Genomic DNA, 143,461 nt, shown 5'->3' on the forward strand with positions numbered 1-143,461 from the left:
CTGTGCCCAAATTACTTTCTTTGAGAAAATATTTTTTGCTTCATCCTGTCTCCCTACAGTCTCCTCAGAGTTCCTTTCACTTCCTTGTTCCTCAGGCGATACATAAAGGGGTTCAAGGTGGGGGTGATGGTTGTGTATATGAGAGCCAGCACTTTGTTGCTGTCTGGTGAGTCAGTGAACTTGGGTCCTAAATAGACCAGGCTGCCACCCTTGTAATACAATGTCACCACAATGAGATGTGAGGAGCAGATGGAGAAGGCTTTGTGTCTGCCCTCAGTCAATGCCATCTTTAAGATGGTGGAGATGATACAGGTGTATGTAGCACAGTGCAGACTCACCCCTCCGGCGTCTCCTGCTGGATGTCCTCGGGAATTAGCTCTTAGACCCTGGAACATCCTCTGCAGCCCGGTGATCCGCTTGCCATTGGCCCCCGTGTTCATCCCAAGAGCCAAGTGCCCTTATCTCAGGGTTCTGCATCCTGCAGTACCCCACAGTCTTTCTCTGGGTTTCCCCACCCCAGGGGAACCCTCCACCCCCATCCCCATGTCACCTCATTCGTGGCTACTGCCAGTCTGGGGAGTTACTGGCCTAGGGCTTCCCAGCTCCTACGGCCTTCCCCCAGCCCTGCATCCCTCTAGGTCTCCTCTCTCTGGCTTCCCTGGCATTCTTATAAGGCCCAGTTGCCTAGTTTGGGGCGTGGCCCCAGCTGCAGCCACTTCCCCCAATCACCCAGGGTTTTACTCCCTTGCCCAGCCACAGCCCTCTGCAGGGCTTCTCCAACCCCTTCCGGGCTGGAGCAGTTGTTCACCGTGCTACAGTGTAGGACACAAGGATAAGAGAAAATGGAGCGAAGACCAGTATATTATCAGTAAACAATTTCATTTCATACTGAGATGTGTCAATGCAAGAAAGCTTAATCAATGGGGGAATATCACAGAAGAAATAGTTAATCTGATTTCAATCTTCCCTCATAGGTCATATTTCCTAGACCTTTAATCATTTTTGTTGCTCTCCTCTTCACTTTCTCCAATTTGTCCACAAACTGAGAGGGTGAAGGAATAAGCCCCCTAACACTATGGACAACTGTAAAATGCTAGTGCCAAGTGAGATTGGTGTCTACAGGATTCAGCAGTAGCTGAGCAGGAATTTCTTGAATGCCAGTGGGAACCTGCGTCTGGCATTTAAGCACTTAAGTCCCTTTGGGAATCTAGCCCTTCTTGCTTTCATTTCAGGTAGAGACAAAGGTACTCTTACCTTGAAGAGAGGCGAATTGCAACCTTGAATCTCTGATGTCAGCCCTTTCATCAGGATTTCAGGCCCAGGAGATGGCCTTCAGTCAAATAATTGAATTATTTAAGTAAAGGTCTCCCTTCTGTGTCAGTCATCTTGTTTTCATTGTGAAATTGTATCACCTTTGAGTTCCACCTTTAAAATTTTGGGAATATTCTAATCTTTATAGATCTGCTTTTCAATAAATGGATTCACTAGTTGCTTTCTAGAAAGCTAAAACAGGGTAGAGATAACAAACAGGTTACTCTGTAATTATATATATATGTGGTGGAGTTGTACAGAAACTGTAGTGAAGGTTGGGTCAAGGTTTTCAGTTGAACAAGAGTCATTTCCCTTTCTCCATTCTATGTCCATGTGATTATCTAGCACATTATATCTAGAATGTATCATGTCCTTTGCTTTTTCTCTGGTGCATAATAAGTATAAGCAGTTTGTTTCCTTCTTCTTTCTTTCCAATATCATCCCTCCACAGACTGTATCCAATGCGAGAAATGTCTAGTCAAACCACAGTGACCGAGTTCATTCTGCTGGGATTCCCTGTATATTGAGAGCTTCAGATTTTACATTTCATGGCCTTTCTAGTGGTTTACTTGTTAGCTGTGATGAGAAATATTTTTACCATCATGAGTCTAGCCCAGGGGCGGGCAAACTTTTTGGCCTGAGGGCCGCATCGGGTTTCGTAAATTGTATGGAGGGGCGGTTAGGGGAGGGGGTTGTGACTCGGCCCCCACCTCCTATCTGCCCCCCCGCCAGACTCCTGCCCCATCCAACCCCCGTGGGGCCCCTGCCCCATCCACACCCCCCCCCGCTCCCTGTCCCCTGACTGCCCCTGGACCCCTCCCACCCCATCCAACCCCGCCTCTCATTCATGACGGCCCCTCCCAGGACTCCTGCCCCATCCCCCCTCCTTTCATTCCTGACCACTCCAACCACCCCTTCTACCTGTCCCGACTGCCCGCAGAACCCCTGCCCCTGAATGCCCCCTGCTGCCCCATCCAACCCCCCCTCCTTCCTGACTGCCCCCCAGGACCTCTGCCCCCATTCAACCCTGTTTCCCCCTTGACCACCATCCACACCCCTTGACCACCCCCCTGAACTCCCCTGCCCTGTATCCAGCCCCCCACCCCACCCCCTTACCACACTGCCTGGAGCACCGGTGGCTGGCGGCACTACAGACAGGCCACGCCACCGCTGCTGCCATGCAGCATAGAGCACCGGGTCAGGCCAGGCTGTGCAGCTGCACTGCCCCAGAAGCTCACAGCACCGCTGCCCAGGGCTGTGAGCTTGTTCAACATTTTTTCTTCGTTAAAATCCAGTGAAGCAGTAAGCAGAAAGCAGATTTCGTGAGGCTGGAAACATGTCTACTGGAGTGTGCAAAGTTCACAAAAACTGTTCAGAAACAGAAGAAAATGGAGCTATCAACATCTTGAGGATCAATGGCAAACCTATGACACTGATGGCACAGCCTTTCTTTTAGTTTCACATTGTAAAATAAAACGTTGCAGTCTGAAAGGTGAAACAAAAATGAACTCATGCACAAGATTAAATTATTTAAGGATAAAGGGCAAAGACCTGCCTCCCTCCACTGGTATGGAGTGTCTTAAGTACAGCAGAAAGGCTAGATTTCCATTGCAAGGGGTGAAAGTGGAAGAAGCAGGCTGTAAAAAGGGCAACCTTCTTTACACCCTTTAATATGAGACAATATGCGACAATATGAGAAAAACACTCTGCATCTTTTCTTCGGTCCGCTCATTTTTACTGAAGGGCTCAAACTGCAAAGCGAAAAAGTGAAGTAGAGAGTAACACATCACACTCAAACAAAGGTCAATGTCTTTGGAGTGCGCCATCTGTTGGGGAAACACGGGCATTACAAGGAAAGGTAAAATGAAGGAGGTTTAATTATAATAAAATTTAATTTAATAATATAACTTGGACAAGTTCGGCGGGCCGGATTAAAAAGCCCAACGGGCCGTATATGGCCTGTGGGCCGTAGTTTGCCCATGTCTGGTCTAGCCCTGGAACACCATCTCTACACTCCAGTGTATTTCTTCCAGGTTAACTGATCCTTCTTAGACCCTTGTTACTCCTCTGTTACCATCCCCAAACCCATGGCTAATGATTTCATCAACACCAGATTGATCTATTTCTCTGGATGTGCTGAACAAAACTATATAGTTGCCACTTTTGCTGCAATGGAGAGGAATCTTCTTTTCTTCTCGTACAGCAATGGCATATGTCTGCTATGTTGCCATATCCAGCACTCTGCCTTAGAGGGCTATCATGAACAGGGGCAAATATGCTTAGATGTAAGCTGGGTCTTGGAGACAGTGAGGGGAGAGGAAAGGGCAGCTGTACTGTATAATGGGCACTAGGGGCAGCAGAGGGTGACACGTGGGGAAGGGGCAGCTATACTGTATAATGGGCACTGGGGCAGCAGAGCGTGACAGGTGGGGAAGGGTGGTTACACAGTAGGGGCAGCAGAGGGTTTGGTATTCACTGCACATTAAGTGCCTAGGCCTTTTGAAAATCTCACTAAATGCCTATATGCATCTGTAGATGCCCAAATGTCTTTAAACATTTGTCCCATAGCACTCATTGAAATTCAGTGTGACTTAGGCACCTAACTCACTTACACACTTTTGTAAATCCCCCGAGATACCAATGTCCATCTGTCGGTGCCTAATATCTTGGTAAATCTGCCCTTTTTCTCTTTCTACCTGAATTCTCTGTGTTTAAAATGTGGTTAATACTCTCTCTAGCTCTCACAGCAGCTCAGAGGATAAATATTTTTAAGATTTTGGGGTGCTCAGAGATTTTGTTGATAGAGGACAGGTAATGGTGACATAGACAGGACAATGGTGTGTATCTCATCAAATTTGTGAAGAGACTGAAGTCAAGAGTTTTACAGTCTGCATGATTTTCCTTTGAGGTTAGATGTTCTCCATCATTAAACTTGTTGTTTATACACTTTTTTATGGGTTTCTCATAAATGGTCCCTTCCCACCTGTTTAAAATTCCCAGCAGAAGAAATGCCCAGGGAGATCTCACCCTCTCACCGAAAGGATAATTTATCCCAGATAAATATTGAATCGAGAAAGTCTTTTGCGCTTTCATAAAAAAACACAAGGCAGAATATACCATCCAAATCAGCAGATCTGAGAACACCGTGAGAACAAGCCAGCCTCTAGATCCAAGGTCCCATATATCCTAGGTGAGTGCTCTCACTGCTAGGATAAAACTTATGAGGGAGCTACTTCTGGTCAGAAGAAACCCCTGACCCTACAGAGGGATCACAGCTGAGAATGTAAAGCCCAGATCGGTGTTTCCCTCCAGCACAGACTCAGGCATCAAACTCCCTAAGAGTGCTCAGGACAGACTACAACTCTCCTTGACATCTTAAGTGGCTCCCCGCTGAGTGAGCTGGCTTTTGTGAATCTCATTTTGAGGTGCCTGTCTCTCCCACCATTCATTCTATAGGATGCCTGGATGCTAAATTCAGGTTTTGTGAATCCCAGTGATTTACTAGGTGTCTAAGTCCCTTTGTGGTTTTCTGGTTTGAAACATCAGAGAAAATGAAACGCAGACCATTCCATCTTCATTCTCTCCCCACTTCAGTATTTTCCCTCATAGAATGTTATCAGCTATGATTACCGAGGTATATTACAGACTCTCTCTCTCTCTCTCTCTTTCTCTTTCTTCTCATATACTCTGTCTGTTTTTCACTTAGACCCTCTGCTGACCTGGGAATATTGGATGTATGTAGTGATAGATGAATGTAGCACACTCTAAATGTACAAAGAGTTGAGGGAGCATGAGTTAATATTGAATCTCCTCTCACTGCCTTCTTGTTAATTTAATTGAAATGTTTGGAAGATGCGAGCCTTGAAAACTAATATTCAAGATGAAGAGGTTTTGACATCCATTACTGGGATGGAGTCCAGTATACATGGGAAGATCTAGAAGTTTTGACTTGAGATTGGTTTGTTATAGACACTGAAAAAGTCCTGTTTCTTACATTTTAATGGTGAGATAGTTTCTTTTTGTGATTTGGGGTCATCTCTTTTTGCAAGAAGTTCACATATTGAACATTAGATCATGTCAATAATATTTTAATTTCTACCAGAAATGTCAAAGGAAGTGAATATTGTTTTTTACACCTTTCCCTGAATTTTTCTTGTATTTTTTTTCAAAACAGAATGAATACCCAGTAAAGAAATATTTGTGGTTCTCAATAAACCCAAAACATAATTTTACATTTTTAGAAAGCTGGAAAAAATTGGTGTTTGTTTTAATTTTTCAAAGGAAATTTTAACAATTTCAATGATAATCAACATTCTCCATTTAGTCAGGAAGCCATTTTTCATCACAGAACAGAACAATAATAGGAGATATACCTATCTCCTAGAAGTGGAAGGGACCTGGAAAGGTCATTGAGTCCAGCCCCCTGCCTTCACTAGCAGGACCAAGTACTGATTTTTGTCTGAGACCCCTAAGTGGCCCCTTCAAGGATTGAATTCCCAACCCTGGATTTAGCAGGCCAATGCTCAAACCACTGGGCTATCCCTCTCCCCCAAAACCACAAAAAGTTCAACAAAACTTTTTAGTTTCCCAATTCATTGTTACATTTAATACACCTGTTAGAATCTGTGATGATATTCAGAGCAACCTGGCAACCAGGAATTTACACAGGGTTTTGTACAAGTTATTTCAGAAGATTTGGAATGTCTGCGGGCTAGAGGATTTAATGGGAGAACTCACCTTTGTGTCTTTCTGAGTTGGGAGTACTATGAAACAAGTCACATTAAGGCACATACGTGCTTTTGAAAATCCCACTAGATGCCTAAATAGCTTTCAAAATCAGGCCATTAGACTCTTGAAAAATTTACCCTTTCTGCCTAAATCCCATATACTTCTTTGAAAATCCCAGACTAAGTGAGCAAGTGGGATTTATCTCCTTGGTCCATAGGACTCTCACAGAAGAATCTCACGCTCAATGAAAAATAAGGCAGTAAGAAAGCATTTTTCTCAGCTGAAGTGTATATCATCTTGATGCCAGCTGGTGAGCTTCAGTTATAATGAAACTGTTTCCAGATTCAGAAGTATTCAACTAGAAGTATGAGATTCAAACATCAGAATCTTGACCTTTAAGAAGGATGATAGACATGTTTTTATACTTTTGTTAGCTTCACAGGTATACTATTATATATTTTTCCTTGTAGGCTGAATGAGGAACTGGAAGGTCAGGAAATCTTATAAAAGTAGACTAAGTAGAAGTGAGGGAGGTATCTTCCACTATAGAGAATGACTTAAATCTTGACTGTCTCATTTTTCAATTCACGGGGCCAGATATCCAATGCAAGTGCAGTCCAGGGGTCACATTCCCACCTGGTGTAAACCAGTGTAGCTCTGGAAAGTTATGGCAGCTATGCTGATATAAAACAGTTTGAAGATATGGGGCCAGATTTTCAAAGGAGTTTATGGGCTCCTTAAGATGCATACAGGTGCATAGTGCAATTTTCAAAAGGTCTCTAGTAGGCTGGGCACAAGAAAGCTCATCTAGCATAGAAAACTCCACTAAAGGGCTAGAATCACAAAGGCTTGTTGATATTGTCACTGTGCCCAAATTTTAGGTGCCCAGAAAACCACTGGGATCGTCTGGTCTGGTGTGGGGCAGAAATGTAGGCACCTGGGGGACTTTTACAACCAAAATTTAGGCACTAAACAACTTTAGGCATCTTTGGGTTTTGGGAGCTTCTGAATGGCGATTTTGTGAATTCTAATGGGAACTGATTCTGGGATTTAGGTGCGTAAAGTGGCAGTTAGGCAGCTGAATCTTGGTGTGACTCCAGTCCTAGGCAGCTACCTAAATAACTTTGAAAATCAGGCCCAGGTTGCTTAAGAAAGAAAGTTGTCTGTCAGTTTTCAGTAACTCAGAAGGGATCTGGATTCTTTCCAAACAAGGGAATAGTTGGGAAAACATGGTGTCTGCATGATACCAATGAGATCAGAATTAGAGTTGGAAGAAATGGAGATTGCCCCAGTTGTATCAACCAGGTTTGTGGCTAATGAAATGTCAAGTCACTTTTAAGCTACCATCAGATGCCGCAAGCATCAGGGATAACAAAAACATGCATGTCCATTGTCTCAAGTATCAGCTGAAACATACCACCAGTAATCAGCAGGAAAAGGGGAGTTTACATTATCTTTATAAATTATAATGATTGACTCTGTATTAATTTTCTAATTTCATCAAGTACAATTGTAGAGGTTTTGTTTAATTTTCTGTAGGGACTGTTCATGGAAAACAGAGACAGAGGAAATCAATCAGTGACGGAATTCATCCTTCTGGGATTCGGGAATCTCTCTGAACTGCAGACCCTTCTCTTCCTGGTGTTTCTAGTGATCTACATTGTGACCATGGCCGGGAACATCCTCATCGCAGCACTAGTTGTGGCTGATCAGCACCTTCATACCCCCATGTACTTTTTCCTTGGGAACTTGTCTTGTTTAGAGACCTGCTACAGCTCCACTGTCCTGCCTAAAATGCTGACCAGTCTCCTGTCTGGGGACAGAACCATTTCTGTTAGCAGCTGCATCATACAATTTTATTTCTTTAGTGCTCTGGTGGGTACAGAATGTTTCCTCTTATCCATGATGTCATATGATCGGTATTTAGCGATATGCAAACCACTGCATTATGCAGCCCTCATGAATGATAGGTTCTGCCTCCAGCTAACAGTTGGATCTTGGATGAGTGGGTTTCTGGCTATGATCATAGTAATAATATTGATGTCACAGTTAACTTTTTGTGGTCCCACAGAAATAAATAGTTTCTTTTGTGATTTCATCCCAGTAATAAAACTCTCCTGCAGTGATCTCCATGTGCTGAAGGTGGTTGCTTTCATATGCTCTTCAGTATTCTCAGTGATTCCGTTCATTTTAACTCTGACATCCTACATTTGCATCATCATCACTATCCTCAGAATCCCTTCCACCACTGGGAAGCAAAAGGCATTTTCCACCTGCTCTTCACACCTCATCGTTGTTACCATTTACTATGGGACACTAATCATTGCCTATATGTTACCAAAAACTGATACATTGAGAAACCTGAATAAAGTATTCTCTGTCTTCTACACTGTCGTTACACCTCTGCTCAACCCCCTCATCTACAGCCTGCGAAACAAAGAGGTCCAGGAGGCCCTGAGAAAAGCTCTAAGTGAATGTGTGGCTTTTGCAAGAATCATGGAAATGTAGGTTTGGAAGGAACCTTGAGAGGTCATCTCGTCCAACCACCTGCACTGAGGCAGGAACAAGTAAACCTAGACCATCCCTGAGACATGTTGACCAGTCTGTTGTTAAAAATCTCCAGTGACTGGGATTCCACAACCTCTGCTGAAGCTTGTTCCAGACCTTAACTATCATAGATAGAATTTTTTTCTTCTATCTAACCTAAATCCCTTGCTGCAGGTTAAGCCGGTTCCTTTTTGTCCTACCTTCTGTGCACATGGAGAACAATTGATCACTCTCCTTTTTAGACCAGACCTTAACATATTTGCAGACAGTTATCAGATTCTCCCTTCAGTCTTTTTTCTCAATACTAAATATGCCTAGTGTTTTTTTAACCTTTCCTCACAGATCAGGATTTTTAAACCTTTCATCATTTTTGTTGCTTTCCTTTGGACCCTGCATTTTGTTCACAGCCTTCCTAAAATTCATATAGTCCAACTTAATGTTTTTAAGGTAAAATAAAATTTGAAATGATTGTTATATGGGATTGTCACTTGTTATCTGAATATTACTTATTCAGGTGAGCGGTCCATATACTTGGCATATGAATATAGGTTGTAACTGGAATTTCTGAAAGGTAGGTCAATGGATTGTTTCAAAGGAAGTTCAATGGGATTTTTTATCTCTAGACACCCTTAAAAGTCCCAAATTCCACACACACAAACCTGTAGAGGTGATGGATTAGGGGGCAGAGTGCAGAGGGGGAAGCCAACGGGGCATGTTAAATTAACTGAACATATGGCTTTGAATTTTATCCCACAAGTGTAATATCTACTGTTAGGATATAGATATTCATGCCTATCTTTAAAGGCCTATATTTTATGAATTTAGGTAAATGTTTATCACTTAGCTAGTTATAGAGGTATAAAAGAAAGAATCAAAATCATTGTCTGCCTGTGTAAGGGCCTTCTCTCACTGTGACAGTCTGAGGCCCTGATCTTAAGCTAATGCCTTTGGCTAAGCAGCAGGGGCAGCCATAAGCTGGAAAGCAAATGGTTACATCCTCACATCCCAAACCAGCCACACTGAAATAAGGGACTCTGGGGCTGTTAGAAAGGTGATCTGATCTATCACCTCCAGAGAAAGGGAACAGCCTAAAAAACTTAAAGAAAACTTAGTTTGATAGCATCCTGTCTGGCAAGAACTCACTTATCAATAGCTGGGGTGTAAAATCCTCATTTCTTTGTTGTTCTGTCACTGTAGTCTCCACTTCCCTATTGTTTGTCTGTATAATCTCTGTCTGCTTCTGAGATTGTTTCTGTCTGCTGTATAATTAATTTTGTTGAGTGTAAACCAATTAAGGTGGTGGAATATAATTGGTTAAATAATTATGTTAAAATGTGTTAGAATTGGTTAGTTAAACTTCAGTAAAATGATTGGTTAAGAACTCAAGTTTTACTATATTGTCTGCAGTCAATGAGGAAGTAATGGGGGGATTGGAATCATGTTTTGCTACGGAGGGGAATGGGAACAGTGAGTGGGAACAGGGACACAGGCAAGGCTCGGTGGTTTCAGAGCTGAGAAGCGGGACACTGAGGAAGAAAATTGAAATCATTGCTTGCGGAAAGTTCACCCCAATAAACATTAAATTGTTTGCACCTTTGAACTTTGGGTATTGTTGCTGTCTGTTTATGCAAGAAGAACCAGGGAAGTAAATGGGTAAAGAAATAAGCCCTCTAACATCTCCCCTTGAGTGTCACCAGACTGTAGTTCATTTTATCATTGTGTTATTTGGTGTTATGCTCATTTCATGTGCTATTTCATAAATTATAGTCAATGTATGTTAAATAGATTTAAATTGTAGGATTATAGCAGTAAAAAACTGAAAAGTATTTCGGAGTGATGAGTGTGTATTAGGTATATAAGTAAAGCATGGGTGGAACACAAGGCCCACAGGCTGAGGCCTGTAATATTTTAGCTGAGCCAGACTGGACCATAGGCTTAAGAATGGTTGATATGAATGGATGGCATAGGAATAGCCCTGTGCCAGTAAGGTCACAAGATTACTGTAAAAGATCTACAAATAGGTGATGTTACCGAAAAATAGATTGCAATAGACCACAACGTACTGCCCAAGATTATGAGACACCTGAATGTAAAATGAAATGTCCTGTCCTGACAGCAGGATACATGTTGTATGTAGATAAGAATAAGTGTAGTAGAAAGAGAGCCTGAGACATAAGGCCTTGTATCAGAAGCTCAGTGTGAGGCCTAAGGCCTGAACTAAAATAGTAGTCCTGCTTTGCTGATATAAAGCAAAGAAGCAAAGTTAGCAGAAGTTAGGCTCTGCTCGCTTGTAAGCTCAGAGCATCAGGCAAAAACAGGGCTGGTATTACAAAAACACACACATTCCTGAGCAGTGCACTCATGCTAGCTTCTCAACTCATCAGTCATCATATCTCTATGACAGACACTCTCCAGAACAGGTTTTTGCACAGTTCCCTTCCTATGGTGTGATAATCCCAGCAAGCCAGGCCATGTGAAAGGCCAGTGTCTCCTTTGCTGTCTCTTTGAAGGCTATGGACAACCGTAAAATGCTAGTGCCAAGTGTGTTTGGTGTCTACAGGATTCAGCATCAGTTGAGTGGGTATTTCTTGAATACCAGTGGGACCTGATTCTGGCATTTAGGCACCTAAGTCCCATTGTGAATCTAGCCCTTCCTGCTTTCATTTCAGGTAGAGATGAAGGTAGACTTACCTTTTGGACAGGTGAATTGCAAGCTGGAGTCTCTGATGTCAGCCCTTCCATCAGGTTTTCAGTTCCAGGACACAGTCTTCAGTCAAGTAATTGGATTATTTCAGTAAAAGCCTCCCCTCTGTGTCAGCCATCTTGTTTTCATTATGAAATTATATTGCCTTTGAGTTCCTCATGAAATGAATGGAATTATAATACCTTTGAAATGTTGTGAACATTCTTCTAATCTTTATACATCTGTTTTTCAATAAATAGATTCACTAGTTGCTTCCTAGAAAGCTAAAATAGGGTAGAGATGACAAACAGGTTACCCTCCAATTACATACGTGTGGTGTAGCAGTACAGAGACTGTAGTGAAGTTTGGGTCAAGGTTTTCAGTTGAACAAGATACATTTCCCTTGCTCCATTCTATGTCCATGTGATTATCTAGGACATTATACCTAGAGTGTATCATGTCCTTTGCTTTTTCTCTGGTGCATAATAAGTATAAGCAGTTTTTTTCCTTCTTTCTTTCCCACATCATCCCTCCACAGACTGTATCCAATGCGGGAAATGTCTAGTCAAACCACAGTGAGCGAGTTCATTCTGCTGGGATTCCCTGTATTTTGAGAGCTGCAGATTTTACATTTCATGGCCTTTCTAGTGGTTTACCTGGCAGCTGTGACGAGAAATATTTTTACCATCATGGGCCTAGTACTTGAACACCATCTTCACACCTCAATGTACTTCTTCAGGTTAACTGATCCTTCTTAGGCCCCTGTTTCCCTCTGTCACCATCCTCAAATCCATGGCTAACACTTTAATTAATACCAGATTGATCTCTTTCTCTGGATGAGTTGCCCAAGACTTTACAGTTGCCACTTTTGTTGCTACAGAATGGAATCTTCTTTCTTCTCATACAGCAATGGTGTATGTCTGTCAATTTGCCACTCTCTGCTTTAGAGGGTTATCATAAATAGGGGCAAATATGCCAAATGTCAGCTGGTTCCTGGAGACAGTGAGGGGTGATGAAGGGGCAGCTGTACTGTGTAATGGGAACTGGGAGTAAAAGAGGGATTGGGTGGAGAAAGGGTGGCTGTACTGTATAATGGACACTGGGGCAGCAGAGGGTGAGAGGTAGGCAAGTGACAGCTATTCTGTATAATGGGCACTAGGGACAGCAGTGTGTTGGGGTGGGGCAGCATACAATCATAGAATATCAGGGTTGGAAGTGACCTTAGGAGGTATCTAGTCCAATCCCCAGACAGATATTTACCCCAGTTCCCTAAATGGCCCCCTCATATATTCATAGACGCTAGGACTGGAAGGGACCTCGAGAGGTCATCGAGTCCAGTCCCCTGCACTCATGGCATGACCAAATACTGTCTAGACCATCCCTGATAGACATTTATCTAACCTACTCTTAAATATCTCCAGAGATGGAGATTCTACAACCTCCCTAGGCAATTTATTCCAGTGTTTAAATACCCTGAAAGTTAGGAACTTTTTCTTAATGTGCAACCTAAATCTCTCTCGCTGCAGTTTAAGCCCATTGCTTCTTGTTCTATCATTAGAGGCTAAGGTGAACAAGTTTTCTCCCTCCTCCTGATGACACCCTTTTAGATACCTGAAAACTGTTATCATGTTCCCTCTCGGTCTTCTCTTTTCCAAACTAAACAAACCTAATTCTTTCAGCCTTCCTTCATAGGTGATGTTCTCAAGACCTTTAATCATTCTTGTTGCTCTTCTCTGGACTCTCTCCAATTTCTCCACATCTTTCTTGAAATGTGGTGCCCAGAACTGGACACAATACTCCAGTTGAGGCCTAACCAGTGCAGAGTAGAGCGGAAGAATGACTTCTCGTGTCTTGCTCACAACACACCTGTTAATGCATCTCAGAATCATGTTTGCTTTTTTTGCAACAGCATCACACTGTTGACTCATATTTAGCTTGTGGTCCACTATAACCCCTAGATCCCTTTCTGCCGTACTCCTTCCTAGACAGTCTCTTCCCATTCTGTATGTGTGAAACTGATTGTTCCTTTCTAAGTGGAGCACTTTGCATTTGTCTTTATTAAACTTCATCCGGTTTACCTCAGACCATTTCTCCAATTTGTCCAGATTATTTTGAATTATGACCCTGTCCTCCAAAGCAGTTGCAATCCCTCCCAGTTTGGTATCATCTGCAAACTTAATAAGCGTACTTTCTATGCCAATATCTAAGTCATTGATGAAGATATTGAACAGAGTCGGTCCCAGAACAGACCCCTGCAGAACCCCACTTGTTATACCTTTCCAGCAGGATTGGAAAATATTAATAAGTACTTTCTGAGTATGGGTATCCAGCCAGTTATGCACCCACCTTATAGTAGCCCCATCTAAATTGTATTTGCCTAGTTTATGCATTAGAATATCATGCGAAACCATATCAAATGCCTTACTAAAGTCTAGGTATACCACATCCACCACTTCTCCCTGATCCACTCTGTTAGGCATTTCTTCAGACTTCTCGGTGAAGACCGAAACAAAGAAGTCATTAAGCATCTCTGCCATTTCCAAGTTTCCTGTTACTGTTTCTCCCTCCTCACTGAGCTCACAACCCAGGGTTTAGCAGGCCAATGCTCAAATTGCTAAGCTATCCCTCCCCCGCAGCAGTGGGTGGCAGATGGGGAAGGGGTGGCTATACTCTAGGGGCAGCAGAGGGTTTGAGATTCACTGCACATTAAGTGCCTCGGCCTTTTGAAAATCCCACTAGATTTCTATTTGCATCTGTAGATGCCCAAATATCTTTAAATATTTTTCCCATAACACTCATTGGAAGTCAATGTGACTTAGGCGCCTAACTCACTTATACACTTTTGTAAATCCCCTGAGATACCAATGTCCATCTGTTGGTGCCTAATACCTTTGTAAATCTGTCCTTTTTCTCTTTCTACTTGAATTCTCTGTGTTGAAATTGAGGATAATACTCTTCTCTACCTCTCACAGCAGCTCAAAGGATAAATACCTTTAATATTGTGGGGTGCTCAGAAACTTTGTTGATAGCGGACAGGTAAATTGCATAGACAGGACAATTTTGCGTATCTCATCAAATTTGTGAAGAGACTGAAGTCAAGAGTTTTACTGTCTGAATGATTTTCCTTTGAGGTTAGATGTTCTCCATCATTAAACTTGTTGTTTATAGACTCTTTGATGGGTTTCTCATAAATGGTCCCTTTCCACCTGTTTAAAATTCCCAGCAGAAGAAATGCCCAGGGAGATCTCACCCTCTCACAGAAAGGATAATTTATCCCAGATAAATATTGAATCGAGAAAGTCTTTTGCGCATTCTTAAAAAAACCACAAGGCAGAATATACCATCCAGATAAACAGATCTGAGAACACTGTGAGGAAGAAGCCAGCCTCTATATCCATGGTCCCATATATCCTAGGTGAGTGCTCTTAGAAAACTGTTTAGAAATTCGGAAGTATTCAACTAGAAGGGTGGGATTCAAACATAAGTAGCTTGACCTTTAAGAAGGATAACAGAGACATTTTTATACTTTTGTTAGCTTCAGAGCTATACTATTATATATATTTTACTTGTAGGCTGAATGAGGAATTGGAAAGTCAGGAAATCTTATAGAAGAAGACTAAGTAGATGTGAGAGAGGTATCTTAATCTTCCAGTTAAATCTTGACTGTCTCGTTTTTTGAATGCACTGGGCCAGATATTCAACGCCACTGAAGTCAATGGGTCAGATCCCCATCTGGTTTAAATCTGTGTAGTTCTTGAAAGTTATTGAAATTCTACTGATATAGAACAGGTTTTAGTGGTAGCCATGTTAGTCGGTATCATCAAAAAAAAAAAAGAGGAGTCCTTGTGGCAACTTAGAGACTAACAAATGTATTTAGGCCTAAGCTCTCAGGCATTCATCAGATCTGATGAAGTGGGTTCTAGCCCACAAAAGAGACCAGAGTTCAAGTTGGAAGAAATGGAGATCGCATTGGTTGTATTAACAAGGTTTGTGGCTAATGAAATGTCAAGTTACTTTTAAGCTGACATCAGATGTCTCAAGCATCAGAGATATGAAGAAATGCATGTTCACTGTCTGGAGTATTAGGTCAAAAATAACATTAGTAACCACCGGGAAAATTGGAGTTTAAATTATAATCTTTATAGGCTTAAATTATTGACTCTGTATTAAATTTCTAATTTCATCTAATAACATTGCAAAGGTTTTGTTTTACTATCTTTTAGGGACTGGTCATGGGAAACAGAGTGAGGGGAAATCAATCAGTGACAGAATTCACTTATTTATTATTGGGAGTTATTTTCTGTAGATAAAACCCATGGAAGATACCGAACGGGGAAATCAAACAGGGGTCACAGAATTCATCCTCCTGGGATTTGGGAATCTCCTTGAACTACAGATTCTTCTCTTCCTGCTGTTCCTAGTGATCTACATTGTGACCATGGCTGGGAACATCCTCATTGTTGTGCTAGTTGTGGCTGATCAGCACCTCCACACCCCCATGTACTTCTTCCTGGGGAACTTGTCCTGCTTGGAGACCTGCTACACCTCAAACATTCTGCCCAGGGTGCTGGCCAGTCTCCTGACTGGGGACAGAACCATTTCTGTTGGGGGCTGTATTGTACAATTGCATTGCTTTGGTTGTCTGGGAGCTACAGAATGTTGTCTCCTAGCAGTGATGTCTTATGATCGGTATTTAGCCATATGCAAACCCCTGCATTATTCAGCTCTGATGAACGATCGGTTTTCCCTCCAGCTAGCAGCTGCGTCTTGGCTAAGTGGCTTGACAGTCAGTACCAACACAGCATGTTGGATGTCACAAATGATTTTCTGTGGGCCCAATGAAATTGACCATTTCTTTTGTGATTACATCGCATTGCTCAAATTGTCCTGCAGTGACACCAGCAAGATGGTTCTTGTGATCTTCCTTCTCTCCTTCATAATGATTCTTCTTCCATTTCTCTTAACCTTGACATCTTACGTGTGTATCATCAGCACCATCCTGAGAATCCCTTCCACCACGGGGAGGCAAAAAGCTTTTTCCACCTGCTCCTCTCACCTCATCATGGTCACAATTTTCTATGGGACCCTAATCATTGTGTACATGCTCCCAGACACCGCTGCCCTGCGAGACCTGAACAAAGTGTTGTCTGTCTTCTACACCGTCCTGACTCCGTTGGCCAACCCCCTCATCTACAGCTTGAGAAACAAAGAGGTCAAGGAGGCCCTGAGAAAAGCTCTAAGTAAGACTATGACTTCTATAACCAATCACAAACTATGTGGTAGGCATTTATTGTAAGTTGCAATCAAATATGTAGAAAGGGAGCTCATCATTTGATGCAGTGTAGCAAACCATGGCTCATGTGGGCGTCCTTAATTATTAGAGCTGTTCTATTACCTATAGTAAGACCCCAAGTGTGAGAAAGGCCAGTTTAGAAGTATGGACTGCATGGCCAGGTATAGGTTGACTCATAAGATATAGTCTGGATGGACCCTGGATCTTCCTGGGGCAATGTGAGTGAAATGAGCTGCACTGCAAGATGGGCGGTGATTTTAGGGGTTTAAGTAGCAATGAATTTCTCCACAGTTCAGATGGTCTACATGAGGTATACCTTGTTTGCAGTGTTGTTGTAGCCATGTTTGTCCCAGGATAGTAAAAACGCAAGTTGGGCGAGGTGATATTTTTTACTGGACCATTTTCTGCTGGTGAGAGAGACAAGCTTTTGTGCTTACATGGAGCTTTTCTTCAAGTCGGAGAAAGGTACTCAGAGAATCACAGCTAAATACAAGGGTGGAATAGATAAGGCATTAACGCATGTTGCAAAAATCACTGAAGGTGAGGTAGGTGGTTAAAACTTCTTCAATTACTGGACAAAGAGGGGTTAGTGGGTTACAGATGGTTATAATGAGCCAGAAATCCAGTGTCTTTATTAAAGACATGTTTTTTGTTTTCTAGCAGATTTATGAATGTAAGTATTATTTAAAAAATTACAATGCATACTCACTGGGGCCACATCCTGAAAAAAATCTTTCCCAAACTCCTTCTTTTGGCCTTCAAAACAACCCCTCAACATCACCAAGTTCATCATCAGAAGCTCTCCACCAGGATCCACCAAAAGAAAGCAGCACCAGCCCCTGCCATAACAACAGATGCAAAACTTGGAGACATATCTCCGTTGCTACAATGGTCAATATCCTCACAAGGCACCTTTCAAGATCCATGGGCCCAACATGTGGTGTACCTCATCCAGTAGGCATTCTTAGAGCAAGCCTGACTGCACACAAAATGTCAGAGAGAGGCGGCAGCTTCTCTAATAAACTTTAGCCCACTGATCAGGGCACTCACCAAAAATATGGGAGATGCCCCCAGATCAGTTTCCCTCTCTGCCCAAGAAGTAGAGGGATTCAAACATGGGTTTTCGATGTTTTGGCTACATGCTGTAACCACTGACTTAAGGGTAGGTTTGAAGGATGAGATTGTTATTGGTAAATGACAGTAAACATCAATTTCACCCATCACACACGAAACAGCAAAAATATTTCCTTTGAAAAGAATAGAAATTTATGGATAGGCAAAGTAAGACAAATGCTGCTTGGGAACTTATTAGAATTTGATTGAATATATTTTGTCATGTGATTTCAGTTTCTGTTTGAGTGATTATAAAGCTTTAACTTTTTGCAATTAATGTCTCTTGTCATTAAATAATGACCCACACTCTTGTCTTTGTCCCCCCATTATTTCCCACAACTATGAACATGTAAACTGATAACAATCAGAAAAAATACTTAAAGCCTATGATGTTGCACAACTGTGATAATGTAAATTGATAAAAATAGAAAAATGCTTATAAACCAGGGTTTCTCAAACAGAGGTCGCCGCTTGTGTAGGGAAAGCCCCTGGTGGGCCTGGCCGGTGTGTTTACCTGCCCCGTCTGCAGCTCCAGCTGATCACGGCTCCCATTGGCCCAGAGCAGCGATCCACGGCCAGTGGGAGCCGCGATCGGCGACCCCAGTTTGAGAAACCCTGTTATAAACAAACATCAAGATTATGCATCAAAATTATAAAAAAATAACAATTGAATTTTACCAAGCCTAATTAAAGGAAATCCTGATACAGTGCTCTTCCATTCTCTCCTGTTGAATCTGTTCCACTTTGTACAAGCAATTAAATATGCATTGGTCCTCGTAGCAAATGAAAATCACTCTGTAACCCAGTGGTCAAGGCAGTCACTTCAGAGCTGGAAGATCCCTTCTCCTGATTGATCCAAGAGGGGAATAGAACTTGGGTGTCCGACAGCGCAAGTGGCTCTTTAACTGCTGGGCTAAATTTTATAATGGAAGATGCTGCTATTACTTCATTTTATTCCATGTCTCCCTCAGACCATTATATCATACAGAGCCTGCTTAGTGGATAAGAGTCCTCAGGTGAGACAGACTGGGGACACCAATCTTCACAGGTTTTTTGATCACGCTGCAGCTTTGGTGTCAAACGGGCATTCCATGTCTAGAGGCAGAAATTTAGGCAGTAATGAAATATTGAAAGGACAAATGTAGGTGCGTAGGGCCAGATTTTAGTTAGTTTAGGTGCCTACAGAGTTTAGTGGCAGCAGAACAGGTGTTTATGGTTTGCAGTGGTGCCTAAAGCTGCCTAAATCTCATCTTGAGGTGCTAAGTCCCTTTGTGGATCTGGGCCTTGGTGACCAGCAGGGGTGAAAGTGAACCAGTAGGGGGCAGTATGGCATACCGGTAAGAACTGCGCCGGCCCATACCTAGCCCACATTAAAGCACTGTCACAGCAGCACTTTAATGTCCCTACCCCTTTTGCCTCCTCTGTAGGTGGCCTTGCTGGTAGGGTCCTTACCAGCAGGGCTGCCTACAGGGAAGGCAAAAGGGGCAGGGACATTAAAGTGCTGTCGTGACAACACTTTAAGGACCATCCTTTGCTGTGGCAGTGCATTAAGGTCCCTGCCCCTCCCCCCGACGGGCGTGGTGGGGCGTGGGCAGAGGGAGCAGCTACCCTGGGGCCAGCAATTTAAAAGGGTCTGGGGTTCCGGCCGCTGCTGCCACTGCCACAACAACAGCATCTGGAGTCCTGGGCCCTTTAAATCAACATGGGGCCCCAGGTGGCTGACCCCTAGCCCCGCCCCTTCTGCCTGAGGCCCCGCCCCTTCTAGAGGCTGGAGCCACCCCAGCCCCGTATCAGTAAGTGTCCTGACTTACTTTTACCCCTGGTGACCAGACATCATTTTCACCTGCTCTGCAGCTACTGGTCCTATTATTTTATTGAGAGTCTTACACAATGGGTCTGAGACATCAGTGTGTTACTTCACTTTCAACATTCTTGTCATGATTCAGCCCCCTCCTTCATGCCAGTGCAATGGCTTTAATTTCAGAAGTTTCAAGCATTTTTTCTCATGAAAAGTGGACCTAGAATGAAGAAATTGGAAAACAACCAGCCAAATGGCCTACTGTATAGGGACCAATTCTACAAAGGAGAGTAGAATATGAATGTCTACTGCCTTGCACCTTGCGTACTCATTCACACCTCTGAATGAGATTATAAATGCTTAGGTACTATTTCTCCTCTGATTTATGCCTCTGATGTCAATGCAGTCGTTTCTGATTTACACCAGAGTCTTTTAGAGAAGAACCAGGACTGATCATTCTATTCTGGTAGCATTTTACATCTGCTCTATCATTCTTCTATACAGGTGTAATCCAATACAGAAGACACAAGGTCATGGAAAACCATGCCCGCATATACCGTGATTTATTTCAAACCTTGGCAAAACAGGGCAGTGATGAATGAGAATTCAGAAGGAAGTTTCCTCACATGTGGACACTTCTCTCAGGAAGGAATGACTGAACTACCAGCTTACTTTGCCACAGTCAACTAACCATTCATGATTGAATTAATAGCTGCTGGTCAGCATTGACCTTAAATTTGCAATCAACCTAGAGGTAATGCTGTCATATCTCTTTCCCAGATCTAGGAAAGCCATTCATAATAAATACATGTAATTAGAGGACAATCATGTGCACATATCACCTAACATACAATGATTTTACATACAGAACATCAACATTATTTTCCAAAATCAAATTTTTCAACAACATTTTTCATTGTAAATTTGAGCTGAGATGAAAAAAAATCTATGCATATTAATCTGAATTGTAGATGAGTTTTTGTAATTTTTCTTTGTGTTTCAAGCAGCTACAGAGATGAGCATCATTTCTGAAATTTTGGTGACTTTTTTGGCGAAAATGTTTAATTTCAAGCCCTCCCAAAATTGACAAAATGTTAACAACATTTTTGCATGTTTCATTTTGCAATTTTTGGACACTAGTTAAACCGTAATATTGAACGCCATTGTTGTCAATGGAGCTACTCCAAATTTGCACAGTTGTGTAACTGATATCAGAACAAGATCTGTGCCCAAATTACTTTCTGTGAGAAAATATTTTTCGCTTCATCCTGTCCCCCTACAGTCTCCTCAGAGCCTCTTTCACTTCCTTGTTCCTCAGGCGATACATAAAGGGGTTCAAGGTGGGGTTGACGGTTGTGTATATGAGAGCCAGCACTTTGTTGCTGTCTGGTGAGTCAGTGAACTTGGGTCCTAAATAGATCAGACTGCCACTCTTGTAATACAATGTCACCACAATGAGATGTGAGGAGCAGATGGAGAAGGCTTTGTGTCTGCCTTCAGTCAATGCCATCTTTAAGATGGTGGAGATGATAAAGGTGTATGTAGCACAGTGCAGATTCACCCCTGCAGCGCCTCCTGCTGGATGTCCTCGGGAATTAGCTCTTAGACCCTGGAACATCCTCTGCAGGCCGGTGATCCGCTTGCCATTGGCCCCCGTGTCCTTCTCAGGACCCCAGTGCCCGTATCTCAGGGTTCTGCATCCTGCAGTACCCCACAGTCTTTCTCTGGGTTTCCCCACCCCAGGGGAACCCTCCACGCCCTAACCCCATGTCACCTTAGTCGTGGCTACTGCCAGTCTCTGTTTAGCCCCCGCGCCCTGGGGTGGACTGCAATCTATCAGCCGATCATCTCAGGCAACAGGGAGTTTGGACTGGCTGCCTTTTCCCACCCTCCAGCTGCCTCTCTGCAAGCCCGACACCTAGAAGGCCTAGAACTAGGCCCTGCAACCTGGGGAGTTACTGGCCTAGGGCTTCCCAGCTCCTACAGCCTTCCCCCAGCCCTGCATCCCTCTAGGTCGCCTCTCCCTGGCTTCTCTGGCCTTCTTATAAGGCCCAGTTGCCTAGTTTGGGGCGTGGCCCCAGCTGCAGCCACTTCCCCCAATCAGCCAGGGTTTTACTCCCTTGCCCAGCCCCAGCCCTCTGCAGGGCTTTTCCAACCCCTTCCGGGCTGGAGCAGGTGTTCACCGTGCTACAGTGTAGGACACAAGGATAAGAGAAAATGGAGTGAAGATAACCAGTAAATTAGCAGTAAACAATTGCATTTCATACTGAGATGTGTCAATGCAAGAAAGCTTAATCAATGGGGGAATATCACAGAAGAAATAGTTAATCTGATTTCAATCTTCCCTCATAGGTCATATTTCCTAGACCTTTAATCATTTTTGTTGCTCTCCTCTTGACTTTCTCCAATTTGTCAACATCCTTACTGAAATATGGCACCCAGACCTGGACACAGTACTCAAACTGAGGCCTTATCAGCACAGAGTAGAGCGGAAGAACTGCTTCTCGTGTTTGCTTCCAATATATCTGCTAATCCCAGAATCATGTTCAGTTTTTTTGTAACACTGTTACACTGTTGACTCATATTTAGTTTGTGATCCACTATGACCCCCAGATCCCTTTTTGCAGTACTCCTTTCTAGGCAGCCATTTCCCAGTTTGTATGTGTGCAACTCATTGTTCCTTCCTTAGTGGAATACTTTGCATTTGTCCTTATTGAATTTCATCCTGTTTACTTCAGACCATTTCTCCAGTTTGTCCAAATCATTTTGAATTTTCATCCTATCCTCCAAAGCACTTGCAACCCCTCCCAGCTTGGTATCATCCAAAATTTTTATCTCTTTGCCATTATCTAAATCATTGATGAAGATATTGAACAAAACTGGACCCAATACTGATACCTGTGGGACCCCACTCATTATGCTCTTCCAGCATGATCTCAACTACTGATAACTATTCTTTGGGAATGGTTTTCCAAACAGTTATGCATCCACCTCATAGTAGCTCCATCTAGGTTGTATTTCCCTATTTTGTTTATGAGAAGGTCATGTGAGACAGTATCAAAAGCTTTGCTAAAGTCAGGAAATACCACATTTAGTGCTTCCCTCCATCCACAAGCCTCGTTACTCTGTCATTTGGTTTGACGTGATTTGTTCTTGACAGTGGCAGTAATTTATCATCTTCCAGGTGTTTGAAGATTGATTGCTGGATTATTTGCTCCTTTATCTTTCCAGGTACTGAAGTTATGCTGACTGGTCTGTAGTTCCCCAGGTTTTCCTTACTCTGTTTATAGATGGGCACTATATTTGCCCTCTTCCAGTCTTGTGGAATCTCTCCCATCTTCTATGACTTTTCAAAGATAATCACTAATGGCTCAGATATCTCCTCAGTCAGTTCCTTCAGTATTCTAGCATGAATTTCATCAGTTCCTGCTCACTTGAAGACCTCTTACTTGTGTAAGCAATTTTTAACTTGCTCTTTCCTTATATTAGCCTCAGATCCTAATTCATTTATAGACCATGTTGAGATCCTCAAGTAGTGGGTGGTGTGGATATGCAAATATATATTCTTCTTATTGAATCAAAGACATTCCTAAATAACTGTTGATAATTCATTGTCCATAATATATGGACAAGAGCTAAAATTGATTGCCTTTTTTTTAAGTAAAGGCTCATAGAAAACTGGAGATAGTAAAAAGGAGAGGGGAAAATATGAATATTGCTGTGGGGGAAGGGAATTAATCTAAAATATGAAGAAACTTCCAGAGACTTGGAGTATGTGAGTATATGACAGCCAGACAATATAACAACTATGGATAGACATGTAGAGGGTTGTAAAGGAAAGTAGAGCTGATGGAAACATTTCAGATGAATGTTTTTGGTAAGAAAATGCTGATTAAACAAAATCTGAATGTTCACCTGGAATGTTTTATTTTTATCTAAATTTGTTTGGGAAATTTATATTGTGGGGGAAATGATTCAATCTTTATCATTTTAACTATAATATAATATAATATAATATAATATAATATAATATAATATAATATAATATAATTTTCAACTTATTAAACCCTCCCAACATTTTTGCCTTACTGAAATGCTATATTTCAGAATATTTCACTGAAGAATCTGCAGTGTTGACTTTTTGTCCTGATTTGGGATAAAACCAAATTCTGAAATTATTCTTTTCTTCCAGGACAGAAATTCAAGTTTTAGACTAACCCTGAAAAAGGTATAAGACATTTTTCCTATTCTTATTTGTGATAATAGTAATGATGAATAACTAGCCAGTTCTTTGAGCCCTTACTGATTATCATCTGAATTGTTCCCTGAGCAATTCCACAGAAACCAATGTAATTATTTATGGAACAAGGTCCCATTCAGGCTGAAAGTATTAAAATATGTCCCCTAACATTTATACAGCACCTTCCAACTCAGGTTCTCTGAGCAACTAACATCAGTTGTGCCAGCTTCACAACCTATGGCTGTGGCAAGTCAGTATTTACCCCACTTTTGCAGATGGAGAAACTGAGGCACAGAGCGGCAAGAAGCGATTCTCCATCAAGGTCCCACAGGTAGCTTGTGGTGGGAGCAGTAAGAGATTCTTGATCTCATGAGTTGCCCAGGTCTAAGCACAGAATTACCCCTGAATATATCCTATAGATATGAGAGTGTAACCCTCAGCAGAAACCCAGTGATATCACCGATCATACTACACAGATGGGGGCCATGTCTCTATACAGAGATAGACAAGCGTTTTATTTCATGCTCCCACTTCCATTCTAAAGACAGAAGTAAAGTCTTCATGAATAAAGAGGCTGCAGAGCCCAGAGCCTGGACACCTTGGATTTCAGGGAAAAAAACAACATCTGTAAGGTTTCAGAGTTAGAGACGTGTTAGTCTGTATCTGCATAAAGAACAGGAGTACTTGTGGCACCTTAGAGACTAACACATTTATTTGAGCATAAGCTTTCATAGGCTACAGCCCACTTCTTCGGATACATCTATAAGGAATCACTTAAAGCCAACCACTACAATCTAGAAAACTTTGCCACATGAGGTGGCTTATTCATGTGCCTTTGTAAAATTGAGCCCTGGATAAATGTCTGATAAAGTAGACAATCCTATTACTAACACTTGTAGGTTTCCAGAATCAGGAAGATCTGTGTAAAATGAAAATGTAAATGGCAATGACCTAATTCAGTGTCTGAGATCTCTGAAAATTAAGTAAAAAGAGCATCATCAGCATTAATGCTACGCAATCACTTTCTACAAATAAAGTAATAAAACAAAATACAAACTCCCAGTTGCCTTCAAGTTAATGATAAGATACTGGTTTCTCCCTTTATTGATTACACTGGTCTACAATTTTTGAGAAGTCGTCTGCTTCAGAGATAAAATGTGCTATTTATTATGTATTTTGATGTGCTGAATTCAAATATGACAATTAAAACAACTGATTGGCTACTGTTTCTAAGTTATTTAAGTTTTTACATTTTATGTCTATGTATATTGTGTAGATAGTAGAGTTTTAATCATAAATTGTAAACCTAGGTCTTTTCATGTGTTTATGTTTGCTTTACATGATAATATTTCACCTGTCCTATTTATGTAACACTTTAAATATCAGCAAAAGGGTTATCTAACTAAAATTTATTATGAAACAAAAGGCAAAAAACTATTATGTACATAGTTTAGTCCTATTCAGTGTCTACTCGGCGCTTCTTGGCTTGTCTCTTGTATTCATTAAATGGAGCATCTCTTGTCACTGTTCAGCAATAGTCTGCAAGCATTGATGGGCTCCATTTGCCCTGATAGCGTTTCTCCATTGTTGCAATATCCTCGTGAAATCGCTCGCCGTGCTCGTCGCTCACTGCTCCGCAGTTCGGTGGAAAAAAATCTAGATGAGAGTGCAAAAAATGTATCTTTAGTGACATGTTGCAACCAAGGCTTTTGTATGCCTTGAGGAGGTTTTCCACCAACAACCTGTAGTTGTCTGCCTTGTTGTTTCTGAGAAAATGTATTGCCACTAACTGGAAGGCTTTCCATGCCGTCTTTTCCTTGCCACGCAGTGCATGGTCAAATGCATCATCTCGAAGAAGTTCACGAATCTGAGGACCAACAGAAACACCTTCCTTTATCTTAGCTTCACTTAACCTTGGAAATTTTCCACAGAGGTACTTGAAAGCTGCTTGTGTTTTGTCAATGGCCTTGACAAAGTTCTTCATCAGACCCAGCTTGATGTGTAAGGGTGGTAACAAAATCTTCCTTGATTCAACAAGTGGTGGATGCTGAACACTTTTCCTCCCAGGCTCCAATGACTGTCGGAGTGGCCAATCTTTCTTGATGTAGTGGGAATCTCTTGCACGACTATCCCATTCGCAGAGAAAACAGCAGTACTTTGTGTATCCAGTCTGCAGACCAAGCCAGAGAGCAACAACCTTCAAATCGCCACAAAGCTGCCACTGATGTTGGTCATAGTTTATGCACCTCAAAAGTTGTTTCATGTTGTCATAGGTTTCCTTCATATGGACTGCATTACCAACTGGAATTGATGGCAAAACATTGCCATTATGCAGTAAAACAGCTTTAAGACTCGTCTTCGATGAATCAATGAACAGTCTCCACTCATCTGGATCGTGAACGATGTTGAGGGCTGCCATCACACCATCGATGTTGTTGCAGGCTACAAGATCGCCTTCCATGAAGAAGAATGGGACAAGATCCTTTTGACGGTCACGGAACATGGAAACCCTAACATCACCTGCCAGGAGATTCCACTGCTGTAGTCTGGAGCCCAGCAGCTCTGCCTTACTCTTGGGTAGTTCCAAATCCCTGACAAGGTCATTCAGTTCACCTTGTGTTATGAGGTGTGGTTCAGAGGAGGAGGATGGGAGAAAATGTGGGTCCTGTGACATTGATGGTTCAGGACCAGAAGTTTCATCTTCTTCCTCTTCCTCGTCTGACTCAAGTGAGAATGATTCTGGTGCATCAGGAACCGGCAGTCCTTCTCCGTGGGGTACTGGGCATATAGCTGATGGAATGTTTGGATAATGCACAGTCCACTTTTTCTTCTTTGACACACCTTTCCCAACTGGAGGCACCATGCAGAAGTAACAATTGCTGGTATGATCTGTTGGCTCTCTCCAAATCATTGGCACTGCAAAAGGCATAGATTTCCTTTTCCTCTTCAACCACTGGCGAAGATTTGTTGCACAAGTGTTGCAGCATATGTGTGGGGCCCACTTCTTGTCCTGATCTCCAATTTTGCAGCCAAAATAAAGGTGATAGGCTTTCTTATCCATAGTGGTTATATTGTGCTTTTGTGATGCAAAAGTCACTTCACCACAAACATAGCAGAAGTTATCTGCACTGTTCACACAAGTACGAGGCATCTCTGCTCACTTTGGCTAAACAGAAATGTGTCCCTTTGCAAAATCAAACACTCACAAATAAGAGCACAACACTGTATGATTTCTAGAGCTGATATAGGGCAATTTGTTCAGCAGAGTGATGTAAGCTTCGTTATGATTGCATCATCCATGACTTCTAGGAATAACTTGATGCAATTCATATCATGTATGACGCAATACCAGCTTCAGATTGCATCATTCATTGTTTTGCCTAAAAAGCAAGTACTGTCCAAACCCAGTCATAGATTTATTCATAGATCCAGTCAAAGATGTATTTTAGTCATTTCTGGTTTAAATTGAGATCCCTTCCCTTTATAACTCACTTATCCTCCGCTATTCCCAAGTCAAGGGTCGTATATACTGACCCAATAGCATATCTTGAAAACTAGAGCCAATCAACAATTTTAAACATCATTTTCGTTCTCAGTGACCCAGAATTAGTAAAGTTGGACTACATTTATTTCAGAAGCATTTTGGCTGTAGAGCAGTGTTACCAGACTCTGCCAGATATGGGACTATGTCTGTCTGATTTACGAGAGTGGTAGGTTCTGGTTTGCAGTGCCTGTGGGACAACTTTTCTTTCTTTCTTTCTTTCTTTCTTTCTTTCTTTCTTTCTTTCTTTCTTTCTTTCTTTCAACTGAGGTAATATCTAGGAGTCCTGATCATGCATCAGGGCCACATTGTTCTATTCTCTGGACAAAAGCTGAGCAAAAAGACAATCCTTGTCCCATCGAACTTCCAGTATAATTACATCATTTCACAATCTGTATGACTGTTGGAAGATTTTACATTATTATATGGAGCCCTGGGGATGGCTAATGTCATTTCCAAAGAGGAGCACCTATATAATTGCAGTTTTTAATTTCTTCAGGAAAGCAAGAAAAATACTTAGGGCTGACCCTCAGTCTGTGTACATTCTCTGCTACAATTTCGAATTTATGCTGGGTTTCTGTACTGAGATAGCTCAAGGCACAATGTAACTTTCTCTTTTGGACTACTCCCAAAGAAGGGCTCATTACTCTCATATAGAAGAGACTTGTGCTTTTGGAAGTGAAGAAATAAGTTTCCTCACTATTCTCCCCATGTCCCTGGCTCTATTCGATTCATACAGTAACTGTGTGTGTTGTTTGTAATGCCTGGGTACACACTTCACTAATTGAGCACCATCAGAATTCAGAGAAAAGTCCTGATTCTGTCTACATTATTTATGTACAGTACTGTCAACGGTAGCCCAATGAAATCAAGTAAGCTTCTTGCATGGAGTAACACCTATCTCAAGAAGATCAACTTGTTTGTTTTCAAGATCTTCATAGGGTGAATAAAATTTCTGTGTATAGTCCTCTCCTATGTGTACCTCATCTCCACCATCATGAGATATGCTCTACGAAGTGGACTCTGACACTTTTTCCACCTGTATGTCTCACCTGAGCATTCTCCTCCTATTCTGTGACACCCATGTTGGGCCCATCTCCAGCTACTCGCTGAGTAATGACAGGGTGTTGTCTGTGCTTTACAACACAGTAACCTCTCATGCTGAAGCAATTAAGCTACACCCTGAAGAACAGGATGTGAAAGTGGCACAGAGAAAAGTCTTGATGGGGAAATTATATTTGCAATGAAATTGGAAATGTTTTTCTGATGGGCTTGTGAATATCTTTTCGGTGCTAAAGAACTCTCCTTTTTTTCATTTCATTTTCTGCTCTGTGTTTAGTAGAAATGGTGAAAAAATTACAAAACAAATGAAGTTACTTTCACCAGGAGCGGCGCCAGGGTTTCTGGCGCCCTAGGCAGAATTTGGGCGGGGGGGACCCTCCGCTGAAATGCTGCAGGCAACAGCGGCAATCATTGAGCTGCTACCGAAACGTCAGCGGAAGGTCCTTCTTTGGCGGCGCGACGGGAGCGGAACCAGAAGCTCCCGTGCACCCTGTGCGGAGCGCGCAAAATGCCGCCCCCCCGCACCCAAATCCTGGTGCCCTAGGCGACTGCCTAGGGTCACCTAATGGAAGAACTGGCCCTGACTTTCATTTGGTAACTTCAAATTGACCGATTTTTGTCTTTTTTTTGGTGAAATTTTCTATTTTACTTTATTGTTTATTATTCATGCTCATTTTCTACAATTTTCATGAAATTTTGTTCAAAATCATTCTCAAAATGGTTAGCTTGCAGCACATGAACATTGTTTTCTAACATTAGCTTTTTCAACAACATATTTCATTGCAATTTTGACTTAAGATGAAAAGAAAGCCATGCATATTACATTAAATGTGAATATGTGAGTTTTTGTTGTTTTAATTATCAGAGGGGTAGCCATGTTAGTCTGGATCTGTAAAAGCAGCAAAGAATCCTGTGGCACCTTATAGATTAACAGACGTTTTGCAGCATGAGCTTTCGTGGGTGAATACCCACTTCGTCGGATGCATGTCTTTTTTGTGATTTTAATGTGTGTTTTAAGCAGCAGTATCTATGATCAACATTTCTGAAATTTTGATGCCTTTTTCTGGCCAAAATTTCTAATTTCACACCCCTAGATAATTGACAAAATGTTTTCAACATTTTTGTGTGTTTCATTTTGCAGTTTTTGACACTACATCAACTGTAGCAGTGAATGGCATTCACATCAAAGTAACTGCTCAAGATTTGTACAGTTGGATAACTGATCTCAGAACAAGACCTGTATCCCAATTATTTTCTTCGAGAAAATATTTTTCCTTTCAGCCCATCCCACAACAATCTCCACACAGCCCCTTTCACCTCATTGTTCCTCAGACTGTAGATTATAGGGTTCAAGATGGGGGTGATGGTTGTATACATCAGAGAAAGCACTTTGTTGCTGTCTAGTGAGTTAAGATTTCAAATTTAGCTGAGCGTGAGAGCTTTTCATGCAGAGCTCTCAGATGAAACACACACACACACACACACAGCAGATACAGACACATAGAGACAAAGAGTGGAAGAATGCAGGACAACAGGGAAGAGCAGATATGAGCAGGATGACAGCTAATTGAGAGGAAAAAAAGATTTTGAAGTGATAAATAAGATGGAAAATAGAAGAGATAAGAGGAGGATAGGAAAACAATTGGTGTGGATTAAGAATGTAACCCATCCCAATATTTGTTTTAAGTTTTGTTTAAAGTAGTCAGTTTTGTATATAGTTTTCATAGTCATTCAAGTTCAGTTTTTCTTCTTTTTTTGTTTTTTTTTTTTTTTTTTTTTTTTTTGCCAAAAGTCAGTCTGTCAAGTCTGTGTTGTGTTGGTTGTCTGAAGTGTTCTCCACTGGTTTTTGATGTGATATGAGATGTGATTTATTTTTGTTTTTGATTTTTTTTTTTGTGAGATTGTTCATGGTGGGGCAATGGTGGGGGCAGTGGGGGCATGCATGGCACATATGCATATATATCTGGTGGATATGGTGTGTGTGATGATGTGTGGATGGTGTGATGTGATCCTGTGATGTGGTGGTGTGAATGGTGTGATGATGGCTGGACAGAGGCTGGCTTATTGCACAGGGTGGTGTGTTGTTGGTGTTTATGTTGGTTGGTGTTGTGTTGCTGGTGTGTGAGTATTTGCTTTTTGGAGGGAGTCTGGGCTGTCGGAAAGGCTCCTGTCTCCCAAGATCAAGAGAGAGAGATCAGATCTAAGGATCTTTTGGGATAGGTTGTATGATGATGCGCTGGAGTAGTTGGAGGGGCTGTGCTGGGGCTGTAGGTGTTGTTTTGTTTTTTTCTTTTTTTTTTCTTTAGGTCTAGGGTCTGGCTCTCTGTCTCTCTTCTCTCTCTTCTGTCTCTTTTTTTTTGTTTTTTTGTTAGGGGTATTGTAGGTTTTTGATAGGCTTCTTAGAGATCTTGATCTTGTCTGAGTTTGTCGAAGGATTGGATTTTGCTGTGAGCAGCTTTGAGTGCTGGGTGGGATGTGGGTGGGATGGAATGTGGGCTGATGGAAAGGTAAGGCATGTAAGTAAGTAGTGGGGGGTGGGTATAGGGTTTATGTTATTTATTATTTATTTATTAGCATAGTAGTAGTGTGGAAATGTGCTTGTGTGTGGATTGGTCTAGGCTGAGGTTGATGGTGGATGGAAAAAATTGAAAAAAATTTGTGGAATTTCCTTTTTTTTTTGATGAGTCCAGATGAAGATGTCATCATCAATGTAATAAGTAGAGTAGGGGAGTAGGGAACGAGAGAGAAGGAAGCGTTTGTTCTAAGTCAGCCAAAAAGATGTTGGCATACTGGGGGGGGGGGGGTACCCATAGCAGTGCCACTGACTTGAAGATATATATTGTCCCCAAATGTGAAATAGTTGTGGGTGAGGACAAAGTCACAAAGTTCAGCCACCAGGTTAGCCGTGATATTATCGGGGATACTGTTCCTGAGTTAATGAGTTAATGGACTTAGGTCTTAAATAGATCAGGCCACTGCTCCCGTAATACAGTGTCACCACAATGAGGTGTGAGGAGCAGGTGGAGAAAGCTTTGTGTCTACCATCAGCTGAAGCCATCTTTAAGATGGTGGAGATAATAACAACGTAGGACACAAGGATGAGAGAAAATGGAATGAAGTTGACCAGTATAGTAGCTGTAAACAACTGCATTTCATATGAAGAGGTGTCAGTGCAAGAAAGCTTAATCAATGGGGGAATGTCACAGAAGAAATAGTTAATCTGATTGGACCCACAAAATGGCAAGGTGAAAACCCAGGCTGTCTGTACTAAGGATACCATGTTACCACTGAACCAAGAGAGAACTACTAATGAAAGGCAGACCCTCCTGTTCATGATGAGCCTATACCGCAATGGGTTGCATATGGCCACATAGCGGTCATACGCCATTGCAGCCAGAAGGAAGCACTCAGAGATTCCAAGGAAGAGCAGGAAGTACATTTGTGCAGCACAGCCCACATAGGAAATGCTCCTGTTGTCTGAAAGGAAGTCCACCAGCATCTTGGGGATGGTGACTGAGGTGTAGCAGATTTCCAGGAAGGATAAGACTCGGAGAAAGAAATACATAGGGGTTTGAAGGGCTTTGTCCATACTGATGAGGATGATGAGGATGTTCCCCATCAGAGTAATAATGTAAATGAACAGATAGATGGAGAACAGAGGCACCTGCAGCTCACGGTGGTTGGACAATCCCAGTAGAATGAATTCAGTCACCGTGGTGAGGTTCCCCCTTCTTGATTCCTTTGCATATTTCATCTGTGGACGACAATAAATACCTAGATATCATGTGAAGAAATGAGCTACTGCAGAAAATAAGGAGAAACAGTCAAAGGCCCACATTCTCTAAAAGACATTCTATGAGAGTTGGGGCCCATGTCCTCAAAGATATTTCAGTGGCTTACTCCCATTGATTTCTATGGGAGTTAGGCACATAAATACCTTTAAGGATCTGTACCTGGGTTCTTTACTGCCCCATGTGCATTTTGTTGGTGATGGTAATACAGCATTCAGGTCTGTATATTTGCCTGAGATAGACTTTTAGGTTTTTGTTTAGCCATTTGAATTTTGAGGTATTTAAAACACAATTGTTCGTGTCTTACTACTATGTGTGAGCAAAGAACAAATACACCATATGTTGCTTCTTCCTAGCCAGTTGATTACAGCCCAATAAGAAAATATAAGGAATAGAGTTAAAGTGTTGCTGGGCATTGTGGGAGGTTGATATACAAATGTAGAATTCCTTTCCCAAGACAAGATCAAACAACCGCTTTGGAGGGGTGGGGTGGATGGGCGGAGGTATAATAAACACTAAAAGCCAAAGAAACGGTGACCCTGGCTGAAACACAACCTCACTCTTTACCCCACCCATGGGATAAAAAAGAGGTAGTACTGAAGCCACCAGACTCACCACCCTCCAAAAAAGAACATGACCATAAATTGTAAGGCAGTGGTCCCCAATCATTTTGTGGCCAGTATCACATTCATGTTTTCAGAAGAGTGTGTTAGGCGCCAACAATTTTTCAAGGCTTATTTTGTATTTGTACATTAAATAATATGAAAAACATCATATTTAATATTACATAATGAATCCATAAGATAAACAATATTACATATTAATCAATAAGATAAAAAAGGTAATTTTACATGTAAAAGGTATTAATTACATTATTTGTCAATTACTCTTTCACCTTACCATGTGAATTTGCTCTTTTTTATCTATCTGTAAGAAAAATTAAGGAGTTTTTACAAAATAAATATCATGAACAGTTTTCATCTTATTTATTTAAAAAAAGTAAAACATTGTTGAACTGCTGGTCCAAATATATTTATTATTCTTCCTTTAACATAGATAGCCAGTTATGGTTAATTACAAATATTATTTGTATTGTTACTTGTATCTGTATTTCAATAAACAAACAAACAAGTATGAAAAAAAGTTAAACACAAGTTAACCATACACGCTCATCAGCTCTTAGTTGAAAATAGGTATAATTAATTCACGTGGTTTTTCTAATAAAGTCAGTGTTATTTTTGGCACTGCATTTCTTCAGCCAATTTTTCTTAGTTGGGAGATGATATTCCTGTTCATAAGCAATTGTCAAGATGGGCATCTGTAAGCCAAGATCTATAATTTGATTTTATGATGTGCATTGTTGAAAACAGAACTTCGTATAGATAAGTGGAACCAAAATAAGATTTTATTTTGTATGCTATGTTTTTTAAGGCAGGAAACTTTTTTCGGTCAACCAGTTTTCAAAAGTTTTCATCTGTTGCACAGGATTTTAGAACAATATCATTTTGAAGGTCCAAAATCTCCAGTTCCACGTCTTCTGTTCTTACTTGAATGAGACTCACAATTGATGTAGCCATTTTTGTTACCTCTATTTGGCAAGTAAAAAGATCCACAAGAAAGGCAACTACAGGTTCAGTGATGGTGAGCTGTTGAAATCTCTTTTCAAATTGTTCCGGAAGTGTTTGACTGTGGATAATAAATGGTGATGGGTTAGAATCACTGTCACATTCATCTTCATATGTGACATCTACAAGATCAGTTTTGCTTTGAATGGTTTTACAGAACCTATAATTTGAGCCACATGTTTGTCTTTTCCCTGGAGCTCAAGATTTAAAATGTTAAATTTGTCAGTGGTGTCGGCAAGAAAAGCTGTCCATTAACCAGCTGGAGTCTTCTAGTTGCTCGAAGTTCTGATTTGTGGACTTCAGGAAATTCTTTGATTTCTTCAATTAGGCTTAAAAACTTAAAAACTTGCAAGAACTTTACCTTTGCTCAGCAATTGTAATTCTGTGTGCAAGATAAGATCAGATTGTTTATCATCAAAATCTTCCAACAGGGAGAGTTAATAATTTTAATAATAACATTCATGATGTGTTGAAAAGAAAGAACTTTGATGCACAAAGCTTTTTGGTGGATAATGCAAGGATAAGACATAAAGTTTGGAAAGGATTCATTCTTCTTACAGAGTGCAATGAATCCATTGGCGCTGCCCATCATTGCTGGTGCCCCATCAGTGGTGATCGCAGACAGCTTGGGTAGTGGCATACTAATTGATGTGGCGTATGATTTGAATAAATTATAGATGTCCTCACCCTTTGTTTGCCCTTTCATAGGCAATACTTTTAGTAACTCTTCTTTTATGGTGCAGTCCCTAAATATCATCCTCATCATAACTGTCAACTGCACTGTATCAGATATATCTGTCGACTCATCGAACTGCAGTGAAAACCAGTCACATATTTCCAAGTCATCCTTTAGCTGAGTTTGCATGTCACTTGAAATTGCACGTATCCTCCTTGTAACTGTGTTGTCTGATAACTGCAAGTCTTGTATTGCTGACAAAATCTCACCCTTGTTAGGAAATCCTTGAAACAGACAATCAGCACCCGTCAAAAATGCTTCCTTCAACAATTCACCATCTTGAAAGGGTTTTTTCTTCTTTGTGAACAGATGAGCAATTTTAAAGGAAGCAATAGAAGCACCGTTAGACTTTACCACTTGTCTGATGAAAACATATTGCTGGGCAGATAGAAGAAAATTAATCAACTCAAATCAAACCTTTCTCAACTCAGATTTAAGTGGATGGCTAATATCAAAAGAACCATGATTAGTTTGGAAATGGTGTTCAACATTATGTTTTTTCGGCACTGCAACAGCACCCCCAGAAAATAAGCAAACACCTTTCCCTTTATTTTCAATAAAACAATAGGATTCTTCCCACTCTGCGTTGAAATAATATGCATGTTGTCTTTTATTTGAACCACTCATTTTGGGGCAAAATGTTAAAAAAAATAATAAATCACAATGCACAAGAAAACAGCAATATCAGTGCAGCGGAAGAATACTCACATACAGGGCTGGCTCCATGCACCAGTGGAGCAACCACGTGCCTGGGGCAGCAAATGCTATGGGGCAGCATTGCCTCCATTCTTGGGACGGCAGAGTCGGGCACTGCGTTGGGGACCACCGTCGTAAGGGGTGGGAGCAGGGGTGTGCACTAGAGGTATAATTAAGCCTGTTTAGAAGGAGGAGGTGGGGAAAAGATCAAATAAAAGCTCTACAGGTGTTCAGAGCTCTGGATTATGCTTGCTTGGCAACCCCAGTAAACATTGCACTGCCTGCACTTTGGACTCTGGCCCTCTGCTTTCTGTCTGCGTGACAAGAGCCAAGGGAGGATGAGGGGAAGCCATAATACCTTCAAAAACGTTCCCCCAAACTCATTGGGACAAATTCTTCACTTCACCAAGTGCAAATCTCCTTCCAAAATCCCAGTCTGTGTTGACTGGCATTTCTGTATTTTAGATGTGGCCATAAAATGAGAGAAAATGTCTCAAGGGAAAGAATCACCCCCACAAAGTTCATTGTTTCTGCGTAAAAAATCAGGAGTGCCTGGAACATGCCTTTCAGACAGACAGACTCACAGACAGACCAATAGAAAGTCAGACAGACACACAGGGAGACCAATAGAAAGACAGATAAGCCAATAGGGAGATTGACCAATAGACTAATGGGTAGATGGATAAATTTCACTGAACTGTTTTGATTTTATCCTCTTTCAAATTCCTTTAACTATCCCATCTTCTCTCCTGCTACATTAAGCATGCACAGTGGATGATTGTTAGTAATACTAAGAAATGAATTAACTACACTATGTTCTAATTGGCAAACTGCATAGACTCCCAGGGGACACAGATCAGCAAAGCTACTTTGAAGTAGATGGAGCTACCTTGATTTGCACGATGCGTATTTTCCCTCTTCTCGGTGAATGCGAAAGAATAATTCTGAGATCCTGAAAAAATCAAACTTTCCTTTCAGCATGACAGGTGGAATTTTAATTCACCTATGGGCTTTATTCTAAAATGTCAGAGAAGATGGACATGCTGCTTCACTTCTTTTTACCTTTGTGTCTCCACCTATAAAGAGGGATGATGATTTTTACTTCTCCCTCAGTAGATTTGTGGGGCTAATTTCATTAATGTTTATAGAATCCTTTGAGTTTCTGAGATGATTGTTCCTATGGAAATTCAAAGAGACATTTTTATCATGGAATCAAAGATGTTTCCAAATAACTGTTGATCATTCAAATTCAAATAGAATTGATTATGGATGAATAATATATGGACCAATGCACATTTTTATTTTTGTGTTTGGGGGTGTTTGTGTGTAAAGAAAGGGCTAATAGAAAACCTGAGAGACAACAAAAAGAGGTAAAAAGTCTGATTGTTTTTTGTTTGGGATGAGAATTAAAAGATCTAAAGTATGAAGAAATTTCCAAAGACCTGGAGTATGTGACTGCAGCATTGTAAGGAAATGTGACTACTGTGTATAGAGAAGTAGAGGGAAGCTAAAAAAAAAAGCAGAGCTGGTTAAAATTTTTTGGAGGAATTTTTTTTGTAAGAAAATGCTGATTCAAGAAAATCTAAATATTTAGCTTTCATGTTCTCATTTTGTCTTAATTGTCTATAGGAAATTGATCAGGTTGAAATGTTTTGTTTCAGGTTTATCATTTAAACAATAATATAATCAAAAGAATAAAGTCAACATGAAATGTTAAACCTTGTTTAACCCCCCAACATATTTACCTTATTGAAATGCAATATTTCAGAATATTTTGTTTCACGAAAAATCCCCTGAGATTTTAACTTTTTGGTCTGATCTGGGATTAAACCAAATTTTGAACTGTATGATCTTCTGGGACAGAAATTCCATGTTTAGACCACCTCTGAGAAATGTATAAGGCATTGTTCCTATTCTTATTTGTAGTTATAATAATGATAAATAACTAGGCAGTAATTTGAGCTTTTATGGATTAGATTTTGACTTGTTCCATGAGCTGTTTCACAGATACCAATGTGATCATTTACAGAACAGGTTCCCGTTCAATGTGAAGGTGTCACGATGTGTCCCCTACCATTTATATAGCACCTTCCAGCAGAGGACCTCTGAACAACTAATATCAGTTATGTCAGCCTCACCATTTCAGGCTGAGGGAGGTTGGACTTTTGCAGATGGAGAAATTGAGACACAGAGAAGCAAGAAGTGATTCTTTTCTAAGGTCACATAACTAGTTCATGGCAGGGGCAGGAAGAGATTTTGGTATCATAAGTTTCCCTGGTTTAAGCACAGAATTGCCCCTGAATATACCCTAGAAATATGAGAGTATACAGCTCTGCAGAAACCCAATTATATGACTGATCAAACTACATGGATGGGGGCCATGTCTATAGAGAGAGACAGACAAATTGTTCATATCATGCACCCACCTTCCCCACCATTAATCCAGTCCCATTCGCTGGTTCTCAAGATGCCCGGCTCTTAAGACACCTGCAAAGGCTGCATGAATACAGAGACTGTAGAGACCTCAACCTGGATTTTGGGAACAGAACATCTATCAGGTGTCACATAAAGCCGAGGGCTATGATCTAGCAAACTGCCACATGAGGAGTCTCATTCATGTGTGCATTTGCAAAAAGTGATTCCTAGATAAATGTATGAGAAAGCAGACAATCCAATCAAGTTGCTAAACACCTCTAGAGTTAAAGAATTAGGAAGTTCTGTGTTTATGATATGATCAGGCAAATTAAAATGTAATTGGCAATGACCCTATTCAGTGTCCAAGATCTCCAGAAATCACTGATGGCTTAGTGAAACAGGGAATTGAAAAAAATAAACTAAATAAAAGGAGGAAAAAATAGTGTTAATTCTACACACTTTCTTTCTACAAATAAAGTAATAAAACTCAATACAGACTCCTAGTTGCTTTAAGTTAATTATCAGGTACTGGTATATCTCTTTGCAATTGCCACATTGTGCCGATACAGAACTATCTCTGTCTCAATTTCTTGAGTTGTGTGCTCTGGTTTGTATTGCTTGTGGGACATGTTTATTTATTTATTTATTTGAAACACATTAATGCCTAGGAGTCCCGAGCATGGACCAGGACTCCATTATGTTATGCTCTTGACAAAGCCTGAACTAAAAAAGACAGCCCTTGCCCCAAAGAACTTGCAGTCAATTACATCGTTTCCCACTCTGTATACCTGATGGAAGATTTTACATTACTATACAGAGCTTTGGGGTTGGCTAATGTCAAGAACTTCCAAAGATGGGCACCTATTTAACTGCAGTTTTAAATTTCTTTAGGAGAGCCAGAAAAATAAATGCTAAAGGGACCAATCCCCAGCAGGTGAAACTTCTTTCTTTGAAATGACACCACTTGAGAATCTCCCCCAGGTTTCTATACAGAGACAGTTCAAGTCATGGGAGCAAAAGCAACATGCCCTCAGATATGTTTTCAGTCCAGGCAATAGTGAACGCCAACCAGAATGTAGCTAGATCCCAAATAATTTCCTCCTACCTCCAGCTCTCTCTGCTCAGCTCTCTGCAGAATGAATGTGCTGATATCTATGGTCTATTTCAGTCCCCTTATATGACCTTTGGGGTGGAATTATGCTGCAGCCACTGTGCCCAATACACTGGGGGATTTATACCCATGTATTCCCATTGTGTCTCTTTAATTGGGAGGAAAAACTCTGCAGTGAAAGAATTTTCAGTGAATGTAACAGAGCCTTGGGGTGGATGTCAATGTCATTTATATCCATTTTCAGGCCCTTTTCATACTGCTAGAATGGTACAAAGCAGCCTCTGTGTCAATGAGGCTCAGGTCAAATCAATGGAATTCTACTCAAGGCTTCAGCTACACTAGAAGCTGGGGGAGTGGTGGCAGCACAGTCTAGCTGAATGAAGTATGTGCCCTTGGGATCTGAGTGGCTTTGTACTTGAGGTGACTAGCACACGGCCACTTGCCGCTGCCCACGCTACTGCGGCTACACTGCTATTTTCAGAACACTAACTCAATGACAGCTTAGCAGAAATATGTGTCCACGAGCTGGGAATCACACCTGTAGCTCCAAGGGCAGACGTAGCCTAAATTACACAGGTGTGAATCTAGATTAGGGCCTCGTATTGCAAACCCATGAGTGTGATCCTGTGAGAGACACCTGTTGGCTTCACAGGGCTTCAGAGCTGGCCATCAATGGAGGACTCAAGTATAAAAGCTATGTGGAGTGCCATTTACTTGGTAGTGACTACACATATTGGGGGGAACAGATTGGTGGATTCAAAGGCCAGCGGGAGCTGTTGTGATCATTTAGTCTGAGCTTCTGTGTAACCTGGACCAGAGAATGGGTGATAACTAGCCACGTCAAAGGGCAGTAACTATGCCAGAGAATTCTTCCAAAGTGATTCATCTTTGAACAACAGTGTACTTTAAAAGAAAGCAAAGCAAAGCAAAGCAAAGCAACAGACTTATTTTCAAAATGGTCAGTGCCCTTGTCATGCAAACACCTCTTACCAAACTTTGGCCTCATTATAGCAAAGCATTTTAGCACATGTCTCACTTTAAACCTGTAAGTAGTTGCTTTAAAGTCAATGGGAATTTAACACATGCTCAAAATATGCCACTGAAGCATCAGCTGAAGGGTCATTGACTTCAGTGAGGCTACTCATGCTTAAAGCTCAACACACAATTTACCAACTCTGGGCAATAGTCCTCCTGTATATCTAGGTAATTCTGTGGTCTTCACCATTGTAATATAAGCACCTTCAGAATAATGAACAGATTTTTTACTAACCACACCCCTGTGAGGGAAGTCAATATTATTACCAGACATAGGTGAAAAAAAAGGTATGTTTGTGATGATATATTGCTTGAAACAGGCGGTGGTATAGTAGGAGAGTAAGCTTCAGTTTGCTGCCTTCTCTTATTATCCATGACCACTGAACAATGAGGAAGAATAAGTGATGCAGCCAGGGTCACCCAGGGAGTCTGTGGCTGAATCTGGAATGTAACCAGGTCTTCTGAATTCCACTCCCTTTCCTTTTAATTGATTGAAATTTGAGGGTTCTCAACCATAACTTATGAAATGAAAGATAGGGACGAATATGAATATTTTAACCATTTTCCAACTGGAGAAAAGTTAGAAAGGGAGAACAAAATATTGGATAAAATCTCTTATGCACACTCTTTTTATAGTTTAAAGCAATAAAAGCCTGTGATTAGCATATTGCCATTGAACATCAATGGGATTTGAGCACCTAAATGCCTCAAGCTCCTCTGGAAGCTGAGCCACAATTGATACGCTGTAGAATGTTATTAGCTAAATTGGAAAAGTAAAACAAACATCATAAGCAAATCTTTGTCAAATTATGGACCAGTTGACACCCATCATGGCAAAGGTGGAACATTCCTTTCCGTTACAGCTGTGATTCGAATTCTGGAAGCACTAGGCATGTGTGTGCTGCTCTCATGTGAAATGTTGAGTTCCATGAGGGGCTCTGATCTGGGTGTAATTTCTCTTAAAATAACTCTTGCTTCTGCTCATCCTACCTGAAGGATCAATGAGATTTGGGAGGTAGGCGATCCTGAGTTTGAGTGCTATGCCCTAGTGGCTCGGGAGGGGAAGGCATTGATTAAAGAGAGCAGCTACAAGCTATAGGCAAACAGATTTCCACACAGCTTCAGTTTCACCTTTGTTATCTTCTTTACCAGGAATCTAACTTTGATGGGAACAGAGGTAGGACAATGTGAACACTTTTGCTTATACTTTATGCTTATACTCTGAACGTTGCTCCAAACTATGGCTTTGTTGACACAAGAAAGTTCCATTGGTTGAACTTCAATCATTTTCTTGCCTAAAACTGGTGCATAAGCCTCTATGGAAACTCTTATTTCAGGTTAAAAATTGTGTATTTAAGTTTAAATTAAGCCTTTGGCTACAATGAAATAAGTCTGGCTTAAACCAAAATAAAAGTACTCACAAGCATCGATATTAGTTTAACCAAATCAGTTTGAATTCACAGCTGAGGTCAAAAACGCGTGCAACTATCTCTTGTGGACTAGTCCCAGTGGATGACTCCTTAATCTCATTTAGAAGACACCTGTTCTTTTGGAAGAAAAGAAATCAGCTTTCCCTGCATACTTCCTGTATCCCTTGGTGTATTTGATTCACACAATTGTCGTTAGATGTTGATAGATGTTTATCTGCATGTGTGTATTCTCTCTGTGTGCCGCTCCAGTCCTGCGCAGTCAGCTGGCATGGCAGACCTTGAGCAACCTGCCCAATGATGACAAGATCCGTTAAGGGATGAAGGCACCCAGCCAGTTTTATTATCTATGAAGCATGGTACTAGTATCCCACAGACTCTACCAGACCACTAACACATGTATGGCCATAACAATGGACCAGCTCAGTGAATGGTGGGACTTTCTGTTCCTTCCTAGGCCAGACAAAGATACTCCATCTGAGATACATCTTTATACCACGATACAAAAAAGTTTCACACTGCCCCTCTGGCATAGTTACTGCCCTTTGACGTGGCTAGTTATCACCCATTACTTTGTACATGTTGGTTCAAACAAAACATCTCTATTATTTACTGTCATCCTGACCTTATCTTTAAGGAAGGGTCAGTGTTTTCCTGTTATCCTTGGGGAATGTTTTTGTACTATCCTCTATATTGGAATGTTCTAGTACCACTTGATATTGGGATGTATTTGTGTGAATACTCTGTGTAATGTGTATTGTGTAATGTGTAATGTGTATTGCAACAATAACAGCCCTGTTCTTGCAGATTCTGTGAGCAGGTCCTGCCTCTTGCTCACAGCTTGTCTTTGCTTTATACCAGTAAAGCTTTGACTACTACTTTAGCTCAGGCCTCCAGCCTCATACCAGGCCTCTGATACAAGGGCTTATGTCTCAGGTTCTCTTCCTACTGCAACAATAACTTTTTCTGTTATCTTCAGTGCCAGGATACACACTTTGCTGATTGAGCACCACTGGAACAGAAACAGAGAAAGGTCAAGATTTTGCCAACGTTATTTACATTGAACAATATGTTATTCTTCAGGGTAGTCAATGAAATGAAGGAACCTGGAGTTACACCTGCCTCCAGAAGATAATCTTGTTTGCCATAAGGATCTTCATAGGGTGGACACCAATCCTGTGTATAGTCCGGTCCTATGTGTACATCATCTCCACCATCCTGAGATATGCTCTACGAAGTGGACTCTGAAACTTTTTCCCCCTACACATCTCACTTGACCATCCTCCTCCTGTTCTGCATCACCTATGCTGGGCACATCTCCAGTTTCTTCCTTTATAATACAGGGTGTTGTCCATGTTTTATGACATACTGACCCCTCATGCTGAACCTATAGAGCTACATCCTGAAGAACCAGGATGTGAAAGTGGCATTGAGAAAAGTCTTGATGGGGAAATTGTATTTGCAATGAAATTGCCAATGCTTTTCTGCAGGCTCTGTGAATATCACCTGGGAACTAAGGGACTCTTCTTATTTGGTTTTCTACTCTCTGTTTAGTAGAAATGGTGAAAAAATTACAACAACAACAACAAAAAAGAAATTAGCATCATTTGGTACCTTCAGATGTTCTCATTTTTTTCATTTTTAGTGAAACTTTGTATTTTACTTTATGATCTATTATTTACATTCATTTTCAACAATTTTACATGAACTTTTATTCAAAATCATTCTCAAAATGGTTAGCATACAGCACATAAACACTGTTTTCAAAAATAAGATTTTTAAACAGAATTTTTCATTGCAGTTTTGAGCTGAGTTGAAAATAACCCATGCATTGCCATGTGAAATGTAAATGTGTTTTTTGTGATTTTCCTCTTTTTGTTTCAAACAGCTACAAATATGATAACCATTTCTGAAACTTTGATGACGTTCTTTAGCCAAAATTTCTAATTTAAACTCAAACAAAAAATTGACAAACGTGTTTCATTCTGTAGTTTTTGGACACTAGTTCAACTGTAACTATGAATGCTACTGACTTCAAGGGAACTATTCCACATTTGTACATTTGAGGTACTGATATCAGAACAAGAGCTGTGCCCAAATTACTTTCTACGAGAAAATATTTTTTCTCTTCATCCTGTCCCCCAGCAATCTCCTCAGAGCCTCTTTCACCTCCTTGTTCCTCAGGCTGTAGATAAAGGGGTTCAAGGTTGGGGTGATGGTTGTATATATCAGAGACAGCACTTTGTTGGTGTCTAGTAAATGAATGGACTTGGGTCTTAAATAGATCAGGCCACAGCTCCCGTAATACAATGTCACCACAATGAGGTGTGAGGAACAGGTGGAGAAGGCTTTGTGTCTGCCTTCAGCTGATGCCATCTTTAAGATGGTGGAGATAATAAAGGTGTAGGACACAACGATGAGAGAAAATGGAGTGAAGATGACTAGTATAGCTGCTGTAAACAACTGCATTTCATACAGAGGGATGTCAATACAAGAAAGCTTAATCAATGGGGGAATATCACAGAAGAAATAGTTAATCTCATTGGACCCACAAAATGGCAAGGTGAAAACCCAGGCTGTCTGTACTAGGGACACCACATTACCCCAGAACCAAGAGAGAACTGTCAAGGAAAGGCAGACCCTCCTGTTCATAATGAGCCTGTACCTTAATGGGTTGCATATGGCCACATAGCGGTCATATGCCATGGCAGCCAGAAGGAAGCACTCAGAGATTCCAAGGAAGAGAAGGAAGTACATTTGGGCAACACAGCCTACATAGGAAATGCCCCTGTTGTCTGAGAGGAAGTTCACCAGCATCTTGGGGACAGTGACTGAGGTATAGCAGATCTCCAGGAAGGATAAGATCCGGAGAAAGAAATACATGGGGGTGTGAAGGGCTGGGTCCATGGTGATGAGGATGATGAGGATGTTCCCCATCAGTGTAATGGTATAAATGGACAGATAGATGGAGAACAGAGGCACCTGAAGGTCATTGTGGTTGGACAATCCCAGTAGAATGAATTCAGTCACCGTGGTGAGGTTCCCCCTTCTTGATTCTTCTGCATAATTCATCTGTGGGAGACAATAAATACCCAGATATCATGTGAAGAAATGACCCACTGCAGAAAATAAGGAAGAAAGCTCAAAGACACACATCAAAGTCAGGCTTTCAACTCCCATGGCCATTCCATGGGAGTTGGGCTGAGATCATCAATGTTAATTTAGTGGTTAACTTGCATTGATTTCTAAGGGTTTTAGGAACTTAAATACTTTTAATGATCTGGACCTTGGTGCCTAACTTTCCCACATGACTTTGAAAATTGTCCTTAAAACTATAAGGGCTTCTTTTCCCTTCTCTCTAGGGCAAATTTCCTGTAGATGTCAATCTGGGTTAATTGGTATGTGTTCATTCTAGTTGTGGCCACGAAATGAGAAAAAATGTCTAAAGGAAAAGAAACATCCCCCAAATGTGTAGTTTCTGTTGAAAAAATCAGAACTACCTGTAAAAGGCCCCTCAGTTGGATAGAAAGACAGACAAATAGATCTATTGATAGAGAAATAGATTAATAGATAGGTAGCCCAATTGACCAGTGGATAGAGGGATAGATTTCACTAATCTTTTTAAATGTTATCCTCTTTCAAATTCCTTTAATCATCCCACCTTTCCCTCTTCTCCAATAAGGACACACAATTTCTTATTGTCATAAATTCATCAGGAACACATTGACTACACTATGTTCTAATCAGCACACTATACAGACCCTGAGATTGCATAGATCACCAAAGTTTCTTTGAAGTAGATGGATCCATGCTGATTTGCACAAGCTGCATATTTCCCCGCTAGAGTCCCATCTGACTGGCACAGAGTTTTCTGTCCTGTTCGGTGATTGCCAAATAATAATATTGAGATTCTGTAAAAAGCTACCTTTCTGTCCACCATGACCAGATGGAATTTTAAAGCACCTGAGGGCTTTACACAGAAAAGTCAGAGGAGATGGGCACTCCACTTCTCCTTTTTGTGCCTTAGAGTCTCCAGCTATAGAAAGAGATGATAAATTTTACTTATCCCTCAGTAGAATTGTGAGTCGAAAATAATTAATATTTGTAGAACTCTTTGAGATCCTCAGATTACTGTTGCTATGGAAATGCAAAGTGACATTATTATTATTGAATCAAATTGATTTCTAAATATCTGTTGATAATTCCAATTCATATGGAACAGATTATGGTTTCATAATATATGGACCAGAGCCCATTTTTATTCTTTGTTTGTTTGGTTTTGTTGTTGTTGTTGTTGTTTTTGTTTTTTAATTTTAAGAAAAGGGTCATAAAAAAAACTGGAGATAGTACAAAAGAGGGGTTAAAAGTCTGATGCTTTTTAGTGGGGGAAGGGAATTAAAAATCTAAAGTATGAAGAAATTTACAAACACCAGAGTAGGTGACTATAAGGATATGAGGAAATGTAACAACTGTTTGCAGACAAATAGACAAAAGTTTAAAAAAAACCAATCAGAGCTGGTTGAGAATTTTCAGAGTGATGTTTTCCATAAGAAAACAATGATTCAATAAAATCTAAATATTTAGATGGAATGTTTTGATTTCGTCTAAATTGTCTATGGAAAATTGGTATGGTAGAATAATATTGCTTCATGGTTATCATTTCAGTGATAATATAATCACATGTACAGAGTCAAAATGAAATATTTTCAGATTATTAAAAACTGCCTTTTTACTTTATTCAGATACAGTATTTCAGAATATTTTGTTTCACTAAAATAAAACCTTGAGATTTTGAATTTTTGGCCTGATTTTGGATTAAACCTAATTTTGAAAACTATGATTTTATGGTAGGACAGCTATGAAAAAAGAAAGAGGGCCTTGTTCTTGTATTTATTTCTAATAACAATAATGATCAAGAGTTAGCCAGTTCTTTGAGCCCTTACTGATTAGCATTTGAATTGTTCCCTGAGCAATTCCACAGAAACCAGTGTGATCATTTATGGAACAAGGTCCCATTCAATGTGAAGCTAACACAATATGTCCCCTACAATTTACATAGGACTGTCCACCAAATACCTCTGAATAACTGACATCAGTTGTGCCAGTCACACAACCTCTGTCTGTGGCAGGTCAGTATTCACCCCAATTTTGCAAATGGAAAACACAAGGCACAGGGAAGCAAGAAGCCATTTTCCACCAAGGTCACACAGCTAGTCTGTGGAGGGAGAGAAAGAGATTCCGGGGCTCATGAGTCACCCTAATCTAAGCACAGAACAGCCCCTGAATACACCCTATAGATATGAGAGTATACACCGCTGCGGAAACCCAATGATATGACTAATCAAACTGCACAGATGGAGGCCATGACAGACAAAGAATTCATTTCATGCATTCACTTCCACAGCCATCAATCCAGTGCCTTTGGTTGGTTCTCAAGAAAGAAAGAAAAAAAATAATTGGAGATATACCAATCTCCTAGCACTGGAAGGGACCTTGAAAGGTCATTGAGTCCAGCCCCCTGCCTTCACTAGGAGGACCAATTTTTGCCCCAGATCCCTAAGTGGCCCCCTCAAGGGTTGAACTTACAACCACCTTGGGTTTAGGAGGCCAAGGCTCAAACCACTGAACTATCCCTCCCCCCACTCTAAAGACACAAGTAAAGACTGCATGAATACAGAGCCTGCAGAGTGCACAGCCTGGACAGCTTGGATATCAGGAAAAATACAACATCTGTAAGGGATCGTTTAAAGTCAACCTCTACAATCTAGCAAACTTGCCCACATGAGGAATCTCATTCATCTGCTTTTGCAAAATTGAGCCCTGGATACATGTCTGATAAAGCAGACGGTCCTATCAGGTTGCTAAACCCCACTGAAGTTACAGAATCAGGAAGTTCTATGTTTATGATAATGATCAGGCAAAATTAAAATGTTATGGGCAATGACCTAACTCAGTGTCTGAGATATCTGGAAATCCCTGTTCACGTAGGTAAGGGGAGTTGAAAATAATTCAATAAAAGGAGAGAAAACACTTCATTAGTGTTAATTCTACCTAATCCTTTCCAGAAAAATAGTAAGATAACTTGATACAAACTTCCCTTTGCCTTCAACTTAACCTCACAATTGCCAGATTCTGCCAGATCCAGAATGATCTGGGTCTGATTTACTAGAGGGATATGTTCTGGTTTGCATTACTTATTGGACATCTTTTCTTTAGTTATTTATTTGAATTGATGTAATACCTAGGAACCCCAGTCATGGAATAGGACCCCATTGCGCTATGCTGTGGATAAACCCTTAATAAAAGGTCAGCCCTTCCTCCAAAAAGTTACAGCCTAATCATATCATTTCCCAATCTTTTGGAAGATTTTACATCAGTATATGGAGCCCTGGGGATGGCTAGTGTCAGGAACATCTGAGGATAGGCACCTATTTAATTGCAGTTTTAAATTTCTTTGGGAAAGCAAGAAAAAGAAGTACTAAAGGGTTGATACTCTGCAGATGAAAATTCATTGTTAGAAATGAGAATCTGCCCCCGGATTCTATACTGAGATTGTTCCAGTCACAAGGGCAAAAGCAACATGTCCTCAGCTATGTTTTCAGTCCATGCAAAAGTGAACGCTAACTAAGTTTAGTCAGATCCGAAATAAGTTCCCCCTACCTCCAGCTCCTTGTGTTCTGCTCTCTGCCAGAAGAAAGTGCTGATTTCTGTGGTCTACTTCAGCCTTCTTACATAAACCTTGGGGAGTGATTATGCTGAAACCCCTGCGCTCCGCACACCAGAGAATTTAATACCCATGTGTTCCCACTGCTTTCTCTGATTAGGTTGCAAAAGGCTGCAGCATTAAGTTTTCCAATGGAAACTTATGTCTTGTTCCTGGACTTAATTCTCATTCGCATTAAGGCCAATTCATGTGGCTCTGTCTATGTCCAAGAGCCTTGTAGTGGGTGTGAAAGCCATTTATATCCATTTTTATATGGCTAACGTGGTCCAAAGCAGCTTCAATGAGATTCTATGAGTCGAATTCTCTTTTAAAATGATATCTACACTTGGAGCTGGGGAAGCAGAGGTACAGACATCTGCTGGGGGAGCGGAGGTACAGGCACTTGAGCCTGTGCCGATGGTGTCTGAGTGGGTTTGTAAATCAAAGTGATGAGCTCATGGTACTGCCACTTGCCGCTGCCTGTGCTACTACAGCTGCTCTACTATTTTAGCACACCATCTCAATGACCGCGAACACAGGTAATCTACATGAGCTGTTAATCACACCCCTAGCTCCAAGTGTAGATATACCCTAAATTACACCAGTGTGAAACTGAATTAAGGGATCCATATCAAAAACCCATGAGCATGATTCAATGAAAGAAACCTGTCGGTTTCAGATCTTACCCTCAAAGGAGAGCACAAGCAGTCCTGTTTCAATTAGTGACATTTACCTCATTGTGACTCCTTAGAGTGGGAAACATTACACCGGGTTGTAACTGCTCATGGAATCATGTCATAACTATATGAACTTCCATGCAGCTAATCCAAATTTTTCCTGCCATGTTAAAAGCAGAACTCCCCCATATAGATCAGTCTGCTTTGGATAGGGTAGGTAGGTCATTGTCATAAATCCATGGATTCCAGGGTCAGAAGGGTCTGTTGTGATCATTTAGTCTGAGCTTCTGTATAAACCAAGCCAAAGAATTCCCGCAAAGTAATTTGTGTTTGAACTAGAGTGTATACATTAAAACAGAACAAAGCATCCAATGTTGATTGAAAGATTGTCAGTGACAGAGAATCCACCACAACCCTATTTCATGGTGTATTCTCCATGTCATGTAAGGACTTGCTACCAAATTTTGACCTCATTATAGTGAAGCACTTAAGCATGTGCTTCACTTGAAACCTGTGCATAGTCACGTGGAAGTCAATGGGAGTTTAACACATGCTCATTTAATCCCACTTAAGCAACATCTTACTCCTCATTGGTTTCAGTGAGGCTACTCATGCTTAAAACTTAGCACCCACTTTATTTACCAAATTTGAATGATAGTCTTTCTATATATCTAGGTATTTATGTGATCTGCGTCACTTTAATATAAGCACCTTCACAGGTGTTTACACTAGCAGCACCTCTTTGAGGGTGGTGTGGAAGACAGTAAATAATTAACAAGGTTTTGAAGAGATCTTAATGAATGTTAGTTAGCATGAGTTAGGTTAACTGTGACCCTGGTGACGTGAGGAAGCAAGATAATGGACCTTGCAATGTGCAGTCTTGCAGTCTTGTTTTTCTAGTGAGATAGCAGAAAAGCTTATGTATAAACAAAATGTATTTGTTGCTTTTTACTGTCTGTATTATTGCTAGAAATTGTCTGTAAAGGGTATAAAGGCTTGCTGTGATTGTTTACCAGTTGAGAGACCTGTCCAGGACCCTGTGTCCTATGGCACTCTCTCCCTCCATGGTAATTACTGGAGAAATAATAAAGTATTTGATTTTGCTGCATCCAAACAAAAAGTGAGAACTGAGTTTTCTTCCGACAATTGGGGGCTCGTCCGGGATGTGTCGCCCACGGACCCACAGACAACTACTACGGCTCTGGGGGGGGTAGGAGGAGATTTTCCCTGAGGACGTCTGTCTCTCTGTTTGGGCTCACGCGATAAAAGTTGAAAAAAAAAAAAAAAAAAAAAGAAAAGAAAAAAGGAAGAAAAAGAGGCCTTGGTGAATGCCCATTAGAAGGTACCTTCAATCCTTAATCACAAAGAAAAACCTCGATAAGGAGAAGTTTGTTTTGTCAAGGTCTCATGAATTAGTGCGGACTATGCTAGTGCTAAAAAAAAAACTTTTCAGCCCCAGCTGGTTGTGGAAAATAAAAAGGCAAAAGCAGTATAACATCCCATCAAGAGTGCATGCATGTTGGAAATGACAAAAGGACAAGCAGTACAGGATAATCTCCACCTATTTCCCTTTCTGAAACATTATACACAGACATGCCAGTCTGGATATGTGTAAGTATTAAAGTGGCATTCCACTCTCTCCATTTTGTTTTTTATTTTTTTAATGAGCTTTAAAAATTTGATATATGGTGTGATTTTCTCTATCTACCCCCATTTTACCCCTTGTTTAGTTTATTTTTGCTTTTTTGGTACTGGTGGTGTTTTGTGTTAAGAATAGCATGATTATAGGTGAGCTCTAATAGAATTAATAGAAGAGAAAAATTTGGCTTAGACTGTAATTTTTTTTTTTTTGTGTAATTTTCTTTTCTGTTTTAAGTGTCAGCAGACAAATGGGTGGGTCTAAGACTCAGGTAGTCTTGTGAGTAGAAATGTTTTGGGGACAAGACCAGAGTGGAACAGCTCGTGTCCATGGACGGGACGATTCAGTGAGAAAAAAAAAAGGCCCAGGCCCAGGGGGCAACACAACAGAGAGAGGGAGATTTTTTGAGTTTAGTGTGGTGGAAGAAGGAAGAATAAATATAAGCATGGATTTCAAAAACTCAGAAGGATATTTTGGAATGGTGACTTGCAGCATTAAAAAGGTGGTGTTGGAAGGAAAGCAATTGATTTTTTAGGAAAATGAAAAATTGACTCTGTGTTTGCTGGTGAAGAGTTTTTTTTTGTTTTTTTTGTCTTTGTGATGAATGAATTCAAAAAAAAAAATTATTGCATTGCACTCATTTGGCTGAACAATTTTTTGTTAAATCAGTTGAAGAATGTATACAGTGCTATGTAATGACATTGTATTAGGCCCTACAGGCACTATAAGTGGTGATTTTTTTTTTCAGTGTTTAAAAGCAGGAGTTAAAAAAAAAAAAAGCAAGCCGGAGAGCATCTGTGTTAATGCAAATTAACTAACTGATAAGGTAATTCTCTTTTTGCCTAGAATCAACAAGAGTATTTGTATATTTTAAGTATTATAATCAAAGAACATTAATGCCAGCTACACAGCATATCAAAAATGTGTTGCATTGCAACAGATACTTGTTTTGTTCAACTTAGAGTACAAAGTGTTTAGTTATATCAGAAAAAAAAAAAATGATATACTAGTCTAATACATTTTTTTAAGTAAAGAAAAAAAAAAAACATTGGCCAAATCTTTTCATGATTGAATTGTTGTTAAAATTTGCATACTGACAGTCTTTGGGAAGGACAAAAAAAGTTAACCCACCCCCCATATATTAGGAGGATCCTTCTGGCTACCTCAGACTTTTAGCCAGAGGGCTGGGGATGGTGGGATAGCTATTGACTAGAAAGTATTATAAGTGAACTTCTCAAAGTGGATGTGCTGTCCTGGCTTGTTCTTCCAAAGTTCTGTAATAAGGTTATTTTAACTTCTGTACTGTATAACAGTACTGTTTATGTGTTCATGGTATGAAAAGGTGTGTAATTGAAGAGTAAAAGTTTCCTTTGTAGGTTAAATGATTTCGATGTCTACATGTTGTGGTTATGGATATGTATTTGTTTTAGTTGATTGCAGGCAGAGTCAGTGGGACTGTTGGACATTTTTTTTTTTTTTTTTTTGCCACATTTTGCCATCCCTGTGGTATATCAACAGTGATGTGAATTTTTTTTACTGGACCGATTGTGAAGGAGTTATGTGCACTCTGCCCTCTCACCACCCACAGTTTGGACAGACAGTGAAACGAAAGAAGATTTTACAGAATAAACTGGCCCCCATTTGTGTGCTGAAAACTTACTAAGGTGGCGGATGCCTTCTTTCTGCACTGAGGTGTATGAGAGCCATTCCCCAATCGAACGACTGACTCAGCCCTCATGAAATTTGAGGACACCCCCAATGCTGACTACCAACTGCCCCCATAACATAATGCTTAAATATTGTCAGGCACTAATGAAATGTGTTAAGTGTTGGAACCAGGAGCCTGGGTCTACATAATCCATCAAAGAAGAACTGCTTTGGCTCATGCTGCTGGAGGCCCCTTCCAGTCCTGCTGACCGACGACACACCGCTGAAGTCACAAACTGACTGCTTGGACCCAGGATTCTTCTCACTGCAAACCTCCACTCCAGAAGGAATTTTCCTATTGATGATTAGCCTATTCTTTCTTCTAGTTCTACTTGCTTCTGGGACACAGCAAAAAAAGCTCCTTGACCACTGACAGACCAACTGTGCCCTTTAGACTTTTCTAGAAAGGTTCAGTATGTTTTGCCTCCTAATTGGATTTTACCTGATATTTCATCTGGCCAATAGTGTAGTAGCCATTGGGACTATTCTTTCAGGCCAAGAACATGAAGAAAATGGGGGGCAACTAGAAAAAAGGCCTAGTCTTTTTTTGAAGCTCAGCTATCTTCAGTACAGGCTGGGAATATCACTGAGGCTGGGAAGGCATTGCAGTGGGATCTGGACTATACCATCTGATCTGTGGTCATGAAGAAGACATTGACACTTTCTGGATGGAAGTGTGGGACATTCTGATGCTCCTTCCAAGCATACACCACTTTGATATATATTGATCTTTACACCACTGCTGCAGGCATCCTATCATTTCCTGCTCTTAGATTTCAGGTATATTTTAATTGGACTAGAATAGTACCTGATTGGTTTCAAAAATTGCTTTCATTGTTACCAAAGGTTCAAAGAATATGTTTTAGAATGTATATCAAGCTGGAAGGAATGCCTTTCCTTTATGTATAGTATGATGTTTTTGTGCTTTGTGTTCACGATTGTACAACAGCCAGTAAATAATTAACAAGGTTTTGAAGAGATCTTAATGAATGTTAGTTAGCATGAGTTAGATTAACTGTGACCCTGGTGACGTGAGGAAGCAAGATAATGTAAGACAGAGTGAATTGTGTGAAAGTTATTACGACCTTGCAATGTGCAGTCTTGCAGTCTTGTTTTTCTAGTGAGATAGCAGAAAAGCTTATGTATAAACAAAATGTATTTGTTGCTTTTTACTGTCTGTATTATTGCTAGAAATTGTCTGTAAAAGGTATAAAGGCTTGCTGTGATTGTTTACCAGTTGAGAGACCTGTCCAGGACCCTGTGTCCTATGGCACTCTCTCCCTCCATGGTAATTACTGGAGAAATAATAAAGTATTTGATTTTGCTGCATCCAAACAAAAAGTGAGAACTGAGTTTTTCTTCGACAGTGGCCTAGGCTATCCCCATACAGACAGGGATTTGGTTTTGTGCTCTCTCTTCTTATGGATGACCACTGAACAATGAAGAAGATTAAGTGACTCAGCAAAGGTCATCCAGGGAGTCTGCGGCTGAGCCAGAAATGTAACCAGGCCTTCTGAGTTCCATGCTGGTGCCTTATCAATTAGTTGGTTGAAAAAGGAATGTTCTTCAGCTTAATTTTCAAAATGAAATATAAGGGCAAATATGACCATTTTTACAGATTTCCAACTGGAGTAAAGTTGGTAATGTATAAGAAAATGTGGAAGAAATTCCTTTATCACAATCTTTTTTACTGTTTAAAGCAATAAAACCATGTGATTAATGTATTGTCATTGAAAGTCAATGGGATTTGAATATCTAACTTCCTTAGTCTCCTTTGAAAATCCCAGCCATAGTTCATAAAGTCTATAACCTTATTGAGTAACCTGAAAACAAATAAAAAGAATAATGCCAGCAAAACTACACAGAATTATGGACCTTTTGACATGCATCATGGCAAATGTGGAACATTTCTTACCATTAAGCCATGATTTGAACTCTGGAAATAATATGTGTTTGTATGCTGCTGGTTTGTGGAATGTTTTGTTCAATGGAAGGCCCTGACATGGTCAGCATCGCTTCTAAAATAATTCTTCTTTCTGATCAGCCTACTCGAAGGATCAATGCTTCCCAGAGGATGTGGCTGAGATTGGGGAGGGGAGCGATCCTGAATTTTTCAGCTGTGCCCTACTGGCTCAGGAGGCATTGATGAGTTTTGATGTCTAGCAGAGTGATGAATTTAAGCTCCCAAGCTTGTCTTTTGAATGGTTTCCTTTGAGGATGAGGACTGAGATGTCAGATATGGAGTGATCGTTTTGTGAAAAGTGTTTGCCCATGAGTGATAGTGTTCTTTTGTCTTTTATCATTTTTCTGTGTGAGTTCATTCTGTGTGAGTTCATTTGTGAGCGTAGTGATTGTCTAGTTTCACCCATATTGTTGTTGTTGGGGCAGTTGGTGCTTTGGATTAGGTACACCATATGTTGTGATCAACATGTGTAGGCCTGTAGAATCTTGGAAGGACAAGCTTGTGTGGCCAGAGCTCGTAGTTTCAGGGAGCTGATCCACATCAGGCACAGACAAGTCTCCCTGGGCAGAGGGTGGCAAAGTGCCTCCAAACCCCAGGATACTCTGGGAAGCATCACCATGTTCGCAGGAATTTTACCTGCATGTTTCACCAAACGACAAGCATGCCATCCACTCATCCACCCCTCCATGAATGATCATAATATATGAAAAATATCAGTCCAGAAAGTTAATGAGAAATCTAGCTCAGTAGTAGAGATGGTTGGAGATTTTCCATTAGAAACATGGGGGAGAGGGGCAGAGGGGAGGAATTTGGGCAGAAAGTGGCTATTTCATCAAAATTGACTTTTCCTTGGGAGATGTCTTTTTTCAATTAAAAACAAAACATGGTGGTTGATTTTTGTTGTTGAAAACCTCAGCAACAAAAATAATCATCAAAAAAATGTAGCTGAAAATGGATTTCCCCCCAAATGTTTTCAGGGGGGGAGCGGGGGTGGATGGAATTACTGACTAGTTCTACTGAGAAGAAACCGCAGCCTGATGGGCACTTGAATTTTATGGTCACAACATAAACACAGAGAAATTAGATGCAAACATAAAACACTCTTGCTGGAAGGTTGCAACATAACATGACTTTATTTTCTTGGACTACAGAACAATAAGTTCACAAAACTCCCAAACCAGTGAGAGACAAAGCAGGCTTCTCCCTTATGCATAATTCACTCCACCTTGCACTAGACTGGCTCTGTGCAGATTGACTCCTAGTCCTAGATTGCAGGCTTCCCTACAGAGCCCTTTGCCTGGACGCAGGACCAGTAAACCCTTTCCAAACTTGGAATGATAGCTTGTGATTTTAACACAGTTTTCAATACAGCACATGGCACATTCAGTGAACACCTGTAAATCACATTGATTTCAGTAGGATTCACATCCATATGGTTTGTTTCAATGGGATGATATTAATTAAGGACTGATTTGAGCCAGAGAGTCCAGGATTGGACTTGGAGTTTAGATCACATGAACTGCATCACACAGTCTCCATGTTCATTTTGATCTAAAGGTATCAGCTTGAATTCTCTGAACTGCTGTGAAAGACCCAAGTTTCCTGACCACATTCATCGGGGCCTCCTTTACCTCTTTGTTTCTCAGGCTGTAGATGAGGGGGTTGACCAGTGGTGTGAGAATGGTGTAGAAGACCGAGAAGACTTTGGTCATGCTTTGAAGTGTGTTGATGTCTGGAAGCAAGTAAACAATGATTAGGGTCCCATAGAAAATGGTCACCACGATGAGGTGAGAGGAGCAGGTGGAAAATGCCTTTTTCCTGCCAGTGGTGGAAGGGATTCTCAGGATGGTGGTGATGATAGAAATGTAGGAAGTCAGGGTTAATAGAAACGGTGGTAGTGTGAATAAGGAGGACAGCAGGAAAGCCACAAGTACCATGCTCTGGGTGTCACTGCAGGAGAGTTTTATCACTATGTTGAATTCACACAGGAAATGGTCAATTTCATTGGGACCGCAGAACATTAACATTGATATCCAAGATACTATTATGGAAGCAGTCACAAATCCACTAATCCAAGACCAAGCCACTAGCTGGAAGCAGAACCTATCATTCATAATGGACACATAGTGCAGTGGTTTACATATTGCTAAATACCGATCGTAAGACATTGCTGCCAGGAGACAGCATTCTGAACATGCCAAGACACCAAAACAATAAAGCTGCATGAAGCAGCCACTCACAGAAATGGTTCTGTCCCCAGTCAGGAGACTGGCCAGCATCCTGGGCAGGACGGTGGAGGTGTAGCAGGTCTCCAAGCAGGACAGGTTCCCCAGGAAGAAGTACATGGGGGTGTGAAGGTGATGATCAGCCACAACTATCACAACAATGAGGATGTTCCCGGCCATGGTCATAATGTAGATCACTAGGAACAGCAGGAAGAGGAGAACCTGCAATTCCGGGACATTCCCAAATCCCAGGAGGATAAATTCCATGATGGATGTTTGATTTCTGCTTTCATGTGTGCCACGGGGAGTATCCATGGGATGGGGAAGGGAGAAAGAGAACACTGCAATGATAATAAAGAGACATTTGCTTTTGTAGTACAGTGCCAACATTATAATTCAATTATTGCTCAAACACATCCCTGTGATGATTACCAGCCCTAGTCTTACTTGAAGAAACTGGGCTGAGGTGTTTAGCATCAGCTATCACTGCTGCTGGAGGCATCAACAATATTGCTTGTATATTAATCTTGTGACACGATCCATTGCTGGGATGGCACCTCTCCAATGCACTGTGGGTGGGCTGCATTATAGCATGGGACTCAGAAGACCTGGGTTTTGTTTCCAACCTTTGGTCAGTCATTTCACCGCTCAGCTGAGAGACCATGCACAACTTTCTGCATTCAGAAATATAGAAACAACTTCCTCTTGTCATCATGTTTGCTGTTTATATTTATGCCCATCAGTGTAAATTTGTTTTATATCCATTTCAATGTGATTATTCCCAACAGAGAACAGATGGAAGGGTGGGTTGATTTCTCTACACTGTACTTTTCAACAACCATATCACTTTACAATCACTCATTTATTTTTTATTTAGTTTTTCACCATATCATACTTGGAGCCCAATCATGGAACAAATTGAAATCAATGGGACTGATTATAGTGTGCAAAATTAAGCATATGGCCAATCTTTGTAGGATCAGGGCCTTAATTGATTAATCAGTGTGATACCACAGTGATGTAGATCGATAGATAGATAGATAGATAGATAGATAGATAGATAGATAGATAGATAGATAGATAGATAGATAGATAGACAGATAGATAGATTTTTCAGTCCATGTTGCAACTTCTAGCTCTGTCTATTTCCTTCTGTCCTGTGTGTCATTTAGAGAGGTATTTGAAAATACTTTGGGTATTTCATTAACATGCCTCTTTCAGATAATTAACACAGATGTTAAATGAAATGTGAGGTAACACTGGCCCTCTAATGTACATTTTTTAAAATCAATGCCCACTTGTATGATCTCTTGGCGAATTCTCCACCACTGGCATTTCTAGAGAGGATTGATGAATAGTAGCTTTTCGGCATTTCTATTACTTTCTTTGTTGAATTGTCTGAGAACAGACAGAAAAATTCTTCAATATATTCATGATAAAAAAGTGCTCATAGAGTTCATCAGTGAAGAATATTTTGTGTCCAGATCATTCTCAGAAATGTTATTCAAAATATACACAGCGCTGTTCTGTTACATTTTACTAATGGTGTTTCCTCTACTCTTCATTGGATGGCTGCCTAGCCCAGCACATACTTTACTATATACCTCAGTTTACATATAAGTAGTAAACAGAGTCCTCTGGACAGCAAGAGCGGGTAGACTGGTTTCTCAAAGACAAAGGACAAGCTGATGCCTCTAGCCACGTGTCATCAAAGTTGATGGGCAATCGCCTTTCAGGTGGCCATCCCTTGAGCACCTGGTTTGTAATGTAGTATCCAAAACAGAGATGAGAAAAGTATAGAACAAAGCAAGAAGTTATGGAGCTGTTACAAACTGGTGGGTTGGGTTTTCATGATGTATAGAGGGTTTTGTAACTTGTCAAACCGTATTATAAATGTAACTAGCGTCAATGCATATTTCTGAAGCATATCTTTTAATGTCCAACCTCTTTGTAACAGCCCTTAACATATTTGAAGACTGTTATAAGTTAGCCCCTCAGTCTCCTTTTTTCGAAAGTGAACATGCCCATTTTTTTTAACCTTTCCTCATAGCTCAGGTTTGCTAAAACCTTTGATCATTTTCCTTGCTCTCCACTGCACTTTTTCTTCCTAACTTTACATTTTCCTTTATTGAATTTCATCTTGTTGATTTCAGATGAAATCTCCAATTTGTCAAAGTCATTTTGAATTCTTAGCCTGTCCTCCAAAGTGCTTGCAAAATCTTCCAGCTTGGTGTCATCTGCAGATTTTATAAGCATACACTCCACTCCATTATCCAAATCATTAATGAAAATATTTGATAGTACCAGACCCAAGACAGAACCCTTGGGACCCCACTAGATACATCCATCCCGTTTAACAGAGAACCATTGCTAACTACTCTTTGGATAAATCTATACGGCAAATAAAAAAACAAACCAAAAACACACAAAAAACTACCTGCAGCAGTGAGTCTCAGAACCTGGGTCTGCAGACTTAGTCTTGTAGGATTCATGCTACAACACTAAAAATATCTATGTAGACATTCTGGCTTGGGCTGGAGGTCAGGCTCTGAAACCCATTCCTCTTTCGGGGCTTCAAACTGGCTATTTTTAATGCCATACCATAATCCCTGAAAGCCCAAGTCTATAGATATGGGCTCTGAGACTTGCAGACACGGTGGATGTGATGTACTCTTTGAGTACGGCCTTTCAGCAAGTTTTTTACTCATTTTATAGTAATTTAATCTAGATCACATTTCCCTGGTTTGCTTATGAAAAAGTCATGAAGGACTGCATCAAACGGCTTACTAAAATCAAGATATATCACATCTATTGCTTCTCCCCTATCCAATAGACCAGTTTATATACATGTGAACATAAAAACAATGATGCACACAGGCATATGACCATAATCACCAAAAAATCAATCAAATGCACCAGCACAATTACATTCACATATATACACAGATATATATATGCAAGGACATGCCCCAAAAATATAGAAATAGATAAAACATGTTGGCTATAATTTTTAAGCATCTAGAGGATTTAGATACTTATTTCCCATTGGCAATTAAAAGCATGGATGATTTTTTTCAGACATTCCAGTAGAAATGTAAACCTTTCAAGTTGGACAGGTGAAAAAATGTTTTGGGTTTGGTGTGTGTATAGGGGGGGGGGTGTTGTATTTTTCCCTTGTGGAAAATTTCAACTGTTGATTGAAAAACAAAAAAATCTCCTAAAGCATTTTTGGGGGGTATTTTTGCAACCAAACCTCCAAAATTTTCACCCAAAACCTGAAAGGTAGTCTGTTTACAGGTTTTATATATATATAAATAAATAAATAAATATATATATATATATTAAAAGAAAGCAGATACTTTCCATTAACCCAAGAATCAAAACCTTATTATTATTTTTTTTAAATCTCACCCATTCCTCTCTAACTTACCTGCTTGGGAGCAAATTGCCTGTGCTTCAGCATAATTCTCCAGGTAACAAAAGGCATCCATTTATATACATTTTTGTGTTCACTAGGGAGGTACACTGAAAAAGCCTCTGCTGTGATGTTGCCAAGCAACCAAAACTGCCCTTAGTTATCACAGATAAAGAGCGGGGCTTCCAAACTTGTACAGCTGGCTACACCTGATATAGCGAGCTATGAAAAAATGTACAGCTTAGATCAGTCTGGTTCAGGCTCGGAGACCTGGTGAGTTGGTTTGTGTTTGAACCAAGCTGTGAGTGATGTCATGCTGGACTCCGGGTTATTGCTTTGCAGTGATTGTGACTAGGGTGCCATCACGAAACACCAATGTCACCAATGTCACACTGTCGAAGCCACTGCCACTGTTTAGTGGGTCCTCATGCAAATTGAACATGTTTAGTTGATTCTTTTTATTCCTACTAGAGAAATACCCAGAGGCCCAGAAAGTCCGTCACATCCTCAGAACAAGGCAGTATTAGTTTTTATGGCCACATGTTGCTGTAGCTTTTCTGCATTAGGCTATATGATCAAAGCTTCATTGCTAGGATATGTTCAAATAATAGGCTTCCATGTATCCCAGCTTACACACCACAGGCTCCAGAGGTCTCATAAAGCTCTGCCAAAGAGAAAAAGAAGAAGGTGTGGGCTGGGACATGGAAGAGGAGTCAGGGCAGAGCAATTGTCCATCTTACATGGAGAGTGTTGGCAAGAAATTTGGGCCCCATTAAAGTCAAAGTCAAAACTCTTGTTTAATTAACAATAGTAGTGACACAAGTTACTAGAGACCAAAGCAGATCTTGAATAAAGCAGAAATGAAATTGTTAAGGAGTTAAGTTTGGAGTTATAAGGATGGGCCATGCTTGGAACAAACAAATTAGAGGAAGTGTGAAGGTGGTACCGATTATAGAAAAGCTAAGGGAATCCAGGCTTAGATAATTTGGGTTTGTGAAAGGAAAATTGGAAGAACAGATGGGAAACAGATTGTTGATCTTAAAAGAGGAGGGTAACAGAATGATGACGCAAAACTAGATGGATGGATGTCCTACAAAAGGATCTGGATAGTTGCAAAGTTTCAGAGGAACTGCTTCAAGACAGACTGGAATGGAGAAGGACTTGAAGAGCTGGCTGTGTTTAGGTGGGATGCAAGCTAGAAGAATAAAAGCAGTAGTAACATGGATACAGGTTGTGGTGATGGTGGTGGAATAAGTCACAGAAGCAGTAGTAGTATAATTAGTAAGTGGCTTAATTGTGCCCTCACCATGAGCTCAGCTCCTGGATTAGACCAAGAGGGTGATTCTGACTGATGCAGTGCTTCTCTGGTAAGGGGTTATGATTGATCTCCTCCTGGGCCCATACCATCCGCCAGTATCCAGTGCAGGAGTGTACAGGGGTGCCCTGCACCCTTTCCATATTCAGGGTTGGAGCAGTGTTCTGAATGCTTGCTGTAGGTGCCTGCCTGGGGCTAACTGGTCACCACATTTGGGATTGGGAAGGCCTTTCCTCCAGGTCAGATTTGCTGGGACCTCATGGGATTTCACCTTTCTCTTCAGCGTGATCTGCTAGGATCAAATGGTCACATCACAGCGGATCAATTCCCTGCCACAGCAGGGACCTCAACCACTCATAGCACCTCAGTCTATTTACCCCTTCACATAACACAAGAACTAGGGGTCACCCAATGAAATTAAAAGGCAGCAGGTTTAAAACAAACAAAAGGAAGTATGTTTTCACATAACATACAGTCAACCCATGGAACTCATTGTTGGGAGATGTTGTCAGGCCAAAATATAACTGGGTTCAAAAAAGATTTAGATAAGTTCATGGAGGATAGGTCCATCAATGGCTGTTAGCCAAAACAGTCAGGGACTTAACCCCATGATTTAGGTGTCCCTAAACTGCCAGGAACTGGGACTGGATGACAGGGGATGGATCATTCACTAATTGCTCTATTCTGTTCATTCCCTCTGAAGCACCTGGCATTGGCCACTGTCAGAAGACAGGATAGTGGACTAGATTGAACAATGGTCTGATCTAGCATAGCTGTTCTTATGTTCCTGTTCTGTAGCTGTGGCATACCACAGCTTAGTCTTCTGAGGGATGCAATACCGTTAGTTTAACTGAAATCACTGGGCTTAGTATGTTGGTGAAGTGTAATGACCTGTGATGAACAGAAGGGCAGAATGGATGAGCTAATGGTTCTTTCTGGCCTGAAGCTTTATGAAATTAAAGAAACGTTTGCCCCCTTTAGTACCACTCCCAGTGTGAGTTGGCCAAATAAATGTAGTAGTAGCAACAAGAGTAGTAATGGCTAGTAAAATAATGTCTATGTTTGACTGCTCCTACTTCATTTACATATGCAGAACTTCATACCCTGTGTTCAAAGTCCAATATGAATATTAACCAGGTAACCCCATCACACTCCTCTTACAAACTTTGACCATCCATAACTCACGCTATATGCCTATTATACCCCCTGGCAGGAAGGAAACATGAAGGAATCTCAAACTTCCTCTTTTGTAATGCAGCCTGTTTGTTGTGTGGTGATGTAATGTATACTATCCTTTCCGACCACTGATGGTTAGCAAGGTGTCTTTGTCCAGTTCTGATAGGGACTTAGATTTACACTGAGGTCTGTGATACATGGTGGTGTATTTGGATCCCTGTTCTCTCAATACCAAGTCCATTTCAGAAGACTATAGTGAAAGAAAAATATCGTTGTATTGATGTGTCTAAAATTAAATAGGTTTGTATCTATGAAAAAAACAAGGAATAAGGGAGAGGGAATATTTTATTTTATTTTATTTTAAAGAGAGGAAGAGAGCCTGGAGTAAATAATGATGATGACAAACAGACAGTTAGATAGGTCGATAGATCGATAGATGAATGTGTAGAGGGATAGATCAATAGATAGATTGATAGGTCATTCTTTACTGTGTTATTATTATGCAAGGTAATTTACAGTAGAAGAAAAGAGAGTTTTCCTGATGCAAAGACATACTGAACATTTTTTTCCTCAATTAATTTTGACCATAATTTTGATTGTCTGTTCTGTTCATTCCCTCTGGGGCAACTGGCAATTGTCCACTGTTGGAAGACAGGATACTGGGCAAGATGGACCTTTGGTCTGACCCAGTTTGGCCATTCTTATCTTCCTATGAGTAGGGTCCTAACAAATTCACAGCCATGAAAAATGCATCATGGATTGTGAAATCTGGAATCCCCCCATGAAATCTGGTCTTTTGTGTGCTTTTATGCTATACTATACAGATTTCATAGGGGAGACCAGCTTTTCTCAAATGGGGGGCCCTGACCCAAAAGGGAATTGCAATGGGCTGCAAGGTGATTTTAGGGGGGTTGAAGTACTGCCACTCTTACTTCTGCACTGCTTTCAGAGCTGAGCAGCCAGAGAGCAGTAGCTTTTGGCTGGGCACCCAGATATGAAGGTAGTGCCCCATCAGCAGCGCAGAAGTAAGGGTGGCAATACCATACCATGCCATCCTTACTTCTGTGCTGGTGGTGGCTCTGCCTTCAAAGCTGGGCTCCCAGCCAGCAGCCACCACTCTCCAGCTGCCCAGCTCTGAAGGTAGCTCCGCTGTCAGCAGCAGTGCAGAAGTAAGGGTAGCAGTACCACAACCCCCTCTACAATAACCTTGTGACTACCCCACAACTCCTTTTTGGGTCAGGACCCTTCAGTTACAACACAGTGACATTTCAGATTTAAATAGCTGAAATAATGAAATTTACGATTTTTAAAATCCTGTAACTATGAAATTGACCAAAATAGATCGTGAATTTGGTAGAGACCTACTTATGACCAATAAGAGAAAAAATTGTTTTAGGAAAAAAATCAAAATTGCAAGAATTTACACATTTTTAAAGGTTTAAAAGAGATTATTTCAATAGTTTTTCTAGATTTTTTTAAAAACAATTTTTTCTCAATTTTTTTTAAACAATATTGAAATGACTGTTGAAAATTGGTCATTACAAAATATAATGTAAATGAAACATTTTGATAACCCTTTAAATGGTATTTTCTCTTAAAAATGATTTTAAAAAGTCATGATATTTTTGTAGAGAATGAATATTTTTGAAAATCTTGGCCGTATTTTAGGGGTTATTTTTCATTTCAAAGATGGATATTTTTGAAGGGAAATATTAAATATTTATTATATTATTATTATTATTATTATTATTATTGCCAGTGCTAAAATGTACATATCCGTGAATACAAATATTCACATAACATAGCTACATAACATTTAATTTCAATATATTTTTAAGGACCTGTTTTCTATCTATACATACACACACACGTATGTATCTTTATACAACTTTATCTTTATACAACTACACATACTAGTGCACACATTTTGGAATTGGCATTATTTATGTTTTTGCTTTATTTATTTCACTGATGTGCAAAAATGTCAGAAGCTCAATCAGACACTTTTTATCTCTTCACTTATACTCTGTCCCAACTTCTACCATACCCCTTCCCCACCCTAGGACTTCTTGCATAATTTCAGATACCTCAGAAACTTGAAATAACCATCATATTTTCATTTAAAATCAACTTCTCACAGAAAAAAAAAATTCACATCACCCCATTCAAAATTACAGTGGCCCGGTGAGCATTATGTCATGAAATCTTAAACTAAAATGAAGATGATCAAAAACTTTTTAGAAGAATGTTTTTCTAGTGAAAAACAGCTTTTCATGAAAATTCAGCTTTCCATGAAAAGCTGCCCCCAACTTTGAAATGTTTCCATTTTCCATAAAAGTTTCAGACACATTTTAATCTATATATTATTGTTGAATTAGCATTGTACAATTTTATTTAATAGATAGATAGATAGATCTTTTCAAAAAATAAAAAATTGGAGTTTCGGCTAAAACTAATTTTTTCACAGGTAATTAAATTTTCATCAGAAAATCAAAAGAATATATTTTTTTTTGTTTTAGGGCTGAAATATTTTCACATCTCAGTAGTTTTTTTGCCCTTTTAAAAAATAAAGTAAAAATTTTCTGGTGATAATTTTCCATATTGGGGAAAAAAAAACAGCTTTGTCAGACAGATAGATACACTGATTAAATGGCTAATCTTGCACACAATGTGTCAAAAGATCCAATGGATGGAAGCTTAGGCTAGAGAAATTCAGACTGTAAATAATAATATATATTTAACAGTGAGATTAAGTAACAATTGGAACTACTTATCCAGGGATGTAATGGATTTCCATCACCTGAAGTCTTTAAAGCAAGACTGAATATAGGAAGTACTGAGAGAAATTATATTCCATATAGTATGAGGACTAGATGATGGTAATGGCCCCATTTGCCCTTAAAATCTATAGAAAGATAGATAGACAATACTTCACTATATTAGAACTGACCTGCAAGGTAAATTGTTAAAGGAAAAGAGTGATTTCCTGACCCAAAGACATAGTGAGAACAAGGTTTTCTTCCCTGCTGAATTTGCACCATTTAGAGAAAATGTTGTGTTAAGACAAAATAAAGAAATTAGGAATATTTTCATTTCAAGGGGTTAAAAACAAGTTTATTTCAATAGTTTTTGTAGAATTTTTTCAATCTTTTTTTTTTCATTTTATTGAACATATTATTGAAATGGCTATGAATTTTATCCATTTACCAAACACTGGGTAAATGAAACATTTTAAGAATCCTTTAAATGTGATTTTATTTGAAAAAAATATTAAAAGTGCCATATTTTTTGCAGAAAATGATTTTATTTATTACTTTCATAGGAAAAAACACATATGAACTAGAGTTTACCAGAGGGGTGGGTGTTAAGGGATGGGGCACAGCATGCTTAGATCTGAGTGGGCAGAGATGGTTTCCCTAGCCTCTGTTTGCCAAAAGCTGGGAATAGGCGACACAGTGGGTGCATCACTTGATGATTCCCTGTTCTGTTCATTCCCTCTGGGGCACCTGGCGTCGGCCACTGTCATAAGACAGGACACTGGGTTAGATGGACCTTGCGTCTGACCCAGTATGGCCGTTCTCATGTTCTTATGTACCTCCATTTCATGCTAACGTTAGCAAATCGAGTTTGTCTTTCCTGATTTTTGTGGGAAAGGCACACATTTCACAAGAGCTTTCCTCAGGGCCCTGTTCACCTCCTTGTTCCTCAGGCTGTAGATGAGGGGGTTGACCATGGGAGTCAGGACTGTGTAGAAGATAGAGAACACTTTGTTCAGGTTTCCCACTGTGGCACTATCTGGGAGCATGTAGACAATCATTAAGGTCCCATAGAAAATTGTCACCACAATGAGGTGAGAGGAGCAGGTGGAAAAGGCCTTTTGCCTCCCCATTGTGGAAGGGATTCTCAGGATGGAGGCAATGATAGAAATGTAGGACATCACAGTTAATAGGAATGCAGGAAGGGTGAAGATGGAGGAAAGTATGAAGGTCACAAGTTTCATCTGGCTGGTTTCACTGCAGGAGAGTTTGATCAAAGGGGTGAAATCACAGAAGAAATGATCAATTTCATTCGGGCCGCAGAAAGTGAACTGTGCTAACAAAGACGTGGTGACAGTGCTAGCCAGGAAGCCACTAATCCAGGACAAAGATGCCATCTGGAGGCACACACTGCCATTCATCTGCACTGCATAGTGCAGGGGTTTACATATTGCTAAGTATCGATCATACGACATCACTGCTAGGAGAGCACATTCTACAGCTGCCAGAGAGCTGAACAAATTAAATTGCGTGATGCAGCCGCTAATAGAAATAGTTCTGTCCCCTGTCAGGAGACTGGCCAGCATCCTGGGCAGGATGGTGGAGGTGTAGCAGATCTCCAAGCAGGACAGGTTCCCCAGGAAGAAGTACATGGGGGTGTGCAGGTGTTGATCAGCCACAATTAGAAAAACGATGAGGATGTTCCCAGACATGGTCACAACATAGATCACTAGGAACAAAGGGAAGAGAAGGATCTGTAGTTCAGGGAGATCCCCGAATCCCAGTAGGATGAATTTTGTGATGGACGTTTGATTTCCAGCTTCTGCATGGGCTTGGAAGTGAACCTGGGGGAAGAAAAGAAACTTTATAGTATGCTTAGTATTAACTAAGTATCAACTAGTATTGCAAGGAGATCAGTCTTACACAAAATTGATTTACATGTGTTCCAACTTTTCTTTTTCTTTTTTTCTTGTGGAGTTTTCACTCGGATCTCTCCTAGTGGCAATCATATGGTGGCTCCGTGTCTCTACAAAAACCTTTACTAGCTTTATTGGTAACTCTATCACATTGAAAATGCATGTCCACGTTTTTGTCCTTTGATAACGCACTCAGACACCACAGCAATAATCATGTGATAGAGAGAGAGCGCGAAAGAGCGAGAGATGTTGTTTGAATCAAAGAATGGAAAGTCAGACAAACAGAGACAGATTGAGATTGATGTACAGAAGAAACTGAGTGACACATTCAAGCATGAATGAGCAGAGAGAGAGAGAGAATAGTTGTTGGAAATGAAGTATAGAGAGGCAGATGAACATTGATAGATATCTTTCATTATTACAGCTTTCCAGGTTTTGCCCTTCGATTCAGTACATGTTTATACTGGCTTTTCCTCTCTGAATTAGCTGTGTATTCCCAGGCTGAATTGTTTTTCTCCTTTTCTACCCAGCTTTCTAATCTCTGACTCTGTCTTCATCCTGACTTCAAACACTCAGTTCCAAACCAATGTTTCATAAGCAATGAATGGAGGGAGACATTCCTCTGAAACGCCTTCTACTTTTTCTCTGGCTAATATTAACTCTAAATCAACCCATCAACATACATCTGCTACTCCCCGGTGAAGGAAACGTCTAAGACAGAGTATGTCTCCTTTCTGTCTAAAGCATTATGACCCCAATTCAAGAAGATACTCAACTTGCATGTAGCTTTTAGCACAGGCGCAGTCCGATTAACTTACATGGGATTGCTCACAAGCTTAAAGTTATGTATATGTTTAAGTACCTTCCTGAATCAGAGTCTATAGTGTTTTCCAATTTAGAGGGGCAAATGTTGAGGTGGAAACAAAGGTTTCAGCAGGATGATCTATCAAATCTTTTATCTTCCCTAAAGAGGATAGAAAACTGTGGAACTACTTACAAAGGTATATGATATAGTATCTGTCACTTGAAGTTATAAAAGTCATGACTGAATATGTTTCTTAAAGGTATGCCTTAATTTCAACCAGAAATTGTTATTCTTTTCAAGAATCACTGCCTGAAATTATCTTGCCTGTATTATGCATGAGGTCAGACTAGATGACCATAATGGTTCTTTCTGCCCTTAAATTCCATAAATCTGTAAATTGGTTTACCTTTAAGGAGGAGGTATTACCAGCCAAAATCTCTGATATGAACTCTTCACTCTTTGTATTGACACCAAGATATGGGTTCTGCCATCTATATTCCATCCTCCTCCTCATCATTACAATGCATGGATGCCGGCTTCCTCTGGGCCCCGAGGTGCACCCATGGAGTCGGCACCTATATTCAGGTGAGATCTTTCAATAAGGAGACCTGCCTATGCTTGACTATATGTGTCAGTTCTGCTACCCAGCTGCATTAATTTTGCCTTCTATCCATCTACTGAATGTCAGCATCTCTCCTAATTCCTTATTTATTCTTTGTGGGAGAAGGGGAAACCTCCCTTGACATTTTAGCTGATGGCAGCAATAAGAACGGCAGAGGTTTCCATGTGGGATTTGAACACCGTCCTCCCTTTTGTTCTTTTGAAAAAATCAGCCATTTTATTTATAGTTGGATATAGAGATGGTCAGGACTCTTTTTAAAAAAAACAAACAAACAAAAAAAACTTGTTTTCCACTGTAAAATGCCAGTTTATCAGCACTGACACTGTTCTTTCAGAAGAAAATGTTTTGACACTTTTTCTTGTGTTGGGAATCCAAAATGATTGAGCTTGTCCAAACACCTTGTCTCAACATTTTCTAAATTAAAATCTTCCAATTATTTTTGCATCCACATTTGCATTTTTGCATTTCACGTTGACATTTATTTTAACTTCTAGTAAAAAATAAAAAAGGTCAAAATTGAATGAAACATCTTGAAATTATGAGAGTAGCACATGTCAGCCAACCCAATCCCAGTTTTGTGGGGCGAGGGGATTATCTGTTCACAACAACATTCAGGTTGAGATTTTCAGAGTTGCCCAAGGGATTTAGATGCTTAATTTCCATTAGTAGGAACGGGAATGGACATCCCATCCTTTAAAGGGCTTTGAATCTCTCATACTACCCGTGTCCACTGATCAAAGGAAAAGTATTATTATGTCAGTAAGGTTTTTACATTTCTGCTATTATTGGTTTAATGCCAAGAGATCTCAGCTGAGACCAAGGCCCATTGTGCTAAGACCTGTGCATGCACCTAGTAAGAAATAGACCCCGCCGTGCTGAGAGCACAATCTAAATGGTTTAAAGGTGGGCGTGGAAACTGAGGCACATAGCAAGGAAGTGACAGTGCTAGAAGTCGGTGGTAGCACTAGAAAAGGAGCGCAGGTTTCCAACTCCTTGTCCCAGGCTCTATGAAGTGTGCACAGCATTACTTCTACAAACCTTTGGCATTATCAAGTCATTTACAGGCTCATATTTTCGAGGTTTCCTGGGAGATACGAACATACAGTGGGGGTCTCTAAAAATCCCAGCTAAAATCTGTACATTTAACCCCCCAGGAAATTCAGTATTTGTGACTTTATTGAATCATAGGAACATGCAAACTCAGACTGACCAAAATCACAAACACTTTTAAAGCTCATGTAGTGAATTTTGTGGATCTCAATTTAAATGTCAAGGTGCTGTTAAGTTATCATCTATATCTATCTCTGCAGAGATTCTTTATAGCCTACAGACCCAGGCTTATGAGCACTTTCAATAGACTATATACCTGAGAAAAGTTACTCATATGGGTAAGTGTTGGTATGACCCACTCATGAGTGTATGTTAGCAGCCCCTGTCCCTAACCCTGAATCCCCATGCTGATCCATAGAGGATATGACTTTTACAGCCCACACTTACAAAGGTTTGGCTTTTTATCTCATTCTGTACTGGTTCATATATTTAGCCCTGAACCCCCACTGTTCAGTTCCGGATGTGCCAGTCACAAGGGTGGTTGGAATATTTAGGACCAGGTGTCTACTAACATATATTAAAGCAGCAATCCTAAAAGTACAGTGCAAACCTTTGATACTTAAAGGTTGAGGTTTTCCAAGCTGCCTAGGAGAACAGGCCCCATTTCCTATTAGATTTAATGGGATTTGAGTATCCATATCACCAAGGCAATTTTGAAAATATCAGCTAAAATCTCTACATTTAAAATGACATGAAACTCAGCATTTATAATTTTATCAAGCCATATTGACCTGCAAAATTTTGAATGACAAAAAACATAGAAATCTTGTCCCTTTTTTGCTTACAATAAAACCCCATAACTAGCCAAATAACAAAGAAACAAACAAAAACAAAAAAACTTTTCACCTGGAAAATCTGAAAACCAAAATTTTTTAGTCCAAATACACCTTTTGTTTTCAGCTGAAATTTCTCAGTTTTCAACCAAACATCTAACATTTTCATCTGGAAAACCCTAAATATATTTTATTTTGACAAAAAACAATTTTTTGGGGTGGGGAAGCTAAAAGAAAGGATTTTCAGGGTTTTTTTTGCTAAGTAGAGTCACTGCTTTCCAGAATAAGTCCCCCAGCCTGCAAGTATGATCAGTTTTCCTTTGTCCTAGATATATAACCTCTATTTGGCACTGGTGAGGCCACATCTGGAGCACTGCATCCATTTTTGGGCCCTGCAGTACAGAAAGTATGTGGACAAGTTGGAGAGAGTCCAGTGGAGGGCAACAAAAATGATTAGGGGGCTGGGGCACACGACTTAGGAGGAGAGGCTGAGTGAACTGGGCTTATTTAGTCTGCAGAAGAGAAGAGTGATGGGGGATTTGATAGCAGCCTTCAACTACCCGAACAGGCATTCCAAAGATGATGGAGCTCAGCTTTTCTCAGTGGTGGAGGATGACAGAACAAGGAGCAATGGTCTCAAGTTGTAGTGGAGGAGGTCTAGACTGGATATTAGGGAAACCTATTTCACTAGGGTGGGGGATGAAGCACTGGAATGGGTTACTTAATGAGGTGGTGAAATCTCCATCCTTAGAGGTTTTTAAGGTCAGGCTTGACAAAGCCTTGGGTGGGATGATTTAGTTGGAGTTGGTCCAGCTTTGAGCAGGGAGTTGGACTAGATGATTTCCTGAGGTCTCTTCCAACCCTAATCTTCTATGATCCTATGAATCTATGAATGGGGCTGTATTGAAACATATGTTCAAATGAACCCAATTAATCAAGGAACCTAAATCAGCCTGAATAACTGACATGTCATCATTATTTGCCACCTCATCATGTTTTTTTGGCAGCACCAAGCACAGACACCTGCAAGACCCCACTAGACACACATCTATTAAATGATTCACCATTTACAATTACTTTTTACAGTTCACCAATGTTAGAGGGCTCTCTCTTCACCCTCTATGCTGGTTCTTGTCATGCAGACAGAAAGCAGAACACCAGAAGTCTGATGTGTAGATAAGGTGATGTTTATTGGGGTTAGTTTCAAGCAAACATGTGTTCCATAACCCTGAAAAATGCTGCTTTAAGAGAAATGATGTTAAATGAATCCAATTTCCCCATAAGGATTAATATAAATGGAGGAGTTGTTTCAAACAAATAATTTAATACTGTATACAACAATGTTGATTGTAAAGCTTGGTTGTGGGGTGAAGTCAGAGGGTGGATGAACTAACACTCAGCTGAGCCCTCAAGGGTTAACACATTGCTGTTGATGTAGCCTCACACTTTACAAGGCAGCTCAAATGGAGGGAGGGGAGACAGCATGGCAGAGAGAGACAGAGACACATACCCTGTGTGAGAGAGAGAGAGATGCCCATTGCCCCTTTAAGTATGCTGACCCCACTCTAAGTAGATTGCTTTTTTAAGTAGATCAGCAAGTTGACTCATAGACTCATAGACTTTAAGGTCAGAAGGGACCATTATGATCATCTAGTCTGACCTCCTGCACAATGCAGGCCACAGAACCCTACCCATCCACTTCTATAACAAACCCCTAACCTATGTCTGAGTTACTGAAGTCCTCAAATTGTGGTTTGAAGACCTCAAGCTGCAGAGAATCCTCCAGCAAGTGACCCATGCCCCATGCTGCAGAGGAAAACAAAAAACTTCCAGGGCCTCTGCCAATCTGCCCTGGAGGAAAATTCCTTCCAGACCCCAAATATAGCAATCAGTTAAACCCTGAGCATGTGGGCAAGACTCAACAGCCAGCACCCAGGAAAGAATTCTCTGTAGTAACTCAGATCCCATCCCATCTAACATCCCATCACAGACCAAGTTGAGACAGCAGCTGCTTCCAGCAAGCTCCCCCCGTCCTTACCACTTTTGTGTCACCCCCTGCTCCGTGGAGATAGGGTACAGGAGGGGATGCAGGGGTGGGGGGGCACCCTGACATCAGCACCCCTCTTCCCACACCCACTTACACAGCAAGCCGGAGGCTCCCGGGAGCAGCTCCAAGGCAGAGGGCAGGAGAAGCACATGGCAGTGTGGGGAGGGACAGGTGAACCGCCTGGTAAATTGATAGCCTGCTGGGCGGCTGCTGCACAGAGAACTTAGGGGACAGGGGGGCTGCTGGTCCTCCCTGGTTCCAAGCCCCCACCAGCCAGCTCCAACGGGCTGCTCTTTCTGCAAGCCATGGACAAAGCAGGTGACTTCCAAACAACGTTATAAGGGAGCATTGCACAACTTTAAACGAGCATGTTCTCTAATTGATCAGCAACGTAACAACAAAACAGCATTAATCGGGACAACTTTAAGTGAGGAGTTACTGTACCTGAAATGCACACCCACAGTCCCACTCCTTACAACTTAGGGTCATTTTGGGCCTGGGGTCTTCATCCCACCTCTCTTGTACCCCATGGGAGGGGTAAGGAGTGAGGTTGTGTTGCGGTCAAGGACAGTCATTTCTTTGGTCTTTTAGCGTTTTATATCTTCCCCGCAAGCCCCTTTACCCCTCCCAACTGGCTGCTTGACTTTGGCTTGAGATAGGGGTTGAGGCAACCTTAAAGTGTGCTCCGAGTTACACTTAGCTGCTCTTACCTGTTCCCATTGTACTAACAAATCCAGCTGACTAGGCAGAAGCAATATCACAGTGTCTTTGTCCCTTGTTTACACATATTAGTATAAGAGTATCAAAAAGTCAAACCCAAAATTCTATCCCAGGCTTACAAACAGACCTATGTACTAACAGCCAGTTTTAAAACTATTTAGTATGGGCTACAATGATTTTATATAGTGCTATTTATTAAATGAGTGTGACAGATTCCTTAATATAGTTTCAAAACAGCTTCAACATAGTTGCTTTATGAATCTAATTTAAAATAAATAAATAATAATAATTGGAGATATATCAGTCTCCTAGAACTGGAAGGGACCTTAAAAGGTCATTGAGTCCAGCCCCCTGCCTTCACTAGCATGACCAGTTTTTGCCCCAGATCCCTAAGTGGCCTCCTCAAGGATTGAACTCACAACCCTGGGTTTAACAGGCCAATGCTCAAGAGAAATCACAGAATCATGTGGCTGGAAGGGACCTTGAGAGGTCATCTGGTTCATCCCCCCCAGGCTGAGGCAGGACCAAGTATATCTAGACCATCTCTGATAGGTGTTTGTCCAACCTGTTGTTAAAAAAACCCTCCAATAACGAGGATTCCACAACCTCTCTTAGTAAATTATTCCAGTACTTAATTGTCCTTAGAGTCAGAAAGTTTTTCCTAATATCTAACCTAAATCTCCTTTGCTGCAGATTACCCTTGACGGACATGAAAACAACTGTTCACCATCCTTATCAGGTCCCTCTTCAGCCTTCTTTTCTCAAGACTAAACATACCCAGTTCTTTTCAACCTTTCCTCCTAGGCCAGGTTTTCCAAACCTTCTATTATTTTTATTGCTCTGCTTTGGGCTCTCTCCAATTTGTCCACATCTTTCTTAAAGTGTGGGACCCAGACCTGGACACAGTACTCCCAGGCCTGCCAATGGGGGATGGGGGAGGGGCAGAAAAGGGTCCGTGGGTCTGTGGCTGCTATTGCTGGCAGTGCAGCAGGGTTAAGGCAGGCTTCCTGCCCACCCTCACTCCACGCCGCTCCTGCAAGCAGCCGTCATGTCCCTGAGACCCCTGGGGACGGGGTCTCCACGTGCTGCCTTGCCCCGAGTGCCAACTCTGCAGCTTCAGGGGTGGTGCCTGGAGCACCCTGCCTAGGAGCCACTGCCAGAGAGGTGTTCCAGTTGCTTTCAGGAGCCGCCCGAGATAAGTGCCACCTCCCTGACCCCGTCCTGCCCCAGCCTAGAGCCCAACACTGCATACAAACTTCCTCCCAGAGACCGACCCCACTCTCCCTCCCGCACCCAAACTCCCTCCCGCAGACTGTACCCTGCACCCCCTCCCATACCCCACACCCCTGTCCCAGCCTGGTGAAAGTGAGTGAGGGTGTGGGAGAGTGAGCAATGCGGGCGGGGGTGGATGGAGTGAGCAGGGGGCAAGGCAGGGGGTGGGGCAAGCATTTTTGGGTTTAAACGATTAGACAGTTGGCAACACTACCAGGCGGGCATGCGGAAGCTCTGGCCATGCCAGAAGAGCGTGCTCAGCAACCAGCCAGCAGCTCACTGGGCACCAGCCAGCACAGGCGCAGAACTGCCCAAATGTCAGGCGGACTGTGTCCGCACAGGCACAGCTTATGCGTGTGTGAGGCCCATTGACTGTTCTACCTTAGGGCCCATAATTGCTGTCAGGAGACCTGAGTACTTCAGCTAAATCCTCAGCAGTGCTGAGCAGAGTGGGACACTTATCTCCATTGTCTTACATACGATGTTTCGATTAACACACTCTTTTGCAACTGCATGCCATTGTTCACTCATATTCAATTTGTGATTCAGTATAACCCCCAGATCTTTTTTGAAGTACTACTGCCTTGCCAGTTATGGGTGCTGGAACAATTTTTATAGTGGATCTGTACCTGATGGAAACCATGGAAACCATGAATTTGGTGTTTGTTATTACTACTTCAGTACAGGGTATGCAGCAGCACCCCCAGCACCCCTAATTCCAGCACCACCGTACCCAGTTATTCCCAGTTTTGTATTTGTGTGTGATATTAGCTTTGTTAGAGGACATAAATCCATCCTCCATTTGTTATCTAGGATTGTGAAGCTGCAGCTCAAGCACACAAAATGGAAGGAATCTGAAGACAAACCATGAAGTCTTTCTCAGTATTTATGCACTACTTACAGTTTGACACTCCCATTGATTTCAATAGGGCAGAAGCCAGCCCTTCCTTAGCAAAACTACTATTGAGGTCAGAGGAAATTTTGATTGGCAAGAGAATTCTGCATTGAGTAAAGGACTTTGCTCTTAGGATAGACAATCACTCTCCTATTTATGCTCCCCATCTGTGTCACTGGAGAAAAAGGGACAGATCTCCAACTGACGTCAGTGCAACTGGTGGATTTACACAAGATAGTGATCTGGTACTTATACTCAAATAGAGCTAAATCAATTTATACCAGCTGGGGATCTGACCCACTGTCTCCGACAGAGCTAGGGTGGATTTACACCAACTGGGATCTGGCACATATGCTCCAGTGGAGCAGACCTATATGTTTCTCAGTAACTGAGAACGTTGTTCCTCCAGTGTTCAGCTCATCCATGCACACACATTTAAATTTCTTGGAAACAAACCCAAATGATAATGTTTGCCTTGCAGGACAATATTTATTCTGCTCTCTTTCTTGTAGAAAATCAGATGCCAAACACAGTGTCTGTATCTTCTCTCTTGTTGCACCTCTCAATCCTATTTTTTTTCCTAGCAAGTTGTGTGTTCTCTTGAACTAATCCCATTAAGTGACTTTCTGATTCATTACCCAAGGGGGATAACAGATGAAAGATGCATGTGATAAGCTTCTGCTTTGAAAGAATGGCAGGTCAGATGGGAAATTTGGTGATCCAGGCAATCAGTCAGCTGGTATAAATGACCCCAATGTACCTATGCTGATGGGGGCCACCTGACTATCTGGGTCTCAGTATGGCAGTGCTGGCTATGACACCATAGTTGAAGATACACTGCATTTCCTTTTGGCAGTGGAAAGAATGGAGAACACCTACTTTTCTTGTTGTCATTAAAGAAATTGACCATTCTGGTTGTTTGTGGTGGCCAGGTGCTTTCCAGACATTCAAAAAGGGGTAGTAACTCCTCCAAGCAGCTGCCAGTCAAAGGGCCTTGTGGTTGCGAAGACACATCTAAAACACATGAACAAATTGTAAGTGGAGCAGCAACATCTGTCTGAGTCTGCTGAGCATGTGATATGAGAGATCTGAGAGAGGGGAAATTTCCCCAAGTGTAATCAATGCAGCAATGGTGCCTGAATCTGCAGAGAGCCTGAAACTATAACTTGGAAAGAAGAGAAGTGCCCCGTTCATCTCAATGGGGTGTTACTCTGAAACAAACTGCCAATCCCAACCCATCTGAAAACCCTCAGTGCGTAGGGATGGAGCTTTGCTGCTAATACCCTATCCTCACTATGCTACAGGAGGGGCGGGAATGTTGGCAGTAGCTCCTAGATGTAGACAGTGATTGGACTGAATCCCCCCTCTCACGAGAAAAACCCCAGCCCAGCGAAAGACAGGGATTGGATGAGTCAGGGAGCAGAGGGTCTCAGCCTGACCAAGGATAAGCAGTGGTGGTGCCCCCATGAAGTCACCTCTAGAGTTCTGATTTAACAACGTAATGGCCTGCTATTGACCCAGAGGTAACTAGTGAGTCCCTCAAGTCAGAAGGGCTTATGCAGTTCTATTGAAGGGCAGTGCTTGGTCCTCACTGTTAGCCATGGTTTCTGCTGTATGCAGCCATAACCATGGCACCAAGTGCTGAGCTGGCCTCTCGCTGACTCCTCAATAATAGCTGTACACTTTGCCCACAGGGCAGAAATCTCACCCGACGTGGTTTGTGTCTGGGGAAGATTCCCAGAGACAGTGGGCGCTAGATACCCAACACCCATTGTCTTTCAGCACGACCTGACTACGTACCTCCCTTAAGCTCTTCTGAAAACCCCAGCCTCTATGTTAACTCTGGGCTCCACAGCCTAAACCAGTGAACCTTGCTAGCCAGACCAGTGCTGGCAGATCCTCAGCTGATAGAACTCATCAGGGCTCCACTGAAGTCAGGGGGTCAGATCCCCAACTGGTGTGAATCAGATTAATATAACCATAAAATAAGACACAATTTTCTGGCAACTAGTGTGTCTAAGCCTTGGAGGACTGTAGCGGGGAGGTAGATTAGATTTTAAAAAAAATCAGAATTGGTAAATTCCATGGCCTGTGCATTCAGGGGTCGGACTGACTGGCTGTGGTGGTCTCTTCTGGCCTTAAGATTTATTATAGTGTGGCTGAAGGGCAACCAGTCAGCCTGTGGTGAGAAGCATCTAAGTTTGTAAGGGCATTGAAAGAGTTAAGATCAGCTTAGAATGCATCATGCTTTTATTTCATTTGACCAAATCCGACTCGTTATGTTTTGATTTATAATCACTTAAAATCTATCTTTTTAGTTAATACATTTGTTTGTTTATTCTACCTGAAGCAGTGCATTTGGTCTGAAGTGTGTCAGAGGCTCCTCTTAGGATAACAAGCCTGGTACATATCAATTTCTTTTTTAAATTAACCAATTCATATAAGCTTGCAGCATCCAGCAAGCGTAACTGGGCACTGCAAGACGGAGGTTCCTAGGGTTGTGTCTGGGACTGAAGATATTGGCTATTGTCATTCGGTCACACAATCCAAGCAGCAGCTTGCATGCCGGAGGCTGTGCGTGAACAGTCCAGGAGTGGGGGTTCTTACAGCAGAGCAGGGTAAGGCTGGCTCCCAGAGTCAAGGATTGGAGTGACCTAGCAGATCATTGCTCCAGATAACATCAGAGGGGAACATCACAGTGCTGTACAGACACATAGCTAGAGGTGAACCCTGACTCTACATTCTAACTAGATAAGACAGATGAAGGGTGGGAGGGGAAACACAACCCAGAGAGTGCTAATGATCTAGACATGGTCACACAATGGGCCAGTGGCAGAGTCAGGAGTGGTACCCAAGTCCTTATCTACTAGAACATGTTGCCTTCAAGTGTGTATGGGCTATGAAACTGCTCATTGTTAAGACTATAGTTTCACCTTCACATTTCTAAGGTGCCTCCCATTCAACAGTGAATATTCTGTGAAGCAGTCAATGCAAGTATGTGATAGAGAGAGATACAAACACACTGTCCTTTCTCTCATGGATAGCTTTTGTGATGGGGCAAGGCCAGATGGCTACAGTAAAGTAGTAAGGAACAGGTATGTTAGCCCCAGGCTAACCAAATCCCTAGTACCATGGTAACCAAATGGCAGTTGCTCCAGGTTAATCAAGACACCTGGGGCCAATTAAGATCTTTCTAGAAGGCAGTGGAGATAGCTACATTGATTGGGCCACCTGAAGCCAATCAAGGGCTGGCTGGAACTAGTTAAAAGCCTCCCAGTCAGTCAGTGAGTTTGGTGTGTGTGAGGAGCTGGGAGCAAGAGGCTCAAGGAGCTGACAGTGTGCTGCTGGAGGATTGAGGAGTACAAGCATTATCAGACACCAGGAGGAAGGTCTTGTGGTGAGGATAAAGAAGGTGTTTGGAGGAGGCCATGGGGAAGTAGCCCAGGGAGTTGTAGCTGTCATGCAGCTGTTACAGGAGGCACTATAGACAGCTGCAATCCACAGGCCCTGGGCTGGAACCCGGAGTAGAGGGCGGGCCCGGGTTCCCCCCAGACCTCCCAACTCCTGATCAGACACAGGAGGAGTTGACCCAGACTGTGGGGAAGATCACTGAGGTGAGCAAATCAGCCAATAAGTGCAGGACCCACCAACGTAGAGGAGGAACTTTGTCACACTTTGTTCTTCCTTCCTTCATTTTTATTCTCCCTCAATCTAAAATAAAAGTAAACTCAGCTGAAAATTACAGTTATGATACACCTCTCATTTACCCTGGTTTTAGAGCAGTGTGATTACATTGACTTCAGGAGAGCTATCCTGATTCACATAGTGACAGGTACTGTTTATACAGCAGTACAGGAGTGTGCCAGACCAGTTACAAGCGAGACTAGCTACCAGGAAGGCTAGACCACCCACAAAGGAGGGGAGGCTTGTGAAAGGCCATGGCTGATAACTGACTTGAGTATGGGTGCAAACTATGGCACTGGTTCTCCAGGTTGACTCCAGGGGCCGATCCCTGCTCCTACAAGGAGACCTCACCTGCTAGGGCTGGCTGGAAAATGAATTCTATGTCATGACAAATGTTGAGGTGTCTAAATTTGTTTTTTCTCCACATCAATATGAAAATAAGGTGATTCAAACTTTTTTGGAAAAAATTACAAAATGGAGAATGTGTTTTCCCCCAGGCCCAAATAGCTAAAAGCACAGTGATGAGGGGCACTCATCTGGAATGTAGGAAACCCAGGTTCAAGTCCTTGCACTGCATGAGTTGGAACAGGGACTCACCCAAGTTAGTGTCCCAACCATTAGGGCTCAAAATGCTTTACAAAGGAGCCAGCATCATTATCCCAATTTTACAGTTGGAGGAAAGTGAGGCATGGGTGGGGAGTGGCTTGGCTAAAGCCATTCAGCAGGCTGGTGGCAGTGATGGGAATTGAACCCAACTTGCCTGAGTTTCAGTACGGTGCTCCATCCACACTGCCTTTGAAAATCCCAGCCAAAGTCCTTTCAATACATCACACATAGGTATGTAACCAGTGATGGGAGGCTCTGGGGGATGTTTCTCTGATTAGATCCCAGGGGATGTGGACGAGAGTTTTCTGAGCCTCTTCTTCCCGCCTGGTGGAAACTGATCCAAACCCATCAGCATCGGTGCAGTTGTCCCTACTTGCAGCAGTTCAGAAACTGTCCGGCTTTGTCTTGCTAAGAGAATAAAGGGGAAATCTTTGTCTATGAACTGGAAGATGGGAACAGCCCTCAGCTGCTGCTCTCTGCTGCTCAGGTAACAGGGACGGAACTTTCCACTGCTCTAGCTCTGTTGGGAACTTTCTTAGGGCTTAGTTTTGTGTTCTCTGTGCCCTCAAAAATCACTAATGTAAAGGTGGGGAGACACTGGGTCATACCAGAGAGACTAGATAGATGAGTATACATGCAGATAGAGACACTAGATCAAGGGTTGGCAACCTATGGCACGCATGCCGAAGGCAGCACATGAGCTGATTTTCAGTGACACTCACACTGCCCGTGTCCTGGCCACCGATCCAGGGGGTTCTGCATTTTAATTTAATTTTAATTGAAGCTTCTTAAACATTTTGAAACCTTATTTAATTTACATACAACAATAGTTTAGTTATATATTATAGATTTATAGAAAGAGACCTTCTAAAAAGGGTAAAATGTATTACTGGCACGAGAAACCTTAAATTTGAGTGAATAAATGAAGACTCGGCACACCACTTCTGAAAAGTTGCTGACCCCTGCACTAGATAAATGAGTATATAGAGAAATGGAGAAATCAGCTAGATGGGTATATATGCAGAGAGATGGAGATATTAGATAGATGAGTATATATGTAGAGAGAGTGATGGAGAAATGAGTACATATGCACATAGAGAGACATAGTGGGTGAGTACATATGCAATAGAGCCAAAGAGAGATGAGTGTGTATATATATATATACTGGAAGATAAATGTGTATGGGGATATATAGATTAAAAAGCCAAAACCTTTTGAAAATTCTTGTTTAGATTTTACTTAATATTATTCAGGCAAGACTCTCATCAACTTCAAAGATAATTTTTCCTTAAAAGAATGGAATAAAAAAAATAATCTGGATTTGGCTCTGTTGCTTATAGGTTACATTCACAAACGAGTGAGTGAATTTTTACTCTTTTCTTCACTTTAATATGTTCTTGGGAATATCAGAGTTACAGATGCATGTTATTTAGTAGATTGTCAGAGCTCTAAAGATCTACACACTGTAAGAATTTTAATTTTATTTCAAGTAAAATTTAGTAATTCATTTTTCTGTTGAACTTTTTTTCTTCCTTCCTTTCTTGTTACATGGTGACTATGATAAACCCCTTAGCATATAATATGATATAACATATAAAACCACATATATATAACCCCAATTCACATCATACGATACAGAGAGGGACTCACTGTCTAGTAGAAAATCAGCCCAAAACCTGATTCCTGCAACATAAATGTATTGTCTGTGCTGTCACTAGAATAGGAACGGCATCATGATGTATTATCTTCCTTTAGCTGTACTATTTCTTCACTTATGTTACATTCATGCAAATAAAGACTCAACTTCTGTACAAACTTGGTCTTTAAGGCCAGGGTTTTCAAAGGCAGCTGAGAAGAGATAGATAGATAGACTGATTCTCTTTTCAAGTCAATGAGAGCTGGGCACTTAATTCACATAAGTGTTTTGAAAACCCCAGGTTAAATATGTTTGATTTGCTAAGAGTTTTCCTGGTCTCAGTTGCACCAGTATAAAAATGATTAGGGGTATAGAACGGCTTCCGTGTGAGGAGAGATTAATAAGACTGGGACTTTTCAGCTTGGAAAAGAGATGACTAAGGAGGGATATAATTGATGTCTATAAAATCATGACTGATATTGAGAGAGTAAATAAGGAAGTGTTATTTTCTCCTTCTCATAACACAAGAACTAAGGGTCACTACATGAAAATAATAGTCAGCAGGTTTAAAACAAACAAAAGGAAGTATTTCTTCAGACAACACACAGTCAACCAGTGGAACTCTTTGCCAGAGGATGTTATGAAGGCCAAGACTATAACAAGGTTCAAAAAAGAACTAGATAAATTCATGGAGGATAGCTCCATCAAAGGCTATTAGCAAGGATGGGCAGGGATGGTGTCTCTAGCCTCTGTTTGCCAGAAGCTAGGAATGGGCAACAGGGAATGGATCACTTGATGATTACCTGCTCTGTTGATTCCCTTTGGGCACCTGGCATTGGCTACTGCCAGAAAACAGGATACTGGGCTAGATGGACCTTTGGTCTGACCCAGTATGGCTATTTTTATGTTCTTAGGTAAATCTGAAGGGATTCCATTGATTTCAATGGATTTAAGGTAAAGGAAGGATGCCCAATTCCCATTGGAAACCGATAGGATTTTGTTTATATATTTCACTTAAGTTCTTTTGCAAATCTCATATTTACTTCTTGTTTCTGTTGGTGCAATGAAGATGAGAATATAGCCCTTTATTTTGTATCAGTTCTGAGGGAGATATTCAAAAGCATCATTCACTTTCAGTGGCACTTCTGCTCCCAAATCGCTTAATCGCTTTTAAACACCTCCCCTCCTAGTTTTGTATTATGAATCACATGTCACATCTAAATATTATTATATTTTAACCTATTCCACTTTTTGTGAGATGAAATGAATGTGACACTGGTACACTAGTACAATTGGAAATTAATGGCTAGTAACACTAAATACTAATAGACAAATATGATTTGAAATTAACATCAAATGTTGACCATTATTATTATATTTTGCTTCACCTTTTTGTAATTTGAGTTTTCCTCTACTAAGATTCAAAATTTGCATACAAATACTGATTCTGCAAAGATAGCATGGTGAATTTTATGCACATGAGTTGTTCTGTGGAAAATAATGGAGCTACTCACGTGTTTAAAGTTAAGTGCTTGCTTCAGTCTTCGCAAAACTGGGACATAAAAATGACCAACTTTGTTTTGGCCATGAATTTAATGCAACACTAGTAGCACTCAAAGCTAAAAATCCAATGTCTCTATCTGTCCTTCTCTCATTCCTTCTTCCACTTGTGGTGATGATTTTCTATTGACCTTTCTGGACCCCATATTGAATATGATAGTAGCAGGCTATAAAGTGAACATCAAAAAGTGAACTGTCTTCTTCTTCTTGATATAATAGCAATTTTTTAAAATACTAGTCGCTGAAAGCATAATGGGTGTGGCAATTAGACTAAGTAATCCACTATTGTGTAGTCTCTCTCATACAACCAATGAAATTATTGAACACAAATTAGCTGTAAAGTAAGGGTGGTAATCGGTTGAGTTACCTATGATATCACAATGGTCTCGGACTCTTGGCATGGAATGTATTCCTGCCTTACTGTAGCCGTACACTGCAGAGGTGTAATTTGTAAAGTCAGAATGGCTGAGAACTTAAAAAATAGGATGGCAGGGAACCACAAGTCTCAGTGATGTTTGAACCTGATGATATTCTGGACAAAAAGAGCCCTCCACCATGCTTGGGGCTGTTTTCACCACTTTACACTGACTCAATAGGCACTCTAGGCTTCAGAATGACACATAGATGGGTAACATATCTGGAATCTTATTAGTTAACATCAAATATGACCCATCCTGTTATTGAGTATTCCATTCTATAAAGCTCTTTATGAAGGTAGGTTTATTATAACTGCATGACAGATGGGGAAACTGAGGAATTGAACAGTGAGGTGAATTGATCAATGGCTCAGTGGCAGGACTAGGAATAGACCCTAGGAAGCTTGATTCCTAATCCAATAACATACCTCTTACTACCTTACATATAAAGTGTATCCATTCCTTTCCCCTCTGTGATGAAAGTTAGCATTATTCTTGATCTGCCACATTGTAATTGAGATCTGAATTTTTTTCTTCATTGCCTTTAAGTAGGCAGATTCCTACTGATATCCTGATGCATCCTAACGTAGCTGATTCTTTTTCTGACCCACTGCTGCAAATTGAACACAGGTCTTCACTGGACTTTCCTATAACAACATCCAGGCCTTTGTTCTGACTGGTAGCAGGTAATTGAAGATGCAGGGATGTGTGCAAATAGTTCCAGGGTGCACAAATCCTTTCGACTGGTAAACAAGGGATCTCCTCTGCCATTGTGTACTCTACAATTTCCTGCAGGGACTTTGTGCCCTCTTAAAGACAATGGGAAAGATTTTCAAATGTGCCAAAGCACATATGAGAGGAGGGATGATCCAGTAGTTATGGGGCTAGTTGGGGACTTGAGAAACCGCAGGATCCATTCCTGCTCTGCCACCAACTGTCTGTGCCTAAATCACTTAGGTCCTTTTGTAAATTCCACTAGAATCCTATCTGCATCTGTAGGCATCTCAAGTATCTGGTCATCTGTACATTCTCCATCTGTTAATTGGGCATAATAGCACGACTTAAACTCACCTGGGTGTTGTGAGGGTAACTACATGCAAGTGCTCACATACTACAGTGAGAAGATAGCCACACAAGAATCTTTGATAGAAGTTGAACTGATTTTCAATAGGACTTGACCTCCTAAATCCCTTAGGTGCTTTTTAAAATCTCCCCCTATACAGCTTTGAGTTAAGGATGGTTGAGTTGTTAGGGTAATATTGAGTGAGATCTTCTATTGGGGCAAATTAGTGTAGCACTTGCAGTCACCGTTTGAGAATCTGGGCCATAGTTCCCACAATGGTGAGAGGTTCCAAAATTAGAGGATGGGTCTAATAATGAGGAATATCAAAGTAAAGTGCTGAAGTGAAAGATCTCAAGAAAACAGGCATCTGTGACTTCAACTACTTATTTCTGTCTATTTCTGACTCTGCAGACCCTCAAGGGCCACATGGAGCAGGAGAACGACACCAGTGTTCAGGAGTTCATCCTGCTGGGATTCCCAACCAGCTTGGAGCTACAGATACTGCTCTTTGTGATATTCCTGGTGGCCTATGTGCTGACCCTCCTGGAGAATATGGTCATCATTGCCTTGATCCAGACAAACCATCACCTCCGCAAGCCCATGTATTTCTTCCTCAGTCACCTTTCCTTCCTGGAAGCCTGGTACATATCAGTTACCATCCCCAAACTGCTGGTGAATTTCCTGGTGGAGAAGAAGAGCATCTCCTTTGTGGGATGCATGACCCAACTCTACTTCTTCAGCTCCCTCTTATGCACTGAGTGTGTCCTGCTGGCTTCCATGGCCTACGACCGCTATGTGGCCATCTGCAACCCGCTGCGTTACCCGGCCATCATGACCCACCAGTTCTGCCTGCAGCTGGCAGCTGTCTCCTGGGTAAGTGGCTTCTCCATCTCCCTGGTCAAGGTGTCGTTCATCTCACAATTGACGTTTTGCAGCCCGGGGATCATCAACCATTTCTTCTGCGACATCTCCCCGGTGCTGAACCTGGCCTGCACCGACATGTCACTGGCGGAGACGGTGGACTTTGCGCTAGCCTTGATCATCCTGATGGTCCCGCTCTCTGTGACCATTGTCTCCTACCTGTGCATCATTGCCACCATCCTGCACCTCCCCACTGTCCAGGGGAGGAAGAAAGCCTTCTCCACCTGCACCTCCCACCTCACTGTGGTCATCATCTTCTTCTCAACCTCCCTCTTCATGTACGCCCGGCCCAAGAAGATTCACCCGTTTAACTTGAACAAGCTGGTGTCAGTCGTGTACACTATTGTCACCCCCATGCTGAACCCCTTCATCTACTGCCTGAGGAACCAAGAAGTGAAGGGAGCACTAAGGAAAGCTTTCTGTGGCGTGATTGCTGTCCTCCAGGCCTCTGTAAATGTCCAAAGGGACAGAGAGTTTCATGCTGGTGGACCATGAGCAGCATGCTCTTTATGGGATGTAAAGCCAGGACGTATAGAGATCCTTTTTGTTGACACAAGTTGAGAGCTGGAAAGACTGAGAGAACCACATGTCAGTCTCTCTCCAGGAACCTCAATAAATCTCCTTTCTGTTTTGTATATCCAAACTCTGTCTGTCCTCTATCCACAGGGAATGCTAGTGAGACCAGGGAAAAGAAATGGCTGAGGGGGGAATTTCAATAAGGATTGGACAATCCCTGGAATTCAAGAGGTATTCAGATCTGGTGTTCCAATCCGTTCTCCCAAGAGAATGGGTAGGAGACTCCTCTCCTGATACACGGCAGGAGAGAGCACTGGAATGACCCACAAGGACAATGATTCTTCATGAGCCCTAGGGAAGCAAACTAAGGAAGCGAAAAGATCATTTCCATTTTCTGTGGACCAAGTTTTGGGGACATTCGTTATTTTGTACTCATGCAAATTCCACTGTAGCTGTCTTGAATAACAGCTGAATAAAAATTGAGTTAGGAGTTGTGTACCTTTCAGGTCTGCATGGATTTCATTCCAGAAGGCAATTTTAAAAAGCCAGCCATTGATATTTTACCATTGAAAATTTCAGTTTTAAGAATACCACATTATCTGATAGGAGAATGGCTATCATGAATAATTTTGACCAGGTCTAATGGCTGCACAGTTAGGGTTCTTAGATGTTGTAAAGATGGAGTACATGGAAAAAATGTCATGGAAGTAGCATAGGTAGATAGACCACTGACAGAGTTAGACTTTATTGTTAAAGAAAGTGGTTCTTTGATCCTGTGCTCCACCTAGGACTCTTGCTAATCAACACTATTCCTACTAGTTGAAGCTCAGTTTAGATCTCTATTAGAGTTTCCAGAAGACTTTTTTTCTCCAACAAATCTCAACACACACACACTACTACACAGATACTACACAGCCCCTTTGGCTGGTGACTCTTACCCACATGCTCAGGTCTAACTGGTTGCCGTATTTGGAGATGGGAAAGAATTTACCCTGGGTTAGATTGACAGAGACCATGGGGAATTTTCACCTTCCTCTGTAGCATTGGGCATGGGTCTGGTTTGAACTAGTGTAAATGGTGAATTATCTGTAACTTGAAGTATTTAAATCAAGATTTGACGACTGATGTAGCTCAGCCAGTTGCTCTCGGCCTGCTACAAGAGTGGATGGGTGAGGGTCTGTGGCTCATAATGTATATAAGGTCAGACTAAGCGATCATGATGATCCCTTCTGCCCACAGAGTCTATGAGACTATTTTTATGCTCCCCATATGTAAATTCCCCTGTGATTAGATGTGTGGATGAGTTTATTTTAATCGTTTTCTCTAACTATTTTTGTGTCACTCTGGTCCCTTAAAAAAAAGGTTTGTGAACCAGACCAAGTGATTACAGAGGAGGTACTCATGATTAGATTATCTCTTTCTTAGAAACTGTTTCCCTCCTATGAAAACTCTGGGGAACCCCAAGCTCAGAGGGTTGGTATAAAAAGCTTTGCATCTTTATGGTCATTTTCTTGAATCCAGCACAGGGTGATAGCATTAATTGTGCTACTAAGCTCTAAGATGTTGAGTTGTTTGGTCTCTGCTGGAAAAAAATAGGATCGTACATTTGAGTATAGAAATGTGATGAAATTCAGACTTCTGGGGAAACATTTTTTTTTTAGTCTTAATTCTCTATGTCCTTGAGTGTCTATTATTTTGGGGAAAATTCTAAGGCCTGTGTTAAAAAGGCAGTCAGACTAGCTGATCACAATGACTTTGGGATCTAAGAATCTATGACTGTGTGTATTTTATACAGGACTGGATAAACACATAGGCACCGTAGCCGTATGACAAGGGTCCAAACTCCTGGAGTCATGTGATTACCTCAAAATATCAGCTTTATGTTTGTTTGCTTGTTTGTTTTGTTTTTCTTTTTATATCCTAGACCCTTGTGCTGGAAATGCTTAGAAAAATAACCTCATTGTAACCAGTGCTGCAGCCTCTGCAGGGAAACTGGAACAATAGGTCTGAGAATGGGGAATATGCCCTTGGTATACCAGAGACAGTGCTATCTTTCTGCATCTACAGAGAACCTGAGGGAATAGTTCTGAGATGGAAAACTGCCCTGTATCTCTCAATGGGATGTTATCTCCAAGACCCACTGGTTTGAAGGCCCTATTGTTAGAGGGCTTTCCCTTCACCCCCTCCCCTGGTTCTTGTCATGCAGACAGAAAGCAGAAGTCCGAAGTGCAGGCAATGGGATATTTGTTTAGTTTCAAGCAAGCATATCCATCTCTCTGATGCCGCAGAGCCTTTGCCCGTGTCCCTGTTCCCTAGTCTCACTTCCTCCTTCTTAGCAGGCCCAAATACACCTAGAGTGCACCCCTGCAGTCCCATCCCTTAAAACTTAAAGTCAAGTTCCATTTTGGAGGATTGTGAATTTGTGGTCTTGGTACCACCTCTTTTGTATCCCATGGGAGGGGCAAAGAGTGAGGTTGTGTACTGGCCAAGACCAGGCTTTTCTTTGGCTTTTAGTGTTTCTTATGACTCCCCACAACTCCCTTGGCTCTCCTAACTGGTTGCTTGACCGTGGCTTGAGAAAGGAGCGAGGCAACCTTACAGTGTATGCTTCTATATATTACACTCCCACCATACCCTGTAACACTATAAACTCTGTCTCTTCTTATTATAGTAAGAAACCCGTCTGGCTGGGCAGAAGCAACATACAGTGTCTGTTTTTTGTTCACACATATTAGTAAGGATATAAGAGCATCAAAAATCAAACCCAAAATTCTATCTCAGGCTAACAAACAAGCCTATATACTAACACCCAACAACACCATCCTGTGTGTGGCAAGAGAGGAACCATGTTGGTTCAGCCAGACAGCAATGGATGATATGTTTTGCCACCAGAAAAAAAAACAGCCTGCAGGGGAGAAAATGGGCATGAGGCACCTGGACTACAGTTCCCAGGATGAACCATGGCAGCATAGGTGGACACGGGTGAATGTTTAGCTGTTCTGAAATGAAAAGTTTCGGTCTGATTTGACAAACCAAAATAGTTTGATCTGATTTTCCCAAGAGAAAAATCAGAAGGAAAAAAGTGAGCAAAATCTAAATTTTCTGAGAGAAAATTTTGATTTTGCAGAAATCGCATTTCCTGTTGAATAAATATTTGCACTGAAAAGTCCTAACCAGTTCTACTCACAACCAAAGATGGTTTCTCACTAACTTAAATGGCAGAGGCTAGGACTAGGATTTTCAAAGTTACCCAAGAGGGCTAGGTGCCCATTTCAATGGGAAATGGGCACTTAAATCCCATTGGCTCCTTTGAAAATTGTTGCTGGCGCTGTGCCTGGTATAACAGGGACAAGCCCTCTCCATTCTGAGACCCTATTGATCCAGTTCCTCTGCAGATGTCCAGCCCCTGTTCCACATGCAGCTGGTTGCTCTTTTCAAACCACGTCTCCCTGGGGCTACCAACAGAGAAACTCCTGAGTTCCCAATCTCCTTCCTCATCCCCAGAGTCCCAGCTCCACATCCCTTTTCCACTGCAATAGAGTAGCCCTACAAGGAGGTAGGAAGCAGGACATGGATGAGGATGTTAAGTGAAGCCAATGCACATTCTATTAATGTGTTAATAGAGAGACTAATAGAGGTCATAGTGCAATGGCCCCTGGAGATTAACCCCTGGTAGCATGTGAATCCCACCCATCAGCCAACCCTGCCAAGCAGCAGTAAAGGTAGGAATTCACTTACTGAAACAGACAATTCATCTCTATACTTAGATTTATTTTTCAGATGGTACATTCTGAAGTCAATAAATTAGAATTGCAGATTAATAACCTGGGATTTCCATGGTAAATCTGCATAGTAAATTTGATCTGGCAAGACATAATGAACCAAAATCTCTCCTGAAGTCAAGGTGATGTTATTCTCAAAGAGTGCTGCAGCATTGGGCTCAAAGTGTGTTTTTCATTTCACAACCAAATCAAAAAGGGAAATGTTATTAGTTACTAAGTTTATTGCATTGTAAAATGTAGAGCAAATGGGCCTGATTATCCATCAAATTACACACACTTTAGGACAGTGTAAATGCATTTACTTCAGGGGAGTGACTCTTAATTTACATCAAGGTGAATGAGAGGAAAATCAGATCCACTGATTTGCATGTGGCTACTAGTGATTTACAGCTGGATCAGTGAATGCTACTGGTTTACACAAATATGGGTGAGATTTGAATCGAAACAACTTGCTTTATTGAGCTCTGTTTCAGACAATTCTGAAGCACTTAGAGGAGAGGAAAGTGATCAGAAACAGTCAGCATCGATTCACCAAGGGCAAGTCATGCCTGACTAACCTAATTGCCTTCTATGATGAGATAACTGGGTCTGCGGATGAGGGGAAAGCAGTGGATGTGTTATTCCTTGACTTTAGCAAAGCTTTTGATGCAGTCTCCCACAGTATACTTGCCAGCAAGTTAAAGAAGTATGGGCTGGATGAATGGACTAAGGTGGATAGAAAGTCAGTAACGGGCAAATTAGTTGAAACAATAGTTAAGAATAAAATTGTCAGACACATAGAAAAACAAACTTTTGAGCAATAGTAAATGTGGTTTCTGTAAAGGGAAATCGTGCCTTACTAATCTATTAGAGTTCTTTGAAGGGGTTAAACAAACATGTGGACAAGGGGGATCCAGTGTATGTAGTATATGTATATTTCCAGAAAGCCTTTGATGAGGTCCCTCATCAAAGGCTCTTACATAAATTAAGTTGTCATGGGATAAAAGGGAAGGTCCTTTCATGGACTGAGAACTGGTTAAAAGACGGGGAACAAAGGATAGGAATTAATGGTAAATTCTCAGAATGGAGAGGGGTAACTAGTGGTGTTCCCCAAGAGTCAGTTCTCGGACCAATCCTATTCAACTTACTCATAAATGATCTGGAGAAAGGGGTAAACAGAGAGGTGGCAAAGTTTGCAAATGATACTAAACTCCTCAAAATAGTTAAGACCAAAGCAGACTGTGAAGAACTTCAAAAAGATCTCATAAAACTAAGTGATTGGGCAACAAAATGGCAAATGAAATTTAATGGGGATAAATGTAAAGTAATGCACATTGGAAAAAAAAACCAACTATACATATAATATGATGGGGGCTAATTTAGCTACAAGGAGTCAGGAAAAAGATCTTGGAGTCATTGTGGATAGTTCTCTGAAGATGTCCACGCAGTGTGCAGAGGCGGTCAAAAAAGGAAACAGGATATTAGGAATCATTAAAAAGTGGATAGAGAATAAGACTGAGAATATATTATTGCCCTTATATAAATCAATGGTATGCCCACATTTTGAATACTGCGTACAGCTGTGGTCTCCTCATCTCAAAAAAGATATACTGGCACTAGAAAAGGTTCAGAAAAAGGCAACTAAAATGATTAGGGGTTTGGAGAGGGTCCCTGTCATAGGTTTATTCCCCACTTTGAACTTTAGCGTTCACAAGATGGGGACCTGCATGGACTCCTCTAAACTAAAATCCTAGTTTAGATCTGGTTTTCGCTGCAACCAGTTACGTTTAAAGTGGATAACACACTACCTGTCCCCGAAACTTCCCCTGGGGAACCCAGATTCAAACCCCTTGAATCTCACCAGAGAGAGAAAAACAGCCAGTTCCCCTCCCCCCGCTTCCCTCTCTCCAGCCTGCTCCGGAGAGAGAGATACCTTGATTCAAACTCCTTGAATCAAACAAAGAGGGATTCACTTTCCCCCCTCCCCTTCCCTTAGTCCTTGGGAAAATACCTTGATTCAAACTCCTTGAATCAAACAAAGAGGGATTCACTTTTCCCCCTCCCCTTCCCTTAAAATCCAAACAAGGGAAGAAATCAATCAAGTTATAAAAAGAAAAGATTTTATTAAAGAAAGAAAAAAGTACACTATCTCTGTATTAGTGTACTGTATTAGGATGCAAAAATACAGGGTTTAACTTATAAAAACTGGAGAGACTTCCCCTCCCTCCTCCTCAGAATAATCAGAGTAGGGCCATAAAAGGCCATCAGCCAGCAGAAGCCAAGAGAGTCTCTCTGCCTTCAGAGAGGGATGGAAGCTAAATACGGAGAGCAACCAGCAGGAGGAACAGCAAACAGAAATAAAGAATTTCCTTCAGCAAACACACAATTGCAAATGTAGAAATCAAATTATAAGACTAATTTGCCTTTCTAATACTCACTATACTGGATAGTAGGAAATACTCCAGGAGAACTTGGAGACATGTCTGGCCTCTCTTAGATCCAAAGAGAGCACGAACAATCCAACAAAGAACACAGACAAAGGCTTCCCTCCACAGAGATTTGAAATTATCCTGTCCCTTGATTGGTCCTCTGATCAGGTGTTCCTCAGGTTACTGAGCTTGTTAACCCTTTCCAGGTAAAAGAGACCTTAACCCTGATCTGTTTATTTATGACAGTCCCATATGAGGAAAGATTAAAGAGGCTAGGACTCTTCAGCTTGGAAAAAAGGAGACTAAGGGGGGATATGATAGAGGTATATAAAATCATGAATGATGTGGAGAAAGTGGATAAGGAAAAGTTATTTACTTATTCTCATAATACAAGAACTAGGGGTCACCAAATGAAATTAATAGGCAGCAGGTTTAAAACAAATAAAAGGAAGTTCTTCTTCACACAGCTCACAGTCAACTTGTGGAACTCCTTGCCTGAGGAGGTTGTGAAGGCTAGGACTATAACAGCGTTTAAAAGAGAACTGGATAAATTCATGGTTGTTAACTCCATAAATGGCTATTAGCCAGGATGGGTAAGGAATGGTGTCCCTAGCCTCTGTTTGTCAGAGGATGGAGATGGATGCAGGGCCGCCCAGAGTATTCAAGGAGCCTGGGGAAAAGCAATTTGGGGGCCCCTTCCATAAAAAAAAAATTGCAATACTATACAATATTATATTCTCATGGGGGCCCGCTGCTGGGCCCGGTGCAAATTGCCTCACTTGCTCCCCCCCACCACCACAGGCGGCCCTGGGAAAAATAAACCTTCTGCATCTCGGCACAAACCCAGTTTTGAGAGTACTTCTTTACAAGGTATCACTGGTTCTCAGCATTAGCTAGTGTTAAAAGGCACTAAAGCTCATTAAAAGGGTTGGACAAATATTTCCAGAAGAAGTTTTTTGATAGGATCGAAAACTAGGGGTTTTTAAAAAGCAGGAAAAAAAATCATGGACAATGTCTGCTTTTGTTCAAAATTTGTTGTGGTTTTTTTAATTGAAAAGCTGAAATTAGTCTGCCAAAACCTGAAGATGGTTTGGGGTTTCAGAAGTGTGTGGCCAAATATTTGCTGCTTGCTGTGTTTGATTGTTTAAAGAAAAACTAAAAAAAAATCTGCTTAAAAAAATCCAAAATTTCTGAACCACCTCAGCTTGTGACCAAACGCCTGAGTCCATCCAGTCAGAGATTTTTCCAGGTTTCTGATACTCTGCTGACTTCCTTGACTCATATCTGTCTCCATAACTTAGGGTTCATTTACGATAGAACATAAGAACAGCCATCTGGGTCAAACCAAAGGTCCATCCAGCCCAGTATCCTGTCTACCAACAATGGCCAATGCCAAGTGCCCCAGAGGGAGTGAATCTAACAGATAATGATCAAATGATCTCTCTCCTGCCATCCATCACCACCCTCTGACAAACAGAGGCTAGGGACACCATTCCTTACCCATCCTGGCTAATAGCCATTAATGGACTTAACCTCCATGCATTTATGTTTCCTAGAGACTGGCTCCATGGGGTCCCTAAAACTGGAGATGGTTACTGTGGGTTTGTCTTTGGTAGAGCTTATGTACATACTCCACAAACTGAGCATTTGAGCTTGTTCCAGAATCTGGGATGAGCCTATGTTGTGAAAATTGAAATGCTCAAAATAGCACATGCATGTGAATTGACACAAGGTGCTAAAATTAAATTAACCCAGGGGTTCTCAAACTGGGGTCAGGACCCCTCAGGGGGTCACAAGGTTATTACTGGGGGTCGCGAGCTGTCAGCCTCCATCTCAGATCCAGTTTGCCTCCAGCATTTATAATAATGTTCAATATATAAAAAAGTGTTTAATTTCTAAGGAGAGGCGGGGTCACACTCAGAGGTTTGCTATGTGAAAGGAGTCACCAGTAAAAAAGTTTGAGAACCATTGAATTAACCCCTCTGGAGCTTCAGGGAATGTTGGTGGGGGCGGTCTCCCTTGGTAGGGTTGGGAAGGATATTGCTCTTTTCATGTGATCTCTCCCCAAGTGGCTAATTTTAAATGAAGCTACCCTCCCCTGACATGAATCTCCCTATGGCACTGAAATTAAATATAGACTATAATTTGGCATTTGAGAAGTGAAAGGGACGGTAGCCCTAATGGAAAAGCTAACAGCTTGGCTCTTCTGCAAAGCCTCAAACTGCTGAATCAGCTTTAGGGTGGGGAAGGCTGTGCCTCCCAAACAGCCTGGCCCTGCCCCCTATCAGACCCCCACCCACTTCCTGCCCCCCAACTGCCTGTTCCCCCTCAGAATCCTCGACCCGTCCTCCTCCTTATCCCCTCACTGTCCCCCAGAGACCCACCCCAACCACCCCCCTGCTCCCTGTCTGCCCCAACCCCTATTCACACACCCCTCGCTGAGTCCTGACAAACCCCTGAAACGCCCACCATCCAATGCCCCCCCGGTTCCCTGTCCCCTGACCTACCCCCCAACCTCTTCCCCCTCCCTATCCCCTGACTGTCCCCGGGACTCCCTGCTCCTTAGCCAACACCCCCCAGCCCTGGACCCTTACTCCCGGATCCCCCCTCACCTGGAGCCTCAGCGCATGGCATGCAGAACCATCCCTCGACAGCTGCAGCATTGCTCCGGTGGGGCCTGAGCCCCTCTCCACTCAGAGCTGCATGTTAAGGGGAGGAGCCACTTGGCCTGGAGCTCGCAGCCCCGCCCCCCTTACCACGTGGCTCTGAGAGGGGCAGAGCTCAGGGGCCCCACTGCAGCCACGCTGCAGCTGTTCAGGGACGCTGCTGGATGGGCTGAGGCTGCGGGAGAGGGGCGGAGGTGGGGTTGGGTGAGGTCAGGTAGGGAGCCTCAGCCATTCTCTTGGGGGCCCCTGCGGAGCCCGGGGCCTTGGGCAAATTGCCCCACTTGTCCCCGCCCCCGGGCAGCCCTGGATGGATGGCAGGAGAGAGATCACTTGATCATTGCCTGTTAGGGTCATTCCCTCTGGGGCACCCAGCATCGGCCACTGTCAGTAGACTGGGCTAGATGGAGATGGACCTGGTATGGGTAGTATGCCATTCTAATAATGATCATCAGGCTCAATGGGAAAAATAAATAATGGCTCCATGTTAGTTGGGCGGTTTCAAGTGAAGTGCCCCAAGGGTCGGTCGATAGAGGGATACAGGGGAGGGGACCTAGACAAATTAACTGGGCAAAAAAAAACCTGATGAGGTTCAACAAGGACAGTGCAGAGAGTCCTGCTTAGGACAGAAGAATCATTCACCATTCACTGTTACAGACTAGGGACCGAAGCAGCAGGCAGGCAAAGGACAGAAAGGACCTAGGGATGTGGATGAGGATATGAAGCTGGAGTGTGCAGTGTGTGTGCCTTGTTGCCCCAGAAAGGCTAGCATTAGGCTGTATAAGCAGGGGTATTGCCAGCAGATCGAGGGATCACGTGATCATTCCCTATTTGGTGAGGGTGGCCTCTCAGTACTGTACTGTGTTTTGTTTGGGCACACACACTACAATGTGGGGGATAAATTGGAGAGTTCAACGGAGGGCAACAAAAATGATTAGGGGCTGGAGCACATGACCTGGGGTCTGCAGCAGAGAGAAGAATGAGGGGATTTGAGCTGCTTTCAAACTACCTGGAAAGGGGGTTCCAAGAGGATGGAGCTGGACTGTTGTCAGTGGTACCTGATGACAAAACAAGGAGTAATGGTCCCTGCTTTTAGGAATTAGCTCATTCCAGCTCCAGAGCCAGGCAGTGATCTGCTGCTGTCCCTGCCCTATATCCCCCCATCCTTCCCTTGACTCCAGTGCCCTTTTACCTGGGAGGCTGCCCCCTGGCAGTAACCTCTCAGTCTTAGGGTCTCCCCTACTATCTCCACCTTGCACCAGTATCAGGCTACTGCCAGTCATCATCTAGCCCCATGCCCTGGGGCAGGCTGCAGTATCAGCCACTCATCACTGGCAAGGAGGTTTGACCTGCGACCCCCTCTGCCAACGGGACTCGACCTGGCCGACCTCACCCCAGCTCCCCCTTCCTCATGCTCCACCATCCCTCCTGCTACGTCCGCTCCCACCTCCGCGGGTCCCCTGGACTCCTCGACCTGCCCGGCTGCGGATGGCACCCTGCTGCTGGCCGCCGAGCCTGTTGAGGCGACGTCCGGTGCCTCGTGGCCGGGAGACAAGCTACTGGGGGTGTCCCTCGGTGGTGCGGGGCAATCGAGTTCCTTCCCTGGTTGAGACCCCCCTGAGGGTTCTGCACTTCTCACTGCCGAGGCTGCTCTACCTGCCGTTGAGCCTGAGCCCGGCGTCACTGGGGACCCCCTCCCTACCCCTCACACCCCTGTGCCTGGCCACGAGGAGCCTCTTACTGATGGTTCAGCTCCTGCGGCCCAGGGTCCCGTCTCTGTCCCTCCCCCACCCCTGCTCCTGACCCTGTCCCTGCCCCCTCCACCTCCCATGATGTTATTGCCGCCCCTGGAGCTGTCTCCTTCCCTTTCCCGGAGGATGACTCCCAGGGAGCGGCCTTTGAGTTCCACAGTCCCGACCCACTAGGGGCTGCACTCTTCCCTCCGCCGCCCCCCCTGAGCCAGGGTCCGCCCCTTGCTTGCCCATCCCAGTAGGCCACGGGGCTGCGCCAGAGGCCCCACCCCCAGATATGCTGAGAGAGGAGTTGCGGGAGTTCCTGGAGGACGTCCGGGGCTCCCGCAACAAGATCCCGCTTGCTCTCCAGCGCTGGGGAGACTTCCACAAGATCCTCCTGGCCACGAGGGCCCTCATGGGGGAGGGCAAGAGGACTGGGAAGCAGGGTGCCGCGGCTTACCATCGGATGCGCAAATTCCATGACTCCTTGCTCACCTTCGGGGTGGGCCATGGTTTGCTGCGCGGCCCACCAGGGGCTGCGAGTGCCCCTGCCAACGAGGATCCCCCCCATCCCTCCTCATGGCACTCGTCACCTTTGCCACACTGAACACCCGGAGCTGTAGGGTGTGTTTCCGCAGGAGCCAGGTGCTCTCCTTCCTTCGGGAGCGGGGGTACTCCGTGGTTTTCCTGCAGGAGACCCACACGGATCCGGCCACCGAAGCTAGCTGGCAGTTGGAGTGGGGGGACGGGGTCTACTTCAGCCATCTCACAACCCGTCAGGCTGGAGTGGCTACCCTGTTCTCCCCCGACCTACGGCCCGAGGTGCTGGGGGTCGCCGAGGCTGTGACAGGCCTCCTGCTGCACCTCCGGGTCCGCATGGAGGGGCTCGTGGTCAACCTCATCAACGTCTATGCCCCGACATCAGCCCCGGAGCGGCTGCGGTTCTATCAGCAGGCATCCGCCTTCCTCGGCTCCTTGGATCCTCGCGAGTGCGTGGTCCTGGGCGGGGACTTCAACACTGTCCTAGAGGAGCGGGACCGAGCAGTGCCCGGCCGCCGCGGACGTCCTCCTGGAGATTGTCACCCAGCACTCCCTGGTGGACGTCTGGCGCGACCACCACCCAGACGATGCCTCCACATTCACCTATGTCCGGGTGGAAGCCCATCGGTCGTGCCGTTCCCGGTTGGACCGCATCTATTTGTCACGTTTCCATCTCTCACGGGCCCAGTCCTCCAGCGTCCGGCCGGCCCCTTTTTCTGACCACCACCTCATCACCGTGACGGCCTCTCTCAGTGCGGAGAGGCCGGGGCTGGCCTATTGGCACTTTAACAACAGCTTGCTGGAGGATGGGGGCTTCGTGGCGTCCTTCCGGGAGTTCTGGCTGGCCTGGCGAGGGCAGCGGCGTGCCTTTCCCTCGGCGCGGCGGTGGTGGGATGTGGGGAAGGTGCGCGCCCGGCTCTTCTGCCGTGACTACACCCGGGTCGCCAGCTGATGGAGGGATGCGGCGATAGGGCAGTTGGAGCGGGAGGTCTTGGAGCTGGAGAGGCGTCTGGCCGCCAGCCCCGAGGATCCATCCCTTTGTGGGGCGTGCTGGGAGAAGCGGGAGGAGCTCCGGGTCCTCGAAGACCATCGGGCCCAGGGAGCCTTTGTTCGATCCCGCATCCGCCTCCTTCGGGAGATGGATCGCGGCTCCCGCTTCTTCTATGCCCTGGAGAAACGGAGGGGGGCCAAGAAGCACGTCACCTGCCTTCTGGCAGAGGACGGCTCCCCCCTCACGGATCCGGCAGAGATGTGCGAGAGGGCCCGGACCTTCTACGCGTGCCTTTTCTCCCCGGATCCGACCGATCCTGCCGCTTGCAGAGTGCTCTGGGACGGGCTCCCGACGGTCAGCGCGGGCGACCGGGACCGGCTAGAGCTGCCTCTCTCTCTGGCCGAGTTCTCAGAAGCCCTCCGCCGCATGCCCACCAACAAGTCTCCGGGCATGGACGGGCTGACCGTGGAGTTCTACCGCGTGTTCTGGGACGTCCTCGGCCCGGACCTGGTCAGCATCTGGGCCGAGTCCTTGCGGAGCGGGGTCCTCCCTCTCTCGTGCAGGCGAGCCATGCTCGCCTTACTGCCGAAGAAGGGGGACCTCCGCGACTTACGGAATTGGCGTCCCATCTCGCTCCTCAGCACGGACTACAAGATCGTAGCCAAGGCCATCTCGCTGCGGCTGGGGGCCATGCTGAAGGATGTGATCCACCCAGACCAGACCTACACCGTCCCGGGCCGTAGCATCTTCGACAACCTGTATCTGGTCCGGGATCTCTTGGAGCTTGGGTGCAGGGATGGTCTGTCGTTCGCCCTCCTGTCCCTGGATCAGGAGAAGGCGTTCGACAGGGTGGGCCACGGGTATCTCCTGGGCACTCTGCAGGCGTTCGGCTTCAGGTCCCAGTTTGTGGGGTTTCTCCAGGTGCTGTACGCTTCTGCAGAGTGTCTGGTCAGGCTCTACTGGACCCTGACCGAGCCGGTCAGCTTCGGGCGGGGAGTGCGGCAGGGGTGCCCCCTCTCGGGCCAGCTGTACGCCCTGGCGATCGAGCCCTTCCTCTGTCTCCTCCGCAGGAGGTTGACGGGGTTGGTGCTTCAGGAGCCGGAGCTGCGGCTGGTCCTGTCAGCGTACCCCGACGATGTGCTCCTCGTGGTCCAGGACCCAGGCGACTTGGCGCGGGCGGAGGCCTGCCAGGCCGTGTACTCGGCGGCCTCCTCTGCCCGGGTCATCTGGGTCAAGAGCTCTGGCCTGGTGGTCGGGGACGGGTGGCAGGCAAGCTCCCTCCCACCCGCGCTTCAGGCCATCCAGTGGAGCACGGGTCCACTGCTCTATCTCGGCGTTTACCTTTCTGCCACGCATCCTTCTCCGGCGGAGAACTGGCAAGGTTTGCAGGGCAGGGTGGCGGAGCGGCTCCGGAAATGGACAGGACTCCTCCGGTGCCTTTCCCTCTGAGGGAGGGCACTGGTGCTCAATCAACTGGTCCTGTCCATGCTCTGGTACCGGCTCAACACCCTGGTCCCGGCCCCGGTGTTCCTGACCGACCTCCGGAGTGTGGTTCTGGAGTTCTTTTGGCCAGGACTGCTCTGGGTCCCTGCAGGGGTGCTCCACCTGCCCCTGGAGGAGGGAGGGCAGGGCCTGCGCACTCAGGTCCACGTCTTCCACCTCCAGGCACTGCAGAGGCTCCTTTATGGTGTGGGTAGTCCAGTGTGGAGAGCCCTGGCGCACGCCTTCCTGCGCCGCTTCCGAGGGCTCCGATACGACCGGCAGCTCCTTTATCTCGATCCGAGGGGCCTTCTGCAAGACCTCTCTGGGCTGCCGGTCTTCTACCAGGACCTCCTCCGGACCTGGAAGCTGTTCTCCACGACCAGGTCCGTGGCGGCCACCAAGGGGGCAGATCTCCTCTCGGAGCCCCTGCTACACAACCCCCAGCTCCGTGTGCAGGTGGCAGAGTCCCCCGTGGTGCGCCAGAGGTTGGTTCTGGCGGAAGCCACCAGGGTCGGAGACCTCCTGGACTACGACCGGGGAGACTGGCTGGATCCCCTGATGCTCGCTCGGCGTATGGGGCTCTCCAGACCTTGTACTCCCCTGCGCGTACTACTGGAGGTGAAGGCCGCTTTGCTGCCCGCTGCTCGGGCCTACCTTGACCGGGTCCTGCATGAGGGCACGCCCCACCCACCCCGACCCTAAGCCCTCTGGACATCTTCATCGGGCCCCTGCCCCGTGGACCTGACCGGCCCCCCCCACCCCTTCACCACAAGCCGGCTGCACGATCTGCAGCCGGTCCGCTTCCAAACCGCGCCAAGGAAGCATCTCTACGCACTCGTGCTCCACACCCTTCACTTCCTCACCCTCGTGTCCCACCCCGACACCAAGTGGCGGGACCTCCTGCCACCTCTGGAGGGTGAGGAGCCCCGGTGGGCCAGCCTGTACTCCACCCTGGTCCCGAGGCCCATCGGGGATATCGGTTGGCGGCTCCTCCATGGGGCCGTGAGCACGGGCATGTACTTGGCGCGGTTTACCCCTGTCCCAGACACCTGCCCCTTCTGCGGCGTGAGGGAGACCCTGGCGCATGTTTATGTAGAGTGCACCAGGCTGCAGCCCCTATACCGGCTCCTCACCAACATCCTGTTGCGTTTCTGGCTGCACTTTTCCCCTCACATCCTTCTCCACGCACTCCCTATCCATGGCCCCACAAAGTCGCGGGACCTCCTGGTCAACCTCCTCCTCGCCCTGGCTAAAATGGCCATCTACGTGACCAGGGAGAGGCGGTTGGCCAATGGAGACTCCTGCGACTGTGGGGCTTGTTTCCAATACTTAGTCCGTTCACGTCTCCGGGCGGAGTTCCTCTGGGCGGCGTCTGCTGGCTCCCTTGACGCCTTCGAGGAGCAGTGGGTGCTGTCCAGGGTTCTCTGCTCGGTGTCCCCGTCAGGCTCCCTTCTTATGACCCTTTGACCACACTCCTGTCCCTGTTATTTTATTAGTTGTCCCCCACAATTAGTGTGTTTCTGAGGCCCTGTGGAACCTCCCCTTAGGCTGGGGGGGGGATCCATTAGCATGGAAACCCAATAGATACAGGGAGGTTTAGGTTGGATATTAAGAAAAACTTTTTCACTAGGAGGGTGGTGAAGCACTGGAATGAGTTACCTAGGAAGATGATGGAGTCTCCTTCCTTAGAGATTTTTATGGACAGGCTTGACAAAGCCCTGGCTGGGATGATTTAGTTGGGAATTGGTCCTGTTTTGAGCAGGGGGTTGGACTAGATGACCTTCTGAGATTTCTTCCAACCCTGATAGTCTATGATTCTATGACTGTTAGTGCAGATGTAGCTGTATTGGATAGAAAGGTATTTATACTAATGTAGTAGATTCCCATGAATTAAGTATTACAACATGTTAGATTTATTCAGGGCATGTTGTTGGGGCTGACTGCAAGTTACCTTGGCCTATTGTTACAGAATGGTTCGGGAGGAGCTTGCAGTGAACTGGCTTTGACCGGCCAGACTGGCTTGCATCCACTCGACTGGATAAACAAGTGAAGAGAAAAGGAGGGCCTGAAAGTGTTAAGTGTAGGAACAGAAAGCAGTAGTGTTTCCTGCCAGATCCTGCTTGTGGATGTATACGCCCCCTGAGAAAGAGATGATGATAAAAAATTGCTTTAGATGAACAGAGGATGGATCTAGACTGTTCTCAGTGGTACCAGATGATGGAAGAAGGAATAATGGTCTCAAGTTGCAGTGGGGAAGGTTTAAGTTAGATATTAGGAAAAACTTTTTCCCTAGGAGAGTGGTGAAGCACTGGAATGGGTTACCTAGGGAGGTGGTTTAATCTCTTTCCTTAGAGGTTTTTAAGGTCAGGCTTGATAAAGCCCTGGCTGGGTGATTTAGTTGGGAATTGGTCCTGATTTGAGCAGGGGGGTGGACTAGATGACCTCCTGAGGTCCCTTCCAACCCTGATATTCTATGACTCTATGACATGACATGGAAGTACTATACATAGGTGATCCAGGTTAACATGGGCTCTATCAGTTTCCTTGCCAGTTCACACATTGGTCATCATCACTAAACAGCTACTCCATCTAGGCATCAGTGATAACTGAAGGGCCAGCCCTTGAGCTGGTGTAGATACACAGAGATCAGATTAGCTAAGCAAATTTACATTACCTAACAATTTGATGGAGGTCATTCCTATTATAAGTATATGTAAACATGCAAATATATAGAGAGATACTTTATTGTCTTAAATATATTGTATGTTCAGTGTACTGGAACTTTATAGAAACAAAGGAATTGCTATGCAGAAGAATCCTGTCTCCTATGATGGCCAGTATCAGCTTTTTCAAAGATGGGTGAATTGAATGATAAATCACAGAGAAAATTTATTTCTAACTCAGACAGGCAGTAGCTGACTGATATCCCAAAGCAAGAAGCCCTATACATATCAAAGCCATTTTAAAATTCTGAAAATATATTGAAATGATATATATCTAAATAATATCCAGTAGCAATGAGTTCCACAGGTCAACTAGTCAGATAAGTGGAGAGGGAAGCAGAAAGAGAAATAGATAGATAGATACTGTGGATCCCAAGGATTTTTTTTATACTTGCTCCCAAACTAATCCGAATAAAAATAAACATTTGCTCAAAATTTGTTGTATTGCACTATAGTTTGATCCAATTGGTTTCCTCTGTATGTTCAAAGACAATGTTCATTTTTTCAAACATTTCTTGCTCATAGTCCTTCTCAAAGCATCTTTCACATCCTTGTTCCTGAGGCTGTAGATGAAAGGATTCAACATGGGAGCAAAAAGAGTATAAAAGACGGACACCACTTTCCTTGGGTACAGAAAAGCTAGCCTAGTGGGCTGGGCATACATCAAAGCAGTGGACACATAAAATGAAGTCACAACCACCAGGTGGGAGGTGCAGGTGGAGAAGGTTTTGTGTCTGCCCTCAGCAGAGCGAATCCTGAGGATGGTGGAGATGATATAGACATAGGAGACAAGTGTAATCAGTGCAGTGTTCACTATAATGAGGCCACATAAGGTAAACATCACAATGTTATTGACGAACGTGTCGCTGCAGGACAGACTAATCAGGGGAGGGCCGTCACAGAAGAAATGATCCATCTCATTAGACCCACAAAAGATTAGCGTAAAGGTGAAGCCTGTTTGCACCATGGCGTTCACACAGCCACAGGTATATGATCCCACCACCAGCCAAATACAAACCCACTTGGACATGGTGATGGGATACCGGAGCGGGTTGCGGATGGCGGAGTATCGATCGTACGCCATTGCTGCCAGGAGGAACCCTTCAGTGGTGAGGAAGAAAGTGACAAAGAAGAATTGGGTGGCACATCCATTGTAGGAAATGGCTTTGCTCCCTGATAGGAAGCTCACCATAGCTCTGGGGGCAATGGAGGAGGAGTTGCCAAGATCTAAGAGTGACAAGTTCATGAGGAAGAAGTACATGGGGGTGTGAAGCTGAGAATCAGTTCCAATGGTGAGGACCAGGATGGTGTTTCCCAGCATGGTTATTATGTAAATCACCAGGAACAGCACAAAGGGGAACATCTCCATCCACAGACCTCTTCCAAACCCCAACAGGATGAATTCTGTCTCTGCAGTGTGGTTCCCCGCTCTTACTGGCTCAGTAGCTGACATTTCCTTTAGAAAAATAGAACAAGATAATAGTTAAAAAGAGTCAAATATAAAAGATATGTTGAAGTTTCTCCTAATATCTCTTGAAATCAATGGAGGTTAGTCACCTAGATGCTTTGGAAAATCCCACTAGGTGCCTAAATACCTTTAAAAATTTGACCTCAGGATTTTTTCTTTTTCTTTTTCTTTTTCTTTTTTTTAAAGATTTTACTTTGAATCCCAAATTAATCAAAACTCTCCTGGTTCAAGACTCTTCTTGTCTGAGGAAGACATGGGCAAAATCCCCCATGAGCAATGCCATTCATTTATATAAAGGATAGTAAAAATAGGCTTTTTTACACAGATGAGTCTATTCCTTTCCATCTACAAATCAGTGTATATATAGATAGATAGATAGATAGATATGATTTATGTAATCAACATGTCTGCTCCTGAGAGACTGCAGTGGTTCTAGTTGACACTTTAACAGCTGTACGCAATATCCTTCCTCTGGGACACTCAGTGGGAGTTTTGCTTGAGTACTGACAAAGCAAAATCTGAGTAAGAATGTAAGGACTTGTTGTTTCCTCTTAACTCAACTTTTAGCTGGATTATATGTCAAGTGTTTGAGTCTTACTCACATTGGGTAGTACCTTCGTCCCAGTGTAGCCTCCTTGATAACAATGGATTGTTAATATTCAACTGTTCCATAAATAACCTTGCAAGTATACGTATTTATGGTTCATCACCCTAGATGTGAGTCTCCTCCATCAGAGAGAGGGCAGTTGGGTTCTGGTCACTGGAATCTAGGTCAACAAACTAGAGATGTCCAGATAATTCTCTCAAGATGTGGCTGGACCCTTTACGAAGTATTTCCTAATTTTCTAATGTTTGCCTGTGGGGCAGAGATGGCTGGAAAATAACAGCTTAAACAACCCACAACACATTTTTTTTAAATATACATTTTTTGATTTTGAAATGTTCCATATTTTGACTTAAACCTGCCAAGCAAAACCAATTAAACCATTTGCCATGTGACCCCCTCCGCCAGGTGTGTCAGGAGCCAAAAGGACCAGGCTCAATTTTTCTATGGGTTTTCTTAAAGACTTCACATGCACTGGCTCCAACTTTGACCCAGAAACCTGGGAAAATACATACACCACCATGGGAACCCTTGAAGGGCAATTCTTCTCCACTGGAAAACACTGAGACCAGGTGATACAACCAAAGGAACTTTATTTGGGGTGTGTAGATGGGAGGGAGATGTGAATGAATTTGAGAAAACCAGCTATTAATACATTAAGAAGTCCTATTATGTGAGATTCCCCCAGGGTATCTTACAAGTAACGTCAGTCCAACCTACAGCTGGTGCAAGTGGCTGATGAGTTCTGGCCAATTCCCTCTTCCTCAGCTGGCCCATCACCATTAGTTGCCCTGGGTTGGAGAAGTCCAAGGATTCTAGCTGGCCACTGCTCCATGGGCTGCTGTACTACCTAACCCACCTGGATTAACTTCAGTTTTCCTTGCTGTGAAGGGAGACCTGCACTAGTGTCCCTTGAGCTGGATGCTGTTTTCTCCATGGCTTCAGTCCAAGCTGCTTAGCTTTGTTGCCCTTTGTCCCCTCAAAGATGCTGGGGCTGTAGCATCACTGCTGTCCATGGCCTCTGAGCCATCCATTGCCTCGGACAAGCAGTTGCTCTGTTTCACAGGTCTCCACCATCCTTCTGCGACTGCCGCTGTTCTGCAACATCCAGCTGTCTCAGCTCAGCTCCTGGGGAGAGATCACTGGTATTTAGGGCTCTTGAGAGAGGCCTGACCCCCAAGAGGCTCTCCCAGCAGCAAGCAGCCACCTCTTCCCTCTTTTCTTCACTCTTGCTTCTCTGCCGAAGCTCCTTATCCCCACTGTACTGACGGGAACCTTTGAGAGGTACATTCAACATCCATGGCTTGTCCGTGCATCGCCCAATACGTTCAATTGCAATTTACACCCCCCACAGCCCCAAAACTTAACTGCACTTGAACTAAATGTTCCAAACTCTCATATAACTAAAATGGAAATGAAACCGCAGAGCATAGCCATTCAGTCAATTCCCTCTGCCCTACCACAGATCGTGGCAGAGAAGTCCCTTAGCAATAGAGTGCTTGAACATCCTCATATCTTAACCTGCTTTGGACTACTCTTCCCCCATTTTGTCCACAAGCTCCCATCTTCCTAATGCTTCAGGCCTCAGGGTTTACAGATAGATAGATAGATAGATAGATAGATTATGGGTGTGTATGGGAACCAATAGACATAAAGAGATAGATGGGTGTGAATGGAAATAGGTAGATAGATTTTCTGGGTGGAAGATTTCATACAGTTTTTTTAAGGTATTGTTCTTCCAGGGACTGCAACATCTTAAACATCAAACTTCTCTCTGAAATTTCTTTTGTCTGCTATTCTCACAATTCTCACCTAAGATCACTTTAGGTAAAAGAAGTTAGACAGCAAATATTATTCAGTGTTATCCAGAGAGAGATGACTGCATATTTTACACAGCAGAAATCTGTGTTTCCACCCTTCTCCAGTCAGTTTTCCTTGCCATCTGTGTTACTGCTTGACTCTGCAGCAGGGGGCAAAAAGCATTTTAAAACAAATCACAAATCCCCAACAGATGGTATGGGTATATGCCGCATCTGAAACTTTTTTTTAAAAAGTATCTATCTATCTATGGATTAGATTGCTGGTTGAAATGTTCCTATTAAGGTCTTGATACTGCAAACAAACACTTATGCCTGTGAATAACTTGCCAGAAACAACTCTCAGGGATGGTCTAGGCATTCTTAATCCTGCATGAGCATGGGGGGCTGGAGTTGATGACCTCTCAAGATCCCTTCCTCCCCTACATTTCTATGATTTTCTGACAGCAGTCTCATTGAAATCAATAAGCGTATTCCTATCAATAATTGTCCTCATGTTCTTTATGAGTTTCCAGGGGTAGGCTTCTTTCTTTCTTTCTTTCTTTCTTTCTTTCTTTCTTTCTTTCTTTCTTTCTTTCTTTCTTTCTTTCTTTCTTTCCAGAGGAAATTAGGGAAGTTGGAGAAAATAAATAAGGAAGAGTTATTTACTCCTTCTTGTACACAAGAATTAGGGGTCACCAAATGAAATTAATAAGCAGCAGGTTTAAAACAAATAAAAGGAAGTATTTTTTCACACAACATACAGTCAGTCTGTGGAACTCTTTGCCAGAGGATATTGTGAAGGCCAAGTCTATAACAGGATTCAAAAAAGAACTAGATACGTTCATGGAGCATAGGTCCAGCAAAGGCTATTAGCCAGGGTGGGCAGGAATGCTGTCCCGAACCTCTGTTTGCCAGAAGCTGGGAATGGGCGACGGGGGATGGATCACTCGATGGTTACCTGTTCTGTTCATTCCCTGTGGGGCACCTGGCATTGGCCGCTGTCAGAAGATGGGATACTGGAGTAGATGAGTCTTTGGTCTGACCCAGTATGGCCATTCTTATGTTCTGTGTTCTTTTGTGGGGTGGAAGGGAGGAACTAGTTGTTTGCTAAACATTTAGCCATTGTCTCCTCTATTCTTCAAGCACTTCCCTTCAGACATGGTGCTTACTCTGGTGAGTTCTTCAATTGACTTCAGTGCTATGCCTGGTAATATTTAAATGAAGATATGGAGAAAAAGGTTTTTTGATGCTAGCCTAAAATAAGGTAATATTCAGACCTTGTGCTAAGGAACTCTGTGGGAGTGTTGACCTAGAATCTATTATAATTGAGAGCATACAGACAAGAATAAGAAAGAGTAAGCAGGAAATCAATAAAAAAATATACCTTTAAATACCTTATGCTATAGTTTGGAGTCCAGGTAAAGCCACCAGACTATCAATGCTTGTTAATCGCACTATTAAGGCAAATCTCATAAGCAGAGTTTGAAGACACCACACTGAACACTCAGCAGAGAAGATTTTGTTGTGTTGTAGGCTTCATGACTCCATCTACTGCATACATAATCTCGAGATCTTGGCCAAACTAACTCAGCATCAGCACGAAGCAAGGTTTGCTCTGTCTCCTCTGATTGAGAGCATATCTTTTAGTGGTTTCATTGAGGGGCATGGATCAGCGTTCACGTTGCACTCCCTATCAGTACACAGCCCAAGCCAGGGAAGCTAATGATCCAATCAGCAGACCAAATTCGGTGATGAATCCTGCTCAGGAGCCACCTGAGGTATGTTGCTAAGAAGTGGTTCCACCCAGCATTTGAGAGGCAGGACCACAGTGACAAAAGAATCGAAGAGTTGTCCAATATAGATGATGTAATACTGGTCAACCCTTGACATGAAGCATGGCTGATGTGTTTGACTTCTGTTAATAGCTCCAGAGGAGGCACTAGACTCTTGTGTGCATAATCAGTCCGGTGGGAAAACAACAAATCCAAATGATGAAATCATAGAAAGAGTGTACTTAGCAGAGAAAATTCTCTCTCTCTGGATTTACTCTGCATTTACACCAGTGGAAGAGCCAACCTGATCTGATGTCCTTTGGGAACAATAGAAAGTATCCCATTGACTTCAGTGGGCTTTGGGTCAAGCCACAAGATCAGAATCAGGCCCATTATGTCTTAGATTCCAAGGCCAGAAGGGACCATTGTGACAATCATTGACTCTGACCTCCTGTGTAACACAGGCCAGTGAACTTCCTCAAAATAAGTTCTAAGGCAGATCTTTTACAAAAAACATCCAACCTTGATTTAAAATGATCAGTAATAGAGAATCCACCATGACCTCGGTTAAGTTGTTCCAATAGTTAATTACAGTCAGCAATTAAAAATATAATATGTTATTTCCTTTCTGAATTTGCCTAACTTTAACTTCCAGCCATTGAAACATGTTATACCTTTCTCTGCTAGACTGGAGAAAACATTATTAAATATTTGTTCCATATGTGGGTTCTTAAAGACTGCATATTATACCAATAAAAACAAGCAGGATCTTATTAAAGGGGACAAGACATTTGTCACATTTATTGTAAATACCATAATAAAACAAAAGATAACAGTAAACAGCATTGTTTTACTACTGATTTCTATCACTATTTATTCCTTATACACACACACACACACACACACATATATATATATATATATATATATATATATATTCATTCACACAATCATTCATTCAGGTTCTGTATAGATGTTATAGTTACCAGCCTAAAGTTGCCTGTGACAGAATACTGGCCAGGTATCCTGTACACAAGAATGGAGCCGAGTCCAGGTCAGGTGCACCTGATGCTCCTGGAGGCTGGCAGCAGAACCATAGACTCAAAGTCCTCAATCTTCAGAGTACAGTTTTATAGGAATTTATTCCTATGTCAGTCCATGACAGTTACTTCATTCTGATATCAGAGGGGTAGCCGTGTTAGTCTGGATCTGTAAAAGCAACAAAGAATCCTGTGGCACCTTATAGACTAACAGACGTTTTGCAGCATGAGCTTTCATGGGTGAATACCCACTTCTTCGGATGCAAGTGAAGAAGAAGTGGGTATTCTTGCATCCGAAGAAGTGGGTATTCACCCACGAAAGCTCATGCTGCAAAACGTCTGTTAGTCTATAAGGTGCCACAGGATTCTTTGTTGCTTCATTCTGATGTTGCTAAATCAATCAGCAGGTGGCTGGCTCCATGTTATCAGATGTTTGTTTTTCCTTCCTTTGAGGTATGGTGGGGTGGATTCCAGTTTGCCCTCCGGGGGTCATCTGGTTGATCCCACTTAACACCTTCTTCAGCAGACACTGAATTCTTCAGGCTGGTAACTCCCTAACCATTCATTCGTTATTTAAACTAGGCACTCATTCACATACATTCTCTATCTTAATCACATCTATTTCACTGTCTCTTTACCTTTTGGGGTGTTACCAATTTATGTGAGACTCCCTGTCTTTTAACAATCAAAAATAAAGTGAGATGAAAACTTACAGAGGGTGGGGGTCTCTATCTATATACTATAACAGCTACTGTTTGGGCTTACTTAGAGTTAATTAATGTTTAACAAGTTTTATACAAAGTATTTCTTTGCGCAGGCTTCACACAGACACAGCTGGGGGCTTGCAGGTTAGAGGCTAAATCTTGGGAATCACATTTACTTCTAATATAAACCTTCAGTTATAAAGTATCAATTAACAATAAATCATTTCTAACAATAAATTATTTTTCATATAAACCATGTCTAATATAAACCTTCTTCAATATCCCTACATGCAATCAAGTCACCCCTTAACCTACTCTTTATGTTAAGCTAAATGGATTGAGCTCACTGAGTCTACCACTTGGACATGGTGATGGGATACAGGAGTGTGTTGCAGATGGCAGTGTATTGACAGTATGCCTTTACTGCCAGGAGGAACCCTTCGGTGGTGATGAAGAGACTGAAGAAGAAGAATTGAAGGAAATGGCTTTGCTTTTTGACAGGAAGGTCAGCATGGCTTTGGGGCAATGGTGGAGGAGCAGCAGAGATCTATGAGGGACAGATTCATGAGGAAGAAGTTCATGGGGGTGTGGAGGCTTTGGCTCTGATGATGAGGACCAGGATGGTGTTTACCAGCATGGTTACCGCATAAAGCACCAGAAACACCAAAAAGGGGACCATCTGTCACCCTGGACAATTTCCAAACCCCATCAGGATGAATTCTCTGACTGCTGTGTCGTTCCCCTCTCTCACTGGTGCCATGGCTGTTAAATCCTTGGGAAAAGGGATGAGCTAAGGAGAATCAAATGAAGCCGATGCAATGAAGGGCTTGATGAAAAGAGAGAGGATGGATAAGGGGAAAAGACCCCTGGTCAGAGTTAGCAGATCAGTGCTCATTTTCCAGACACCCAGTGAGGCCTTGGCCAAGAAACTTGGGCTGCGACTTCCAAAGCAGCCAAAGAGAATTGGGCAGTCATCTCCCATTTAATTTCCATAGAATTTGATCACTTCAGGCCAGATTTTTAAAGGTATTTCTGTCCCTAGTGCAATTATCAAGAGGACCTAAGCACCAAAATCTCCTAGGTGCTTTCGAAAATCTCAGTAGCCTCCTAGATTCATCGATTCCAAGTCAAGAAAGCACCATTCTGAAACAATACTGTTAATCCTGAATTTCTAACTACCTTAAATTGATCTTAAATATCAATAAAAATCTGAGACCTATGCCTTAAGCTCTTGTGAAAACTCTCAGCTTTGATATTTCTGCCTCTCAGGCCTGGTCTACACTACGCGTTTAAACTGATTTTAGGAGCATTAAACCGATTTAACGCCACACCCGTCCACACTAAGAGGCCCTTTATATTGATATAAAGGGCTCTTTAAACCGGTTTCTGTACTCGTCCACAACCAGAGGAGTAGCGCTAATATCGGTATTACCATATCGGATTAGGGTTAGTGTGGCCGCAAATCGACGGTATTGGCCTCCGGGCGGTATCCCACAGTGCACCACTGTGACCTCTCTGGACAGCAATCAGAACTCGGATGCAGTGGCCAGGTAGACAGGAAAAGCCCGGCGAACTTTTGAATATCATTTCCTGCTTGCCCAGCGTGAAGCTCCGATCAGCACGGGTGGCGATGCAGTCCCAAATCCAAAAAGAGCCCCAGCATGGACCGTACGGATGTGATCGCTGTATGGGGAGACAAATCTGTTCTATCAGAGCTCTGTTACAGAAGATGAAATTCCAAAGCATTTTTAAAAAGTCTCCAGACAGAGGCCACAGCAGGGACTCAGCACACTGCTGCGTGACAAGCGTAACGGAAAGTCAAAGAATCAAATGGACGCTCATGGAGGGAGGGAGGGGGTACTGAGGACTCCAGCTATCCCACAGTTCCTGCAGTCTCCGAAAAGCATTTTCATTCTTGGCTGAGCTCCCAATGCCTGTAGGGTCAAACACATTGTCCGGGGTGGTTCAGGGCATAGCTCGTCAATTTACCTCCCCCACCCACCCCCAGAAGGAAAAGGGAAAAAAATCGTCTCTTGACTCTTTTAAATGTCACCCTATGTCTACTGAATGCTGCTGGTAGACGCGATGCTGCGGCAGTGAATTGTAGCATCCTCGTCCCCCGTCCTTGGTGGCTGATGGTACAATATGACTGATATCCATTGTCATCATCAGCCTTGTGGCAGATGGTACAGTACAGAAGGATTGGTATCCATCCTCATCATCAGCCCATGAGTGCTCCTGGCTGGCCTCCCAGTCATTCCAAGTAGATGGTTCAGAACGGCTGGTAACCATCTTCATCATAGCAACAGGGGGCTGAGCTCCATCAGCCCCCGCCCTTCATGTGTAAAGAAAAGATTCTGTACTGCCTGGACTATCATAGCAGTGGGATGCTGGGCTCCTCTCCCCCACACTGCTTAATGTCTTGTCTGGACTATCATAGCAGCTGGAGCCTGCCTTCCCCTCATTTTATCTCACAAACAAGTCACTGTTTCTTATTCCTGCATTCTTTATTGGGGGGACACTGCAACGGTAGCCCAGGAAGGCTGGGGGAGGAGGGAAGCAACAGGTGGGGTTGTTGCAGGGGCACCCCCTGTGAATGGCATGCAGCTCATCATTTCTGCAGGATCTGACATGGAGCGGCTGTGCTCTCTGGTTCTCTGATACACTGGTTCTCTAGTACACTTGCCCCATATTCTAGGCAGGACTGATTCTATTTTTAGATACCATAAAGGAGGGATTGACTTGGGGAGTCATTCTCATTTTTGTCTTTTGCGCCCCCGGCCGATCTCAACCAGGGGCACCCAGGACAGCAGCAGAGAGTACAGTACAGAAGGACTGGTAACCGTCATCTCATTGTCAATTTACAATGGCATGGTAGACAGTACCATGCCTGGTAACCATCTCTGCTATCATGCAAAAGCAAATTAATGCTGCTGTGTAGCGCTGCTGAATCACCTCTGTCCGCGGCATCTAGTACACATACGGTGACAGTGACAAAAGGCAAAACAGGCTCCGTGGTTGCCATGCTAATGGTGTCTGCCAGGGCAATCCAGGGAAAAAGGGCGCGAAATGATTGTCTGCCGTTGCTTTCCCAGAGGAAGGAGTGACTGATGACATTTACCCAGAACCACCCGCGACAATGATTTTTGCCCCATCAGGCACTGGGATCTCAACCCAGAATTCCAAGGGGCGGGGGAGACTGCGGGAACTATGGGATAGCTACGGAATAGCTACCCACAGTGCAACGCTCCAGAAATCGATGCTAGCCTTGGACCGTGGACGCACACCACCGAATTAATGTGCTTAATGTGGCCACGTGCACTCGATTTTATACAATCTGTTTTACTAAACCAGTTTATGTGAAATTGGAATAATCCCGTAGTGTAGACGTACCCTCAGCTGCCCTTCCTGAAAATGAAGATAATATTATTTCCTGAGCTCAGAGGGTGTTGGGAAGAGAAATTCATTAATATATTGGAAGTGCTCAAATGATACCATGTCGAGAGATAGAAAGGTATTTTGTCAGTAATTTTTAAAATGATCCACCCAACTCCCATTGACTTTTTGTAATATTTGGGTCTTTAATTCATTAAAGTTATATTGAAAATCTCATCCGAGATAGGTTGATTTTGATGCCAAAACTGTCTTTGACTTCACGGTAAACATGTAATCCAAGTTAAACAAAGTCTTAATGCAATTGGAGCTGTTCTTTTGGAAGGCATCTTTTCTAGTCTGGTAGCCAATTTAACCAAATTTTCCTTGTAGTTGTAATGCAAAGCCCATCTACTCAGCCAAATCGGACAATTACAGAATCTATCCGTCCGCGTGTGATTCCGCTGACTTATAAAAAGTTGGCAGATTGGGATTTTAGCCTCAGTTATTCCATACTCCATCAGTCTGAGTATTAACATATATGATTTATTTATTGGACTGGGGAAAGGCAAACATGGTACCCATCTTTGAAAAGGGGAGCAAAGAAGATGTGGTGAATTACAGACCAACTTTGAGACCTGGAAAGATACTGGAACACATTATTAATCAATTATTATTGACCAGTGTTATCAGTTTTTGAATGATACCTCACAAGGTACAACTATTATTGTAGTAGTGTTTAGGATGTGAATACGGGGGTGCCTAGGGTTACAGTGGGTGCATAGCTGGTTGAAAGACTGTACTGAAAGAGCAGTTGGTAAATTGGGAGGACATGTCTAGTGGGGTCCCACAGGGTCCTATTGGAGAAGATAGTGATGAATACGAGAATTGAAAGGTGGGTAAGAAACTAGTTAAAAGGGAGACTACAATGTGTCATACTGAAAGGTGAACTGTCAGGCTGGAGGGAGGTTACTAGTGGAGTTCCTCAGGGATCAGTCATGGGGCCAATGTTATTTACAACATTCATTATGACCTTGGCACAAAAAGTGGAAGTGTGCTAATAAAATTTATGGATGACACAAAGTTGGGAGGTATTGCCCATACAGAGGAGGACCAGAATATCATACAAAAAGATCGGATGACCTTGAAAACCAGAGTAATAGAAATGGGGATGAAAGAACAATAAGAAATTTTCCTATAAACTGCAGACATATCAGTTGGAAGCAACAGCGTAGGGGAAAGACCTAAGTTTATTGATTGATCACAGGATGACTGACCCATGGAAATGATTCAATCATGAATATAATGTATATATTTGTCAAAGCGTGGATGCATTCATTTATATAATTTAAGAATTCAGTATATTTAAAATGGCACAATGATTTAGGGAGACATTTTTAAAGGTATTTATCAACATAGTGAAGTTTTCAACAACACCTAGACACCTAACATCCACTGAAAACAATGGGACTAAGGCATGTAATTGCTTGTGAAAATCCTACTAGGCAACAACATACTTTTAGAAATATGACTGTTAGTGCAGATGTCGCAGTATTGGATAGAAAGATATTTATACTAATGTAGTAGATTCCCATGAATTAAGTATTACAATGTGTTAGATTTATACAGGGCATGTTGTTGGGGCTGGCTGCAAGTTATCTTGGCCTATTGTTACAGAATGGATCGGGAGGAGCTTATAGTGAACTGGCTTTGACCGGCCAGGCTGGCTTGCAGCCACTCGAGTGGATAAACAAGTAAAGAGAAATGGAGGGCCTGAAATTGTTAAGTGTAGGAACAGAAAGCAGTAGTGTTTCCTGCCAGATCCTGCTTGTGGATGTATACGCCCCCTAAGAAAGAGATGATGATAAAAAATGGCTATCAGGATTGCTTTAGATGAACAGTCTCACCTACGGACCTAAGCCTTGTGGGTGCCCAGGAACTCCCCGTGCTGGAGCAGTGCCTGCTACAAACCCGCAGGGACAAGTCTGGAGGGTCTGGGACTGTCCGTAGCAGAAGGGACGTAAGCATCACTTTTTACTTATTAATTAACCCAGAGTGTGCATTAATACCTGGTGGGGGGGAGGGGAAACAGCTGTGCATATCTCTCGATCAGCGTTAGAGAGGGCGAACAATTTATGAGTTTACCTGCATAAGCTTTATACAGGGTAAAACAGATTCATTTGGGGTTTGGACCCCGTTGGGAGTTGGGCACCTGAGTGTTAAAGACAGGAACACTTCTGTAAGCCGCTTTCAGTTAAGTCTGCAGCTTTGGGGCACGTGGTTCAATCCCTGGGTCTGTGTTGGAGCAGACTGGCGTGTCTAGCTCAACAAGACAAGGTGCTGGAGTCCCAAGCTGGCAGGGAAAGCAGGGGAAGAAGTAGTCTTGACACATCAGTTGGCAGTTCCCAAGGGGGTTTCTGTGATCCAACCCATCACAACTATTTCACTAGGAGGGTGGTGAAGCACTGGAATGGGTTACGTAGGAAGGTGGATGAATCTCCTTCCTTAGAGGTTTTTAAGTCCTGGCTGGGATGATTTAGTTGGTGTTGGTCCTGCTTTGAGCAGGGGGTTGGACCAGATGACCTCCTGAAGTCTCTTCCCTCCCTAATCTTCTATGATTCTATGATCAGTAAGCTCTACTCAGGGAGAATAAGGGTTGCAGAACAGGAAACATGCATGGTTTCATCAGGTGTCTTCATTTGAGGAAAGTGCTCAGGGTCTTTATGAAAAGATGAAAAACGTACTCAGTGCATAAAATCCCAATATTTCAATCTTGAGGATTATTGTAATCCCAAAACAAAATCCTAGAAAACATCTTGCCGACAGGGGGTTGTTTTCCCACCTGAAGTTCTGAACCTAATGAGGCAACTAGGGAGGAAGTCCCAGAGGTTCTGGAAGCAAGCAGAAATACTCATCTGTGAAGCCAATGCTCACTGTTCAGAAGCCGGCGGTGTCAATTGACATGTACGTGTGTTCTCTCCTTATGCTGGCCCAGCCCTGCTCAGATAGTTGGTTCGGCCAGCCTCGACAGTACTACCCATAAAGACCGCAGACTCAATTCGGAGGTGAAGGTGCTCGGCCAGGTTTATTGTCGATGAAGCATGTTGCTAGTGCCCTGGCTCTGTTGTTACAGGTACACTAAGACATCTATGTTGGCAGCAATGGTACCAATTCAGTCAGCAGTGGGAGTCCTATGATTTCTCTTGTATACATTGATACAAACAACTTACATATTACACTTCTGATGTAGTTGGTTACCAAGCCTACACCTTGTACCTGTTTGTTTGAACAAAACATCCCCTTTTGTTATTCTGTCATCCCGTCCTTATTTTACTTGGGATTACTGTGTTTTAAGGATCGTGTTTGTGCTGTTACTTGAGAACTTTATGTTGGGGTGGACCTGTGCTAGCCTTCTGGCATGTGTTGACAAGGATACCCAGTATCTAGTACTTCTGATGAGTGTTTGTGTTTTAGCAATGCTAGCCATACCTTTTCTGATTTCATATACCAGACAGTAAAGTTATAAGCAAGCATCTGCTTTATGACAGGGCTTGATGTTTGCTCCTAGGATGGCCTGGCTTTGCTGACTGTGGTTGAGTCCTCAGGTCTTGTGCCAGGTTGGTGAGAAGGCTAGAGGTAAATGTGACTTTTCAGGCTAGTGATGGAGATTTAACCGATCATGTCCTGGCCCTAGAGTTTGGAGGGAAATTTTGACCACCCAACTCCCTCAGCCATGTTTAAAGCAGAATAACTCCCAGAGTGCTTGGGCTGTGTGACAGTCAGCTGTGCCGATCTGTTGATACAAACGTGTATGAGGTTGTTATTAAGGTTTTTGCACTGGAGTGCAAGTTGAATATCATATAGTTTGCTTCCAGGTATGTGTTGCAAATGGCAGTGAAAGCCTTATGGAGACTTTGGTTGTGACAGCATTATAGGCAATGAATGCAGGGGACTTTCCCCCTCAACTTGTAACTCCAATGCTTTATGATTTTGATGGGTCAGGTGTGTCCCGACACAGCATGAAATGTCATTAATCCTGTGTTTTGTTTATGTTTATTCTTATTAGAGCTTATTTAGGTGCCTAAAAATCTGGCCTTAGGCGCTTTTGAAAATTCCAATAGGCACCTATCTGTAAGTTTAGATATCTAAGTACCTATTAAAATTTAGCATTTAGGCTCCCAACTCAGTTCATTGGGATATGGGGATTCAGTCCTTTAAAAATCCCAGCCTTACTACATGAGGATTCTGACTGAAGTCAGTTGGCCTAGTCAGAGTAAGGTAAGTATAAGAGTGCCCCTTGTTAGGCAGATCTGAAAGAATGTTATGACCCCTCCTAATCTAATGTAGGCTGGGATTTTCAAAGAGGGCTAAGGAATTTAGATACCCAACTCCCACTGATTCTCATTAGAAAAGAAAAATCCCACATGTAGCTTTTAACTCGTAACAAGTTGTTATGATTATTATTTGTGTGTGTCATTGTAATGTGGAGCAGCCCCGGTTATGGACCAGAACCCCCTGCAAATGTTACCTTGGCAATGCAAAACCATTATGATAGGTGAGCTTGATAATGCTATGTACTATGAGGGTTGCCCAACACTTCCCATTATAAGACCTGTGTTTGGTTCCTTTATAAGATGGCAAAATGTAAATTATTTGGGCTGAAAGTGGTTTGAGCATTGGCCTGCTAAACCCAGGGTTGTGAGTTCAATCCTTGAGGGGGCCACTTAGGGATCTGGGGCAAAAATTGGTCCTGCTAGTGAAGGCAGAGGGCTGGACTTGATGACCTTTCAAGGTCCCTTCCAGTTCTAGGAGATTGGTATATCTCCAATTATTACCTTTATTACCAGGCCAGGTGTCTGCGTCAGGCTGATTTCTTTTTAGAAAATTTCTGCTAAAAGGGTTCAGGCAAGGGAAACAGACATGGTTTTGCCTGGATTAAAAATTATTGTGACCTCGTCTTTGAGAAGCTCTAGCACCTCTAGCTTTGGAGCCGGGATTTGAAATTTGGCCTTTGTGTCAGAGATGTGTCTTTTGCCAACCCATAAAAATCTGCCCAAATATGTCCAAGTTATAACTTTGATAATCAGCATTTCGCCCATCCACAGTAGAGACTTAGTTTTAGAAGCTAAATTCCCCGAAGGTTCCTTCCACACTGAGCATGCTCCTGTGCAGGACTGAGTTGGACTTTTCCCTGCAATGGCAGCTCTGGGCTGCTGTGGGCTGTGCCAGGTCCAGAATCCGTTCACTTGAACGGAGAGAAAGGGTCTGTCTCTCCTGTGCTCTTAATGACCTGGCTGGCAGCATAGAGGAAGATGCTGTGTGATTCAAATGCAGTGGAGAGAAGAGGCAGACATGGGTGGGGGCAGAGGAAGTAGATTGGGAGAAGGACCCTGGGAGAAAGACAGGGACTGGAAGATGGAGGTAGAGTGGGGAGAAGGAAACTGGATAATGAAGTGGAGACTGGTACAGGCTGGGCAAGAAGATTGGGACTGGGAGATGGGGGCAGACTGGGACTTGTTGGCAAGGAGACTTGGACTGGGGGCAGAGAAGGAAGCGGGGATGGGGACTGGGTGCCAGTTGTCAAGGGGGAGACTGAGATCAGATGAGGTGCTGCAGGGGATACTGGGACTTGTGGAGCAAGAAGATTGGGACTGATAACCAGTGGGATGGGGGGAAGGAGATGAGGGAGGATGGGAGACAAATCTGATGAGGATCCTGGGTGAAGAGGCAGAATTGACACTGGCTGTGCAAAGTGGGCAGGAGAAAGAGCTGTTGGAAGGAGACACGGAGATTGGATGAGGAGCCTGGGAAGGTAGATTGGACTGGGAACCAGCAGGGAAGGGGAATGTCGTGGGGGTGGGGAAATGGAAGCCAGGGTGGAAGTGAGAAATGGATCAGGTAAAAATCTGGAGGAGGGAGACTAGCTGGGCAAGGAGACTGGGACTGGGAATGGTAGGGGAGACTGGGACTAGGCCTGGGAATCTGGAGGTGTCAGACCAGGATGGCTGGGCATGGAGATTGGGATGAGAAGTCAGAAGGGATGAAACTGAGATTGGAAAAAGTGAGGGGGCTGGGACTGGGACAAAGAGACGAGGGGGCAGATGAGATAAACATGTCACAAGGACAGTCTGGAGGGGATGGGGCAGGAGAGCTCAGGCTTCGGGGCTATAAGCAGAAAAGTCTGTGGCCTGTGGAACACTCTCCCCTCCAGCACCTGGAACCCAAGATTCCCGGGTCTCATTGTTCCTCTGCTATCAGCAAATAACTTTGAAACTCACCCGGAAAGCGTCCCATGCCCCTGTAGAACTGCTCTACATAGATGCTGACAACCTTTTTTTAGTACCTTAATGACCAGCTAGTCAATAAGTTGTTTTATACATATTGTTCAGTTTGGGCCCCTGGCCTCATTCACTGCACACTAGTCAAACCTCGCTCTGAAGAAATAATTTCTTAATTTCTTCATGGGCTTTTCTCTGGTACCCATCCCTGTACTGTCTGAGTGCTTCACAAACATCCATGAATTTGTTTTTTTATGGCACCTGAAACCAGGGGGGATGTTGTGTTAACTTAGATGGAATATAGGGGCTAAATGTGTTAACATAACACAGCCACTGTCCAATATTAAACACCTTTAAACAAGGTTTGAGGTTTGCCAAACCCACCATTAAACATCCTTTTAACCCTGAATTAAAGATATGGGTGAGAGAAAGGAAAAACAGTTAAAGCATTTGAAATTTAGAGTACTAAGTGAGGTTTTCCTTTGAACAACATCCCTTGTTCCCTTCCCTCTAGCTGGAGAATCTTTAAAAGGAAAAACCCTTGTATGTCAGTCTTTATATGATAATAACTATCCCTTAGGCGGGAAAGGAGAGGAAGTTACTTGAGGTGGGCTGGAGCTGTTGTTGTTAAAATCTGATCCCATCTCCTACAAGACAAAACAAGACAAACACACACAACAGGAGAGGGGAAAGAACAGCAAAGATAGAAAATGGAGCTTCTGTTTCTGGTGTTGACTCTCACTTTCAACCTCACTGCTGGAAAAACACAGGCACGGCACATGGTCTTATCAGCCACACCGAGACCTGTCAAGCTCGTGCCAGCATCGGGCTCTTTAGGACATTGCTTTTAGTTGCTTTTCCGGTCACAGGCTTACAGCAGTGTTGGAGAACATGTAGTCTTGGGCAGCTAAGCCAGACTCTTATTAAATAGAAGGCAAAAGAAGAGAGATGGGGGGAAAATAAGGTGGAGAAGGAAAAAGATACACGAGGAAAGGGGAGAAGAGAGAGAGACAAACTCTAGGTGGTTGTTGGGATTCAGCCAGTTGTGGTAGAAGTGGTGATGCCATCTGGGTCCCTCTCTCTTTCCCGGTCTCATCAGGACATTACTCAGGGTCAGGATGATGCAGGCCCAGGTCCCAGGAGATGGTGGGGAGGCAGTCATGATGGTGAAGCTCACTCCAATAGCCAATGTTTCTCCCCAAAGTGTCTTTCTTTAAGGGCCCCAAAAGGGAGTGATGAGTGGAGCAGCCCATCCTCTCCTTATTTTGTCCACCAGTTAGTCCTAATTACCAACACACCAATTTTGGCTCCTTCATATTCAGTCTCACAATATTCTTGTTTACCAGGCATGATTTCAACACAGTCCATGAATTATATCAGCAGGTCTTTTCGTTTGGACTAATTCTGTCTTTTTTTGCATCTATTCCTGTCCACGTATGTTGCTAGAGGTTATTGTGATATCTTATGAACTTTTGCTGTTTTTTTACAGCTGAACTCAAAATTAGGGTATGTGTGGCAGCCCGTTTATTTTAGCAGGTATTATATTCTCTATTTTACAGATGGGGAACTGAGGCACAGAGACATTCAGACAAAATTTTGGCTGCCCAATCTGAGATGCGTAGCACCTGATTTTTCAAAGGGCTGAGCCCAGGACCCATTGACTTCAGCTGCAGCTGTGATTGCTCGGAACGTCTTTGTATTAGATCCCAGAGTCTCAGGTAAGGCTCCCAGAGCATGAGGAACACACAGTTAGTGACCACCTGTGAAAAGTCTGTTTTAAGTGACTTGCTGGGGTAGAATGTAGTTCAACTGCCGTACCTGTCTTAGACCATCCTTTCTCTTGCTGCAGTGCCCAGCCTCAATTGCTAAACACCTTCCACCTTCTGCAATAAATGAGGCAGGGATCCTACAAACTAGAGCTTCCTTTACTACGCAGCCATGATTCATTCCCCAGAGCACTGTTCCACCTGTGCACTGAATAAGGCGGGGGTCTGGTGGAAAAAATACTAGGTGATTGTGTAATTAAAAGTGTCTAAAATGGATACATACAAGAGGGCTGAATTAAGGTTGCATGGGAAACTTTAACTTTAGCATTTCCTAACTTCTGAGTGCTTGACTTGCGATCTTCATCACCTTGATCAATCGGTCCTTCAGCCCTCATATATATTGCACCAATCACAACATATCTTCCATTCTCATATCCTGGCCTTCCTTCTCCATGTGCAGTCATGTCTTTTCATGATAAAATCTTCCCATCTCTTTGGAGGTCAGCTGCGTGGTCATTTCAGTTCCCCTGGGCACCACTCGGCGACAGCTGCAGTCCATCAATTGTCAGTGAGCCTTGCTATATGCTTGGCCCATCACATTTTACTATGCCTGCTCTCAACAACAACGTCTTGCACTCCACTCTGCTGTCTGATCACTTCATTGGGGACTCTGTCGCGGATTGAAATTGCCAGAATTCTTCTTTCCATCACCATCTCCATGACAGACAGTTGCTGCTCCTTTGTCTTGGTCAGAGACCATATTTTGCTGCCGTAGAATATTGCTGGCAGTACTGTTGAGTTGAAGAGGCTGGAGCATGTTGCCTTGTTGATTTTTCCTTGGAGGACATCCTTGATAGAATTGAAAGCGCAACAGACTGCTTTCTTTCTTCGTGACAGTTCACTTCCTGATCATGGTGCATGTTAATTTCTTGGCCCAAGTAGACATATTGCTCAACTTCTTCTATTTGTTCTCCCTTGATTGTTATTTGGACTTTTGGCAAGGTATCTCACCACATAAATTTCATTTTGGAGCAGTTAATTTTCAATCCAGCTTGGCTGCTTTTTGTGTTGAGTTCTTGCAGCATTTCCTGCAGTTTGATAGTATTTTCTGCGATCCACACAATATCATCCACGAATCTGAGATGGATTAATTGCTCTCCATTGATGTCTCCATTCAATTCATCTGCCTCATTACCATTTCGAGGGAGGCTGTGAAGAGTTTTGGTGAAACCAGGTCTCCTTGTTTCACACCTTTCTTAACTGAGATGTGAAGTGAGGTATCAAATAAATGTATATCTGTAGTGCAGTCAGAATTTGCTTCCTTTAACAGTTTGATATTGTTTGTGTCAATGCCCTGCTCTGCAAGAGCTTTCAACACAGCATTGATCTCTATGCTGTCAAATGCTTTTTCAAAGTCAATGAAGGCAATACATAAAGGGAATTTGTATTACCTTGAGCATTCCAATAGCTGGTTTATAGTGGAAATATTGTCCATTGTGCTGAAATTCCTTCAAAAGCCTGCCTGCTCTCTTGGCTTCTGCTCGTCCAGACTTTGTGAGAGTGGGTTTGTTATTATTTTGGAGAACAGCTTGTAGACATGTGAGAGCAGGCGTATTGGACAATAGTTCTTTAGATCTTCATGATCATCCTTCTTGTACAGCAGAATGGTGTTGAACTCCGTCCAGCTAGATGGTATCCTCTGCATTTCCAGGTAATGGCTAAACCTCTGAGCAAGGGTTTCCTAGAGGTTTTGGTCTCCAGCTCTTATCATTTTGATTGTCAGTCTATCTTTACCTGGGGCTTTTCCTTCCTTCATTTGGTGAACTGCATGTCAAATTTCGCTGACAAGGACTGTTGTTGGTATGTTGATGTGTTGGTACTAGACATTAATCTGAAATGTGAACAGTGTTGTGTAGATATCTTTGCAGACTGCTTCCATCCCTGCTCTGTCAATTACTGGTTTTCCATCCCTGTTCTTCAGCACCATTATTGTTGACCCATACTGTGTCAATTCCCTTTTGCATTTTTTGAGGCTTCTGTGATCTTCAGCCATCTTTAAGAGCCTTTCATTTTGGTACTTCTTGAAGTCCTCCTTTAGTCTTTTTCTTATCAACTTGCAGAGGAGGGAGTACTCAAGTTTGCACCATCATTTCACTTCTTTAGCAAGGGCCGCTTTTCCTCCAAGATTCTTCCCTTTGCTCTTTTTGGACTTTCTTTCTCAGCTAATTTCACTCATTGCCTCAATTGATCAGTGATTTTTTTATAATCTCATCACAGTTATCTATAAGAATCCAGTCTTCCTTGGAAATGTTCGCTTTCAAAATTGCCTTGTCAAATATTTTTGGCCACTGTCTCTGATTTGTATCAGAGGGGTAGCCGTGTTAGTCTGGATCAGTAAAAGCAGCAAAGAGTGTTGTGGCACCTTATAGACTAACAGACGTTTTGGAGCATGAGCTTTCGTGGGTGAATACCCACTTCGTCGGATGCATCATGCTCCAAAACGTTTGTTAGTCTATAAGGTGCCACAACACTCTTTGCTGCTGTCTCTGATTTGCCATCTGTAGCGCTTTCTTCTCCACATTTTCGTTGAAGTTGAGCCTTACTTTGAGCAAGTGATGGTTACTACTGGTGTTAAATGATGGTACTACTGAGATGTCTTGTAAAATGTGCCACTTATCAATTAGAATATAGTCAATCTCGTTTTCATTCATTGCAATGGGCGTGATCCATGTCCACCTCCTCTTGGCCTTCTTCTTAAACCAGGTGTTACCAATGAACATTTCTTTCATATCCACCAGAGTTGCCAGTCACTCTCCTCATGGATTCCATTCACCAATGCCATACCTTCTAATGAACTTTTCACCTTTCCCGCTTCCAACTTTGACGTTCAAATCTCCCATTACGATCGTATATGTGGATTTTGAGGAAGGGTTTCCTCACACTTCTGATAGAATACTTCCATGTCATCATATTTGCTTGTGCGTGTGGGAGCATAGATCTGAATAATCTTGAGGGTGCTGTTCTTGTTCAGTTGGAGGTGTAGCACCCCGATGCATGATGAGTTGAACTTACAGGAGATGAGTTTTGAAGACCATTCCTTGATGATGAAGCCAATTCCTCCAACGGTTCTTCTGCTTTCTCCTTTTCCCAACATGATGGTACTTTCATCTCTCCACTTCACTTCCATCTCCTTTCTTCATCATATTCCGCAGAGACCAAGGATGTCGTAGGCTGTCCTTGCCTTCTCCTCCATTATATGGTTGATGAAATCATCTCTAATCAGTGTCCTGCAGTTATAGGTGCTCACTGAGAGGGCAGTCCTTTTTCTGGCCCCTGAGATTCTTAACAGCCTCTCATTGACTGAACTCCCCACCCATTGCAAAATGGATCAAGTTGCGCACAAAGAGTTGGGGCCCATTTATTCATGTTGTTTTAGCCATTTCTTCATCCACCCACTGGCTATGTCGTCAATGGCACGTTTACCTCCTCAACTTAGCTAGTTGTCCTCTCTCTGGGTTGGTAGTCTGACACTTCAATAGTAGGTTGAACCTACTGAAGAATACACTCCGCTATCCCCACAGTCAGAGAAGCCAGGGTCACTGCTGCACCGCTTTGAGGCATTGATGTAGGATTTTGCAGAGGCAGCATCTCCTGCAAAATCCTACATCAATGCAATCTTCATAACAGTCTTTTAATGTAGTTTTTAGTGAGCAATTTAAGATTTGTCATTCTATACAGGTGAAACTCACCCCATGCAGGGGGCAAGTACAAATAACAGGAGCCAAACTAATGTTGCATTTAGGCTCTAGATTGAACCCCAATCTAGAGGAATCATTAAGCCAGTATGGCAGCCTTGAAATTCCAGTATTGCAGCCTTGAAATTGCACCTATTTTACAGGAAGAAATGAATTTGTTACATCAATTCATAGATTTTAAGGCGAGAAGAGACCTATTACGATCATTTAGTCTGAACTTCTGGTTAGCACACAGCAGAGAACCCCACCCAGTGTCTCGCACATCTGTTTAAGCTAGAGCAGATCTTTTAGAAGGGCAACCAATCTGCTTGCTAGGAACTCAATGACATTCAAAGAAATCACCCAGAAGGACTGTATTTACAGGTTAATTGTTAATGCTGGTATTTGGATGGGGTGCGTATGTTGGAGTTGATGAGAAGTAATATGCTAAAACTGTTCACTCACCCTTTTGAGTAATTACTGTGGCCTGGGCAGAGATATGCTCTAGTTCAGCTAGAAGTTACTGGGCAGGAGGTCATATTAGATGCTCATCTTGCTCTCTTCTGGCTTTAAGATATATGAATCTGTGGCTCAAGGGTGATGTTCCACCACCCTGACTCGTGTTGAGTAATGCCAGGACATGGGCATTGTTATACACTCATGCAGGGAGTGGATAAAATCCCCTTCACTCACAGGGGAGTCCCATGGATTTCAATGGGTGAAAGTATTCATGTGGGTTATGGGATTATCAGAATGTTGCGCTATATGGGCAAAGCTCAAAGTCCACTCCCATGATTCATTATTATATGGGAAATGTAATAATTTCTTACTTTACTGCAGAAAGTTTAAAATTCACACAGAATTGCTCAAGGATGGTTCAGTATATATTTAACTAGCTTTCCAAGGGTTCTGCCCACTGTTATCAAAACCAATGGGAGCCTTGTGCTCAACTTTAATGAGGATCAAGCCACTCGGACCTGTCACTTGCTGAAATCTATCTAGCACCATCGGTTGTTTTTAATCTTTATCTCATCACTCTTCCAAAGGTAATGTCAGTGGCAGAGCCAGGGAGAGATGCAAACCACACTGAAGTGACGGAATTCATCCTGCTGGGGTTTGGAAGAGGCCCAGGGCTCCAGGTGGTCCCTTTTGTGATGTTCCTGGTGATTTACATAATAACTGTGCTAGGGAACACCATCCTGGTCCTCACCATTACAGCCAACTCTCGTCTTCACACCCCCATGTACTTCCTCCTCATGAACCTGTCACTCTTAGACCTCTGCTACTCCTCTGTCATTGCCCCCAGAGCCGCAGTGAACTTCTTAACAGATGCCAAAATCATTTCATACAGGGGATGTGCCACCCAATTATTCTTCTTTGCTCTCTTTGTCAGTACTGAGGCATTCATCCTGACAGCCATGGCATATGATCGATACACCGCCATCTGCAACCCACTCCTGTATCCCACCACCATGTCCAAGCCAGTCTGCATTCAGCTGGTGATTGGGTCCTATCTCTGTGCCAGCGTGAACGCCATGGTGCAAACCAGCTTCACCTTTACTCTGCGCTTCTGCGGCTCTAATGAGATCGATCACTTCTTCTGTGATGTTCTACCCCTGCTAACCCTCTCATGCACCGACACATACATCAATCAAATGGTGCTGTTTGCCTTATCGAGCGTCATCATAGTGAGCACTGCCCTGATCATTCTTGTCTCTTATGTCTATATCATCTCTGCTGTCCTCCAGACTCGCTGTGCCACGGGCAGACACAAGACCTTCTCCACCTGCACCTCCCACATGGTAGCTGTGAGTTTATTTTATGGGACTGTTTCCTTCATGTATGCCCAGCCAAGTTCATTATCCTTTCCAGATCAGAGCAAAGTGGTGTCTGTGTTTTACACCCTGGTCATCCCCATGTTGAATCCCTTCATCTACAGCCTAAGGAACAAGGATGTGAAAGAAGCTTTGAGAAGAACCATAGGCTGCATAATGGTTTTGAAATGAATCTTTTCTATGAATATTGAGCTAAATAATTTTTTGGTATATTGGAAGGACTTATTGTTCAACTAATCTATCTGTCTCTTGCCCAATTCTGTCCTATTACACTATGTAGATGGGCCAGACTCACCCCTGCAGCGCCTCCTGCTGGTGACTCCAGGAATTAGCTCGGTCCAGCGCTGGAGCGCCCTCTGCAGGCCGGTGATCCGCCTGTCTTCAGGCCCCCCGTGTCCCTCCTTGTACCCGGTGCCCTTTTACATGGGGTGCTGCCCCCTGGCAGTAACCCCTTTCTCTCTGGGTTTTCCCTCCCCAGGGAACCCCCACTTTCTATCCCCACCTCACCTCAGTATATGGCTACTGCCAGTCATTGTCTAGCCCCACACCCTGGAGCAGACTGCAGTATCAGCCTACTCATCACTGGCAAGGTTGGGTTTGGACCTGCTGCTTTGGCCTACCCCTGGGCTGCCCTCTGCAACCCCAGTACCTGTTAGCCCTTCGCTAGGCCACAGCCTGGGGCTTTCCAGGCTGGAGCTCCCCAGCTCCTCAGCCTTTCCCCAGCCCTGCTTCACTCAGGTACCCGGTCTCTAGCTCCCTGCAGCTAGGCCATCTCCCTCTGAATGCAGAGAGAGACTGACTTGCTTCTGGCTTCCCTGGCCTTCTATAGGACCAGCTGTGGCCTGATTGGGGTGTGGCCGAGCTGCAGCCACTTCCCCAATCAGCCCAGCTTTTAGAGCCACTGCTCTCAAGCCCTGCCAGGCCGCTTTTAAACCCCTCAGGGCAGGAGCAGAATAATAGTATTCCTGCTACACACTAGAATAATGATTTTTTAAAAAACTGTAATAAATCAATCCTCTCTGTGTTTATGTTATTTTTCACATTTTCATCTATTTGTTTAGAAATGCACTCTTTTGGAAAACTGGATCCAAACATCCTTGAGCCTTGGGGAGTGTTTGAAATTTGCATCCAAATTGCTCAACTTCTTGATAAATGCTGGAACCCAAATTTAGTTGCCTGGCTTAGTGTGTGAGTGTGTGTGGTGTCACATCTCCTTTACTCTCTGGCTCCACTTGCTAAACACCATGCTATCTTCCTAAGGGGTTAAGGTAAGATTTTCAGAAACATTCAATGTTGTAGTCAATGAATATTTTACCTTTGACTTCAAGGGGGTATATTTAGGCAAAAAGAAAACACTTTTGAAAATATAATTCTTATGCTGTTTGCCAGAAGCTTGGAATGGGTGACAGGGGATGGACACATGATGATTGCCCATTCTGTTCATCCCCTCTGAGGCACCTGGCACTGGCCACTATCAGAAGATAGGATACAAGCTCATGGGTACAGCTGGTCAAAAGTTTTCAGCCCAAAAATGTAGATTCTGCTTCACCAAAACATTTCATGAATGTAGGTCAAATTCACCAAAATGCTTCAGTCCAAATAAAATAAAATAAAATAAAATCAGAAAAACACCTGAAACAGTTTCAATATTTTAAGAGAAATGTTTCAGTATTTCAATTAAAAAGTGCCTTTTTATTTAGAATGTTGCTACAGTTTTACTTTAAAATAAAAGGTACAAACCCTCGAGAATGAAACATTTTAATTTGTGTCAAAGCAAATGTTTTATTCAATCCCCAAAGAACTATTTTTTTACTTGTTTGCTTCACTGAAAAATTGGAAAAAGAGTTTGTTTCAGATCAAGACACCCTGTTATGGGGTGTCTGCCCCACACTGTCCCATAAAGGGTAATAGAGCTCTAGGGAGGCTGTGCAGGAGGTAGCCAATTAGAGAGCGATTGTGAGGAGCAGACAATCAGGGCAGGGCTGGCCCATATAAGAAAATCTGCAGGGCAGAGCAGCTTCAGTAGTTGCCTGGAGCTTGAGGAGGGAAGATCAGGCTCCTACTAGGAGGAAGGAGTGCCAGCACCCAGTGTGATGGGTTGGATCACAGAAAACCCTTTGGGAACTTCCAACTGATGTGTCAAGACTACTTCTACCCCTGCTTTCCCTGCCAGCTTGGGGACCTAGCACTCTGTCCTGCCGGAGCCAGACACTCCCGTCTGCTCCAACAAAGACCCAGGGTCTGAATTACTTGTCCCAAAGCTGCAGGTTTAGCTGAAAGCAGTTCAAAGAAGTGTGCTTGTCTTTAACACTCAGATGCACAACTCGCAATGGGGTCTAAACCCAAATAAATCCATTTTATCCTGTATAAAGCTTATGCAGGGTAAACTCATCAATTGTTTGCCCTCTATAACACTGATAGAGAGATATGCACAGTTGCTTGATCCTCCAGATATTAATACATACTCTGAGTTAATTAATATGTAAAAAGTGATTTTATTAAATACAGAAAATAGGATTTAAACAGTTCCAAGTAGTAACAGAAAGAACCAAGTAAATTACCAAGCAAAATAGAATAAAATGTGCAAATCTATGTCTAATAAAACTGAATACAGATTATCTCACCCTCAGAGATGCTTCAATAAGTTTTTTCCTCACACTGGACATCTTCTAGGCCTGGGCACAATTCTTTCCCCTGGTACAGCTCTTGTTCCTGCTCAGGTGGTCACTAGGGGATTCTTCATGATGGCTCCTCCACCCCCTTTCTTCTGTTCCACCCCTTTATATATCTTTTGCATAAGTCGGGAATCCCTTGTCTCTCTGTGTTCCCACCCCTCCTCACTGGAAAAGCACTAGGATAAAGATGGATTCCAGTTCAGGTGACATGATCACATGTCACTGCACGATTTCATTGCCCACTTGCCAGCACACAGATATGCAGGAAGACTTAGAGGTAAAACAGCCATCTGCAGACAATTGTCCTGGTTAATGGGAGTCATCAAGACTCCAAACCACCATTAGTAGCCCACACTTTGCATAATTAAAATAGGCCCTCAGAGTTATATTTCATATTTGTAGTTTCAGATACAAGAGTGGTACATTTATACAAATAGGATGACACTCAGTAGCTTATAAGCTTTGTAATGATACCTTACAAGACACCTTTGGCATGAAGCATATACCAGTTACATTATATTCACTCATTAGCATATTTTTATAAAACCACATAGACTACAACATCACACGCGGGACAGAGCTGCTAAGACTGGCAGGCTTAAAGGATGCTGCAGTCCTTGGAATGACACGGGTCCTGGAGCAGAGGTGACAGTGGGCAAGATACCATTAGAAGAGGTCACAGAGCTAATTCTCAAGACAGCCAGTAGGAGGTGCCACAGTGGTGAATCGCACCTCCTCACACACCCCCTCCCCATCCCATATGTTTTTCTAATTTTTGTTCAGCCTGTGATGGGTTGTTTACTCCACACCAGCCTGAAAGGGGTTAAGGTGACACAGATAGGGCCAATTAACATTATTGGTGGGAAGGATAGCTCAGTGGTTTGAGCATTGGCCTGCTAAACCCAGGGTTGTGAGTTCAATCCTTGAGGGAGCCATTTAGGGAACTGGGGTAAAAATCTGTCTGGGGATTGGTCCTGATATGAGCAGGGGGTTGGACTAGATGATCTTCTGACCCTGATAGTCTATGATTCTATAGGCTGCATCTGGTAGAGTCCAGCTTTACTGAAAATGACCAATGGCTGATAAAGCCTAGCTGGGGGAGAAGATGACTGAGGACTAAAACCAGGAAGTGTACAGTAGAAAGGGGTTGCAATGTGGAAGCCAGAAGTCACTCTCTGGGCTTGGAGAGGGAAAAGGAGGAATTCCAAGTGGAGAAAGAAGCCCTGGGATCCTGGCCTAATGGAAGGGTTTACCCAGAAAGGAGGAGAAAAAAGCCTGTGATAGGCACAGTAGGAAGCAGCCCAAGGAAAGAACAGTTAAGTTTGAGGTCTCTGGGCTGGAACCTGGATTAGAGGGCACGTCCAGGTTTCCCTACCAGACACAGGATTGTGGGAGATGCCAAGCAGACCTCTGGTCTAGAGGCATTCTGATATCCTGGAAGGGGGGTGGGGTATATAGTGACCTAGTCAGATGGCTGAGTAATGAAGAAAGAGAGCATTCTGATTCGGAGAGAGGCAGCAGGATGCGTGAATCATAGAAGGCAGTGCCAGACTGAACCAAAACTGATGCCACAGCCACAAGGAGTTGCCCCATGAGAGAGACACAGACCTCCAACCACAGGGGAGCAGCACCTGTAAGTGGAGTTGCACCCAGCTTTTCGTGTAATGGGCTATGGAGGCTCTAAGGATGATTGGAATATTCCATGGGAATTGTGTTTGGTGGACAATTGAGGTTTTGGGGAAATCAGGTTTTTGTTAAGAAAGATAAAGTTTTAAATATTTGTCTTAATAATAGAAAATAATAATAAAAATAATAAAAAAACAGAACTTTTGTCTGAAAACCTTTTAATCAAAAATGAATTTTTGGCCAAATTTTAGTGTTAGTTTTTCAAAGAAACTCAAAGAGGTGACTTCATTAGTGTACAAGTACCTTCCTAAGGAGAAAATATCTGCTCCCAACACCATCCATTTCAGATGTTTCCTGTAGTGTTGTTTTGTTTTGAGAGGCATTCGGTTAGGTAAAGGGAGTGATGGGACTCTGATATCTCCAAAAGTAAGTTGGAATTTTATTAAGAGAAACCAAACAGAAACTACACCAGAAAATTAAAGGGCATAGAAACAAACAGTGTATGAAATGACACTTGGAGAGGCCTTCTACTTTTAGAGAAAAACAGGATTGTATATCTTATTTTAAGCCCATTTAATAACACAGCACTAACTATGGAACCCATATCAGTCACTTCCATAATATTAGAAATGTTATGGAGAATTGTTTATTTGTTGGATTCTGCATAGAACTGATGAGGCATCAGGAATGCCATAGAGGAGCCTATGAACTTCCATCTCTCGGTGATGCATCATTAACTGGTTATTACATGAAATAGAAAATATATTTGAGGGGGAAAAAAGATGAATTGCCCAAAGAAGGGAGGAAGAATGAAAGAGATAAAAACTGATAATGTAGAGGTAAATAAAGCCAAAATAACCAACAGATGTGGTGCATTTAAAAGGAAATCCATTGAAAAAATGTTCACAAGTCTCCTCACTCTAAGCCCCAATGCAAGGACATATATGGGAACAGAAGTCCTCTGTCTTCATCTAATGGTGAGGTCAGTGACTGGGCTCCAGCGTCTGCTTTCCCCATGGGAAGCCCCAACCCCTGGGCACATCCCAGCATTGTGCACACTGACAACTGCTGGATAATACCAACATTTAGCTGGCAACCGAGGGAGCTGCTAATAAGCAGAATCTACTGTACATTGAAATCAATGGGAGTTAGGCACCTGTATACCTTCAAAAATCTGGCCCGTAGGAACTTAGATGTCCTGATAAATACTAGCAGACAGGAAACCGACATATTTGTGAATAATGAATCAGGCTGGAATTATCAAAGCTGTCAGAGTTAAGTGCCTGAATCTCATTGAAATTTAGTTGGGTACCTAACTCCCTTAGGCTTATTTGAAATCCCAGCCTCAATGATTTGGATCAAATCTCCTTCCTCCTGAACACACACCTTCCATTAGGGAAGGTGGGGCTGTATGCTAGGGGCTGGTTAATGGAGGCAGTGGAGAGGGATCTTCCCCCCCCCCCTGCAGTGCTCAACCCTCTGGAAGATGTGATCCAAGCAGCTGTGTCTTTTACCACCCACCGGGAGTTGTTTTTCATGGCTCCACTCAACAAGCTGCTCCGGCTACACTGCTCCCTGCCTCTTCCTCCAAGCAGAGCAGTGGCCAGGCAAACAGGCAGCCAGAAGAGGTTGAGGAGAGGATCTGAAGTGGATCCCCAGAGGAGCAACCCCCAGCAGAGGCTTTGGAAACTTGTTAGCAGGTGTCTTTGGAAACTTGTTAGCACCAGAAGTGAAGGCTCGCGGGGTGGAATCCTGGCCCTGTTGAAGTCAATGGGAGTTTTGTAATTGACATCAACTGGGCCACGAATTAGGCCTCTGGGGCCACTGGAAGATGGGGAGGAGTCGACCCTGCCCAGCTTAAATCAGTCTATAAGGACAGCTTGCCCAATCTTGTCTATGCAGCACTGCAGGAGAATACCACTCCCCTAGCCCGACCCAACTCTAGGTCTCTGTTTATTTTCTCTGCAAAGGATATTTTCCTCCCTCCTTATTTTTTTGTCCTGATCAATTATTTGGACCAAACATAGGGGAACAAACAGCTATTTCGGGGTATCATCTGTCTTCACCTCCTATTCTCAAGTAGGTAGCATTTGTTTGCAATACATCCATTAGTGAGTCTTTCTTTCTTTCTTTCTCACCATATTGCTTTTTTTGCTCATTCACCATTTTCTCTTTCTTTTGCTTTTATGCTTTCTTTTCTTCTTTCTTCCTTTCACAATTTCTTTCTTTCTTGTTTTCTTGCTTTTGTGCTTTTGCTTTTTCCTCTGCATGACTTGAAGAGAATTCAATGGAAAACTCACAAAAAGAACCTTGTGATTCAATTAGGTCAGGCAAGAGAGATAACGTGCTCAAATTATTATTTCTTTCATCCTTTCATTCATTTATTTAAAAAAAAAACGATTTCACTAAATATTTAAAGCATTGCCTTTTTTTGTTCTGATTTGGGACAGAAAACATTTCAAAATCTCAAATTTGTTCACAGGATGGAAAATCTATTTTCTGACCAGCTCTCCCCAAAGCACCCGTCACCTTTAAAAATATTGATCATGAATGTCTGATCCTTGTTTGAACCATACAGGGTTGTTGGCCTCAGTGGGTATGTTTACACTGCAATGAAAGAGCTGTGGGTGATCTGGGTCAAGTCTTATGGGGCTTGGGCTGGGGGCACCATACAATTGAAATGTAGATGTTTGGGCTCAGGCTGGAACCTGGAGTCTGAGATCTCAGAGCCCAGTTCTGCAGCCTTAGTCCTGCAAGTCTGAGACGTAGTGCCTCATGATTTTTTAAATTGTAATGTTGACATTCTCAGTGATAGATTCATAGTGTTAAATCCTGGCTCTGTTCAAGACATGGGAAGTTCTGCAGTTGGCTGCAATGAGACCAAAATTTCATCCAGAGATTTTGAGCCATTGTCGTCATTTATTCTAACCTGCGGTAGCCAAAAACAATAGGTTTGAGTGGGAAGGAACCACCTGTGCTTACCATTGGGGTGTTAGCTCAAAGTCCTCATGCTTGGGGTCTGTGCCCCACCACAAATGTCTGTATGTGGCAAAAAAGGGAAAAGTGGCTAGCCCACTCCAGCTGCTGGGGTAAGTATTCAGGAGACACCTTAGCTGCCATCTTCCCCTCTCCACAAAGGGGGATAGAAGTGGGACCCTGCTAGTTTCTTTGGGAGCCAGGAGATGTAGGTTCTGTTCCCACTTGTGACACTGATCAGCTCTATAACTTTGTTCAAGTCTTTTTTTCCTTCCCACCTATATAGATGGGAGGATTTTAGGGGAAGGGACAGTCTCTTGCTATATGTCTGTGCAGGACCAGCACAACAGGCTCCTTATTTTTGTTAGTGGCCTCTAAGTGCTACTGAATTACAATAATAATAATGAAAAATAATAATCCCTGGTTGAGATGCCTAAGAACTTAGATGCTCAGATCAGTCATTTAATTTGGTATTGGGTATCCAAATCTCCTAGCTGGCTTTGAAGAGCTCAGAAGATCCACATCCAAGACAGGAATTATTTTTAGAGCTGGTCAAAAAATGCTCAAACATAATCAATGTTATGTTCATTTCCTGGGTTTGACATGGAGCCATTTTTCATTTGTCTCTGAAAATACTTGTGCTCTATTTGAATCAACATGGTTCTCGACATTTGTCTTAATTTTTATTTTCATTTTCCAAAAAGCCAGTTTTCATTTAGTAAAAATTTTTTGAGAATCATCTCACTTAAAAGTAATCTTGTGGAGAAATGTCACAAAGAAAGGAAACATTTACAATTATTCATGAACAATTTCAGTATAGAAAAAAAGGGCAGTCGATTTACCTTGAGCTATATTTTCGAAGGTGTTTAAGTATCTAAAGATAAAAATAAGTACTCACTGGGATTTTTAAAAGCAACTATGTGTCTAGCTCCAATTGATTTCCATGGGAGTTAGGCACCTAGGCCCAGATTTTTAAAGATATTCAAAATTAAGAGGTGCTAGTCACATAGATGAGTTTGAAAATCCCTTTAGGTACCTATCTACATCTTTACGTATCCAAATATCTTTAAAAATATGGCCCCAGGTACTTAATTTAGTCACTTTTGATGTGAATCTGTGTGCCACTACATGCCAATCTATATCTTTAGGTGCCTAAATACCTTTGTAAACCTGGCCCATTATTTTTTTTATTAATAATATTAGTATTGTTCAATACTGACCAGCTCTAATTATTTGCATGGCTTTTTGAGTCCCAGTCCCTGTGACAAAGCCATCTATACTGTGTTGACATGCAGTCGCATTTCCAATACCTCTGTCTCTCCTCCAGATTGAATAACAACAGTGCCAAGACCTCCAGCATGCACTGGGACAACCAAAGTCATGTGACCGATTTCATTCTGGTGGGTTTCCCTGGCATCCTGGAGCTGCAGCTCCTGCTCTTCTTGGTATTCCTTCTGGTCTATGCACTGACTGTGATAGAGAATACGGTGATCATCATGCTAATCTGGGCCAACGTCCCGCTCCACAAGCCCATGTACCTCTTCCTGGGGAATCTCTCTTTCCTGGAGATCTGGTACGTCTCAGTCACGGTGCCCAAGATGCTATTGAGCTTTGTAACAAAAAGGAAAGGCATCTCCTTTGTTGGGTGCATGGCCCAACTCTACTTCTTCCTGGCCTTGGCCTGCACTGAGTGTGTCCTCCTGGCCGTCATGGCCTATGACCGCTATGTGGCCATCTGCAACCCGCTGCGCTACTCAGCCATCATGAGCCAGACTCTCTGCATCCGCCTGGTGGCTGGGTCCTGGCTGAGTGGCTTTCTCATCTCCATGTGTAAGGTCCTCTTCATCTCGCGTCTGACCTTCTGTGGGGTAAACATCATCAACCACTTCTTCTGCGATGTGTCACCACTGCTCAACCTGGCCTGCACCGACATGTCACTGGCAGCACTTGTGGACTTCCTGCTGGCCCTGCTCATTCTCCTGGGGCCTCTCTCCATTACAGTGGCCTCTTACATCTGCATCATCTCTACGGTTGTGCGCATCCCCTCAGCCAAGGGGCGTCACAAGGCCTTTTCTACATGTGCCTCCCACTTGCTGGTGGTCATCATCTTCTATGCCTCCTCCCTCTTCATCTATGCCAGACCTCGGGCCATAAGTTCCTTTGACTCCAACAAGCTGGTGTCCGTCATCTACACAGTTCTGACACCCCTCCTCAACCCAGTCATCTATTGCCTGAGGAACAAGGAGTTCAAGGACACCCTGAGGAAAACGGTGCATGGCATAAAAGTCTTCTCCTAGATACCTTGTCTGGGACTTTACAAGGTGACCTAAGAGATTCCCATTCTTTAACTCACTAATATCCTGTGGCAATGAGTTCCACAGGTCAGAATGATTTTTATCTACTAGACTTACATCAGATCACAGTGAATTCCATTTAATGAGCCTATTATATCATTCTTGAGGGCTAGGGTGGTCTGGGATTTCAAAGAGGGGCTAAGGTAATTAGGTGTCTAATGCCCATTCTTTAACTCAGTACCAATTCAGATAAATTTAACTGCATTGAAATATTATGGTTTGTTGAACTGAACGGAAATTATTTGTTTCACGTCTGGTGGGCCAGATTTTTAAAAGTGACTAATGGTATTTTCAAAATCCATTGAAATTAGTGTGAATCGGGCACATAGATGCTTTTGAAAATTTCATTAGGTGTCTTAATACCTTTAAAATGCTTGCCTTTTGACAGCATCTGCCTCAGGTCTAACGGTGCCTCATCGTAGTTGTAGTTTGGGTCTTTCAGTCATAATTCTTCTCTATGGGCCAGGCTTCTCGGCTGAATTACATCTCCAGACCAGTGGGATGCATCATAGCAGTCACATGACTGTGTTGCATCATGGGAGATGTAATCCAGTCATGAAGCATAAAGTGATGGCTCAAGGCTGCAGTTTATTGTCCAACTGACCCAAAATGAACCATTTCACCATTTCCCAAACTGATTTTTTTCCCTGCATTTTTCAGTTCACAAAAAATACGAATCATTCAACCCCCCTGCTCAAAGCAGGATCAATTCCCAACTAAATCATCCCAGCCAGGGTTTTGTTAAGCCTGACCTTAAAAACCTCTAAGAAAGGAGATTCCACCACCTCCCTAGGTAACCCATTCCAGTGCTTCACCACTTTCCTAGTGAAAAAGTTTTTCTAATATCCAACCTAAACCTTCCCCACTGCAGCTTGAGACCATTACTCCTTGTTCTGTCATCTGGTCCAGTAAGAACAGTCTTGATCCATCCTCTTTGGAACCCCTTTCAGGTAGTTGAAAGCAGCTATCATATCCCCCCTCATACGTCTCTTCTGCAGACTAAACAATCCCAGTTCCCTCAGCCTCTCTTCATAAGTCATGTGCTCCAGCCCCTTAATCATTTTTGTTGCCCTCTGCTGGACTCTTTCCAATTTTTCCACATCCTTCTTGTAGTGTGGGGCCCAAAACTGGACACGGTCCTCCAGATGAGGCCTCACCAATGTCGAACAGAGGGGAATGATCACATCTCTCAATCTGCTGGCAATGCCCCTGCTTATACAGCCCAAAATGGTGTTAGCCTTCTTGGCAACAAGGGCACACTGTTGACTCATATCCAGCTTCTCGTCCACTGTAACCCCTAGGCCTTTTTCTGCAGAACTGCTTCCTAGCCATTCGGTCCCTAGTCTGTAACAGTGAATAGGATTCTTCAGTCCTAAGCGCAGGACTCTGCACTTGTCCTTGTTGAACCTCATCAGGTTTCTTTTGGCCCAATCCTCTAATTTGTCTAGGTCCCTCTGTATCTTATCCCTACCCTCAAGCATATCTACCACTCCTCCCAGTTTAGTGTCATCTGCAAACTTGCTGAGAGTGCAGTCCACACCATCCTCCAGATCATTAATGAAGATATTGAACAAAACCAGCCCCAGGACCAATCCTTGGGGCACTTCACTTGATACCGGCTGCCAACTAGACATGGAGCCATTGATCGCTACCCGTTGAGCCAGCTTTCTATCCACCTTATAGTCCATTCATCCAGCCCATACTTCTTTAACTTGCCTGCAAGAATACTGTGGGAGACCGTATCAAAAGCTTTCCTAAAGTCAAGGAATAACACATCTAATGCTTTCCCTTCATCCACAGACTGAGTTATCTCCTCATAGAAGGCAACTAGCTTAGTCAGGCATGACTTGCCCTTGGTGAATCCATGCTGACTGTTCCTGATCACTTTCCTCTCCTCTAAGTTCTTCAGAATTGATTCCTTGAGGACCTGCTCCATGATTTTTCCAGGGACTGACGTGAGGCCGACTGGCCTGTTGTTCCCCGGATCCTCCTTCTTCCCTTTTTTAAAGATGGGCACTACATTAGACTTTTTCCAGTCATCCAGGACCTCCCCCGATTGCCATGAGTTTTCAAAGATAATGGAGAATGGCTCTGCTATCACATCTGCCAACTCCTTTAGAACCCCCACAGATGCAGTGCATCCAGCCCCATGGATTTGTGCTCATCCAGCTTTTCTAAATAGTCCTGAACCACTTCTTTCTCCACAGAGGTCTGGTCACCTCCTCCCCATGCTGTGCTGCCCAGTGCAGTAGTCTGGGAGCTGACCTTGTTCGTGAAGACAGAGGCAAAAAAAGCATTGAGTACATTAGCTTTTTCCACATCCTCTCTCACTAGGTTGCCTCCCTCATTCAGTAAGGGGCCCACACTTTTCTTGACTTTCTTCTTGTTGCTAACATACCTGAAGAAACCCTTCTTGTTACTTTTAATATCTCTTCGTAGCTGCAACTCCAAGTGCGATTTGGCCTTCCTGATTTCACTCCTGCATGCCTGAGCAATATTTTTATACTCCTCCCTGGTCATTTGTCCAAGCTTTCACTTCTTGTAAGCTTCTTTTTTGTGTTTAAGATCAGCAAGGATTTCACTGTTAAGCCAAGCTGGTCGACTGCCATATTTATTATTCTTTCTACATCGGGATGGTTTGTTCCTGCAACCTCAATAAGGATTCTTTAAAATACAGCCAGCTCTCCTGGACTCCTTTCCCCATCATGTTATTCTCCCAGGGGATCCTGCCCATCAGTTCCCTGTGGGAGTCGAAGTCTGCTTTTCTGAAGTCCATGGTCTGTATTCTGCTGCTTTCCTTTCTTCCTTGTGTCAGGATCCTGAACTCGACCATCTCATGGTCACTGCCTCCCAGGTTCCCATCCACTTTTGCTTCCCTTACTAATTCTTCCCGGTTTGTGAACAGCAGGTCAAGAAGAGCTCTGTCCCTAGTTGGTTCCTCCAGCACTTGCACCAGGAAATTGTCCCCTACACTTTCCAAAAACTTCCTGGATTGTCTGTGCACCCCTGTATTGCTCTCCCAGCAGATATCAGGGTGATTAAAGTCTCCCATGAGAACCAGGGCCTGTGATCTAGTAACTTCTGTTAGTTGCCAGAAGAAAGCCTCATCCACCTCATCCCTCTGGTCTGGTGGTCTATAGCAGACTCCTCCCACAACATCACCCTTGTTGCTCACACTTCTAATCTTAATCCAGACTCCCAGGTTTTTATGCAGTTTCATTCCAGATCTCTGAGCAGTCATACTGCTCTCTTACATACAATGCAACTCCCCCACCTTTTCTGTCCTGCCTGTACTTCCTGAACAGTTTATATTTGTCCATGACAGTACTCCAGTCATCTGAGTTATCCCACCAAGTCTCTTTTATTCCAATTACATCATAGTTCCTTGACTGTACCAGGACTTCCAGTTCTCCCTGCTTGTTTCCCAGGCTTCTTGCTTTTGTGTATAGGCACTTAAGATAACTCGCTGATCATCCCACTTTCTCAGTATGAAACAGGAGTCCTCCACAAATGTTTTCTGGGCAGGCCAGAAATTCTGATATTGACTGAGCTCTAATTCAGACCATAGTGGATGCCCCCACCCACGAACCTGTATTCTCCTAATTCAGACGAGATATTACACTACTGCAGATAACCCTCCCTGAGGTAGTCTGGTGACCAGGTTATGGAATGACTGTCTCAAGGCTAGGGATGTTCAAAACTGAATTAAATCATGGTAAATAAATGAGGTAAATAAAAACTTGGCATCAAAATTTTTCAGAGGGAAAAAAACCTCACCTCCTGTTCAGCTCTTTGAATTAATCAGAATGAAGCCTGCATAGCCACTGTTTTTTTTTTAAATTAGGGCTGGCCCATAGGTAGTACATAGTGGGGAGTACACATGAGACCCCCACACCACCAGGGGCACTAGATAACCCACATTGTGGAACTTGGGGAGGGCCATGATCTCACCCTCATGTCTATTCTTTTCCAGGTGAAACTCAGCAGTCTGCTCAGGAGGGAAGTGCATTAGGTCCCTCCAAAGCAGAGGCCTAGGGGGCACATCTGAGCACTGTCTGAAAAGGACATCTGCCTTCCCATATGCTAAGCTGGTGCATTGCTTTCTAGTACTGGTGTTGATCAGGCATATTTAAATAATACTGGCCCATCACAGCTGTGCCTTGTAAAGCCAAGAGTCTGCAATTTATTCAGCCCCCTCCCCTGTGATGTTAAGTGACTTTATCTCCATTGCTCAGCTGGGTAAACTGAGGCACGGACCAGGACAGTGGCTTAGCCAAAGACACACAGCCATGAGTGCTCATTATTGACAAGTGGCTTATATGTAGGCTTGACAGCATATAAGCCTACATATTTATTTTTTTTATATTTATCAATTCAGATGTCCACAGCTGTGCAAATGTATAATGTTTGAGCATTTTTAAATTTTTGCATTGGTTTAAATATTCAGTTGCAGGGGGCTTTTCACTGCAAGAGGGGAAATTTAGGTTAGCTAGGAAGAAAACATTCTTACCATAAGGGTAGTGAAGCTCTGGAACAGGATTCCAAGGGAGGTTGTGGAATCTCCATCACTGGAGACTTTTAAGATCACATTGGACAAACATCTGTCAGAGATGATCTAGGTTTGTTTGCCCCTGCCTCACTGGACATGAGTAGATGACCTCTCAGGATCCCTTCCTGTTCGACATTTCTATGATTCTATGAAATTATGGTGGAACACACAATAATTTTTTATTGACAGGAGATGCAGAGATCCAAAAATTGTATAACTGTTAAAACACTCCTTGTCAACATCATGTCAAAATATACAAAGTAAATATCTTTCAATCAAACACAAATAAGTTCTCAAGCAGCATTTTTCTTACTTCGCTGATCTCTAAATTGCGATTATTATCAATTTAGATATCTGTAGATCAGTTTGTATGTGTATACAGTAAAACAGACATTTAACGAAACAATAAAAATCCAATCCTTCCCAGCCTGATTACGTGAACTGAATTGCTGCGCTTCTGGCCACTCCTTTGGTGGCAAAGGGCTAACAACACAATTAGCATTTAGGGTGCTTGCTCGCTCATGCCAATATCAATCCAGAGGAACTCTCATACATCAAACATAAGTCTTCATTTTCAAGGCCCTCTGTGGCCTCTCTCCACCTGACTAATCATCTCTCATTCACTGTCAGGAGGTTGACGTCCTCCTCTGATTGGCCCACCATGCCTGCCTCCATAACCCACTTGTTACATTTTCATTCTTCCCCTCTTGCTGCCCCTCATGCTGGGAGGAACTCCCCACAAATATCCACAAATCTACCACATTAGCCTTCTTCCCATTCCGCCATAAAATTCCCCTGTACCATAATACCTACAAAAAGTTTGGCAACAGTTAAGCCGTTGATACCCTAAGAATATTGCCGATCACGCTGACCAATATTGTCTCATTGTTCCCTTGCACCCTCCACCCCCATCTGTCTCTATCTGTTTTCTCTTGTCTTCTACCAAGATTGTAGCTCTTTGGGGAAGAGATCATTAGAGATCTGCGTGGATACAAAATTTGTATCTGCATCTGATCCGTGATCCGCAAACATGATCTGCGGCTACCTCCATCTGAAGATGCACATATGCACAGATATAGAGTGGATATCCACATATTTGCAGGGCTCTAGAAATTATCTTTTTATTATGTATCTGTACAGTGCCTAGCACTATGGAGTTTCTCAGTGATTCTGTATTAATAATAATTATAATAATTATAATAATAATAAAACCCTTTGAGGCAGGGTCAGATATATGTTTGCTCAGATTCTGGCACAATGAGGCATTCACTTGGTAGCCTCTAGGTGCAAATAATCACAAAGACAAGGGAGTTATTCCCGATTTACACAAGTGCAATTGAGGTCCAAAACTAGCCCACAAACTGTCTTTTGCTTGCTCTGTCAACAGAAGAGTTTTGGGAGGTGAGACTCCCAAAACAAGTCCTCTACTCTCACCTCAACCATGCTCAGAGATCCCATGGTTGTCACAGGAAATGCTACAAAGACGCACTGAAAGTGTATCTTAAGAAAACTGATGTGGACATCACAAGCTGGGGAAAGCAAGCCACCAACCGACCGCAATGGTGCCATATCCTCCATTAGGCAGTGGCCTGCTTCGAGGAGAAACGCCTTGTCCTCAAAGCTGAAAAGAGAGAGAGGAGGAAGGAAAAATAAATAGCTTTCTCTCAGCAGGCTGCTGGCCTGCCACAAAATGTCTGTACCTACTGAGGGTGGATTTGCGGTTCCAGGATCTGAGTCATCTCAGGACTCACATATAAATCCATGGTAGAGAACATCCTTGAATTGAGGGATCACCAATCAATCATCAACAGAAGAGCCATTGAATGAATGCAGCAAGGAAAATGGACCCCCTAGAAGTGATCCATACAGAAAAATATTTATGATACCTTATAGTGATAGGGGCAAAATCCCAAGTTTTGGATTCTGGTTTGTATTTAAAGCTAATTAATATATTTAGACAAATGTTTTCAAGGCCACCTAATGTGTGTGGATACTCAACATGAGAGCTACACCCAGTCCAGATTCACTAAGGCCAGATTTTTAAAAGTCTTAAGGTGCCTAACTCTCAGTGGGAGCTGAAATAAATGAGATTTAGATGCCTAAATACCTTTAACAATCTCCTAGTAGAAATGAGCTTCCCCGACAGAAACTGCTGCAAACCCTAGTAGAAACCTTCTCCTGTTCTCCACAGTGTAGTCAGGGCCATGGCTCCATCTTCGTGGTTGCCAATATAACTCATAGAGCTGGTCAAAAATTTATTTTCATTTTTTTAAACAAAAAATTAGATTTTGAGTTCAATTAAAACTTTTATCCAAAGTTGCAGATTTCCTGGAAATGTTTTGGGTTGCTGAGAGGAACACCAGACACCCCAAAATGTTGTGAAATTTATTTATTTTTTTGGCAATATTTAACCAAAAATGTTCAGTTAGCAGTTTTGGGCTTTTGTTTTTCTTTGACAAATAGTCAAAGATTTGTGAAAATGAAGAAGAAAGGAGTAATTTATGTTTCCAGTGGACCACCCCTCTTCCATTTTCTAACAAGGTTTCAGTAGCACATATTGTTTATGTCATCGGGGGGGTTGAACCTAGGACCTTGAGTGCTAAAGGAACATAAAAATGACCGCATCGGGTCAAACCAAAGGCCCATCTAGCCCAGTATCTGTCTACCGACAGTGGCCAATGCCAGGTGCCCCAGAGGGAGCAAACCTAACAGGCAATGATCAAATGATCTCTCTCCTGCCATCCATCTCCATCCTCTGACGAACAGATGCCAGGGACACCATTTTTACCCAGCCTGGCAAATAGCTATTTATGGACTTAGCCACCATGAATTTATCCAGTTCCCTTTTAAACATTGTTACAGTCCTAGCCTTCACAACCTCCTCAGGTCAGGAGTTCCACAAGTTGACTGTGCGCTGTGTGAAGAAGAACTTCCTTTTATTTGTTTTAAACCTGCTGCCTATTAATTTCATTTGGTGACCCCCAATAGAGCTAAAAGAAAAGCTTTGTTTTAGTACATCTGCAGTAGACTCATGGCCTCACTTGTGGACCAACCAAGAGTGGAGGGCAAAGACTTGTACTGTGCAAGTATGAATTACACTTAGTCTAGGTGAGAAGTTGGGGAGATGCTGAGCAGTAGCATTGGACAGCACAGGCAGGGAGGTAGAGAAATTGCTGTACTGATATGAACTAAATAATCATCACAACACCAATGTGAATAAGTGGCTAAGAAGAATGATTTAAAAGTAGAAAAAAATGTTGTTTAAATAATTGTGATCATCTCCCAAGGGATCACATT

The 143,461-nt window shown here is 42.9% G+C and overlaps 10 protein-coding genes across 19 annotated transcripts; 5 read left to right on the top strand and 5 right to left on the bottom strand.

Moving 5' to 3' along the window:
• The first annotated feature begins 7,587 nt into the window (after window positions 1–7,587).
• Window positions 7,588–8,547, top strand: LOC120379890 (olfactory receptor 11A1-like). The gene has a single exon (XM_039497405.1). It carries the CDS (start codon window positions 7,588–7,590, stop codon window positions 8,545–8,547), a length of 960 nt encoding a protein of 319 aa, XP_039353339.1.
• A 7,037-nt stretch (window positions 8,548–15,584) lies between these two features.
• Window positions 15,585–16,565, top strand: LOC120379891 (olfactory receptor 10A4-like). Its single transcript, XM_039497406.1, has one exon. The coding sequence runs from the start codon at window positions 15,585–15,587 to the stop codon at window positions 16,563–16,565; it is 981 nt and encodes a 326-aa protein (XP_039353340.1).
• Window positions 16,566–20,749: 4,184 nt separating this feature from the next.
• LOC120380885 (olfactory receptor 10A7-like) lies at window positions 20,750–32,070 on the bottom strand. Of its 4 annotated transcripts, XM_039498775.1 has the most exons (3): window positions 31,264–32,070; window positions 25,370–25,379; window positions 20,750–20,862 (listed from the first exon to the last, which is right to left on the bottom strand). In XM_039498775.1, exons 1-3 carry the CDS (start codon window positions 32,068–32,070, stop codon window positions 20,750–20,752), a joined length of 930 nt encoding a protein of 309 aa, XP_039354709.1. The 4 variants fall into 4 exon arrangements, with proteins under 4 accessions (XP_039354709.1, XP_039354707.1, XP_039354708.1 ...); XM_039498773.1 differs by lacking the exon at window positions 25,370–25,379 and having other exon boundaries at window positions 20,750–20,868; window positions 31,257–32,070; XM_039498774.1 differs by lacking the exon at window positions 25,370–25,379 and having other exon boundaries at window positions 31,254–32,070.
• An 11,188-nt stretch (window positions 32,071–43,258) lies between these two features.
• LOC120379892 (olfactory receptor 10A7-like) lies at window positions 43,259–44,224 on the bottom strand. Its single transcript, XM_039497407.1, has one exon. It carries the CDS (start codon window positions 44,222–44,224, stop codon window positions 43,259–43,261), a length of 966 nt encoding a protein of 321 aa, XP_039353341.1.
• Window positions 44,225–55,382: 11,158 nt separating this feature from the next.
• On the bottom strand, window positions 55,383–78,599 carry LOC120379893 (olfactory receptor 11A1-like). The gene is made up of 3 exons (XM_039497408.1): window positions 78,536–78,599; window positions 75,768–75,902; window positions 55,383–56,407 (listed from the first exon to the last, which is right to left on the bottom strand). Exons 2-3 carry the CDS (start codon window positions 75,796–75,798, stop codon window positions 55,383–55,385), a joined length of 1,056 nt encoding a protein of 351 aa, XP_039353342.1. The 5' UTR covers window positions 75,799–75,902; window positions 78,536–78,599.
• LOC120380298 (olfactory receptor 11A1-like) lies at window positions 65,574–67,963 on the bottom strand. The gene is made up of 2 exons (XM_039497880.1): window positions 67,856–67,963; window positions 65,574–66,572 (listed from the first exon to the last, which is right to left on the bottom strand). Exons 1-2 carry the CDS (start codon window positions 67,961–67,963, stop codon window positions 65,586–65,588), a joined length of 1,095 nt encoding a protein of 364 aa, XP_039353814.1. The 3' UTR covers window positions 65,574–65,585.
• Window positions 78,239–85,773, top strand: LOC120380674 (olfactory receptor 6B1-like). Of its 5 annotated transcripts, XM_039498631.1 has the most exons (3): window positions 82,969–83,002; window positions 83,340–83,476; window positions 84,265–85,773. In XM_039498631.1, the coding sequence occupies exon 3, from the start codon at window positions 84,280–84,282 to the stop codon at window positions 85,267–85,269; it is 990 nt and encodes a 329-aa protein (XP_039354565.1). In that variant the 5' UTR covers window positions 82,969–83,002; window positions 83,340–83,476; window positions 84,265–84,279; the 3' UTR covers window positions 85,270–85,773. The 5 variants fall into 5 exon arrangements, with proteins under 5 accessions (XP_039354566.1, XP_039354563.1, XP_039354567.1 ...); XM_039498632.1 differs by lacking the exons at window positions 82,969–83,002; window positions 83,340–83,476 and adding an exon at window positions 78,239–78,285; XM_039498629.1 differs by lacking the exon at window positions 83,340–83,476 and having other exon boundaries at window positions 82,806–83,002.
• Window positions 85,774–101,954: 16,181 nt separating this feature from the next.
• Window positions 101,955–107,607, bottom strand: LOC120381006 (olfactory receptor 12-like). Of its 3 annotated transcripts, none has more exons than XM_039499009.1 (2): window positions 106,878–107,607; window positions 101,955–103,068 (listed from the first exon to the last, which is right to left on the bottom strand). In XM_039499009.1, exon 2 carries the CDS (start codon window positions 103,063–103,065, stop codon window positions 102,109–102,111), a length of 957 nt encoding a protein of 318 aa, XP_039354943.1. In that variant the 5' UTR covers window positions 103,066–103,068; window positions 106,878–107,607; the 3' UTR covers window positions 101,955–102,108. The 3 variants fall into 3 exon arrangements, with proteins under 3 accessions (XP_039354943.1, XP_039354945.1, XP_039354944.1); XM_039499011.1 differs by having other exon boundaries at window positions 106,868–107,607; XM_039499010.1 differs by lacking the exon at window positions 106,878–107,607 and adding an exon at window positions 103,683–103,813.
• A 17,591-nt stretch (window positions 107,608–125,198) lies between these two features.
• Window positions 125,199–126,155, top strand: LOC120379894 (olfactory receptor 12-like). Its single transcript, XM_039497410.1, has one exon. It carries the CDS (start codon window positions 125,199–125,201, stop codon window positions 126,153–126,155), a length of 957 nt encoding a protein of 318 aa, XP_039353344.1.
• Window positions 126,156–134,619: 8,464 nt separating this feature from the next.
• LOC120379895 (olfactory receptor 226-like) lies at window positions 134,620–139,154 on the top strand. The gene is made up of 2 exons (XM_039497411.1): window positions 134,620–135,536; window positions 139,097–139,154. Exons 1-2 carry the CDS (start codon window positions 134,620–134,622, stop codon window positions 139,152–139,154), a joined length of 975 nt encoding a protein of 324 aa, XP_039353345.1.
• Window positions 139,155–143,461: the final 4,307 nt, after the last annotated feature.

The sequence above is a fragment of the Mauremys reevesii genome, linkage group 13, assembly GCF_016161935.1.
Source record: "Mauremys reevesii isolate NIE-2019 linkage group 13, ASM1616193v1, whole genome shotgun sequence".
In the NCBI taxonomy this organism is placed as follows: Eukaryota; Metazoa; Chordata; order Testudines; family Geoemydidae; genus Mauremys; species Mauremys reevesii.

Coding starts and splice junctions, on each gene's coding strand:
- LOC120379890 (XM_039497405.1), top strand. CDS start 7,588: ATGGAAAACAGAGACAGAGGAAATCAATCAGTGACGGAATTCATCCTT.
- LOC120379891 (XM_039497406.1), top strand. CDS start 15,585: ATGGAAGATACCGAACGGGGAAATCAAACAGGGGTCACAGAATTCATC.
- LOC120380885 (XM_039498772.1), bottom strand. CDS start 32,070: ATGAAATATGCAAAGGAATCAAGAAGGGGGAACCTCACCACGGTGACT. Junction 20,856..31,240: donor AACTCATTAACTCAGGAACA/GTATCCCCGATA, acceptor CTCACCAGACAG/CAACAAAGTGCTGGCTCTCA.
- LOC120379892 (XM_039497407.1), bottom strand. CDS start 44,224: ATGAATTATGCAGAAGAATCAAGAAGGGGGAACCTCACCACGGTGACT.
- LOC120380298 (XM_039497880.1), bottom strand. CDS start 67,963: ATGAGGAGGAGGATGGAATATAGATGGCAGAACCCATATCTTGGTGTC. Junction 66,573..67,855: donor GTAATACCTCCTCCTTAAAG/GTAAACCAATTT, acceptor TTCTTCCCCCAG/GTTCACTTCCAAGCCCATGC.
- LOC120379893 (XM_039497408.1), bottom strand. CDS start 75,798: ATGGTCAATTTCTTTAATGACAACAAGAAAA. Junction 56,408..75,767: donor CTTTAATGACAACAAGAAAA/GTAGGTGTTCTC, acceptor TTATCATTGCAG/TGTTCTCTTTCTCCCTTCCC.
- LOC120380674 (XM_039498629.1), top strand. CDS start 82,886: ATGTTTGAACCTGATGATATTCTGGACAAAAAGAGCCCTCCACCATGC. Junction 83,003..84,264: donor TCAGAATGACACATAGATGG/GTAACATATCTG, acceptor CTGACTCTGCAG/ACCCTCAAGGGCCACATGGA.
- LOC120381006 (XM_039499009.1), bottom strand. CDS start 103,065: ATGTCAGCTACTGAGCCAGTAAGAGCGGGGAACCACACTGCAGAGACA.
- LOC120379894 (XM_039497410.1), top strand. CDS start 125,199: ATGTCAGTGGCAGAGCCAGGGAGAGATGCAAACCACACTGAAGTGACG.
- LOC120379895 (XM_039497411.1), top strand. CDS start 134,620: ATGCACTGGGACAACCAAAGTCATGTGACCGATTTCATTCTGGTGGGT. Junction 135,537..139,096: donor ACCCTGAGGAAAACGGTGCA/TGGCATAAAAGT, acceptor ATCATCCCACTT/TCTCAGTATGAAACAGGAGT.